Source organism: Salmo trutta, chromosome 24 (genome assembly GCF_901001165.1).
Source record: "Salmo trutta chromosome 24, fSalTru1.1, whole genome shotgun sequence".
Taxonomy (NCBI): Eukaryota; Metazoa; Chordata; class Actinopteri; order Salmoniformes; family Salmonidae; genus Salmo; species Salmo trutta.
In genome coordinates, this window is record NC_042980.1 from 43966280 (window position 1) to 44109684 (window position 143405).

Below are 143405 nucleotides of genomic sequence, written 5' to 3' on the forward strand. Positions count from 1 at the left end.
GGCTCAGCAATCCGAAGGTCAACCCTGTTACAACGGTACAGTGATCCTTTCACTTCGACCAAGTAGGAGCATGGTGCCACTTTCTGTACACAGGATCCGAGTCTTCAGAGGCCCGTCCAGTCCCCTGGTAGTGGCGTCATCCACACCGTTTCACCCATCCTGAGCTCAGGTAAGTCTTTTGCTGATTTGTCATAGATGAACTTGGAGACCTGTCTTCTGTGACGTAGCTTCACCAGCACGTCTTTCACCACACATGGCTCCAGGAGAGTGCTGGCTACTGGCAGAGCTGCTTTTAAACGCTGTGCCATGAGGCGCTGGGCCGGGCTGCTATCCATGCCTTCTGTCGGGGTATTGCGCCACTGCAGGATTGCTTTCCAGGCATCTTTGCTCTCTCTCTGAGCTTTTTTGCAGAGGTTCTTTGCGATTTTGACTGCGGACTCCGCCTTCCCATTAGCTTTTGGGTGTCGTGGTGATGAAGTGACGTGCTCAAATTCCCAATCTGCAGCAAATTTTCGGAACTCAACTCTGGAGAATTGGGGTCCATTGTCTGAAATTACCCTATCTGGCTGGCCATAGCGGGCAAACTGAGCCTTGCTGCGTTTGATCGTTGTCTCTGCTGAGAGGTCGGGGAGGAGGTCAATCTCCCAGAAGTCTGAGTAATGATCGACTACCAGCAGAAAGTCTTTGACACTATGCTGGAAGAGATCTAGACTTACTATCTGCCAGGGGCGCATCGGTAGCTCGTGGGACATCATCGTCTCTCTCTGTTGCTCAATGGCATATTCATTGTAGATTGTCTATTTACTGACATAGTCTTTGATTTCACTCTGCATTCCTGGCCAATACAGTGTGTCACGTGCTTGTCTGTAACAGGCCTCACCTCCTATGTGACTTGAGTGCACGCGCGCCAACATCTCAAGGCGCAGAGACCGGGGAATAACTACTCTCTGACCCTTGAATATTACTCAGTTTTGAACACTGAGCTCCTCTTTGACTGGCCAATAATCTCTGACAGCTAAAGCAGTTTCTTCCTTGCAGTCGGGCCAGCCCATCAGAATCACAGACCTCAATGCCTGGAGTTGCTCGTCCCTGTCTGTGTGCTGTCTGATTTGTATAAGGCGCTGGTCCGTGACATTGAGGTAGTCAGCCTGGTTGATGTGTTCAACATCCACTTGCTCTGTTTGCAAGCTGCACACTGCGTGTCGTTCATGCATGGCGCGTGTGTGAGTGCCTGATGCAGTAGCCCTGCTGAGCGTGTCACTCACATACATCTCTGGCTTATACACCACCTTGAGGTTGTAGTTTTGTAGGGCCAATAGCATGCTCTGCAGTCATTTCGGGGCATTCAGGAGAGGCTTGCTGAATATAGCAATAAGGGGCTTGTGATCTGTCTCTGCGGTAATATTGTCACACCCGTACAGGTAGTGATGGAAGCGTTGGCATGCAAACACAATGCTGAAGCACTCCTTCTCTATCTAGGCATAGTTCTGCTCTGTTGGGGTGAGTGCCCTAGAGGCGAATGCCACAGGCTGGCCCTCCTGCATGAGGCAACAGCCAAGTCCATACTGGCTTGAGTCACTCTGAATCATGACAGGTTTTGACACATCGTAGTTTCGCAGTACAGGTGTCTGGGTGACCAGTTGTTTTATTTCCCTCACCGCTGCGTCATGTTTTGGGAACCAATGCCAGATGGTGTCCTTGTCCATGAGCCTCCTTAGTGGCTCACACACTTCAGAGAGCCGCGGTAGGAACTTGGCCAGGAAGGTGACGAATCCGACGAAGCGCTGCACTCCCTTCACGTCAGATGGGTGGGGCATTTCCAAGACAGCCTTCACTTTTTCAGAATCCGCCTTCAATCCAGTGGAGGACAAGATGTGCCCATGAAAGCGGACCTCTGGCACTTTAAACTGAAGCTTTTTTTATGCTTAGCCTTAGCTTGACCTGTCTACATCTGACCATCAGGGACAGCAGCTTGGCATCATGGTCACATTCTGCCTCCTCATCACTGTCCCCACAGCCCACTACGAGGATGTCATCTGCTATGGGTTCCACGCCACTGAGTCCCATCAACAGCTCATGCTGTTTCCGCTGATACATCTCTGGAGCCACGGAGACACCAAACGGGAGCTTCAACCACCTCTTCCTGCCCCAGGGTGTCCAAAAGGTGGTCATGTAGCTGCTGGGCTCGTCGAGCTTGCACTGCAGGAAGGCATCTCTGGCGTCCACGAGCGTTAAGACTCTGGCCTTTGGGAGCTTGTAAAGAACATCCTCCAACGTGGGCATAATGTAATGTGAGCGTCTCAGAGCCCGGTTGAGGTGTTTAGGATCAATGCATATCCGTAGCTTGTCTGGTTTCTTGACGATGACCATATTACTTATCCAGTCTGTAGGCTCGGTGACGGATATCATGTGGCCATCGGCTTCGTATTTGTCAAGCTGAGCTTAGCCTAGTGACAAAGCTGTCAATGGACTCCCCGTCCTCCTGTTTGCAACAACCGAAAACATAACGCTCGTAGATAACTTTCTTTGCTGGCTTAAAGTAATGTTCAAGAGCATCAAGAATAGCTGTAGCGTTACCTTGCTGAGCTGCTGTTAGGTTCAGGTTGTGTTTGTATACGTGTCGGCATTCAGTTCTCATTATAGTCCTCAAAGTGGCAGCCACTACCTCATCGTCCTTTTCCCGAAGTCCCGACAGACTGTCAACGAATACAGCAAATACCTTCTGTTTTTATTAGCGAGTTCAAGTTTAAGTTCTTACTCAGCACTGTCAACACTTTTTAATTCAACACCAGAACTGCAGCTGTAATGAATGAGTAGGAAAGTGTATCGATAGGCTTTCGTTATTATTAGCTAGGCAATTTTTTGCTATATAGAAACCCAGCCTAAAACCCCAAACAGCAAACAGTCCAGATGTGGAAGCACAGTGGCTGGGAAAAACTCACTAGAAAGGCAGGAACCTAGAGAGGAAGCAGGCTCTGAGGGGTGGCCAGTCCTCTTCTGGCTGTGCTGGGTGGAGATTATAAGAGTACATGGCCATTAAGGCCAGATTGTTCTTCAAGATGTTCAAATGTTCATAGATGACCAGCACTGACCGGTGCCCCCGCACATCGACTCTGTACCGGTACCCCCTGTATATAGCCTCGCTATTGTTATTTTACTGCTGCTCTTTAATTATTTGTTACTTTTATTTCTTAATTTTTTTGGTGTTTTTCTTAACTGCATTGTTGGTTAAGGGCTTGTAAGTAAGCATTTCACTGTAATGTATTTGGCGCATTTGATTTGAGCAGGGGCAAATAATCACAGTGGTTGTAGAGTAGAGGATGCAACAGGTCAGTACCTTGGGGGTAAAGGTCAGTTGGCTTTTCATAGCCGAGCATTCAGAGGACGAGACAGCAAGTGCAATTTAAATGTATGCTTTCTCTGTTCATAGGAGAAACAACATGAATTTCTGCATGAGGCAGAAATAATGCAGTGTGACTTGAGTTTCTCGATCAGCTGGAAAGTTGAGAGGGCAGACCCAGTCTGACGCCCTCTCCCTCCGCTGAGACTGACCAACAGATGCAGGCCCAGTAAAATAAAAATAAAAAGCTAATTATTTAAATGTATGCTCACTTAGCTGTGCCTCTCAAGTAGTACAACAACTGATCTATTACTGGTGTGATCATATAGCTTACCTCAAATTATTAAATATAAAAAAAATGAAATGTTATTTAATGGCCCGAACAACAATTGAATTAAAGCCAATCTGAGGTGATAATGTATTGGGCCTCTAGCCTACTGCACAAAACTCATTGCTACAGAACTGTTTTTAATAGGTTAGTGTTGCGTAAACTTAATTTTTTTTTAAAAGTCATGTTAAAAAAAAACTGAGCGGTAGATCTCGGCTTGCATTTTGACTGAGAAAGTGATCTTGACCCAGAAAAGCTTGGTGACCACTGGTCTACAACATAGCTCCAGGTATAAGAGCAGGTATGTTAAGTAGACTTGGCCTACTTATTATAGCCAGGGTTGGATGAGGACCACTTAGTACCCACAAGACAGGTCAGAAGTTACCTTGGCTTTAAGGGGAGGGCAATATCTGCACTTGCAACGTCATCGTATGTGAAGACTGATTGCTCTGTGTGTGTTAGCATTAATAGCTATTAACACCTGAAATGTCTATTTGTAAATATGTTGTATGATGTATCTGATCAATTCCCGAATGTATCTAATAATAATATTAGCTCTAGTTCAGGAGAGAGGAGGGCCGTGGAGAGAAAGATCTACAGTATGTTAAAGGGAAGGTTAACCCATTTTGAATGTTATATTGTTTTTTGTGCATCTCTGAGTGATGTTCTATTGATTCTCTGTGTCATTTCATGTTTTCATGTGTACCTGAGTTATTGGCATTCAAGCAGGCAGATATGCGGCCGGTATGACGTAGCACTGTCTTAAAACCTCTTACATCTAGACGTTCCGCTAGCGGAACACCTGCTCCAATATCCAATGATAGGGCGTGGCGCGAAATTCAAACTCCTCGAAAATCCGAAAACTTCAATTTTTCAAACATATGACTATTTTACAGCATTTTAAAGACAAGACTCTCCTTTATCTAACCACACTGTCCGATTTCAAAAAGGCTTTACAACGAAAGCAAAACATTAGATTATGTCAGGAGAGTACCCAGCCAGACATAATCAGACACCCATTTTTCAAGCTAGCATATAATGTCACAAAAACCAAAACCACAGCTAAATGCAGCACTAACCTTTGATGATCTTCATCAGATGACACTCCTAGGACATTATGTTATACAATACATGCATGTTTTTCAATCAAGTCCATATTTATATCAAAAACCAGCTTTTTACATTAGCATGTGACCTTCAGAACTAGCATTCCCACCGAACACTTCCGGTAAATTTACTAAATTACTCACGATAAACGTTCACAAAAAACATAACAATTATTTAAAGAATTATAGATACAAAACTCCTTTATGCAATCGCGGTGTCCGATTTTAAAATAGCTTTTCGGTGAAAGCACATTTTGCAATATTCTGAGTAGATAGCCCGGCCATCACAGGCTAGCTATTTTGACACCCACCAAGTTTGGTACTCACCAAACTCAGATTTACTATAAGAAAAATTGGATTACCTTTGCTGTTCTTCGTCAGAATGCACTCCCAGGACTTCTACTTCAACAACAAATGTTGGTTTGGTTCCAAATAATCCATAGTTATATCCAAATAGCGGCGTTTTGTTTGTGCGTTCAAGACACTATCCGAAGGGTAACAAAGGGTGACGCGCCGGCGCGTTTCGTGACAAAAAAATTCAAAATATTCCATTACCGTACTTCGAAGCATGTCAAACGCTGTTTAAAATCAATTTTTATGCGATTTTTCACGTAAAATAGCGATAATATTCCGACCGGGAGTCGTTGTTTTCATTCAAAGACTCAAAATCTAAAATGGACACTTCACATGCAAGCGCGCACCCGTCTCATTGTTCTCAGATCGACCACTATCCAAATGCGCTACTGTTTTTCAGCCAGAGACTGCAGAGTCATCATTCAACTTCTGGCGCCTTCTGAGAGCCTATGGGAGCCTTAGAAAGTGTCATGTTACAGCAGAGATATTCTGTTTTGGATAGAGATGACAAAGAAGGCCGAGAAATGGTCAGACAGGGTACTTCCTGTACAGAATCTTCTCAGGTTTTGGCCTGCCATTTGAGTTCTGTTATACTCACAGACACCATTCAAACAGTTTTAGAAACTTTGGAGTGTTTTCTATCCAAAGCTACTAATTATATGCATATTCCAGTTTCTGGGCAGGAGTAATAACCAGATTAAATCGGGTACGTTTTTTATCCGGCCGTGAAAATACTGCCCCCTATCCATAACACGTTAAAGCCACTCTCATTACACTGGAAGTTAATAGGAATACGACTAGCATAGATGTCAAATTTTAATTCTGGCCGATATTATAACTCGGGAGGATGTCTTCTTTTGAATGAGCCAATGATCATATTTTTTGCAATATTTCTACCCAGAGAAAAGTGTAATTTTAACAGAAGTTCTAGCACATTTATCCTCTTTGTCTGCCTCTTCAGTCCAGGTTGCATTTCATGGTGCAGTTGCCAGAGATATTACAACACTGTATATAGCCATAAAATGACATTTTAAATGTCTCTATTCCATTGGAACTTTTGTGAGTTTAATGTTTACTGTTTATTTTTTGTTGTTTAATTTAATTTTGTTTTATCTATTTCACTTGCTTTGGAAATGTAAACATGTTTCCTATGCCAATAAAGCCCTTTGAATTGAATTGATATTAGAGAAAGGAGATAGCAATCCCATTGGACAAGGAATGGAGGAACGTACAGTATAACGGCCCACCCAGCAGACTGTCGACCAATCGCGTTCATGTTGTCATGCTGTGTCAAGCGGTTGCTAATGTCAACAGCGTAACGGTATATGAGTCGAGAAACGTGCCTATTTTCCTCAAAAGTACGTAATATCACGATCTCTAAAGCTATACAAATTTACAGATATCAAGTTAATTATCTCACATCTCGGAAAATATTTGTATTGTTGTTCTTTCTTGTTGACGAAATTCATGCTAATGTTGGGTTTTTGAGCTATAGCGCCCAATGGCCGTTAATCCAATATGAGTTTCCCATCTCATCAAAAGTATCTCTGCTGTTACTAATGTCAGACTCCACTCTGGGACGCACAGAGATCTGCAGGTTGAACATGGTGAGATTGTAGACTCCTAAATTGATAGTGCAGTTTGTTTTATGCGATTTTACAGCTAACTATCTACTTCACATGCTGATATTGTTTTTGGTATTATTGTTTGTACCTAGCCAGCCAGGCCATAGAGAGAGCATTGCATTGTGGATTTTGTAGTCGACCTGAGCTTTAACGGATTTCCACGTTGCTAGATTACCAACCTTTTTATAATGCCTAAATTAAACATTGGTTCACACATTTTTTTGTTCTTTAACACGGTAAATTATAGAAATGGGTGGTTTTGGATTTTTACTTTAAGGACAATTTCACCAATCTGAAACGGTGGCAGCATCTCACACTATGCAATTCGATGTCTGCTTGCAATTCAAAGCACACTGCACAGCATGGCCTGATGGATGCCTTCACACTGCGATTTCACAAGCTAATTCTTTACACTCGAGCCTCTTCCCCTTCTATCCTTCCTTCTGTGTGTACGATGGCTGTAAATACATTGAGAGAAGATAAAGGCCTTTTTCCTAACGTTGTTCACCCTGTTATGCTGTGAAGGCAAGGGAGCCTTGTCCACCACATACAGCGTGCGGATGACAAGCTTTTTGAGACCTCCTTTTTTGACAGGAGTTTTTTAAATGTATTAATGAAAGCCATATGGTGCCGACTAGTGGACATTTAGTGTACTCTTCCGGCATAAATATCACAGTCTTCCTAAGGTAGGCTGAAGTGGGTCTAGGGTTTCCTGGATGATGGTGTTGATTTAACCCATGGCCAGCCATTGAAAGCACTTCTTGGCTACCGATGTGAGTACTACGGGTCTGTAGCCATTTAGGCAGGTTACCTTCACTTTCTTGGGCACAGGGACTATGGTGGTCTGCTTGAAAGATGTAGGTATTAGTCAGGGAGAGGTTGAAAATGTCAGTGAAGACACTTGCCAGTTTGTCCGTGCATGCTTTGAGTTCACGTCCTGGTAATCCGTCTGGCCCCGCGGCTTTGTGAATGTTGACCTGTTTGAAGGTCTTGCTCACATCGGCTACAGAGAGCGTGATCACAGTCGTCCGGAACAGCTGGTGCTCTCATGCCTGCTTCAGTGTTGCTTGCCTTGAAGTGAGCATAAAAGGCATTTAGCTCATCTGGTAGGCTCGCGTCACTGGGTGGCTGGGTTTCCCTTTGTAGTCCGTAATGATTACATATCGTTTTTAAAGTATTCAGACAAATAGAATTATGTTTTTTACATCATGAAATTGTAAAGTAGATATTACCTCTGTCTAGTTCTCAAAAGGCCATGCTAAGTTGCTAACTTGAATGTGAGAGCCATTATCAAAAGTTACATTAGGTTTACAAGTACTTTGGGGTTATATTATCGATGTTCACAGACGGCATAAGTACTACTGGCTAATGCTAATGTGCAAACGTCAAGGGCATCATTGGTCAAGCTATACAATACAGTATTCTGTACTTATTCACAAGTTTAAGGTCAACATACTTTTTAGTGTTTATGCGATCATCGTAGTAGTACTTCATTACTTCCTTTTTGCTATACTGTAGGAAACATTTAATCTAACTGTTACATATTCAGGAAAAAGTAATCATTTTCAAGTGTGTATTATACATTTTTTTGTAATCCATGCAAAAAGAGATTCCTTTTATCTGTAAAATAAATGTAATATTTGTTAACGCCAAGGGTGCGATGAATAATACAAACATTTTGTAATGAATCTTAAAGACCATTTTTTTAATCCTTCATTTTTTTTTATGTAATAAAATATTTTTCAATACCATCTGAACATTTCTTTTATCGTTTGTTATACACACAGTTTAAGAAACTATTCAGTACAACATTAGAAGTTTCATGTTCCTGACAGATATGTACGCTGTATCCTTCAAACCAAAGAAACACAACTAATACAGCATACACTTCAAATATTCACAAATATTACAACAAAATGGACCGCAAATAAATACACTGAGTGTACAAAACATTAGGAACACCTCCCTAATATAGAGTTGCACCCCTCAGAACAGTCAAATCATCGGGGCATGGACTATACAAAGTGTAAAAAGCGTTCCACAGGGATGCTGGCCCATGTTGACTCCAATGCTTCCAAGAGTTGTGTCAAGTTGGCTGGATGTCCTTTGGGTGGTTGGTCATTCTTGATACACACTGGAAACTGTTGAGTGTGAAAAACCCAGCAGTGTTGCAGTTCTTGACACACTCAACCCGGTGCGCCTGGCACCTACTGTCATACCCCGTTCAAAGGCACTTAAATATTTTGTCTTGTCCATTCACCCTCTGAATGGCACACACACAATCCATGTCTCAATTGTCTCAAGGCTTAACCTTCATCTACACTGATTGAAGTGACATCAATAAGGGATCATAGCTTTAATCTGGATTCACTTGGTCAGTGTATGTCATGGAAAGAGCAGCTTCCGTTACCTACAGTATCTTATCTTCATTCTTTGTATTCTCTGAAACATAATTTTCTTTATGTCTATCATTTTATATTTTTTTGTCTCCCTCCCTCTCTCTCTATATGTCTACATGTTCCAGTGGTGTTTCTGCTCCCAGCCTTTAGCAACGTGTCCATTGTCTCCTTCAACCTTGAGCACACTCTGACCTGGCTGCCCGGTTCAGGGACTCCTGCCAACACCCACTTCACAGTTCAGAGCCTCAGGTACGCTCTTACTCTTCAGTCCCATGCTTTCATTTTATCCATCCTTCTAGTGTAGCTGCTGAGTAAGTGCTTTCATTTTATCCATCCTTCTAGTGTAGCTGCTGAGTAAGTGCTTTCATTTTATCCATCCTTCTAGTGTAGCTGCTGAGTAAGTGCTTTCATTTTATCCATCCTTCTAGTGTAGCTGCTGAGTAAGTGCTTTCATTTTATCCATCCTTCTAGTGTAGCTGCTGAGTAAGTGCTTTCCTTTTTCTATCCTTCTAGTGTAGCTGCTGAGTAAGTGCTTTCATTTTATCCATCCTTCTAGTGTAGCTGCTGAGTAAGTGCTTTCCTTTTTCTATCCTTCTAGTGTAGCTGCTGAGTAAGTGCTTTCCTTTTTCTATCCTTCTAGTGTAGCTGCTGAGTAAGTGCTTTCATTTTATCCATCCTTCTAGTGTAGCTGCTGAGTAAGTGCTTTCATTTTATCCATCCTTCTAGTGTAGCTGCTGAGTAAGTGCTTTCATTTTATCCATCCTTCTAGTGTAGCTGCTGAGTAAGTGCTTTCCTTTTATCCATCCTTCTAGTGTAGCTGCTGAGTAAGTGCTTTCATTTTATCCATCCTTCTAGTGTAGCTGCTGAGTAAGTGCTTTCCTTTTATCCATCCTTCTAGTGTAGCTGCTGAGTAAGTGCTTTCATTTTATCCATCCTTCTAGTGTAGCTGCTGAGTAAGTGCTTTCATTTTATCCATCCTTCCAGTGTAGCTGCTGAGTAAGTGCTTTCATTTTATCCATCCTTCTAGTGTAGCTGCTGAGTAAGTGCTTTCATTTTATCCATCCTTCTAGTGTAGCTGCTGACTAAGTGCTTTCCTTTTTCTATCCTTCTAGTGTAGCTGCTGAGTAAGTGCTTTCCTTTTTCTATCCTTCTAGTGTAGCTGCTGACTAAGTGCTTTCCTTTTTCTATCCTTCTAGTGTAGCTGCTGAGTAAGTGCTTTCCTTTTTCGATCCTTCTAGTGTAGCTGCTGAGTAAGTGCTTTCCTTTCAGCTGGTTATGTGGTAAAGGCAAAATACTGTATCACTGCAATTGTGCAATCTAGGACAGTTTAGATTTTATCATCATCAGTGTTGCCTTTGCTTTGTTTTCCCCTCTATATCTCACTCTCGGTTTCTCTATTTCTCTCTGTCTCTTGTTCCCTCCTCCAGGAAGAACTCGTGTGAAGGATTGTGCCAGGTTGAAGACCAACCAGCCATATGACCTCTTTTACAAGTTCAAGGATTCCTTCTGTTACTGTCAGGCCCGTGTTCAGGCCTTCACCCTTAGACAGAAGTCCAACTGAGTGAAACTTTAGTCTGCTCTTTTAATTTGGAAATTGAAAAATATTGTCCATTCTAGTGGTCCTCATTATATCAATTTGTTGATAGAATTTACTTGTATAGAATCATTGTCTTCACTTTAACCCCTGACCTCCTTATTGCAGCAGTGTTGGGCCCTCTAGTGGTGTCCATGTCAGGCTGTGGGAACTGCCTGCTCCTGCAGGTCACTCCCCCTACATCCAGGGACCTACAGCGCTCTCTGCCCCCCCCCCCCCCCCCCACACAGCTCCTCTTCAGGGAGGTCACCTGCCAGATGCGGCGGACCAGTGACGGGGCCCAGGTAGGGCTTGGTCGTTCAAAATTAGGTGACTTCTAATGAGGTGAGCCAGGGACAAAATACTCAGGTGAGATTGATGATAAAAACATTTTTTTTTAATCAATTTTAGAATAAGGCTGTAACGTAACAAAATGTGGAAAAAGTCAAGGGGTCTGAATACTTTCCGAATGGAATGTACCTAGAAAAGAAAGCAAGTTCTGAGAATATGGTCAAACCCACTCACATTCCCTTTGAATATAACCTGGGAATGTAATTTTTTACTTCAACTGGCAAGTCAGTTAAGAACAAATTCTTATTTACAATGACGGCCTACCCCCCAAGCCATAAGACTCCTGAACAGTTCATCAAATGGCTACCCATACTATTTGCATTGTCCCCCCCCCTTTTTTTTACACTGCTGCTACTCCCTGTTTATTATCTATGCATAGTCACTTTGACTCTATCTATTTGTACATATTACCTCAATTACCTCAACTAACCTGTGCCCCCGCACATTGACCCTGTACTGGTACCCTCTGTATATAGCCTTGCTACTGTTATTTTACTGCTGCTCTTTAATTATTTGTGCAGGCATGCATAATAACAAATCAACATGCTATATTAATATATGAACCTGGTGAAATTCACAAAGTATTTTAACAACTGTTACATTCACCCCTCCTGAATTTCACCAACCTTGTAAAACGAAACAAAATAATCTACCAAGCAAAAAAAAAAAAACTATTGTTGCAAGCTAAGTAGCTAGCTATATATCTAACTATCTATCTATGTATTTACCAATATCTGATTATCCATTGATCTCATCCATGTCTTGACGACTGTGTCTCAAGCTACGTGCAAAAAACGTAAACAAATCGTTAGGACCAATGAGAGTAAAGTTACTGAGTTCCGACGTCATTCATACATCTCCATATAAGGCATTGCGTTGGCATCCATGTTGGATTGTATATCCGGTGATGTCCCTGGAAACGGGACCAAGTCACCTGGCCACAGCAACTAAAGCTGGGAGTGGGAAGATGAACGATCTGTGAAGGTAGTTTGGGAAAAACGTACCGTTGGATTACTTGTTAAATAATCATTATTCATCATGAACGTGGGCTTTGCACTCGTTCTCCTTTGGTCTCTCCCAATAACCAGTGGTAAGTACAGTAACTAGCTAGCTTAGCTGTCGTTAGATCCTGTAATGGATAGCTAACGTTACATTCGGTCGAACGAGTTGGGTTGATATCGACTTGATTTGTAATATCTGAGAGAGATTAATACCATTCGATTGTAATGGTGGGTACGTCAGTGGTTGAAAGCCGTGTGTTAGTTACATGAATATAGATGTCGACCTGACGATATATGGATATACAATTGTTTATGTCTTCGTATTCACTGGGTGTGTTCGTAAATTCACGCTGGAGTGCCAGTGGGTGCTCCGGACGGTAGAAAATTCAGAGCCTTGTCAGATTGCCCGTTTTTTTTTTTAGTAAATTCGGAGTGTTTCAGAGCGCACACTGCTCTCTCTCTCTCTCTGGTCGAGGTGTAGGGTTGTCCAAGCATTCTGACTACACATGCTAGCTACTTTCAGACACCACCTTCTGACCATTTTTCTCGCCCTAGCAGAGCTGGTTAGTCTGTTAGCCACACGGCCATATTTTTCACGTTACAGCGCTTGTTAACGGAAAACAGACGGACGACAGTGGACTAACGTTACCGGTGCTAATTAGCTAGCTATCTGCTTCTCCGAACAATTGTGTGTAAACAAAGACAGACGCCGCAAATGTGGATTCACTGAAAAATACCGTCGGCTGCAACTGTGTTCACCTTTAAAACAGTGTACAGTAAGTATTTATTTTGATGTGATATGCAAGTAAATGGATTTGTTTATAGAACCATACCGCAATTGTGAAGCGATTCACGCTTACATTGAGTTTTATTTTACCTCACCTTTATTTAACCAGGTAGGCTAGTTGAGAACAAGTTCTCATTTACAACTGAGACCTGGCCAAGATAAAGCAAAGCAGTTCGACAACATACAACAACACAGAGTTACACATGGAGTAAACAAACTTACAGTCAATAACACAGTAGAGAAGTCTATATACAGTGTGTGCAAAGGAAGTAAGATTAGGGAGGTAAGGAAATAGGCCGTAGTGGTGTAATAAATTACAATTTGCAATTAAACACTGGTGTGTAGATGTGCAAGTAGAGATACTGGGGTGCAAAGGAGTAAAAAAATAACAATATGGGGATGAGGTAGTTGGATGGGCTATTTACAGATGGGCTATGTACAGGTGCAATGATCTATCTGTAAGCTGCTCTGACAGCTGATGTTTAAAGTTAGTGAGGGAGATATGAGTCTCGAGCTTCAGTGATTTTTTTTTTTTTATTATTATTTTATTTTTTATTTATTATTATTTTTTTGTTGATTTTTTTTTTGTAAATTTTTTTTTGCAATTCCTTCCAGTCATCGGCAGCAGAGAACTGGAAGGGAAGGTGGCCAAATGAGGAACTGGCTTTGGGCGTGACCAGTGAAATATACCTGCTGGAGCGCAAGCTACGAGTGGGTGCTGCTATGGTGACCAGTGAGCTGAGATAAGGCGGGGCTTTACCTAGCAAAGACTTATAGATGACCTGGAGCCAGTGGGTTTGGTGATGAATATGAAGTGAGGGCCAGCCAACGAGAGCGTACAGGTCGCAGTGGTGGGTAGTATATGGTGCTTTGGTGGCAAAACGGATGGCACTGTGATAGACTGCATCCAGTTTGTTGAGTAGAGTGTTGGAGGCTATTTTGTAAATGACATCGCAAAGTTTTATGAGGGTATGTTTGGCAGCATGAGTGAAGGATGCTTTGTTTTATGAAATAGGAAGCCATTTCTAGATTTACTTTTGTATCGGAGATGCTTAATGTGAGTCTGGAAGGAGAGTTTACAGTCTAACCAGACACCTAGGTAGTTGTCCACATATTCTAAGTCAGAGCCGTCCAGAGTCGTGATGTAGATGGGCGGGCAGGTGCGGGCAGCGGTCGGTTGAAGAGCATGCATTTACTTTTACTTGCATTTAAGAGCAGTTGGAGGCCACGGAAGGAGAGTTGTACGGCATTGAAGCTCGTCTGGAGGTTAGTTAACAGCGTCCAAAGAAGGGCCAGAGGTATACAGAATGGTGTCATCTGCGTAGAGGTGGATCAGAGAATCACCAGCAGCAAGAGCGACGTTTATGTATAAATACAGAGAAGAGTCTGCATGAGTATTGAACCCTGTGGCACCCTCAGAGACTGCCAGAGGTCTGGACAACAGGCCCTCCGATTTGACACACTGAACTCTATCTGAGAAGTAGTTGGTGACCCAGGCGAGGCAATCATTTGAGAAACCAAGGCTGTCGAGTCTGCCGATTTTAGAATGTTGTGATTGACAGAGTCAAGCCTTGGCCAGGTTGATGAATACAGCTGCACAGTAATGTCTTTTATCTTTGAGCGTGGCTGAGGTGCACCCATGGCCAGCTCTGAAATCAGATTGCATAGCGGAGAAGGTACGGTGGGATTCGAAATGGTCAGTGATCTGTTTGTTAACTTGGCTTTTGAAGACCTTAGAAAGGCAGGGTAGGATAGATATAGGTCTGTAACAGTTTGGGTCTAGGGTGTGTTCCCCTTTTGAAAGGGGTATGACCGCAGCTGCTTTCCAATCTTTGGGGATCTCAGATGATACGAGAGTTTGAACGGGCTAGTGATAGGAGTTGCAACAATTGTGGTGGATCATTTTGAGAGCGTCCAGATTGTCTAGCCCAGCTGATTTGTAGGTGTCCAGATTTTTCAGCTCTTTCAGAACATCAGCTATCTGGATTTGGGTGAAGGAGAAATGGGGGAGGCTTGGGCAAGTTGCTGTGGGGGGTGCAGAGCTGTTGACCGGGGAAGGGGTAGCCAGGTGGAAAGCATTGCCAGCCGTAGAAAATGCTTATTGAAATTTTCAATTATAGTGGATTTATCGGTGGTGACAGTGTTTCCTAGCCTCCGTGCAGTGGGTAGCAGGGAGGAGGTGCTCTTATTCTCCATTGACTTTACCGTTTCCCTGAACTTTTTGGAGTTTGTGCTACAGGATGCAAATTTTAGTTTGAAAAAGCTAGCCGTTGCTTTCCTAACTTCCATGAAAAGTTATGTATCGCGGGGGCTATTCGATGCTAATGCAGAACGCCACAGGATGCTTTTGTGCTGGTCAAGGGCAGTTAGGTCTGGAGTGAACCAAGGGCCATATCTGGTCCTGGTTCTACATTATTAAATTTTTTTAATGGGGCATGCGTACTTAAGATGGTGAGGAAAGCACTTTATAAAGAATAACCAGGCATCTTCTACTGATATATATATTTATTATTTGTTTGTGTGTATTTATTTATTATTTAACTGTCAGTTAAGAACAAATCTTATTTATAATGACAGCCAAACCCGGGCGCCGCCCTATGGGACTCCCGGTTGTGATACAGCCTGGAATTGAACCAGGGTCTGTAGTGACGCCTCTAGCACTGAGATGCAGTGCCTTAGATCGTTGCGCCACTCAGGAGACTGAGGTTCATGCAGAAATTGTTTGTTGATCGTGTGGAAGAACTTGACTGGCCTGCACAGAGCCCTGACCTCAACCCCATCGATCCCCTTTGGGATGAATTGGAATGCAAGCCAGGCCTGAACTCCCAACATCAGTGCTCTTGTGGCTGAATGAAAGCAAGTCCCCGCAGCAATGTTCCAACATCTAGTGGAAAGCTTTCCCAGAAGAGTGGAGACTGCTGCTATAACAAAGGGGGACCAACTCCATATTAATGCCCATGATTTTTGGAATGAGATGTTTGACGAACAGGTGTCCACATACCTTTGGCCATGTAGTGTATTTTAAAATGTATCTTTCATGAGGGATGATAATGAAAGTTCACAGAAGTAACAAGTAAAGTTAGAACTATCAATTAGTTTTACTGATATCAATTTTGTTTAGGAATTATTAAGTGACTAAAACAATTCCATTACCAAATTGTTAACGGAATTTATGAAGAAAATCGATAACAGAAATTCTGCAATTGAATTGGCTACATTTGGAATTTATAGTAGTTACACCATTGTTGGGTTCACAAGTTTGGACAGTAGAGTACAGTACACAGTAGATCACAGGAGTTGAGTACACTGTACTCTACTGAACTGTACTGTGGTGTACTTTTATGGCCGAACTTGTGAAACATAGATGTCTGTGCTTGGTTCAGATTTGGTCCAGACCAACATATACATTTTAGGATATTTGCGCATTGGTGCTCCGATGTTAAAAACAGTCCTAGTCACATAGCAAAATATTTATTCCCATATGCGTGTAAAATGGTCGCACTGTAGAGCCCTGCATAGGATACATCACCATGAAGAGAATAACATTCATATCCATAATTAATTATGCATTTCTGTGTAGTACAGACTAGAGACCTGTGATTTAAATTCCGTTACTGGGTGTAAATCCACTTTATTTACTGTAGTTCAATAACCAAAATATGTTTTCAGAGTCGATGTGTCATAGCTAACGCCCCTTTCTTTCTGCAGATATCATTGAATTTGAATTCAAAACAAATATTTGAAGACTTTTTGGGAAACGTCAATGTTTAATTAAGAGATTTTACTGAAATTATCTTGCCAAGCTTTGCATCTGTGCAGTTCTTCCAGGAAATGTATTTTCATAAAATGTTCAGTGTAAATTGTTAAAAGTTGTCCTTGTGCATAGAGTTGTATGGCTTGTTAAACTTTTGAAGTCGATTTGTTTTTGTTTGGTATACATTTTTAAGTGAAAAATCTTGAGTCACAGCTTAATGCTGTCACTGTGGAATAGCCCTGTAGCCTAATGCCTACTAGCAACATTTTAATAGACTTGGAAGAGGTTAGGCCAGGGAACAGGAACTAAAGTCAGCAGTCCCTAGCCTGAGTTCCCTGAATTCCATGGTTCCAAAGCAGTTTCAGTGCTTCACTGACAGTTTGGAAAGTTATGCTGTTCTCCACGCTGTAAAATTCCTTTATGGTTAAGTCACTTGCTGGATCTTGATGTCATACTTCATATTCAATGTACATTGTCATCAGCAGTTTAACTGGTTTCATTGTAGCCAGGCTATTTATAACCTGTGATTCACGAAACCATGGTTAGCTTTCTGTCACACCCTCATATATTTTTATAACTCCAACACCGTGGACTCTGTTTCGGAGTGCAAAGGCTGAGTTAGAGGAAAGGTCATAACCAGTCATAGTCACGCACAGAACAAGTTAGGCAACAGGGATCTCCATCCAGGAGGGGACTGAATGTCTCTACAGTGACCAATAAACTTAATCATAACATCTAGCCACTTAACTAGCAAGTTAGCAAACCAAATGCATAGCTGGAGCCCCTGAGCTGGATATAATTTGACACATGTTAGATTTGTTATAGTTGGTTTAGCAGGCATCCTGACTGAAGAGAAACAGATTTGTTATAGTTATACTTGGTTTAGCAGGCACCCTGACTGAAGAGAAACAGATTTGTTATAGTTATACTTGGTTTAGCAGGCATCCTGACTGAAGAGAAACAGATTTGTTATAGTTATACTTGGTTTAGCAGGCACCCTGACTGAAGAGAAACAGATTTGTTATAGTTATAGTTGGTTTAGCAGGCATCCTGACTGAAGAGAAACAGATTTGTTATAGTTATAGTTGGTTTAGCAGGCATCCTGACTGAAGAGAAACAGATTTGTTATAGTTATAGTTGGTTTAGCAGGCACCCTGACTGAAGAGAAACAGATTTGTTATAGTTATACTTGGTTTAGCAGGCACCCTGACTGAAGAGAAACAGATTTCTTATAGTTATACTTGGTTTAGCAGGCACCCTGACTGAAGAGAAACAGATTTGTTATAGTTATACTTGGTTTAGCAGGCACCCTGACTGAAGAGAAACAGATTTGAGTCAGAGTGTGTACTGAAGCTTAGCACACACAGATGTTAGGGGAACTGTTCCCTCCTCTAAATTAGATTTCCCCCCATCTGATACAACATCCTGTTGAGGTATTGGGTCTCAGTCAAGCAAGCTCTACAAGGTTTTTCCACACCAGCAGGAGTGGAAATTATTTTTTGATATCTCTGATTTTGTTCTGGCCATTCTCACATAGGAACTTCTTTGGGGGGGAAATACATTTTGAACTGCTTTTTAAATTTGTACACTTTTTTTTCCCTTTTTTTTGAGGGGGAAATTATGATGAAAGTGGCAATTTCAGGCTCTTTTTAGATATATACATGCGTCCTGTAAGACCTTATGATGACGGTGTCATTCTACTCCTTATAGTGTACTCTAACATATGGAGTAGCCTGTCTTGATTCCGAAGTAAAAATGTTAACATTCATTTGTTAATATAAAAAAATATCAATAGAAACGCCCCCTTTTTTTTGGAACAATATTATTGTCGTTCCTGTTGGCTCAACTGCATTGTTTTTGAAGTTCAATTGTTAAATTAAAATCTCTCTACCGTCATATCTAAGCCAATATGGCACCAATATCGATGAACATTTGCAAATCAACTTGACAACTCGACCAACTCAGTTGCTGTGCAACAGTAGCAGCTAGCATCTATCTAGGTAACACCAGTTGGATGAGAAGCAAAGGAAGATGGATTAAATTGTTTTAAAAAATGCATCAATCTACACAATACCCAATAATGACAAAGCAATTTTTTTACATTTTCGTAAATATCACATTTCCATAAGTATTCAGACCCTTTACTCAGTACTTTGTTGAAGCAGCTTTAGCAGTGATTACAGCCTCTAGTCTTCTTGGGAATGACGCTACAAGCTTGGCACACCTGTATTTGGGGAGTTTCTCCCATTCTTCTCTCCAGATCCTCTCAGGTTAGATGGGTAGTGTTGCTGCACAGCTATTTTCAAGCCTCTCCAGAGATGTTTGATCAGGTTCAAGTCTGGGCTCTGGCTGAGCCACTCAAGGACATTCAGAGACTTGTCTCAAAGCCACTACTGTGTTGTCTTGGCTGTGTGCTTATGGTCGTTGTCCTGTTGGAAGGTGAACCTTCGCCCCAGTCTGAGGTGCTGAGGGCTCTGGAGCAGGTTTTCATTAAGGATCTCTCTGTACTTTGCTCCGTTCATCTTTGCCTCTCCTGCCTAGACTCCCAGTCCCTGCCGCTGAAAAACATCCCCACAGCATGATGCTGCCACCACCATGCTTCACCGTGGGGATGGTGCTCGGTTTCCTCCAGACGTGATGCTTGGCATTCAGGCCAAAAAGCTCAATCTTGGTTTCATCTGATCAGAGAATCTTGTTTCTCATTGTCAGTCCTTTAGGTGCCTCTTGGCCAACTGCAAGCGGGCTGTCATGTGCCTTTTACTGAGGAGTGGCTTTCGTCTGGCCACTACTGTAAAGGCCTGATTGGTGGAGTGCTGTGGAGATGGGAGAACCTTCCAGAAGGACAACCATCTCCACAGAGGAACTCTGGACCACTGTCAGTGACCATCGGGTTCTCGGTCAGATCCCCGATTGCTCAGTTTGGCCGGGCGGCCACCTCTAGGAAGAGTCTTGGTAGTTCCAAACTCCTTCAATTTAAGTATGTTGGAGGCCACGGTGTTCTTGTGGACCAGAATTTTTTTGGTACCCTTCCCCAGATCTGTGGCTTGACACAGTCCTGTCTCTGAGCTCTATGGACAATTCCTTCTACCTCATGGCTTGGTTTTTGCTCTGACATGCTCTGTCAACTGTGGGACCTTTATCTAGACTGGTGTGTGCCTTTCCAAATCTTGTCCAGTCAATTGAATTTACCTCGTGGACTCCAAGTTGCAGAAACATCTCAAAGATGGTCAAACAACATCATAATAATCGCGTGTGTCACGTGTGCAGTCAAACTCCATACTTGCTAACTTTGTTAGCTATGTGATAAAATGATTGTCTTTGAACCCAACAACTGTTTTAAGACACATTTACCAAAGATGGCTAAACATTCAATCAGTACTGAATATCCAACTTTTTGGAACAAAACGTGCTGCCATCACCAGACTGACAATTTTTAAATCAAGTTGACGTATCTATTACAGGGTTTGTAGCGTAATGCTTAGCGTCACTGCCCTGGGATATGAAGGTCTTGGGTTTGCTGACCGGAGGGGATCTTTATACAGTTCTCTTTCGTGTGTAATAAGCCTATAGCCTGCTGTTTCTTAACGCAGTCATCTGGGTTTTCATTTGAAGCATATTGTTATACGTGGCTTGTTTGGATCATTTGCAAAGACATTGGAAACTTTTATTGTAGTCAAATTTTTGTTCTGAAGTTATCGCAGTCACAGAGCAACAGATAAACCATGTGATTTAATGTTTACTGGAGAGCGTAGGTGGAGTTCGCATTGTTGTCCTCAGGAATTTCTTTTTTCGGCTTCCGACCAATTTGAATACTCTACAAGTACATGAAATTTCCAGAGTGGGCTCTGCTAATTCTGTGTGAAACAGTTTCTGAGCACCACCAACACAGTGAATGGGGAAAATGGATTCAAAGGCAATCTGTCTGCTGGTGACTTGCTGAATGTGCAATCCTAAAGGAGGGCTGTGATTGGTTAATGACCTATAATGTCCATTTCTATGTAATGGATGGATCATATCATTAAAAGTACCAGAGCCTACTCAGGAAATGTTTATTTTGAAGAGTATATTGTTTACAAACGGTATTTCTAAAAATAAGCTAAATAGAAAAGTGTCGTTTTGAGATCAATATTTATAATGTTGAATAGATTAATGTGACTATTTTTAAAATAGTCTAGACATACTCCATATTTGAGAGAACACTACAAGGAGTTATAATGACACCAAGATGTCTATCGTATACGGTTTACAGATCATTAGGGTCTTATAAGAGGTCTTAAATGGCCATTTTTAATCGTGATTTTCAAAAAAAATATTGCTACAAAGGTAAAAAGCATGTTTAACATCCTTCCACCCAATGCTGTTCTTATGTGAGAATTACAAGAACATTCTGAGATACTGAAAATTATTTCTCGCTGGCGTGGAATCACCCAATAGAAGCGCTGGCTAGCTAGTGAGGTCAATGTCATTGGTGCCAGTCTATTGTTTCTTTCTCACCACAGGGGTGTGTTTGCCTCTTTGTTCTTCAGAGATTTTAAATATTGGATCGATTCCTCTTTTTGTTGAATATTTCATGTTGTCCACAGGACATGTGAATTGGTGGTTGGCTGTGAAGTAGTGATGAAATACACAGCCTAAAGTATGCAAATGTTTAGGCTATTTTAACTTATGTTGTTGCCAAATCAGTTGATTATATCCAACTCCCATCATATAACATGTAATCAACTCGGTACCAAACAGTGAAGAACTTCTCAATGACCCGGTCTGCCTGTCTTACTCTCTGTGTTCCAGTGCTTGCAGAGCTGCCTCAACCTCAGAACCTGACTCTGCTCACCCTGAACACACAGTACGTACTGACATGGGACTGGGACCAGACGACCACAGGCAACGCTGTTACCTTCACTGTAGAGTACATGGCGTAAGTCACCAGATGCACGCACACCACCCCTGCAGACCCCTCCTGCATGTCACATATGATACCGTATTTCACCTCCCCCTCCTACATGTCACACATGATACCGTATTTCACCTCCCCCTCCTACATGTCACATATGATACTGTATTTCACCTCCCCCTCCTACATGTCTCATATGATACTGTATTTCACCTCCCCCTCCTACATGTCACATACGATACCGTATTTCACCTCCCCCTCCTACATGTCACATACGATACCGTATTTCACCTCCCCCTCCTACATGTCACATACGATACCGTATTTCACCTCCCCCTCCTACATGTCACATACGATACCGTATTTCACCTCCCCCTCCTACATGTCACATATGATACCGTATTTCACCTCCCCCTCCTACATGTCACATATGATACTGTATTTCACATCCTACACCCAAACAGTGACTTGTCTGTTTTATTCTACCACTGACAGTCATGATCTGGTATTAGGCCAAGATTGCCTCTCATCACTGACCCTCTCGCTCGCTCCCCAACAGGAAGTACAAGATGAAGATGAAGAAGAAGAACTGGAGCCGTGTCTGTGAAAGGACCACACACACCCGCTGTGACCTCACAGATTCTGATCTGCACTACCTGGGAATGTACGTGCTCCGAGTCCGAGCCAGCGCAGACGGAGTCAACTCACACTGGGTCTGCATAGACTTCTGCCCTGATATGGATGGTGAGAGGAATGGGAGAAGGCACACAGACTTAGGCACAGATGAAAAATAAACTAAATGAGAGAAAATAAACACAGTTGCGAACATTCACATAGTTAACCTCTCTGCGGGACACACTATTCAACAGCCAGTGAAATAGCAGGGTGCCAAATTCAAAACAATCTCATAATTCAAATTTCTCAAACATACAACTATTATATCCCATTTTAAAGATACGCTTCTCATTAATCCAACCACATTGTCCGATTCAAAAAGGCTTTACGGCGACAGCATAACATTAGATTGTTAGGACAGCGCCTAGACAAGAAAAACCACACAGCTATTTTCCAAGCAAGGAGAGGTGTCACAAAAACCAGAAATACAGCTAAAATTAATCACTAACCTTTGATGATCTTCATCAGATGACACTCATAGGACTTCATGTTACACAATACATGTATGTTTTGCTCGATAAAGTTCATATTTATTTCCAAAAACCCCATTTTACATTGGCATGTAATGTTCAGAAATGTTTTGCCTCCCAAAACATCCGGTGAATGAGCACATCAATTTATAGAAATACTCATCATAAACGTTGATAAAATATTCCACTGTTATTCAAAGAATTATAGATACACTTCTCCTTAATGCAACCGCTGTGTCAGATTTCAAAAAAGCTTTACATCGAAAGCGCACTTTGCAATAATCTGAGTATGGCGCTCAGTCACAAAACCAAACCCGCCATTTTGTGGAGTCGGCAAAACTAAGAAATAGCATTATAAATATTCACTTACCCTTGATCTTCATCGGAATGCACTCCCAGGGGTCCCAGTTCCACAAATGTTCATTTGTTTTGATAAAGTCCATCCTTTATGTCCAAATACCTCCATTTTGTTCCCGTTCAGTTGAGTAATCCAAATTCACTGTGCTCGCGCAGTGAGTTCAGACAAAGTCAAAAAAGTTATATTACAGTTCGTAGAAACATGTGAAACGATGTATAGAATCAATCTTTAGGATGTTTTTATCATAAATCTTCCATAATATTCCAACTGGACGATTCCTTTGTCTTCAAAAAAAAAAAAGGAACACAGCTAACTCACGTGATGGCGCGCCACTGAGCTCATGTCATCTGATTCCAATGGCTCTTATTCTCTCCCCATTCACAGTAGAAGCATGAAACAATGTTTTAAAGACTTTTGACATCTAGTGGAAGCCTTAGGAAGTGCAAAATGACCCCACAGATGCTGTATATTGGATAGGGAATCACTTTAACTACAAACCTCAGATTTCCACACTTCCTGGTTGGATTTATTCTCAGGGTTTAGCCTGCCATATGAGTTCTGTTATACTCACAGACATCATTCAAACAGTTTTAGAAACTTCAGAGTGTTTTCTATACTAATAATATGCATATCTTAGCTTCTGGGACTGAGTAGCAGGCAGTTTACTCTGGGCACCTTCTTCATCCGGAAGTCAAAATACTGCCCCCTACCCAAGAGATGTTAAACACCCACCAACACACCAACAGCCACACGCGTGTGTTGATTGATTGAGCTTTCAGAAGTTGTAAAGGCACCCAAATCTATTGATATTAGAAAGCGGGTGGCCCGGATGAATTGAACCCTTATTTAAAATAAAAATGGGTGCAGAGATTATTGCTGCCCCTCTCACTCGTATATTAAATCTTTCATTGGCGAGTAATAACATTCCTAAAGTCTGGAAAGCAGCCTACGTCATGCCTTTACTTAAGGGTGGAGATCTGTTCCAGTTGAAGAATTATTATTTTATTTTTTTACCTTTTATTTAACCAGGTAGGCTAGTTGAGAACAAGTTCTCATTTGCAACTGCAACCTGGCCAAGATAAAGCATAGAAATTCGACACATACAACAGTCACTCAATACAGTCACTGCTGTCTTTGTCTGTTCCTAAGGCTAGAACTGAGATGGGGAAGGCAATATTTATCCCATACTGCCTTCATCCTGGAATATGCTTCGAAAGATATTAAAGTTATGGGAGTTAGTGTCTTTGCCTGTTTTAAGGCGCTGATCGATGACATTGTTTGTGATAGCTGCAGTTGTTTCTAATCTTCAAATGTATCTCTAACTTGTGACACTTAAGCTGTGTTCGAATACTCATACTAACTGCTCTAACTGTACTATTTGTGACTTACACACACACACACCGACACAGAGACAAACAACAGTTAATCTGTCATTCACCAATAATCATTCCCAGGACTTTGGAGTTGCCTGTATGGTAACTATTGATTATTAGTGAGTTTATTTTGGTCTGATCTGTTCTTCCCCCTGTCTAGCTTCGTTGGGCCCACCGTCCAGGGTGGAGCTGGCTCCTGTGGGGAACCTGCTGGATGTGACCATCTCTGATCCCCTGACCAGCACCCAGGGCTCCATGAAGGAACACGTCCTCTTCCTGTATTACCGCATCCTGTACTGGGGCCTCTCTGATGACCCTCAGGTACTGGCACAACCTTCTGCCTTTTTCTATGGCCTCTAAGGACTCCTGGGCCTCCCCTCAGTAACCCTGGGACTGCTGTAACCTGGGCCTCCCGTCAGTAACCCTGGGACTGCTGTAACCTGGGCTTCCCCTCAGTAACCCTGGGACTGCTGTAACCTGAGCTTCCCCTCAGTAACCCTTGGACTGCTGTAATCAAATCAAATCAAATTTATTTATATAGCGCTTCGTACATCAGCTGATATCTCAAAGTGCTGTACAGAAACCCAGCCTAAAACCCCAAACAGCAAGCAATGCATGTGAAAGAAGCACGGTGGCTAGGAAAAACTCCCTAGGAAAAACTCCCTAGAAAGGCCAAAAACCTAGGAAGAAACCTAGAGAGGAACCAGGCTATGAGGGGTGGCCAGTCCTCTTCTGGCTGTGCCGGGTGGATATTATAACAGAACATGGTTAAAATGTTCATAAATGACCAGCATGGTCTAATAATAATAATCATAGTAGTTGTCGAGGGTGCAACAAGCACGTCCGGTGAACAGGTCAGGGTTCCATAGCCGCAGGCAGAACAGTTGAAACTGGAGCAGCAGCATGGCCAGGTGGGCTGGGGACAGCAAGGAGTCATCATGCCAGATAGTCCTGAGGCATGGTCCTAGGGCTCAGGTCCTCCGAGAGAGAGAATTATAGAGAGCATATTTAAATTCACACAGGACACCGGATAAGACAAGAGAAATACTCCAGATGTAACAGACTGACCCTAGCCCCCCGACACATAAACTACTGCAGCATAAATACTGGAGGCTGAGACAGGAGGGATCAGAAGACACTGTGGCCCCATCCGATGATACCCCCGGACAGGGCCATACAGGCAGGATATAACCCCACCCACTTTGCCAAAGCACAGCCCCCACACCACTAGAGGGATTTCAACCACCAACTTACCATCCTAAGACAAGGCCGAGTATAGCCCACAAAGATCTCCGCCACGGAGAAATGTTATTTGTCACATACACATGGTTAGCAGGTGTTAATGCAAGTGTAGCGGAATGCTTGTGCTTCTAGTTCCGACCATGCAGTAATATCTAACAAGTAATCTACCAATTCCACAACAACTACCTTATACACACAAGTGTAAAGGAATGAATATGTACATAAAAATATATAAATGAGTGATGGCCAAACGGCATAGACAAGATGCAGTAGATGGTATAGAGTACAGTATGTACATATGAGATGAGTATTGTAGGGTATGAAAACAAATAAAGCAGCATTGTTTAAGGTGGCTAGTGATATATTACATCAGGATGGCAAGATGCAGTAGATGGTATAGAGTACAGTATATACATATGAGATGAGTAATGTAGGTTATGAAAACATTATATAAAGTGGCATTGTTTAAAGGGGCTAGTGATACATTACATCAAGATGTGATACAGCCTGACAGGATGCTCTCGATTGTGCATCTGTTAAAGTTTGTTTTTGGTGACAAGCCAAATTTCTTCAGCCTCCTGAGGTTGAAGAGGCGCTGCTGCGCCTTCTTCACCACTCTGTCTGTGTGGGTGGACCATTTCAGTTTGTCCGTGATGTGTACGCCGAGAAACTTAAAACTCTCCACCTTCTCCACTACTGTCCAGTCAATGTAGATGGGGGGGCTGCTCCCTCTGCTGTTTCCTGAAGTCCACGATCATCTCTTTTGTTTTGTTGACATTGAGTGCGAGGTTATTTTCCTGACACCACACTCCGAGGGCCCTCACCACCTCCCTGTAGGCCGTCTTGTCGTTGTTGGTAATGAAGCCTACCACTGTAGTGTCGTCTGCAAACTTGATGATTGAGTTGGAGGCGTGCATGGCCACGCAGTCATGGGTGAACAGGGAGTACAGTAGAGGGCTGAGAACGCACCCTTGTCGGGACCCAGTGTTGAGGATCAGCGGGGTGGAGATGTTGTTACCTACCCTCACCACCTGGAGGCGGCCCGTCAGGAAGTCCAGGACCCAGTTGCACAGGGTGGGGTTGAGACCCAGGTTGAATCATTCAAACTTCAGACGGGCATGTATATGTGCTTTCTTGAGCAGGGGGACCTTGCGTGCGCTGCAGGATTTCAGTCCTTCACGGCGTAGTGTGTTAGCAATTGCTCCTTGGTGACTGTGGTCCCAGCTGCCTTGAGATCATTGACAAGATCATCCCGTGTATTTCTGGGCTGATTCCTCACCGTTCTCATGATCATTGCAACTCCACGAGGTGAGATCTTGCATGGAGCCCCTGGCCGAGGGAGATTGACAGTTTTGTGTTTCTTCCATTTGCGAATAATCGCACCAAATGTTGTCACCTTCTCACCAAGCTGCTTGGCGATGGTCTTGTAGCCCATTCCAGCCTTGTGTAGGTCTACAATTTTGTCCCTGACATCCTTGGAGAGCTCTTTGGTCTTGGCCATGGTGGAGAGTTAGGAATCTGATTGCTTCTGTGGACAGGTGTCTTTTTTACAGGTAACAAGCTGCGGTTAGGAGCACTCCCTTTAAGAGTGTGCTTCTAATCTCAGCTCGTTACCTGTATAAAAGACACCTGGGAGCCAGAAATCTTTCTGAGAGGGGGTCAAATACTTATTTCCCTCATTAAAATGCAAATCAATTTATAACATTTTTGACATGTGTTTTTCTGGATATTTTTGTTATTCTGTCTCACTGTTTAAATAAACCTACCATTAAAATTATAGACTGATCATTTCTTTGTCAGTGGGCAAATGTACAAAATCAGCAGGGGATCAAATACTTTTTTCCCCTCACTGTACATGTGGCTGGCATTGATAAGGGGAGATCGGTGGAGATCTTAGAACCTAACAGTGTCACTGAGGGAGAGAGGGTAATGTATAACGTTTACATTATGTCAGGATATGTTATTGTTAGCCATCAGGGATCCTATGGGAGGGATCCTCTGGGAGGAGAAGAGACAGTCTGGTATCAATCACCATGACAGCCTTGAGTTGGGGAGGAGTGAGCACTTTGGGGTAGAGGTCAGGTTAGATGAAGTGAGGAAGAACAGATATCACTAAGGTTCTGTCATTCCAACAGGGATGCATTGGCTGTTCGGTTGTGGATGAGGAGGTTGTCCGAATTACAGCTGCAATGACCCTTTGGGAAGAATTAAACTTGGTTAAGCTTCTCTAGTGTCCGTGAGTTATTTACTCTGATAGATTGGAACCTAGCACTATGCAGGGAACTGGTTGGCGCTTTGTATTCTGGAAGGTTTTGAAGTATGTCAGTTGTTCTATGTTCTCTGGAACTCTTCCAGTTGAAACAACATCAATAACTCATCTGCTGTGTCCCTGTGTTACACCAGAGCAGATAGATATGATTTCTGTATCATCTCTATGTCCCAAACCTTTCCTGGAGTACCCCCAACCGTTCCACTCTTGTGACGCATTCAGGACGAGCACATCTGATTGAACTTGTAAAGGGCTTGATGATGAGTTCACCACTAGAATCCCATGTGCTGCTACTGGAATGGGTGAAGTAGGTGGAACGGCTGGGGTTAGTGCAAGACAGGGCAGCGTATCCCAACCCTGTCTGATTTATAACGTGTTCTTATTGGATGTTCAGGGTCTGAAGCCTAAAGTGGTGGACTCTAGCAACAACCTGGTGACGCTGCCTGAGCTGGAGGCCTGGACGTGGTACTGTGTCATGATCCAGTCTCGCTACGACTACTACAACAAGACTAGCGTCTACACAGAACCCCAGTGCATGCAGACAGAGGGTAGGAATGGACACTTCACACTAAAGACTTGGAGATTGGTTTCTGAATTGCTTGACAAATTACCTACCTGTATATTGTGTGTAGAGATGCCAGAGAGTGTTTTACAGGAGCATTTACATAATAAGGCCACTAAAGTGTGACTGTCCTTAGGTGACACCCCGTACGGGCAGATCTTCCTGTACTTCCTGGTCTCCATGATGGTGTGTTTCCTGCTCGTGTTGCTTCCCTCCTACGCCTTCTTCAGGTTCTACAGAGTCTTCAAAAACACCTTTTACCCCTCTATCCAGCTGCCTGCACACATCCAGGAGGTAGGCCTCACAAACGCTTACTCAACAGTAAACAGCATAACAGTAATATCCAGGTGTACCGTCCATCCTCTTGGTTGGTGGGTGTATCTATGTGTTTAAAGGTGGTTGGGATTAAGCAATGACAATTATCTTTCTCTCTTCCCCTCCCCCCCAGTACCTCTGTGACTCCTCCCCCGGCTCCGACATGCCCCGCCTCCTCACTGCTGATTCAGAGGCGGAGCTGTGCTGTGATAAGCTGACCATCTGTCCTGAGGTGGTGCTACTGGAGATACACCTCCCTCCTCCCCTCACAGCGCCCCCCTCAGAGCTGGAGCAGGACAGCGGCAGGCACATCCGCCAGGACAGCGGAGACTCCGGGATCTACTCCACAGAGGGAGGCTCCGCCCAGCAGGGTCGTAGTGGTGGGGAGCCAATCAGGAGAGACCAGGAAGTGGACTCCTGGCAGACACTGGAGCAGGTCAAGATGGAGGAGATGTGGAGAGAGTCGGCCGACAAAAGAGATCTGGACGAGGGGGTTGTGGATGTGTGTGTCTGAGGAAAAATGGAGAGAGGAGAGCTGGGTAGAAAGACCATCAATGATGGTTGGCGATTGGTAAGGAGGAAATGAGAATGGTCGCACAGAATGTTCTCAAGTCTCCGTCTTGCTGCCTCTCCTCAAAGGACACTGTGAAGATGATGACGTCTGAGCCAAAGACGCATTGTCACCTGTCCTGCGTTAAAGGAAACATCTACTCCAAAACTATCTAATGATATTGTTTCATTAGTCCACTGTTGATACAGTCTCAAAATGTTTTGCATGTCAACAGACAAGTTTTCAAGATATTGGACTTTCAAGAAGCAAAGTGTCACATTATGTAAAATGCATCATTGTGTGGCAAGTGACACTTTGATTCTTGAAAGTCCAATATCTTAAACTTGTCTGTTGACATGCAAAACATTTTGGGACTGTATCATCAGTGTACTAATGAATCCCATGTTGCTGTATGTTTAAGGGTGTAGAAACAAGCTTAAAAGTTTCAGATTTGGAATGGGGGCCCATTGACTTCAAGATGTCTAAAAGACCCCAGTCTGTCTTTTCTATGGCCAGGGTAATGACTGACATGTTTTAGTGTAGTTTGGAACACGTCTATCTCATCTCAGACTCGGCTGGTCACAGCCAAGGGCGTACTTTCTGTTTCCAGTGAATTCTGAGACAGTTGGTCCATTAGCATCCTGGGAAGTGTGTGAATCCAAGGTGAAACAGGGTAGCTAGTTGTTTAAACAACAGGGTGTCAGTTTTAACTATTTTAATCACACAAATCAACCTATTTTCCAGTCAAGACATCTTCTTTAAAAGGAATGGTTCTGGTTAATTTATCTTCAAAACGAATCCTGTCGGGTGTGTGTGTGTGTGTGTGTGTGTGCCTTGGATAGATAAGACAGTACATTGGCAGCAGAGCTTTTGGTGTGTGGGCGTGTGTTGTCAGTGAAGTACTGCATGTCTGAGAGTCCCGTGTGTGTGCGCGCTTAGGATAGATGATAGACAGTACATTGGCATTACCGTTTTTGGTGTGTGTGTGTTGTCAGTGTAAGTACTGTATGTCTGATAGTCCTGTGTGTGTACATAGTCAATACACGTAGTCCGGGTAGCCATTTGAAGAGCTATTTAGCGGTCTTGTTTAGCAGTCTTAAGGCTTGGTTATAGAAGCTGTTCAGGGTTATAGTGGTCCTGGATAGCAGGGAGCTCTGCCCAGGTGATGTACTGGGCTGTAATCCGTGGTGGTTTGCTAACCCTGCCACATCTGAGTGCCTGTTTTTTTAAAAATTATGTTACTTTTAGAGACATTTAATTAGTTTATCCTTTTTATGATTCTTATAGAATCTGACATCAGGAAGTGTCATGTTTTCTCTCTGATACCTTATTATTTGACTTCATCTTTGTTTTGAAAGGTGCTTTGGTCCGACTGTTACTGGTTGGATCGCTGAAGATCTATGTTTATGATGTCTCTTCCTCTTTCTGATGGTTTGTTCTCTGAGGTGGAACAACTTCCACCTAGAGCAGGGCTGCCCAACCCTCTTCCTGGAGATCTACTGTCCTGTAGGTTTTCAGTCCAACCCTAATTTAACATATCTCATTCTGCTAGTTAAGGTCTTGTTGAGCAGCGAATTAGCAGAATCAGGTGTGTTTAAATTAGCGTTGGACTGAAATTCCCACAGGATGGTAGATCTCCAGGAAGAGAGTTGGGCAGCCCTGGACTAGAGGTTTTTCACAACATTTTGTCAAAGTTAAACAAGGAAATAAGCAGCATAATTTGGATAAAAGTGACATGAAACAAAATGCATCAAACAAGAACCATACCTTGCATCTGTCAAAGCCTCATAACCACAGCCAATGCAAATGTTTATCGTCTATGCTTTATACCTAGCTGACGTCTGACGCAGCGTTATAATTACCTACTGTGAGTTAAGTAGTCCTGGTGAATAGTGTTCCCAAAAAATTGGCGCATTTATATCGTTGTGCATGCTGTACAATACTGAACATGCTGTAAACTATTGCTTCCAAATGGAGTTGAATTGATATTAAAGAAAGTATCTCATACCCCTTGCCCAGGTCTTTTATTGCATACTGACACTACCTTTTTCCCAGATCCATGATGTGAGCTTGACCTCTGTTACATTTGTGAAGGAAACGTTTTATTCAACCGTGAGTAACATCCGAGTGTGGCTGTGAGAGTACGCGCTGCTACATGTACTCAGTCACTAACTTTTGGCACTGATTTCCTGTGTAGTCTGTTTCTTTATTAATCACACTGGGGCGGGAAGTTGTGAACATGCTGCCGCACGTAGGTTATTGTTAGATTCTGGGTTAAACTTGGAACGTTGTTCAACTCAGAAGTATCTTATTTAAAGAGTGATAGCGACTGGTTTTTACATCAGAAGTTGATGGTTATCTGTAGGAGCCAGATGGCTTTGGAATGTGTTGGCTGGACGGGAGGAAGTCACAGGATTGCTATAGGTGATACGGGTGGTGATCTGAGGGTTAGGAAATTATGGGTTGACGTCAGATCAGATCCCCTTAAAGGGAGAAATTATGGTTTATTACCTTTCTGTCAAACCGTAATAGATGTAAGGATTGGCGAGAAGGAGTGCCTACATTTGGAGTGTGTGTATATATATATTACACACAGACTTGAAGTCGGAAGTTTACATGCACCTTAGCCAAATACATTTAAACTGTTTTTCACAATTCCTGATATTTAATCCTAGTAAAAATTCCATGTCTTAGGTCAGTTGGGATCACCACTTTTTATTTTAAGAATGTGAAATGTCAGAATAATAGTGGAGATGATGATTTATTTCAGCTTTTCTTTCATCACATTCCCAGTGGGTCAGAAGTTTACATACTGTACACTCAATTAGTATTTGGTAGCATTGCCTTTAAATTGTTTTACTTGTGTCAAACGGTTCAGGTAGCCTTCCACAAGCTTCCCACAATAAGTTAGATGAATTTTGGCCCATTCCTCCTGTCAGAGCTGGTGTGACGGAGTCAGGTTTGTAGGCCTCCTTCCTTTCACACGCTTTTTCAGTTCTGCCAACAAACTTTTGAAAGGACTGAGGACCAGGGCCTTGTGATGGCCACTCCAATACCTTGACTTTGTTCTCCGTAAGCCATTTTGCCACAGCTTTGGAAGTATGCTTGGGGTCATTGTCCATTTGGAAGACCCATTTGCGACCAAGCTTTAACTTCTTGACTGATGTCTTGATGTTGCTTCAATATAACCACATCATTTTCCTCGCTCATGATGCCATCTATTTTCTGAAGTGCACCAGTCCCTCCCCCAGCAAAGCACCCCCACAACATGATGCTGCCACCCCCGTGCTTCACGTCAGGAAGAACAGATATCACTAAGGTTCTGTCATTCCAACAGGGATGCATTGGCTGTTCGGTTGTGGATGAGGAGACTCAGCCTAGGAGAATGGGTTTATTTTCAGTGCTTGTGTGAAATAGTTTTTTTTGGTCCAAATTACAGCTGTAATGACCCTTTGGGAAGAATTAAACTTGGTTAAGCTTCTCTAGTGTCCGTGAGTTATTTACTCTGATATATTGGAACCTAGCACTATGCAGGGAACTGGTTGGCGCTTTGTATTCTGGAAGGTTTTGAAGTATGTCAGTTGTTCTATGTTCTCTGGAACTCTTCCAGTTGAAACATCAATAACTCATCTGCTGTGTCCCTGTGTTACACCAGAGCAGATAGATATGATTTCTATATCATCTCTATGTCCCAAACCTTTCCTGGAGTACCCCCAACCGTTCCACTCTTGTGACGCATTCAGGACGAGCACATCTGATTGAACTTGTAAAGGGCTTGATGATGAGTTCACCACTAGAATCCCATGTGCTGCTACTGGAATGGGTGAAGTAGGTGGAACGGCTGGGGTTAGTGCAAGACAGGGCAGCGTATCCCAACCCTGTCTGATTTATAACGTGTTCTTATTGGATGTTCAGGGTCTGAAGCCTAAAGTGGTGGACTCTAGCAACAACCTGGTGACGCTGCCTGATCTGGAGGCCTGGACGTGGTACTGTGTCATGATCCAGTCTCGCTACGACTACTACAACAAGACTAGCGTCTACACAGAACCCCAGTGCATGCAGACAGAGGGTAGGAATGGACACTTCACACTAAAGACTTGGAGATTGGTTTCTGAATTGCTTGACAAATTACCTACCTGTATATTGTGTGTAGAGATGCCAGAGAGTGTGTTTTACAGGAGCATTTACATAATAAGGCCACTAAAGTGTGACTGTCCTTAGGTGACACCCCGTACGGGCAGATCTTCCTGTACTTCCTGGTCTCCATGATGGTGTGTTTCCTGCTCGTGTTGCTTCCCTCCTACGCCTTCTTCAGGTTCTACAGAGTCCTCAAAAACACCTTTTACCCCTCTATCCAGCTGCCTGCACACATCCAGGAGGTAGGCCTCACAAACGCTTACTCAACAGTAAACAGCATAACAGTAATATCCAGGTGTACCGTCCATCCTCTTGGTTGGTGGGTGTATCTGTGTGTTTAAGGGTGGTTGGAATTAAGCAATGACAATTATCATCTTTCTCTGCTCCGCCCAGCAGGGTTGTAGTGGTGGGGAGCCAATCAGGAGAGACCAGGAAGTGGGGAGAGTCGGTGGGGAAAGAGTCGGTCGACAAAAGAGATCTGGACGAGGGGGTTGTGGATGTGTGCGTCTGAGGAGAAATGGAGAGAGGAGAGCTGGGTAGAAAGACCATCAATGATGGTTGGCGATTGGTAAGGAGGAAATGAGAATGGTCGCACAGAATGTTCTCAAGTCTCCGTCTTGCTGCCTCTCCTCAAAGGACACTGTGAAGATGATGACGTCTCTGAGCCAAAGACGCATTGTCACCTGTCCTGCCTGCATTAAAGGAAAAATCTACTCCAAAACTATCTTATGATATTGTTTCATTAGTCCACTGATGATACAGACCCAAAATGTTTTGCATGTCAACAGATAAGTTTTCAAGATATTGGACTTTCAAGAAGCAAAGTGTCACGTGATGTAAAATGCATCATTGTGTGGCAAGTGACACTTTGCTTCTTGAAAGTCCAATATCTTAAACTTGTCTGTTGACATGCAAAACATTTTGGGACTGTATCATCAGTGTACTAATGAATCCCATGTTGCTGTGTGTTTAAGGGTGTAGAAACAAGCTTAAAAGTGTCAGATTTGGTATGGGGGCCCATTGACTTCAAGATGTCTGAAAGACCCCAGTCTCTTTTCTATGGCCAGGGTAATGACTGACATGTTTTAGTGTAGTTTGGAACACGTCTATCTCATCTCAGACTCGGCTGGTCACAGCCAAGGGCGTACTTTCTGTTTCCAGTGAATTCTGAGACAGTTGGTCCATTAGCATCCTGTGAAGTGTGTGAATCCAAGGTGAAACAGGGTAGCTAGTTGTGTTTAAACAACAGGGTGTCAGTTTTAACAATTTCAATCACACAAATCAACCTATTTTCCAGTCAAGACATCTTCTTTAAATGGAATGGTTCTAGTTAATTTATCTTCAAAAAGAATCCTGTCGTGTGTGTGTGTGTGTGTGTGTGTGTGTGTGTGTGTGTGTGTGTGTGTATGCCTTGGATAGATAAGACAGTACATTGGCAGCAGAGCTTTTGGTGTGTGGGCGTGTGTTGTCAGTGAAGTACTGCATGTCTGAGAGTCCTGTGTGTGTGCGCTCTTAGGATAGATGATAGACAGTACATTGGCAGTAGTGTATTTGGTGTGTGTGTGTGTGTTGTCAGTGTAAGTACTGTATGTCTGATAGTCCTGTGTGTGTGTGTGTACATAGTCAATGCACGTAGTCCGGGTAGCCATTTGAAGAGCTATTTAGCGGTCTTGTTTAGCAGTCTTAAGGCTTGGTTATAGAAGCTGTTCAGGGTTGTGTTGGTTCCAGACGTGGTGCACTGTGGTTGCTGGAGTCTTTCACAATTTTTGGGGCCTTCCTCTTGACACCGCCTGGTATAGTGGTCCTGGATAGCAGGGAGCTCTGCCCAGGTGATGTACTGAGCTGTAATCCGTGGTGGTTTGCTAACCCTGCCACATCCGAGTGCCTGTTTTTAAAAAAATAAATTATGTTACTTTTAGAAACATTTAATTAGTTTGTCCTTTTATGATTCTTATAGAATCTGACATCAGGAAGTGTCATGTTTTCTCTCTGATACCTTATTATTTGACTTCATCTTTGTTTTGAAAGGTGCTTTGGTCCGACTGTTACTGGTTGGATCCCTGAAGGTCTATGTTTATGATGTCTCTTCCTCTTTCTGATGGTTTGTTCTCTGAGGTGGAACAACTTCCACCTAGAGCAGGGCTGCCCAACCCTCTTCCTGGAGATCTACTGTCCTGTAGGTTTTCAGTCCAACCCTAATTTAACATATTTGATTCAGCTAGTTAAGGAGGGGGGTGTCACGGCCCTTCTGCAGTGCAGGGGCGGTTCCTCCTGCAGGAAGAGGAGGGTCGTTAGTGATTGGAGCCACCTGGGCTCAGGGTATAAAACTGCTCCACTAACCTCTCTCTCTCCCTGCTCCTCCAGGTATGATCCTGTTTTGTTTGTTCCTTTGAAGTTTTACGTAGTTTCCACTTAGTCATGTTCACACACACTGATTCACGCATCCATGCAATTTACATACACCTTATATTATGACATTTCCACACCTCATTCCTTTTTCTTTGTTTAGAGTTAATAGTTTTGTTTACAATAAAGAACCTTTTGAATTGGCCTATACCTGTTGTTGATGTCCCCTCATTTTTGCCACAGGCTATGAGCCGGCCTGTGACAATGTCATTTTCACTTTTTTCCCCATCTCCTCCATTGCCACAACCCTACATCCTCTTGAGGTAACTCAGCACTGTATATGCTTTCACATCAATGCTTTCAACATGTTGTTTAGAGTACAACATCTATCCTCTTTCATATGATGCATTAACCAATAAAGCAGCTGACCCCAACCCAACTATGATGTTAAAGTAGCTCCTAGACTCAACACTAGACCTAGACCCTGAATCCAACACTAACAAACTAACGTTAGCCAAAACAAATTGCAATTCGTAACATATGAAATGGACATCTACATATGAATACATACCATACGAATCATAACATATGATACTCATTTGATTGTTACAGCTTTACGTTTACTATGTTCCGTCGACCCCTGAGTCCAGGTTGGAAGGACCTGTGGAAATAGAGGGGAGAGAGACTGTCAAGATCAGGGATAAAGAATTAATATCATATTTGCATGGCCAGCTTTCCTCTTTGCATACCTAGGTAAGTTACAAGTTACATACGTCCAACTGCTCTTAAATGAAAGCAAAACTAAATGCATGCTCTTCAACCGATCGCTGTCCACACCTACCCATCCATCAAGCATCACTACTCTGGACGGCTCTGACTTAGAATATGAGGACAACTACAAATACCTAGGTGTCTGGCTAGACTGTAAACTCTCCTTCCAGACTCACATTAAGCATCTCCAATCAAAATGAAATCTAGAATCGTCTTCCTATTTCACAACAAAGCATCCTTCACTCATGCTGCCAAACATACCCTCATAGAACTGACTATCCTACCGATCCTCGACTTCGGTGATGCCATCTATAAAATAGCCTGAAACACTCTACTCAGCAAATTGGATGCAGTCTATCACAGTGCCATCCGTTTTGTCACCAAAGCCCCATATACTACACACCACTGCGACCTGTATGCTCTCGTTGGCTGGCCCTCACTACATATTCGTCGCCAGACCCACAAGTCGTTGCTAGGTAAAGCCCCACCTTATCTCAGCTCACTGGTCACCATAGCAGCACCCACCCGTAGCACGCGCTCCAGCAGGTATATCTCTCTGGTCATCCCCAAAGCCAATTCCTCTTCGGCCGCCTCTCCTTCCAGTTCTCTGCTGCCAATGACTGGAACGAACTGCAAAAATCACTGAAGCTGGAGACTCATACAGTGAGGGAAAAAAGTATTTGATCCCCTGCTGATTTTGTACGTTTGCCCACTGACAGAGAAATGATCAGTCTATCATTTTAATGGTAGGTTTATTTGAACAGTGAGAGACAGAATAACAACAAAAAAATCCAGAAAAACGCATGTCAAAAATGTTATCAATTGATTTGCATTTTAATGAGGGAAATAAGTATTATTATCTGTGAATAGCCCATCCAACTACCTCATCCCCATATTGTTATTTATTTTATTTATCTTGCTCCTTTGCACCCCAGTACCGCTACTTGCACACTCATCTTCTGCACATCCATCACCCCAGTGTTTAATTTGCCATACTGTAATAATTTCGCCACTATGACCTATTTATTGCCTCACCCCCTTTATCCTACCTAATTTTCACACACTGTATATAGACTTTCTCTACTGTATTATTGACTGTATGTTTGTTTATTCCATGTGTAACTCTGTGTTGTTGTTTGTGTCACACTGCTTTGCTTTATCTTGGCCAGGTCGCAGTTGTAAATGAGAACTTGTTCGTAACTACCCTACCTGGTTAAATAAAGGTCAAATAAAAATAAATAAATAAGTTTAACTAAAAATTCCATTATAGCTTGTTCCACTTGTACTTTTGTGATACTTGAGCAGTGACTAGACATTTGATTAAAATAAATCCCAATTTAACAAGTGTTACAAGTGAATCTAAAAGCATGCAATATTGATCGTGCATGTAGTGCATTCATCAAGTATTCAGACCACTTAACATTTTCCACATTTTGTTACGTTAGTCTTATTCTAAAATGGATTAAAAAAATAATCCCTCAATCTACACATTACCCCATAATGACAAAGCAAAAACAGGTTTGTAGAATTTTTTACAAATTCATAAAGTAACTTTTTACATAAGTGTTCAGACCCTTTACTTAATACTTTGTTGAAGCACCTTTGGCAGCGATGACAGCCTCGAATCTTCTTGGGTATGACGCTACAAGCTTGGCACACCTGTTTTTGGGGAGTTTCTCCCATTTTTCTCTGCAGATCCTCTCAAGCTCTGTCAGGTTGGATGGGGAACGTTGCTGTACAGCTATTTTCAGGTCTCTCCAGAGATGTTTGATCGGGTTCAAGTCCGGGCTCTGGCTGGGCCAGTCAAAGACTAACAAAAATGTCTAAAACCCTGTTTTCGCTTTGTCATTATGGGGTATCCTAGGGGCATTGGCAGACACAATGTAAGTAACTTAATTTATGTCCCCCTAATTGCCCTGATCCTACAGGTATTGTATGCAGTAATCATGAGCCTATGAACCAGAGTTATACTGTTAACACTGAGGCGGTGTAACCTTGTAGGAAGATATAGAGTAGGCCAGAAGGCTAAACTGAAAAAAACCTAACCTCCATTAAATAAAATGATGGCGGAGCCACAAAACAACTTCTGTTCAAGGGTGTTTATTTGTTTATTTACATAGCGATTCTGGAAGAAAAACAGTACTGTCACCAAAAGTATACATCATGGGACAGCTTTATATATTAAAATATATATACAATACTGTCCCATCAACAGCTCAATCAAAATGGTGTGTGTGTGTACCAATCGCTTCTCCATCACAGAAGACCAATTTGTGCAGCTCACCCTGCAATATCAGCTCCAATATAAATAACATGAGAAAGTCTACTTCTGATAAGCTTCCCAGTAAAGCATTAAAAACAATCAAGCAACCAAGAAAAGTGCTAAAAATAGCCCTTATTAACATATGCAGCCTGAGAAACAAGGTCCATTTAGTCAATAACTTGCTTGTAACAGATGACATTCATATTCTGACTATCTCTTAAACTCACTTAGATAATATACATGGTTATAACATCTACTGAAAAGACAGAAATGCTAACAGGGGTGGTGTTGCGATCTATATTCAGAAACACTTTCCTGTAAAGCTTAGAGACAATCTAATGTTAAATACTGCTGAAGTAATATGGCTACAGGTTCATCTGTCTCACCTAAAGCCCATTCTGGTGGGAAGCTGCTATAGACTACCAGGTGCTAACAGTCAGTATCTGGATAATATGTGTGAAATGATTAATAATGTATGTGATATCAACAGAGAGGTATATTTTATGGGTGATTTAAATATTGACTGGCTCTCATCAAGCTGCCCACTCAAGAAAAAACTTCAAAATGTAACCAATGCCTGCAACCTGGTTCAGGTTGTCAGTCAATCAACCTACCAGGGTATTTACAAACAGCACAGGAATGAAATCATCTTTACTAATGCTGCAGATATTGTCTTTAAAGCAGTATCCAAATCCATAGGATGTAGTGATCACAATCTAATAGCCCATATCTAGGAAAACCAAGGATCCAAAGGCTGGGCCTAATATAGTGTATAAGAGGTCATACAATAAGTTTTGTAGTGATTCATATGTTGATGATGTAAAGAATATTTGCTGGTCTGTGGTGTGTACTGAGGAGCAACCAGACGCTGCACTTGACACATTTATGAAACTACTTATTCCAGCTACTAACACAGCCATGAAGAAAATGACTAAAAACTGTTAAATCTCCTTGGATTGATGAGGAATTGAAAGACATTATGGTTGTGAGGGATGAGGCAAAAGGTATGGCAATTAAGTCTGTCAGCCCAACTGATTGGCAAACATACTGAAAATTAAGAAATGTGACTAAACTAAATAAAAAAGAAAGTATACCATGAAACAAAGCTAATGATAGTAAAAAGTTTTGGAGCACCCTAAATTACCTTTTAGGGAAAAATGCCAACTTCATTGAATCAGATGGCTCATTCATCACAAAACCCACTAATATTGCCAAATGCTTTAATGACTTTTTCATTGGCAAGGTAAGCAAACTTAGGGATGACATGACAGCAACAAACGCTGACACTACACATCCAAGTATATCTGACCAAATTATGAAAGACAAGAATTGTACTTTTGAATTACGGTAAGTCAGTGTGAAAGAAATGTATTGTCTATCAACAATGACAAGCCACCAGGATCTGAAAATCTGGATGAAAAATTACTGAGGATAATAGCGAACGATATTGCCACATCTTCAATTTAAGCCTACTAGAAAGTGTGTGCCCTCAGGCCAGGAGGGAAGCTAGTCATTCCGCTACCCAAGAATAGTAAAGCCCCCTTTACTGGCTCAAATAGCCAACCAATCAGCCTGTTACCAATCCTTACTTCTGGAAGAAATTGTGTTTGACCAGATACAATGCTATTTCACAGTAAACAAATTGACAACTGACTTTCAACACGCTTATAGGGAAGGACACTCAACAAGCACGGCACGTAAACAAATGTCTGATGATTGGCTGAGAGAAATTGATGATAAAATGATTGTGGGGGCAGCCTTGTTAGACTTCAGTGCAGCTTTTGACATTATCGATCATAGTCTGCTGCTGGAAAAACTTGTGTTATGGCTTTACACCCCCTGCTATATTGTGGATACGGAGTTACTTGTCTAACAGAACACAGAGGTTGTTCTTTAACCTCTCTTGGGTAGGGGGCAGTATTTTCACATCCGGATGAAAAGCGTGCCCAAAGTAAACTGCCTGTTACTCAGGCCCAGAAGCTAGGATATGCATATAATTGGTAGATTTGGATAGAAAACACTCTAAAGTTTCTATAACTGTTAAAGCTATGTCTGTGAGTATAACAGAACTGATATGGCAGGCGAAACTCCGAGGACAAACCATCCCCCCCCAAAAAAAATCAGCCTACCACTGTTTTCAATGGCTGTCACTTTTACTATAAGGCGAAATCCTCCCAGATTGCAGTTCCTAGGGCTTCCAGTAGATGTCAACAGTCTTTAGAAAGAGTTTCATGCTGTTTTTTGGAAAAATGAGCCAGAAATTGTTGTTTTTCTAGGTGGCTCCCATTTTGGCTGTAGTGTTTCCAAGCGCGTGGATGAGAGCGCGTTCTTTGGTATTTGTCTCCGGTAAAGACAATACCGATTCTCCGTCTTAAATTGTATTGTTTATTTACGTATTAGGATACCTAAGGTTTGATTATAAACATTGTTTGACTTGTTTGGAAAAGTTTATTAGTAACGTTTGGGATTCATTTTGTATGCATTTTGATGGAGGGAAACTGGGTGGATTATTGACTGAAGCGCGCCAGCTAAACTGAGTTTTTATGGACATAAAGAAGGACATTATCGAACAAAAGGACCATTTGTGATGTATCTGGGACCTTTTGGAGTGCCAACAGAAGATCATCAAAGGTAAGGCATTTATTATATCGCTATTTCTGACTTTCGTGGCGCACCTGCCTGGTTGAAACATGTTTTTCATGCTTTTGTATGCGGGGCGATGTCCTCAGATAATCACATGGTGTGCTTTTGCCGTAAAGCCTTTTTGAAATCTGACACAGCGGCTGGATTAACAAGAAGTTAAGCTTTATTTTGATGTATTACACTTGTGATTTTATGAAAGCTAAATATTTATAATTCTGTAGTTTGAATTTCGCGCTCTGCAATTTCACCGGATGTTGGCCAGGAGGGACGCTACCATAGTTGAGGTGTTGAGGTGACTAAACTGCTTGGAGTAACCCTGGATTGTAAACTGTCATGGTCAAAACATATTGATACAACAGCAACTAAGATGGGGAGAAGTCTGTCTATAATAAAGTGATGCTCTGCCTTCTTAACAACACTATCAACACGGCAGGTCCTACAGGCCCTGGTTTTGTCGCACCTAGACTACTGTTCAGTAGTGTGGTCAGGTGCCAGAAAAACTTCGGAAAATTGCAATTGGCTCAGAACAGGGCAGCATGGCTGGCACTTAAATGTACACAGAGAGCTAATATTAATATTATGCATGTCAATCTCTCCTGGCTGAAAGTGGAAGACAGATGGACTTCATCATTACTTGTTTTTGTAAGAGGTGTTGATAAGCTGAATGTACCGAGCTGTCTAAAATACTAGCACACAGCTCAGACACCCATGCATACCACACAAGACATGCCACCAGAGGTCTCCCAGGAATAGTAGCTGCTGTCTTGGCAGCAGATAATGGGGATCCCTAGTAAATACAATTACAAAGTGTATAGATTGATGAGGATTTTTTTATATTTTTAATCAATTTTAGAATATGGCTGTAATGTAACAAAATGTGGAAAAAGTCAAGGGGTCTGAATACTTTCCCGAATCCACTGTAGACCCATCTCTGATGACCCATCTCTGATGATCCATGACGTCTTGACTGCTGCGTCACAAGCTAAATACAAAAACGCCATTTTCCATAAGCTATTTGGAGTGTCTCGTATCAGTCGGCTCATAATGAGAACTCTCTCTGATGACATAGTGTTTCCACCATTCCATTGCCCTATACTCATGATATCATAAAATGCCAGTGTACCAAGGCCAATAATGAATAAAAGGCATTATTGATCATTATCATACACATAAAGGTCACATAAATAAACACATTACACCAGGGTTCACCGACTGGCGGTGACTGTATTTGGCCCCCCAAGTTCTCAGTCAAATTGTTTATTTCATTTTGAACAGCAGGAAATCAGCTCGTAGTGATTTTAATTCAAAGAATCTGCTCCCAATTATTCCCAGGCATAATAAAGAGGAACATGTGATCGTATAGAAATGTATGCAAGGTTTCAATTTGCATACGATCACAAATGATTTGTAAATATGTTTTCCGGCCCCCAAGAGATAAAATTCGGCCTGCAGCTGAATCTAGTAGATGACCCCTGCATTACACTAAATAGCTCTTAGTTATTTATTCATCCCTGTGATGAAATGCTAAGTCCCTGATGTCAGTTAGACTATTATTTCTCACTAAGAGATACGTCCTCTTCTCTGCCATCCATTGTTGTCCTCTTTTCTTCCTCACATCAGTCTTTCACCCATATCTTCCCCATCCACTTCAAGAGCTTTGTGATTGGGTGCAGGCGACATTAAAGGCGAGTCGAGACTGACTGATCAACAAATCACCTTGCATCATAAACAACAACTTAATATTATTTATACGTCGGCCTGTCAGTCGCGGTGTTGATGCTCTCGAACACTGCCTTTCTTTGTATTGTCAGTCAGTCTGGTTTATGTGCATTATGTTGTTCCGTCCACCAGAGGGAGGTCTCTCTCCGTCTGTCCCCCCAGGCATGATGCTGACCTCATGGTACACCTCATCAGGCTGGGGGCTGCTCTGCAAGGCCAGGATGGAGGAGCACTGAGGATCCAACAGGTACTGCATGGGGTGGGGAGGGGAGAGGAGAGGTTGGTCACACTAAAGGCGTCAGCTTGCAAACCGAATTAGTGTGCTCGCATACTCCCTTAAAAGATCTTCACTTAAAAAATGAGAACAAAAACAGCGATAGTACTGTTTGTCTATCTAAATAGAATTCTAGAATTAATAGACAGAATGAATCTAATAATAACTCAAGAAATCTAACGTTCATTTTGATATTTTTTGCAAAAGAGATCAGAAGAGTCGCGCAATTTTAATTCTAAGATCTTTGGGGCAGAATTTCTCAAGTAACAAAATGTGCATGAAAAGGATTTGTCTCTTGTTGAAAGACAAACACTTAATTTAAGAATCCCTACTGTTGACCAATCCCAGACAAGGTGTGTAGACTTCGGCTACCAACTTCGGCTTGCCTCGAGAAAACATGTTCTGTGCACAAAGAGCCCCCCCCCCCAAAAAACTGTTGACGAAGACTAAACCGAACGAAAAAGTCACAAAATGTTGTCATAATATATGTTCTGAACTGTTTCAGATGGGAAGCACGAGGATGCCTTAAAGGCCTTTAATACTTTAATGGTCTTTCAGACTAATCTCTTTAAAGGCCTTTCAGACTCTCTCATTAAAAGGCCTTTAAAACTAATCTCAATTAACCCAAAACTAAAATCTTGCATAATTTGGTCATATTTTATTTATTTAACTAGGCAAGTCGGTTAAGAACAATTCTTATTTATAATGACGGCCTACCAAAAGGCAAAAGGCCTCCTGCGGGGACGGGGGCTGGGATTAAACATACAAATAAATTAAATATAAATATAGAACAAAACACACATCACGACAAAGGAGACACAACACTACATAAAGAGAGACCTAAGACAACAACATAGCATGGCAGCAACACAACATGACAACAACATGGTAGCAACAACACAAAGGGCAAGAAGGTAGAGACAACAATACATCACGCAAAGCAGCCACAACTGTCAGCAAGAGTGTCCATGATTGAGTCTTTGAATGAAGAGATTGAGATTAAACTGTCCAGTTTGAGTGTTTGTTGCAGCTCGTTCCAGTCGCTAGCTGCAGCGAACTGAAAAGACGAGCGACCCAGGGATGTGTGTGCTTTGGGGACCTTTAACAGAATGTGACTGGCAGAACAGATGCTCATTTATGTTTAAGCAGTCTGTCCACAAGAGATTAGACTAAAACCATTCATTATTACGTCAAGATAGAACAGGACACACTGATACATGGAACTCAGCCAAAGACACAGCTTCATTGATAACAGGACACACTGATACATAAAAAAAGAAAAAGAACAAATAATACAGTTACTACACACAAAGAAACAGTGTATTATTCATTAATACACACTGATCATGCGCCATACTGACCACTGTGAAATGTCCAGGCAGCTTGACCTTGGGTCTGAGGAAGCTGACCACCCTGTAGCAGTGCCAGAATGCTAGAACCACCAGCGGCACTGACACAGCCATCACCACAAACATCACCAGGGCCATCACCCAGGGCCTGTCCTTGCCTGCAGAGGGTTTGGGGTTGGAAAAGGGGACACCAGGGACGAAGAATTGAGTTGAGCAAGAGTAGACTTGTACTCGGAGAATCATTGAAGGCAGCAATCTAATACTCATAATTTGTGTTTTTAACAGATAAAAGGGAGGACAAGAAAGAGAGAGAGATGACGCTCACCCTTAGGAGTGCTCACACACGTAACGTTGCTGGGTTGGCTTTGTTTGAAGAACCTTTCGGTTACCACCCAGACCTGAAAACAGTACCTGGTCCATTGCTCCAGCTCCAAGACCACTTTATGCAGTTGGATGCCCGTCATCCGTTTGGCCTGCAGGGGGTGATAGAGGAGTAGTGAGGAAGCATTGAGCGCCTCACAATGAGTATGTTTTACATGCATATTAACATTATGCATTAGTCATGTAAACACCTTACTCTGATTATCTTAAAATCGGCGTACAGTCAAAATAAAAGTAAGCATACGCCGATTAAAACATCTGGTTTTCTGAGCCATCTTTTGAATTATTAGGACATGTAGACACCTTCAAATCGGCGTTCCAGCAGTGTAATTGATCTGCGCATGGGCGAGCACCAGCCGAGCCATCCTCCCTCTTTAGCGCGATGTAAGTGAGTTCAGGAACAACTGAATGTATGTGTCTCAGAAGTAGCTTTCACATACAGTACAAACCTTGGTAACACTTCATTTTAAAGGATCTTTACTACACTGCAATTACACATGAATTTACACTGTAATAACTATTGTAGTTAACAGTAACAACTCCTAGTAGTAATTGCAGTATGTAATTACAGAGGTGTAACAATGAATGCTTGTTACCATGCTTGTTACAAATGGGCAGGTTTCCCACTAAATTCACCAACTTAGTGTTTTTGCTTCTTATCAGCTGCATACAAGCCACAACTGTCATAAAGTTTGTGACCCATCGTCGGTGTGCTGGATGCCTGAGAGATTATAGCCTTTACCAAAAAAGATTGCAATAACAGTGCAATAACTGCATTTGACTGTGGTATTTTGGACACAGTAATTGCAGAATAACTGCAGTTACACTGCAAAAGTACTGCAGAAAAAGAAAAAAAAAGTATTATTTTGGATGCAGTATTTGTAGCGTACTGCACTATAACTGCATTTATACTGCAGTGTACTGCGGTTACACTGCACTGTGAGGGAGCCTATGCTCAATAGGCTCTAATTACTTACCCTTGAATGTGCACTGTTCATCCTATACTGTGTCTTCACTCAGTGTTGTTGCTAGCACTTGACCCCAAAATAAAGTTAACTTGGTTGAGCTGGCAAAAACAGATCAGTAGGTCAATCTCACTGACTGGGATCTAATATGGGTGGCATCCCAGATGTGAAAAAACACACTGTTTCAAAGCATAGTACATTTAATGTTTTGCCTAAGTACAATGTAATTACTAGGTTTTACACAGGCTGTAGCTAGTTAAAATGAAGTTTATCTTGAGTGGCCCTCATTTTAAAGCTTCCGGAAGTTTCACTTCACAACAAGGTACAGAAATTAAGTGAATTCTGGAATTAAACTTCCAGAAGCTTTAAAATGAGGGCCAGAATGTATCTTGTACTGTATGAGTACACATTAGTTACAAGTAAGTACACCTCAAGATACACTTCACTTCAACTAGCTACATCCTGTGTAACTCCTAGTAATTACATTGTACTTAGGCAAACATTTAAATGTATTATGCTTTGAAACAGGGTATTTATCCTCATCTGGAATGACCAAATTAACCCAGATTGGTACACTTTATTTTGGTGGCAAGCGCTAGCAATAACATTGAGTAGAGATATATTTCCAACAGTGCACTTTCATGGCTAAGTAATCAGAGCCTATTGAATAAAATCTATTGGACACCCAGCGCACCGACGAGGGGTCACAACCTTTGCGACAGTTGTAACTGTATGCAGCTGAGAAGAGATTAAACACTAAGTTGGTGAATGTATTGGGCAACCGGCCCATTTATAACAAGCATGGAAAACAAGCATTTATTCTTACACCTTTTTGTAATTACAGACCACAATTACTGCCATGTATGTCGTTACAGTTAACTACAATACTCGTTATAGTGTAATTACACACGCCGCTAATACACTTACAGTGTAATTACATAAGGGCCACTAATACACTTAGTGTAATTACATAAGGGCCACTAATACACTTATAGTGTAATTACATAAGGGCCACTAATACACTTACAGTGTAATTACATAAGGGCCACTAATACACTTAGTGTAATTACATAAGGGCCACTAATACACTTATAGTGTAATTACATAAGGGCCACTAATACACTTACAGTGTAATTACATAAGGGCCACTAATAAGGACCCCTTAAAATGAAGTGTTAGCCAAACTTTATACGTCCAAACTCAAATATACTTCCCAAAAAATAACATGATTGCTGTGGCATAATATTATTTTGATTTACGATTTTCTGCATTTATCAGAGTGCCATCCGGTAGTCTGATTTCAGATGTATCCATGTTAAGAGGATTATTAGGGAAATTGTTCTTCTTGCAAAGCATGTAAACGTTTTAATCAAACGATTATATGAATCTATCCACAATAATCCCATTATTGTGTGCATGTAACCGTACTCAATGTGTCACCAGATGATCCCCCCCACGGTTATAAAGTTTACCATTGGCAGATGGAAAGTAGTTTCTGTGCTCAGACCCTAAACCTGCATCTCGTACTCCTTATTGGCTACTGTCACTATGACATCAGATGTGAAAGATCAGGCAAACTGCTTTACTTTTGTCTTTCCATTCCTCAAATCCCCTGGCTGTAGGCAGTGGAAATGACACTCCAGACGTATAATCCCAGATGGAAAGTAAAATGGCCACCATACCCTCTTCTCCTGGCCCTCCTTCCAGTAGGTGATGTTAAAGGTTGCATGATTGTAGATCTCTTTAAACTCAGAGATCTTGAGCACTGGGTCTTCGATGCTCACTTCAATGTTTGCACCACTGGAGACTAGAGTCACACTGGGAGGGCCTAAAGTGGCTGTGGAGAGAAACAGAGAGACATGGGGGGAAAAAAGTGACCTAAAGGAAGTGGCAACCTCTCAGGGGTAAAGAAATGACATGGCGCCTGCTAGTGGATCACCATAGTCCATTAATGAGCAAAAGCTGTCACGCTCCAGTCTGCAATCATACTCTGCTTCGCCCTAACCTCTGGTTTAACAGTACCTGTTATTACACTTTCATACCCATCTCTAGTGCACTGCAAGAACTACTATGAAATGCTCATGTATCTCTCATGTGCTATGTATAGGTTATGAATGTGTTATGAAGTCCCTATGTAGATTGACGTTACAGATGGGTAACTAGGAACTCACTGTGTTCATCCATGATAAACTCCTTAGTCTCCACCCAGTGAGATGTCTCTCCCTCTCGTTCTGCCCTCACTTGGAAAGTGTACACTCCAAATTTGTTTAGATGACTGGTGAAGTCACAGTACAGGGCTGTTGTATTCCAACATACATACTGGTAGCTGCTCCTGATGCTGTTCCTGTGTTCAGAACAAGACATCACTCTATTGTTATTGCGGTAGACTAATGTTGCCAGTGTTTGTCCAGTGTTTGTACACTGTTTGTTTGTCCAGTGTTTGTTTCTCCAGTGTTTGTACACTGTTTGTTTGTCCAGTGTTTGTTTGTCCAGTGTTTGTACGCTGTTTGTTTGTCCAGTGTTTGTACGCTGTTTGTTTGTCCAGTGTTTGTACGCTGTTTGTTTGTTTCAGTGTTTGTAAGCTGTTTGTTTGTCCAGTGTTTGTACGCTGTTTGTTTGTCCAGTGTTTGTACGCTGTTTGTTTGTTTCAGTGTCTGTAAGCTATTTGTTTGTCCAGTGTCTGTAAGCTATTTGTTTGTCCAGTGCTTGTAAGGTGTTTGTCCAGTGTTTGTACGCTGTTTGTTTGTCTGAAACCCATTCTGACAAGTATTGTGTAAAAATAAAAAATAAATAAAAGTGAAATAGTTGCACCTATTCCTTATAAATATAGTAAGTGTATGTTGGTGTGTGTGTGTGTATGTGTGTGTGTATGTTGGTGTGTGTGTGTATGTTGGTGTGTGTGTGTGAGAGGGTGTGTGTGTGTGTGTGTGTGTGTGTGTGTGTGAGAGGGTGTGTGTGTGTGTGCGTGTGTGTGTGTGTGTGTGTGTGAGAGAGGGTGTGTGAGAGGGTGTATGACACAGATTCTTCTGGAGAAGACTACTTGTGGGTGTGTGTCATTTCTCCTCTTTCCCAGCACCCATAGCAGGAAGTGTGCCGTATTTAAATGTTCACCCTCACTTGGTTGTGTTGTTTGGCAGTGTTCATATTACCACTTGTATTCTGATCTGTAGGTGAGCTTTTCCGTGTGGTTCTGAGGGGGATCCCACTCCAACACTAGTCCCATGTTGACGGAGGTAATCCTGATGTTACTGGGACTTGGAAGTTCAGCTAACACTGCTGTAAAAGCGCAGTTATACACAGTTGAACATACTGACAAATACACATCATTCAGGGGGATTACAGGCTTTAGATAAACAAGGGTATTGAGTCAGATGGGGAAAATGGTATTGTATATGTCTTGGATGTTAAGTCCATTCCACTGTGCTTCCTCGAGATGAACACTCTTGACCACATATAGTATGTGGGTAAAACCTTAAGCCTATGAGTATGTATATATTTAGCGTACATCATCAGTATGTCAATGTAACAGAGTCCAAAATGTGAAGTGTTTCCATTGGTTCCCACTATTGACAGTAAAAGAGATTAAGAAATGTATAAGTGCTAAATAAATGTAACCTATAAAAGACTGAAATTATCACGAAATATCAACAACAACAAAAAACTTTCGTAAACCAGTCGTATTATTGAATGGCTTAAAAACATTCATCTACAATCAAAGCCAATCGATTTACAGCACGTTAGTAGACTATGCGATGGTAAGGTCGAAAGATAAATACTGACCTGTCATCCCATGTAAAGTTAAGCATAATAGTTTGACAAACAAGATAGTAAACACCGTAGATTGCATGTTGCCCAAGAGATGTTCTGTGAAAGGTTCCGTTGGCTAGATCTGCTTCTGGCCGCTCTTGAGAGTTTATTGTGTACTTTCTGAATGTACTTTCTGAATGGGCGGAGAACTGCGGGGAAGCGAAACCAAGCTGAGTGATATAAATACAGAAGAAGTCTAGGCAGGTTTCCAATGAAACAAGTTTACTCGATAATGTCGGAAAAAACCTTTAGGCTTGTTTAGATTAATGGAAACGGTAGATATATGATTCATTTTCAAAAATATCGACAAAAATGTGTATCCGTTCGACAGGGGTGGCTCTTTATTTTGTCTTACTTTATTGCAACAAATTATGATGGAATTAACAGTGTTTTTCGAATAAATGATTGCCTAATACCTTTGAAAGAAAGCAGGGCAAGTGATGTTTCGCCTTAACTATATAGTTTCACTCCACATTTAATTCGAAATGCCTACTGCTTGTCAAGTAATTTTTCAAATCTAAAAATGATATTTATTTGTCAAGTATTGTTCCGACTTGCAAGATTGCCTGAACTGCCGCTTCATCTTGCTTTTTGTAGCGTTACATTCGTTACTTTGATTTCCGAGTCAAAACGGAAAAAGGCTCATTTATTGTTCCCGAATATGAAAAACGGGAAATCGATTTGTTTCTCATTTATGGTGTCAAAATTAGACAGGGAATAATGGAAAACAAATAACAATATTTATTACATTTTTATTTTCGTTTTGTTCCTACCAAGAAGTAGGTAGGGCTAGCTAGCCAGCCTGCTAACTAGTCAGTAGCTAGCTAGCCAGCTAATGCAAGCCAACTTTGTTCACTTGTTGTTGACTTTATTACATTGACATGCTAACTTCATAATAAGTTCTACAACATAACTAACATGAGTATTTAGATTTATAATATTCATGGTGCTTTAGGAGTGTGTGTTTACAGCCTAGGTTGTCAGTACAAAGAAAGCATTCGACTGTGTGAGTGTGACAGGAAAATCTAAATACTCATGTTAGTTATGTTGTAGAACTTATTATGAAGTTAGCATGTCAATGTAATAAAGTTCACAACAAGTGAACAAAGTTGGCTTGCATTAGCTGGCTAGCTAGCTACTGACTAGTTAGCAGGCTGGCTAGCTAGCCCTACCTGGTTACTGGCTATAGCTAGAAGTATCTATGGAAGTAAATTAGTCCCTAAAACTGCTACAAGCTGAAGATGCCCAGCCAGAGCTACCTGCTTCAGAAACGTCAGTTTTCTCCATTACTTTATGTAGCTAACTACTGTCTGGCTAGACTGTAAACTCTCCTTCCAGACTCATATTAAACATCTCCAATCCAAAATTAAATCTAGAATCAGCTTCCTGTTTCGCAACAAAGCCTCCTTCACTCACTCTGCCAAACATGCCCTAGTATAACTGACTATCCTACCGATTCTCGACTTCGGCGATGTCATTTACAAAATAGCCTCCAACACTCTACTCAGCAAATTGGATGTAGTCTATCACAGTGCCATCCATTTTGTCACCAAAGCCCCATATACCACACACCACAGCGACCTGTATGCTCTCGTTGGCTGGCCCTCGCTACATATTCGTCGCCAAACCCACTGGCTCCAGGTCATCTATAAGTCTTTGCTAGATAAAGCCCTGCCTTATCTCAGCTCACTGGTCACCATAACAACACCCACCCGTAGCACGCGCTCCAGCAGGTATATCGCACTGGTCATCCCCAAAGCCAATTCTTACTTTGGCCGCCTTTCTTTCCAGTTTTCTGCTGCCAATGACTGGAACGAATTGCAAAAAAAAGTTGGAGATGTATATTACCCTCACTAACTTTAAGCATCAGCTATCTGAGCAGCTGACCGATCGCTGCAGCCCATCTGTAAATAGCCCATCTAATCTACCTACCTCATCCCCATATTGTTTTTATTTACTTTTCTGCTCTTTTGTACACCAGTATTTCTACTTGCACATCATCATCTGCTCATCTATCACTCCAGTGTTAATTTGCTAAATTGTAATTACTCCGCTACTATGGCCTATTAATTGCCTTACCTCCTCACACCATTTGCACACACTGTATATAGACTTTTTCTATTCTGTTATTGACTGTACACTTGTTTATTCCATGTGTAACTCTGTGTTGTTGTTTGTGTCGCACTGCTTTGCTTGGTTTTCATTATTGTGGATGGTTGGTTTTCATTATTGTGGGGACTGCGTTATATTGTGGATGGTTGGTTTTCATTATTGTGGGGACTGCGTTATATTGTGGATGGTTGGTTTTCATTATTGTGGGGACTGCGTTATATTGTGGATGGTTGGTTTTCATTATTGTGGGGACTGCTTTATATTGTGGATGGTTGGTTTTCATTATTGTGGGGACTGTGTTATATTGTGGATGGTTGGTTTTCATTATTGTGGGGACTGCGTTATATTGTGGATGGTTGGTTTTCATTATTGTGGGGACTGTGTTATATTGTGGATGGTTGGTTTTCATTATTGTGGGGACTGCGTTATATTGTGGATGGTTGGTTTTCATTATTGTGGGGACTGTGTTATATTGTGGATGGTTGGTTTTCATTATTGTGGGGACTGTGTTATATTGTGGATGGTTGGTTTTCATTATTGTGGGGACTGTGTTATATTGTGGATGGTTGGTTTTCATTCCATAGCCATAGTCCATAGCCTTCATCATCTTCCTCCACAGATCCTCCTCGTGTATGGTCTGGGACAGATCTTGTTCCCAGTGTATGGTCTGGGACAGATCTTGTTCCCAGTGTATGGTCTGGGACAGATCTTGTTCCCAGTGTATGGTCTGGGACAGATCTTGTTGCCAGTCTATGGTCTGGGACAGATCTTGTTCCCAGTGTATGGTCTGGGACAGATCTTGTTGCCAGTGTATGGTCGGGGACAGATCTTGTTCCCAGTGTATGGTCTGGGACAGATCTTGTCCCCAGTGTATGGTCTGGGACAGATCTTGTTCCCAGTGTATGGTCTGGGACAGATCTTGTCCCCAGTGTATGGTCTGGGACAGATCTTCTTTCCAGTGTATGGTCTGGGACATATCTTGTTCCCAGTGTATGGTCTGGGACAGATCTTCTTTCCAGTGTATGGTCTGGGACAGATCTTGTTGCCAGTGTATGGTCTGGGACAGATCTTGTTCCCAGTGTATGGTCTGGGACAGATCTTGTCCCCAGTGTATGGTCTGGGACAGATCTTGTTGCCAGTCTATGGTCTGGGACAGATCTTGTTTCCAGTGTATGGTCTGGGACAGATCTTGTTCCCAGTGTATGGTCTGGGACAGATCTTGTTCCCAGTGTATGGTCTGTGACAGATCTTGTTCCCAGTGTATGGTCTGGGACATATCTTGTTCCCATTGTATGGTCTGGGACAGATCTTCTTTCCAGTGTATGGTCTGGGACATATCTTGTTCCCAGTGTATGGTCTGGGACAGATCTTCTTTCCAGTGTATGGTCTGGGACAGATCTTGTTCCCAGTGTATGGTCTGGGACAGATCCTGTTCCCAGTGTATGGTCTGGGACAGATCTTGTTCCCAGTGTATGGTCTGGGACAGATCTTGTTCCCAGTGTATGGTCTGGGAGCGACAGACTGAATGAGATGGGGGTCCAACCCCAGTCTAGGGGGCCCCAGTGGCAGGACAGAGCAGGTTGAAGGGGTCAGTCTGGGGATCATCCGGAGGTGTCTAACCGTCACGATAGCGGGAAACAGAGGACTGCTAACAGAGATTAGAGACAGGAGGGGAATCATTATAATGATATTGATGGAATTTCCATCAATATACATACATCGGTATTGAATTGAACTCAAAGTTTCAGTATACCGGCTGACTTAAGTGACAACAGCCCCAGAGTTTTGGGGGAGACGTTTTTGCAAGTGACCAGTGTAGACCACCACTCCACAGAAGAGGACCACCAGGAGGCTGAATGTACCACAGACACTGAGACAGACACCAAGGACCCAACAACACATGTCCTGTGTGGTCGTATCTGTGCTGTCGTATCTGTGCTGTTAGGTCCTGGTGCATTAGATAATAAAGGAAAGCCGCACACGCTAAGAGCTCTACTTTATAGGTGTGCGTTTCTTTTTTCTAGAAGGTCCTGGTACATTACCTGTGCTGGTTGCAGTAGAACTAGTAAAAGCACAGTGGAGCTCAGAGGGGACAGACTGAGGGTCACGGTCACACAATACTCCGGCCCTGGTTACAGGTACCCAATCACAGTCTCCTCAGTAGAGGTGTCCCACAGGCTGAACTACAATGTTCATATAGCTAATGTTTATAGCCATGTTTTACAATGCTACACTGTAATGCTTTGGATAGGTAATCTACATTGATCATTATCATAGCCATGTGTAGCTATAATACCATTCCATGAGATACAGTATTTGTCCTATGACTAATGTTTTGTTCATTCACTATCTGTACCACATTTTTATTTTATTTAACCAGGCAAGTCAGTTAAGAACAAATTCTTATTTACAATGACGGCATACCGGGGAACAGTGGGTTAACTGCCTTGTTCGGGGGCAGAATTACAGATTTTTACCTTGTCAGCTCGGGGATTCGATCCAGCAACCTTTCAGTTACTGGCCCAACGCTCTAACCACCTGCCGCCCCTATTGACAAATAAACTGTGGGTTAGAGATGGGAGATAAGATGAGCCCCCCCCCCCATTGACAAATAAACTGTGGGTTAGAGATGGGAGATAAGATGAGCCCCACCCCCGCTGAACCTGTGTTGGTGTAATTCTTAGAACGAGAGGTGAGTTTCCTTGAACACAGAGGGTGTTCTGGTGAGAGGAAGTAGTGGGCAAAACCACACATATCTACATCTGCAGTGCGAGGTAAACAACCCCTCAGAGAGGAAAAATGTGCCGGATTCAATTATTATTTTAGACAAGGTACTGATCTGCTTTGTCATCCTCAGTCCTGGTGTTATTGTCAGGTTCTATTCAAAGACAAGATACTGATCTGCTTTGTCATCCTCAGTCCTGGTGTTATTGTCAGGTTCTATTCAAAGACAAGATACTGATCTGCTTTGTCATCCTCAGTCCTGGTGTTATTGTCAGGTTCTATTCAAAGACAAGATACTGATCTGCTTTGTCATCCTCAGTCCTGGTGTTATTGTCAGGTTCTATTCTCAGAACTTGCTTTCTTTTCTAGGTATATGTATCCTGACGTATCTCTACACTGTAAAACAACAACCTCCAAATGAAGTAGATACAGTGCATTCGGAAAGTATTCAGACCCCTTCCCCACGTTACAGCCCTAACACGGATTAAATCACTTTTTCCCCCCTCTCTCTATTTCTACCAATGGTGTGCCTGTCCTAGACTGCAGTGATTCAGTATTTTACCTTTACCACGTAACCAGCTGAAATGAAAGCACTTACTCAGCAGCTACACTAGAAGGATGGATAAAAATGAAAGCATGGGACTGAAGAGTAAGAGCGTACCTGAGGCTCTGAACTGTGAAGTGGGTGTTGGCAGGAGTCCCTGAACCGGGCAGCCAGGTCAGAGTGTGCTCAAGGTTGAAGGAGACAATGGACACGTTGCTAAAGGCTGGGAGCAGAAACACCACTGGAACATGTAGACATATAGACAGAGAGGGAGGGAGACAAAAAAATATTAAATGATAGACAGTCACACAGAACAGGACAGCCAGAGAGACAGGTATTAAACAGGACACCAGCCAGAGATACAGGTATTAAACAGGACAGCCAGAGAGACAGGTATTAAACAGGACAGCCAGAGATACAGGTATTAAACAGGACAGCCAGAGAGACAGGTATTAAACAGGACACCAGCCAGAGAGACAGGTATTAAACAGGACACCAGCCAGAGAGACGGGTATTAAACAGGACACCAGCCAGAGAGACAGGTATTAAACAGGACACCAGCCAGAGATACAGGTATTAAACTGGACACCAGCCAGAGAGACGGGTATTAAACAGGACAGCCAGAGAGACAGGTATTAAACAGGACACCAGCCAGAGAGACGGGTATTAAACAGGACACCAGCCAGAGAGACAGGTATTAAACAGGTAAGCCAGAGATACAGGTATTAAACAGGTAAGCCAGAGACAGGTATTAAACAGGACAGCCAGAGAGACAGGTATTAAACAGGACAGCCAGAGAGACAGGTATTAAACAGGACAGCCAGAGAGACAGGTATTAAACAGGACACCAGCCAGAGAGACGGTATTAAACAGGACAGCCAGAGAGAGTTATTATAGTAGAGCAAAATATTAGTACCAGAGATAATACACAAATCAAACATGTAAAGAAAATTATGTTTCAGTGAATACAAAGAATGAAGATAAGATACTGTAGATAAGGGAAGCTGCTCTTTCCATGACACACTGACCAGGTGAATACAGATTAAAGCTATGATCCCTTATTGATGTCACTTGTTAAATCCACTTCAATCAGTGTAGATGAAGGGGAGGAGGATTTTTAAGCCTTGAGACAAATTGTGTGTGTGCCATTGAGAGTGAATGTGCAAGACAAAATATTTAAGTGCCTTTGAATGTGGTATGGTAGTAGGTGCCAGGTACACTGGTTTGAGTGTGTCAAGAACTGCAACGCTGCTGGGTTTTTCACGCTAAACAGTTTCCTGTGTGTATCAAGAATGGCCGACCACCCAAAGGACATCCAGCCAACTTGACAACTGTGGGAAGCATTGGAGTCAACATGGGCCAACATCCCTGTGGAACGCTTTCGACACTTTGTGGAGTCAGTCCATGCCCCGACGATTTGACTGTTCTGAGGGGTGCAACTCAATATTAGCAAGGTGTTCCTAATGTTTTGTACACTCAGTGCATTTCTTTGCTGTCCATTTTGATATAATATTTTATGTGTATGCTGTATTAGTTGTGTTTCTGTGGTTTGAAGGATATGTCATGAACATAAAACTTCTGTTGTACTGAATAGTTTCTTAACTGTGTTTATAACAAACAATAAAAGAAATGTTAAGATGGTAGAAAAATATTTTATTACATACAAAATTAAGGATAAAAAAAGTAACATTTATAAAAGAAATTGGCGTTTACAAATAAAACGGTGATTGCAAAATTAGTATAATACACACTTCAAAATGATTACTTTTTCCTGAATATGTAACAGTTAGATTAAATGTTTCCTACAGTATAGCAAAAAGCAAGTAATGAAGTACTACTACGATGATCGCATAAACACTAAAAAGTATGTTGACCTTAAACTTGTGAATAAGTACAGAATACTGTATTGTATAGCTTGACCAATGATGCCCTTGACGTTTGCACATTAGCATTAGCCAGTAGTACTTATGCCGTCTGTGAACATCGATAATATAACCCCAAAGTACTTGTAAACCTAATGTAACTTTTGATAATGGCTCTCACATTCAAGTTAACAACTTCAGAACCTTGCTGAGGTAATATGTACTTTAACAATTTAATGCTGTAAAAAAACATAATTCTATGTCTAAATACTTTAAAAAACTGCAATAATTTAGTATAGTCCATATCAATACTATTGGTTGGCCGACGACTCAAACTAAATTCTTCCGCTGTTCTGTCGTTCGCTACATACTTCAGTCTGAAACTGACATCGAAGTAATTTGTGGTGACATCAAAAGGAGGGGTGTTGTACAAAACAAAGTCATCAGTGATTGGATCATTTCTAACCAATCAGAGTATCAAACCCAATGACACATTTTCTAAACGCAGCTTTATCCATGTGTGTTCTGGCTCTGGTCCAATCCATCAGTTTCTGGGACCAATCAGAATGGTTAGAATGCGTTTGCATTCTAGAAATCGTCGGGAGGTACTCAAATCCAGACTCATTGCGGAGAAAAAACGAACGTCCTTGGGCGTGGCGTAGCATATGGCCGGTGCAAGGAGTCTGGGTAGTCAGGCAAATATATTGGCTCTTCTCTTTTTAAATTTGAACTGGTCTGAAAATACAAGAAAAGTCAAAGCAATACGGTGGAGAGAAACAGTTATTTTCACCTAATGCAGATAAAAGGGCGGCAGGTAGCCTAGTGGTAAGAGCGTTGGACTAGTAACCAAAAGGTTGCTGGATCGAACCCCCCGAGCTGACAAGGTAAAAATCTGTCGTTCTGCCCCTGAACAAGGCAGTTAACCCACTGTTCCCTGATAGACTGTCATTGTAAATAAGAATTTGTTCTTAACTGACTTGGCTAGTTAAATAAAGGTTAATAACAAAAATAAAGGAAGGACAAGGAAGGACAAGCCACTTCAGGCTACCTTGGGAAGACTGATATTTATGCCAGAAGAGTACACAATGTCCACTAGTCGGCACCTTTCATTAACAAATAAAAAACCTCCTGGCAAAAAAAAATGGAATGGATAGTTGGTTAATTTTGCAACAAATTACTTCTCTCGTCGCCTCATGTAACCAGAATACTCCTCATCTTCCTCCTCCTCCTCTTCCTCAGAGGTAGCAGTGTGCGTCTGTGTTATGGCAGGCTCTGTGGCCCAAAACTTGGTGTCAGAGGGTAGGAGGGGAGTGGTGGGCTCAGGGGGCTCTCCCAGAGAGAGGTGTTCTGGTTCCATCATCTCTCTCTGCATCTTCATCTCCTCCTGTCTACCTAGGGTTACAGACAGCAGGTTGACATCCAGGCAGCTCTCCTCCTCCTCCGGATGTAATCCCTCTGCATTCCCTGTGTCCCTCTCTGAGGAGAGACTGAAGCTCAAGTCCTGTCCCCTTGAGGCACATTGAGCTGGCTCTGTAAGCTGACTGGTTTGTGAGAGTCTAGACAGTGGATGGTTGTTTGATAGGGACATTGAGAGGCCGTCAGGTCTGAGCAGAGATTCAGGCTGTTGGTCGCTGGTTATGAAAAGAGGAACGTGAGGGCGGTTGGACTGTGTCTCAGCGGTGGTCTGAGTGTCTGTGGCAGTGGGATATGCCGGAGAGCATGTGTTTAGACAGAGGTGTAGGAACACCTCTGTTCCAGAGGAAGAGGAGGAAGAGAGGGGGTTATGAGAGGTCAGACCAGCAGTGATCCCTCGTGTCTTGTATCCTTGTCCTCCCCCACTGCTTCCCTCTGTCTCTGCCTCACTTTCTTCCTCACTCTCTCTGTCCTTCCCAGTGCTTCCTGAAGGGGGCGATGGTGGCACTAGATGCACTGAAGAAAATGGTTCCTCGTCATAGGGTACTGGATGTAGGTTCTCCTCGTGGTGTTTTATTGAGCTCTGCAGAGAAGAGATAAGAGTTCATCTGTGAGGTTAGGAGGTGGGTAGTCAGACACGTATCACGAGAATAAGACCATGGCTACCAAAATGTTTTAAAAATGAAATACGTTGATAAAAAAAAAAAGCCTTAAAATCAATAGCGCTTTGCGCCTCTTTTGACACCATGTGTGAGCCTGTGAATAAGGTCACCTCATGAATACTAAAAGCACTGCTGTGGTCAACACTTCATGATAGAACCAATCAAATAGTGAGCAGATGGGGAAACAACCTAGTTTTCATTAGCACATTGTTAGCCTGGACTCCCCCCCTCCACCTTATATGTTAATTCAGCTGTGTTGTTTAAAATCAGAATTCCTTCAACCTCATTGGTTGTTTTTTGCTTTGTCATGCACCGTCTACTGTGGGACCTTATATAGACAGGTGTGCGCCTTTTCAAATGATGTCCAATCAATGGAATTTACCACAGGTGGACTCCAATCAAGTTGTAGAAACATCTCATGGATGATCAATAGAAGCAGGATGCACCTGAGCTAAACTGAGTCTCATAGCCAAGGGTCTGAATTCTTACGTAAATAACATGTCTTTTAAAAAAAAAAAAAAAAAGTAATACATTTGCAAAAATGTTTTAATAACTTGTTTTTGCTTTGTCATTATGCGGTATTGTGTGTAGATTGCTGAGGGAAATGTTTTATTTAATAAAACTTTAGAATACAGCTGTAACGTAACAAAATGTGGAAAAAGTCAAGGGGTCTGAATACTTTCCAAATGCACCGTATACAAAGAATCCGATAAAGAGCCTTTGAGAGAAAGAAGAGTTGCACTTCTCCAACCATTCCTGGACCTGCGACCAAAAACAATCTACATAATGGACAAAATAAAATGTATCAAATAGTGTATATTAATTTAAATAGAAAAATTAAGTTTTGAATCCACCGTTATATTGCTGCAATTAGTTTTGGGTAGAGCAGACATTTCCATGTATTTCTGTAAGCTGAAAGTGTGACATAACTCCACCAGTCATACTTATGATATAATTTATAAAGATTATACTTTTTTTGGTAATGTTTTTTTTATTTTATCTATTAGTATATTTCAGTTTAACCACAATATCGGTTTTATTATTTGTTCTGTCTTCTCTGGAGGAATAAACTGAAATTGAAACCAACTTTCTATGGCTTGTTTTAAAAATAGCTATATTTTGGAGATTATTTCATTTTAAAATATCTGAAAGTAATAGTTCGTAATCTGAATAAAGGGGAAAAGGCCATTCTTGAACATGGGGTGAGTCATTCTTACTAATTTGCTAGAAAAACAGTCCGGATTTAAATCAACGTTTGTATGACTGAAGCCTTTAGTAAGAGGTGTAATGCTTTAATATTTAATCATTTCTGCCCTCCGAATTCATCTTCATTATATAAATAATCCTGTTTTATTTTGTCTGGCTTGCCGTTCCAAATAAAATGGAATATTTTTTGATCATATAATTTACAAAAACAAGTCGCTAGGTGTAGGCAAGACCAGTAGCAAATACCGTAAATTCCGGACTATAAGCCGCAACTTTTTCCCCACGCTTTGAACCCCGCGGGTAAACAATGACGTGGCTAATTTATGGATTTTTCCCGCTTTCAATTCCCCCCCCCCCCCAAAAAACACATTCTGTGACGTGCTCAGTTTTTTGGCGGCATGAAGCTTTCTTTAGACCAATGAAATTGCCGAACGGGTTAAGGTCAAACAACTTTTTTGTTTACCGTTTAGATTAAATCGAGCGCAATAAAACTTCCCATCACTCTGATTACGGTAGTCATTTTGTCACCCTCATCATGGCAAAGACACAGAGAAATGCATATGATGCAGCTTTCAAGTTGAAGGCGATTGATCTGGCTGTTAGAAAAGGAAATATAGCTGCTGCACGGGAGCTTGGTCTTAATGAGTCGATAAGACGTTGGAAACAGCAGCGTGAGGAATTGACTCAGTGCAAAAAGACAACTAAAGCCTAATTTTTTATTTTTTGTTACAAGCCGTGTTTCGTTAAAGCCTATTTATTTTTGTTACAAGCCGTGTTTCGTTAAAGCCTGTGTATTTTTGTTACAAGCCGTGTTTCATTAAAGCCTGTGTAAAGTTCATTTGTTTCAATGTACCGGTAGGCACCTGCGGCTTATTTATGTTCAAAATAATATATATTTTTTTAAATTCAGTGGGTGCGGCTTATATTCAGGTGCGCTTAATAGTCCGGAAATTACGGTATATCAAAAGTTTGGTATACTTCCACTGGTATGCCATCCAACCCTTGAGTTTTCTCAGACATAAAGGCTTTAATTGCATCAAGAAATCCTCTGTAATTTGGCCTTCATCCTCTGTAATTTGGCCTTCACATGAGTCTTTCTGTACAGTTGTTAATTTTACATTATTAATAGAAAAAAAATCCATACAATTATCTTCGGCTAGTGGACTAAAACAAAAACATGTGCTTAAAGTACTTTGTTTGGATTTTTAGTTTAAATATAGTTTGGTGAATCAAGGGTTATTTTTAGTAGCATTTCTATGTTGAAGATGGAAAAAAAGAATTGTGCAGGGCTGTCAGTCTCCATTCTCTGAGCCTCCTGTTGACATTTTAGCATGAGCTAACGCTAAGATTTATGACGTGACTTTATGCTATGAGTTACCCAACACTCTTCAGTCAGTGCTACCTTGTCCCAGACCTTTTTATTTAATTTTTTACCTCTTTTTCTCCCCAATTTCATGGTATCCAATTGGTAGCTATAGTCTTGTCTCATCGCTGCAACTCCTGTACGGACTCAAGAGAGGCGAAGGTCGAGAGCCATGCGTCCTCCGAAACACGACCCAACCAAGCCGCACTGCTTCTTAACACACTGCTTGGTTAACCCGGAAGCTAGCTGTACCAGTGTGTCGGAGGAAACACCGTACAGCTGGCGACCAAAGTCAGCGTGCATGCGCCAGGCCCGCCGCAAGGAGTCACTAGAGCGCGATGGGACAAGGACACCCGGCCTGCCAAACCCTCCCCTAACCTGGACGACACTGAGCCAAACCCTCCCCTAACCTGGACGACGCTGAGCCAATTGTGCGCCGCCTCATGGGTCTTCCGGTCTCGGCCGGCTGCGTCACAGCCTGGGATCGAACCCGGGTCTGTAGTGATGCCTCTAGCACTGTGATGCAGTGCCTTAGACCGCTGCGCCACTCGGGAGGCCAGTCCCAGACCCCTTCTGATCGAGTATTCCAACCATGTCCTGCCTTCTAGGGTGTTTCTCTTAGTTTCTGTGCTTCTGCATTGCTTTCTCTCTGGGGTTTTAGGCTGGTATCTGTGAAGCACTTTGTGACAACTGCTGATGTTAAAAGCAATTTATAAAATAGATTTTATTGATTGAAACCAGGGCTAGAATAGATCTGTATCAGTCTATAGCTTACCAGTACTTCTGGAAGGTGTTGTCTCAGACAGATGAATCCAGTGCGAAACAGTAGGGTAGCACTACACAGCCCAAACAACACAAGCAAACACAAAACCACCGAGATCTCTGTGTCTGTGGAGAGAGATCAACAGTCAGAACACAAAGACCGCACACACACACGCGCACGCGCACACGCACACACACACAGTACCTGCGATGTACTTGGCAGCAGTGAAGGCACAGTGTGGTTGGCTGTAGGAAGAGTTCTTGTCGCTTCTCTCCTCGCTGTCCATTATTCTGACGGAGACACAGTACTCTCTGCCTGGAGCCAGGTTCTTTAGAATCTTTTTCAGAGACTTCATCTCCTCAGAGTACTGGACACACAACAGAAACCAATGCATTATGCTTGAATAGACTGAGTTATTCAGCACTGAAATGAGAACATGGCATGCAATAGTAAAGCATCTCTGATGATGCAGTGATGATGTTATACTGTGTGTGAATCTGTCACTCAATTTCAAATTGTCCCATATAGCTCCAACCCTCAGGCATGTTTTCAAAAGGTTTGGCTCCTCCTGTCCTCACCTTAGCTCCATGCCTGCTTCTGATGCTTAACCTGTAGCGGAACTTGTCGTACACATCCCGCAGGCCGTCCACAGGAGGCTTCAGGTCCACACACAGAGTGCTGCCACATGGCTTAACACTCACCACGGGCGGGTCCAGGAGGGCTACAGGACACACAGAGGGACAAACAGCACTTAGTGGCTGCTGTTCAACCAAGCAGTTTTATAAAGTGTCTCCGAAAGGGGAGAACATGTTTTTAAAATGAAGAACGTGTCAGCCTACTAGTGGTTCAATTTGACAAGCTCTGCTAGTGCTCCTGAACACAACTCCAAAGTATTTAAACATTAACCCTACAAACTCCATCCCCTCCTTCCCCCACAACCCTGATAAGCACTGGCCTGCTCTCCTTTGGCGTGACTGAGGAAACGCTGACACTCACTGCCATCGATGGGTTTAAAGCCGCTTTGGTTGGCCGGGGGTGAGACTTGGTTCCCAGACACAGCGAACACCTGGTTGTAGTAGGTGTGACTGTGGCTCGAGAATGCTTTAGTCAGGTTACACACCAGAGGGAACTCCACATGCTCACAACCAGCCACCACCTTCCAAGATTGGCCACCCCTAATTTAAATGAGGGGAAAAAAGAGAGAGAGGTAATGATAGAGAGAAGTTCAAGACAAACTTATTTTGTTTGCTAGTTGGCCTAACATTACACAGTAGTTAGTATGGTGTGTGTGTGTGTGTATCATTGAGCTAAAATACAAGAAGACACTCCCAAGTCATGTTTTTTTTTAAATTAATTTTTTATTTCACCTTTATTTAACCAGGTAGGCAAGTTGAGAACAAGTTCTCATTTACAATTGCGACCTGGCCAAGATAAAGCAAAGCAGTTCGACAACATACAAAAACACAGAGTTACACATGGAGTAAACAATATACAGTCAATAATACAGTAGAAAAATAAGTCTATGTACAATGTGAGCAAATGAGGTGAGATAAGGGAGTTAAAGGCAAAAAATGTCCATGGTGGCAAAGTAAATACAGTATAGCAAGTAAAACACTGGAATGGTAGATATGTAGTAGAAGAAAGTGCAAAGTAGAAATAGAAATAATGGGGTGCAGAACTAAATAAATAAATAAATACAGTTGGGGAAGAGGTAGTTGTTTGGGCTAAATTATAGATGGGCTATGTACAGGTGCAGTGATCTGTGAGCTGCTCTGACAGCTGGTGCTTAAAGCTAGTGAGGGAGATACGTGTTTCCAGTTTCAGTTTCAGAGATTTTTGTAGTTCGTTCCAGTCATTGGCAGCAGAGAACTGGAAAGAGAGACGGCCGAAGGAGGAATTGGCTTTGGGGGTGACCAGAGAGATATACCTGCTGGAGCGCGTGCTACAGGTGGGTGCTGCTATGGTGACCAGTGAGCGGAGATAAGGGGGGACTTTACCTAGCAGGGTCTTGTAGATGACCTGGAGCCAGTGGGTTTGGCTACGATTATGAAGCGAAGGCCAGCCAACGAGAGCGTACAGGTCGCAGTGGTGGGTAGTATATGGGTCTTTGGTGACAAAACGGATGGCACTGTGATAGACTGCATCCAGTTTGTTGAGTAGGGTATTGGAGGCTATTTTGTAAATGACATCGCCAAAGTCAAGGATCGGTAGGATGGTCAGTTTTACGAGGGTATGTTTGGCAGCATGAGTGAAGGATGCTTTGTTGCGAAATAGGAAGCCAATTCTTGATTTAACTTTGGATTGGAGATGTTTGATGTGAGTCTGGAAGGAGAGTTTACAGTCTAACCAGACACCTAGGTATTTGTAGTTGTCCACATATTCTAAGTCAGAACCGTCCAGAGTAGTGATGCAGGACAGGCGGGCAGGTGCAGGCAGCGATCGATTGAAGAGCATGCATTTAGTTTTACTTGTATTTAGGAGCAGTTGGAGGCCACGGAAGGAGAGTTGTATGGCATTGAAGCTCGTCTGGAGGGTTGTTAACACAGTGTCCAAAGAAGGGCCAGAAGTATACAGAATGGTGTCGTCTGCGTAGAGGTGGATCAGAGACTCACCAGCAGCAAGAGCGACATCATTGATGTATACAGAGAAAAGAGTTGGCCCAAGAATTGAACCCTGTGGCACCCCCATAGAGACTGCCAGAGGTCCGGACAACAGGCCCACCGATTTGACACACTGAACTCTATTGGAGAAGTAGTTGGTGAACCAGGCGATGCAATCATTAGAGAAACCAAGGCTATTGAGCCTGCCGATGAGGATGTGGTGATTGACAGAGTCGAAAGCTTTGGCCAGGTCAATGAAAACGGCAGCACAGTAGTGTTTCTTATCGATGGCGGTTACGATATCGTTTAGGACCTTGAGCGTGGCTGAGGTGCACCCATGACCAGCTCGGAAACCAGATTGCAAAGCGGAGAAGGTGCGGTGGGATTCGAAATGGTTGGTAATCTGTTTGTTGACTTGGCTTTCGAAGACCTTAGAAAGGCAGGGTAGGATGGATATAGGTCTATAGCAATTTGGGTCAAGAGTGTCCCCTCCTTTGAAGAGGGGGATGACAGCAGCTGCTTTCCAATCTATAGGAATCACAGACGACACGAAAGAGAGGTTGAACAAGCTAGTAATAGGGGTTGCAATAATTTCGGCAGATACTTTTAGAAAGAAAGGATCCAGATTGTCTAGCCCGGCAGGATCCGGCTGATTTGTAGGGGTCCAGATTTTGCAGCTCTTTCAGAACATCAGCTGAATGGATTTGGGAGAAGGAGAAATGGGGAAGGCTTGGGCGAGTAGCTGTGGGGGGTGCAGTGCTGTTGACTACAGTAGGGGTAGCCAGGTGGAAAGCATGGCCAGCCGTAGAAAAATGCTTATTGAAATTCTCAATTATAGTGGGCTTATCGGTGGTGACAGAGTTTCCTATCCTCAGTGCAGTGGGCAGTTGGGAGGAGGTTTTCTTATTCTCCATGGACTTTACAATGTCCCAGAACTTTTTTGAATTTGTGTTGCAGGAAGCAAATTTCTGCTTGAAAAAGCTAGCCTTAGCTTTTCTAACTGCCTGTGTATATTGGTTTCTAACTTCCCTGAAAAGTTGCATATCACGGGGGCTGTTTGATGCTAATGCAGAACACCATAGGATGTTTTTATGTTGGTTAAGGGCAGTCAGGTCTGGGGAGAACCAAGGGCTATATCTGTTCCTGGTTCTAAATTTCTTGAATGGGGCATGCTTATTTAAGATGGTGAGGAAGGCATTTAAAAAAAATAACCAGGCATCCTCTACTGACGGGATGAGGTCAATATCCTTCTAGGATACCAGGGCAAGGTCGATTAGAAAGGCTTGCTTGCTGAAATGTTTCAGGGAGCGTTTGACAGTGATAAGTGGAGGTCGTTTGACCGTAGACCCATTACGGATGCAGGCAATGAGGCAGTGATCGCTGAGATCTTGGTTGAAAACAGCAGAGGTGTATTTAGAGGGCAAATTGGTTAGGATGATATCTATGAGGGTGCCAGTGTTTACGGCTTTGGGGTGGTACCTGGTGGGTTCATTAATAATTTGTGTGAGATTGAGGGCGTCAAGCTTGGATTGTAGGATGGCTGGGGTGTTAAGCATGTCCCAGTTTAGGTCACCTAGCAGCACGAGCTCTGAAGATAGATGGGGGGCAATCAGTTCACATATGGTGTCCAGAGCACAGCTGGGGGCAGAGGGTGGTCTATAGCAGGCGGCAACGGTGAGAGACTTGTTTTTAGAGAGATGGATTTTTAAAAGTAGAAGTTCAAATTGTTTGGGTACAGACCTGGATAGTAGGACAGAACTCTGCAAGCTATCTCTGCAGTAGATTGCAACACCGCCCCCTTTGGACGTTCTATCTTGTCTGAAAACGTTGTAGTTAGGGATGAAGATTTCAGAGTTTTTGGTGGACTTCCTAAGCCAGGATTCAGACACGGCTAGGACATCCGGGTTGGCAGAGTGTGCTAAAGCAGTGAATAAAACAAACTTAGGGAGGAGGCTTCTAATGTTAACATGCATGAAACCAAGGCTATTACGGTTACAGAAGTCATCAAAAGAGAGCGCCTGGGGAGTAGGAATGGAGCTAGGCACTGCAGGGCCTGGATTCACCTCTACATCACCAGAGGAACAGAGAAGTATGAGGATAAGGGTACGGCTAAAAGCTATAAGAATTGGTCGTCTGTGACGTCCAGAATAGAGAGAAAAAGGAGCAGGTTTCTGGGGGGCGATAAAATAGCTTCATGGTATAATGTACAGACAAAGGTATGGTAGGATGTGAGTACAGTGGAGGTAAACCTAGGCATTTAGTGATGATGAGAGAGATATTATTGTCTCTAGAAACATTGAAACCAGAAGATGTCATAGCATGTGTGGGTGGAGGAACAGAGGTTGGATAAGGTCTAATGAGCAGGGCTAGAGGCTCTACAGTGAAATAATATTGACATTAAGGAGAGGCATGCTTAGCCGAGTGATCAAAGGGTCCAGTGAGAGTTAGATAGCTAGCCGAGCCATAGGTAGCAAGCTGGTAGAAGATGGAGGAGGTCTGTTTTTAGCCACCTCGTGCGATTCCGTCTGTAGATTAGTGGGGTTCCGTGTGGTAGGGGGGACCAGTCCAATTGGCAAAATAGTTATAGTGGCCCAATAAAATTGTCCGATAGGCCTATTCAGATAGCAGCCGATAAGACAGCTAACGATTAGCGGGCCGCAGATGGGCATTCAGGTTACGTCGCGACGGAGGGGCCAGTTGGATAACTCCCTCGGGCAGGCAACGCCGGTGGTCCAGGCGTGAAGGCCCAATGGGGCTCCGCATCGGCAGTAAAACGGGTCCGGATAGGTGATTGTAGCCCAGGAGAGGCTGATGGAACTCTTCAGCTGGCTAGCTCCGGAATAATTACGTTAACTCCGGGACCAACGTTGCCAATAGTCACTCAGGTAGCAGCTAGCTAGCTGCAAGATCCAGGTGTAAACGTCCAGAGCCTGCGGTAGAAATCCGGGGATATGGAGAGAGAATATGTCCGGTAAGCTCTGGTCTGAGTCGCGCTGTACAAAAATTGGCGATAGCTTTTCGAGCTAATGGATGGCTGAGGACCGCTAACCGTGGCTAGCTGAACTCCAACGTTAGCCAGGCTAACCTTTGGCTAGCTTCTGTTGTGGATTTCAGATTTGAGGTAAATAATACTTTTATTTTTTAAATTGGTGAGGCGGGTTGCAGGAGAGTGTTTTGAGGTTGAGTTTTTAGAGAAAAAATTTTTTTGTAAAAAGATATGCGAAGAAAATATGTAAATATATATATATATATACACACGGGACATGACAAGAGGAAGACAAAGGACGTCTGAACTGCTACGCCATCTTGGGACGAAAAAAGAAAGTTCTCACAAATCTATCTTCATCTAGGTCTATGATATAGTTCGGTTCTAATTCTCAAGACTAAAAAAACTCAACGGACATTATGAAAGCTTAACCAAGTTTACTCTTCCCAGAGGGTCAATACAGCTGCAGTAGACAAAACATGTTTCCACCACCACAAGTATATATACTCCCAATTTAGGCACTCCTCCTCTCTAATCCTTACATCTATTATGGTTTGACAGAAAGGTAATAACCATAATGTCTCCCTTTAAGGGGATCTGACGTCAACCCATAATTTCCTAACCCTCAGATCACCCGTATCCCCTATAGCAATCCTGTGACTACCTCCCATCCAGCCAACACATTCCAAAGCCATCTGGCTCCTACAGATAACCATCAACTTCTGATGTAAAAACCAGTCGCTATCACCCTTTAAATAAGATACTTCTGAGTTGAACAATGTTCCAAGTTTAACCCAGAATCTAACAATATGTTGTGATTACAGTACTGAATCATTCAAAAAGCAAACACATCCAAGGGAAGGCAGTTTTGGCCTATTCAACTGAGAGGATCAAAGAGCGAGAGAGATACTCATACAGAATGACACAACTACATCATACACACACATACCTGTCAGAGAGAACCTTCACGCGGTAGTACACACCCCTGGGGGACCCCGGGCCTGGATCCCACCTCAGCTGGTGGACAAAATGTTTGGAGGAGAGAGTCACATTGACTGGAGCAGGCAGATCACACATAACTGAGAAAGAAGAGGAAGATACATTTTATTTAGGGTGTCGTTTGGGTCCTGGATGCTGATTGGCTGAAAACCTGTGGTATATCAGACCGTATACCACGGCATACCATGACACAAAATCACTTGTTTACTGCTCTAATTACATTGGTAACCAGTTTTTAATAGCAGTAATGCATCTCGGGGGGGGGGGGGGGGGGGGTTGTGATATATGGCCAATATACCACGGCTAAGGGTAGTATCCAGGTACTCTACTTTGTGTCGTGTGTAAGAACAGTCCTTAGCCGTGGTATATTGGCCCTATACCGCACCCTTTTGGGCCATATTGCTTAAATATACCACACCCACTCAGGCCTTATTGATAAAAGTAACTTCAAGTATAGGCCTACACTAACACCATTTTGTTGTTGGGGTAAGGTAACTGTATTTATTTATTTTGCTCCTTTGCACCATATTATTTATATATTAACTTTGAACTTTCTTCAAATAACAAATCTACCATTCCAGTGTTTTACTTGCTATACTGTATTTACTCTGCCACCATGGCCTTTTTTTTGCCTTTACCTCCCTTACCTCACATAATTTGCTCACATTGTATATAGTCTTATTTTTATACTGTATCATTGATTGTATGTTGTTTTACTCCATGTGTAACTCTGTGTTGTTGTATGTTGTCGAACTGCTTTGCTTTATCTTGGCCAGGTCTCAGTTGTAAATGAGAACTTGTTCTCAACTTGCCTACCTGGTTAAATAAAGTTGAAATAAATAAATAAGGCCACACCATTCAAACACAGGAAAGCTTCTTTTTAACATATTTAATTAGTTTTCCATCTACAAAATGCTATTTCACTCATATTGTAATTAATTATAGGTCATTATTTCAAAGAAATCACACTGGACAGTTCATTTAAGTATTACCCCTCAGAAATACAGTAATGATGACTACAATTACGAAGCCGTAACGTTACCGAGGAAAATATATTTTATGTCTCACCTGAATGTGCCTGTAGTAACCAGGAAACCACCAATATCACTGGAGTCATGACACCATTGCCACAACACTCAGTGGTCATGTCAATGAAGCTGACTCTTACATCCTCCACCTTGACTCCAGTGTGCAGCAGCTCTCATGTCCATCCCCATCTAAGCTGAAAGGACAGATAGGCTACATTGTCTCTTTGGGTGTGGTGTTTGTTCACTTGGTTCAAAGGATCGGATGATTGAGTTGTGGATGTACTGTTAAACAGTGTTCATTCTTATGTGGTTGAGGGGTCTGGGGTCCATCATTTGAGGAGCACTTGCTTTCACACAACTCAAAATCAACATTGTGCTGGAATTTTGGAAAAATAAAAGGAAAAAAACGGACTCATTTGGTAAGCTACATTAGGCTATTGCAACCCGGGTGGTATCAGAATGCGTTTTTTTCCCTCCCTTTTTACAGAAATCTGCTGCTTTGTGATAATGGAAACTTTTGTAGCCATGTGGCATAACTAGTTGATATCACAAATTCTCAGTTCAGGTGGCCAACTAGCAGTGGTGGATACTTGAGTAAAAGTAAAGATACCTCAACAGAAAATGACTCAAGTAAAATACTACTTGAGTAAAAGTCTAAATGTATTTGACTTTAAAATATTCTTCAGTATCAGAAGTAGGAATCTTTTCAAATTACTTATATTAAGCAAACCAGACCGCACAAATGTATAGTTTTTATTTTATTTAAGGATAGTCAGGGGGACACACATAATTTACAAAGGAAGCATGTGTGTTTAGTGAGTCCGTCAGATCAGAGGCAGGCGGGAGGACCAGGGTTGTTCTCTTGATTAAGTGCGTGAATTGGACCATTTTCCTGTCCTGCTAAAGCATTCAAAATGTAACATGTACTTTTGGGTGTCAAGGTAAATGTATCGAGTAAAAAGTACATCATTTTCTTTAGGAATGTAGTGAAGTAAAAGTTGTCAAAAAAATCTAAAATAGTAAAACAGGTAAGTAGTTTTATGGGGTAACGTTGTGGTACTTGAAAGTATTTTTACACCCCTGCCAACTAGCTACATCAACATTACCAAAACAAAACGTGCAACAGAGATAGTAAGAACAAAACACGATAACCGCTAGCAAAACAACAGTTAGCTAACGTTCGCTGTCGGTTCCACTGATACAATGTTTCCGTTAGCAGCCGTTAGCTAGCTGTACCACTAATGCCGTGATTCCGTTAGCTACTCGCTAACAAACCCTAGGCCAAACAGTAGATATCATTTGATAACTCCAAGCATAATACAATAAAACATAGCTACCGATATGAGATGTTCACATTTCTGCCTGGTTGGCAACAGAAAGTCAAACAAGAGCCAGTCCTCTGCCACAATTTTGGGGTGCTTTCCGGAACTGCCGCCAGCTTGTAGAAATTCAAGGGTTTTTGCCGCGTTCAGAACAACTGGGAACTCGGAAATCTCCTACTTCCAGGCGCTAAGTTAAAAAACTAGTTACGACTGGGAAAAACATTTTGAACGGTCATCCAACTCGGAATTCCAAATCGGGAACTCGGGCCTCTTTCTAGAGATCAGACTTTCCCACCTGAAGATCACCAACGTCGTAATTTGACCTCGTATTTTGCCGAGTTCCCCGTTGTTTTGAACCCGGCAAAAAAAAACGCTGCTACTGGAAATGACGACAATGTTGAGCAACCAACCACAGATCTTTATACGAACGGATTGGCTTTACCTGGGGGACATTGTTTCACACTAAGCATTTCGTTTTTTTAGAGAGCAGTGTACTTTAACATGACATTCAGGGCTCGATGTATCAAGGAAGTTCCCACAGAATAACTTTTTAGAAACAACAGCATAAAAAAAACATTCTACACAAAAAACGGGTCACGATTTGATCATTGAGCTCTAATTCTACTTTCATGAAATTGCACGTACATTACAATGAATGAAACTGACACACATCAGTGGTATTCAAAGTCAGGGTGGGGGAACTGCATTAATGTCGCCAAATAATTTTTTTTTTAAAAAAGAGTAATTAATAGTACATGCATATAGTATGGGACAATATACAAAAGATCATTTCAAAAATCAAATGTATCTGAATGAACAGAATCCTGATAACACGTAGACACATTTTAAGGCTGTCATTAGTTTTTGGGGTGAGGATCGGGAAAGTTTGTTTTACATACACACATTCTCAACAGAAGACAATATTTGGGAAGGAATGCACGTGATAGAAGGCATATCCAACCAAGTGGAATATCTGTGCAATTATCAGCTGTTCAATTATACTGTAGGCCTACACGGCACGCACGCATCAATGTCCCATATAGCCTGAGAAGTCTTCCTCCTCCTCTGTCTCAATGTGAGACTGCACAGTGCCAGTGTGCGTTACCAGGCAGTCAGAGTATGTCTTTGTACAGCTGACAGCATGTCTATCTGAATATTCAGAGTATTTGTATGTGCAGTCTGTCTGTGGCGGTGTCAGTACTAGGCCTGTATCTTCCTGTATCTCACCCTGTGATCCCATGCTGTCTAGTCCTAATGTCCTCTGTAAGGAGTCTATGGGTAGTAGAGGCTTCTGCTCCTGTTTGGAACAGCCTAATAAAACATCTGTCTCATTCTCATCCTCCCTCTTTAAAGCCCCCAGAGTCAGAGAGAACAGATTGACATTAATAGAGGTCTCCTCCCTCTCTTTCTCCTCCTTCATCTCTTTCTCCTCCTCTCCACCCAATCCTACAAGTCCCAGATGAATGGGTTGATCTCTGTCTAGGCTGGAAATGACCTTCACTAGTTCACCTTTGACCTCGCTCTGACCCTGACCTCCAAGCACCACCACACCCACAGGAGCTTCCTCTTCTTCCTCAGCAGCTACCTCAAAACTCAACCCCCCTGATGCATTCTGGGACTGTGTGGTGCCAAAGCTGCTTTTAGAGGAGAGCTTGGGGGCGCAGTCCATGTAGCAATCATTTCCCCCCTCCTCCTCCTCCTCGTCGTCACCCTGTGATCCCATGCTGTCTAGTCCTAATGTCCTCTGTAAGGAGTCTATGGGAAGTAGAGGCTTCTGCTCCTGTTTGGAACAGCCTAATAAAACATCTGTCTCATTCTCATCCTCCTCCTCCTCCCTCTTTAAAGCCCCCAGAGTCACAGAGAACAGATTGACATTACCAGAGGTCTCCCCCCTCATCTCTTTCTCTTCCTCCCTCATCTCTTTCTCCTCCTCTCCACCCAACCCTACAAGTCCCAGAGGTCTGGGTTGGTCTCCGTCTAGACTGGAAATGACCGTCGCTAGTTCACCTTTGACTTCTCTCTGACCCTGACCTCCAAGCACCACCACACCCACAGGAGCATCCTCTTCCTCCTCAGCAGCTGCCTCAAAACTCAACCCCCCAGAATGCCCTGCTCCGTTAAGAAGGGCAACATTGGCCCCTGATGCTTCCTGGGACTGTGTGGTGCTGGAGCTGCTATCAAAGGAGAGCCCCGCATCGCGGTCCATGTAGACCGTGCCGTTTCCCCCCTCCTCCTCTTCATCCTCCTCCTCTTCCTCCCCTGCTCGGTTTGAGTTCTCTCTGTTGTGGTGTGCTTTTGGTGTGAGGGCCTTCCCTTGTTTCTCTGGCTCAGAGGATATAGAGACCAGGTCAGGAACTGTTCTCTCTGGGGTGACTAGGTAGCCCTCAACCAGGGCAGTCTGCATGGGGAGAGGGAGGAGAGAGAGGCTGTGTTAGACACAGAGAAAGGCACAGTGATGTCACTGCCTGAAGCTGATTTAACTTTATGTGGACTACAGGGCATGAAAGAGTTGAAGTTAATGTTATTTGCCTTTTGCAGGAATTTACTTTGGCTTTGCATTTCTTAAGCTCCACAAATTCACATCCAGGACCAACAGATCAACATTGAAACTATGGCAAAGCCAAACAAATAATATCACAGACAAACAGTGATAGAAATGTGAGAGAGATGGGTTTGACAATGTAAACATATACTGCTCAAAAAAATAAAGGGAACACTTAACCAGCACATCCTAGATCTGAATGAAATAAATAATCTTATTAAATAATTTTTTCTTTACATAGTTGAATGTGCTGACAACAAAATCACACAAAAATAATCAATGGAAATCCAATGTATCAACCCATGGAGGTCTGGATTTGGAGTCACACTCAAAATTAAAGTGGAAAACCACACTACAGGCTGATCCAACTTTGATGTAATGTCCTTAAAACAAGTCAAAATGAGGCTCAGTAGTGTGTGTGGCCTCCACGTGCCTGTATGACCTCCCTACAACGCCTGGGCATGCTCCTGATGAGGTGGCGGATGGTCTCCTGAGGGATCTCCTCCCAGACCTGGACTAAAGCATCCGCCAACTCCTGGACAGTCTGTGGTGCAACGTGGCGTTGGTGGATGGAGCGAGACATGATGTCCCAGATGTGCTCAATTGGATTCAGGTCTGGGGAACGGGCGGCCCAGTCTATAGCATCAATGCCTTCCTCTTGCAGGAACTGCTGACACACTCCAGCCACATGAGGTCTAGCATTGTCTTGCATTAGGAGGAACCCAGGGCCAACCGCACCAGCATATGGTCTCACAAGGGGTCTGAGGATCTCATCTCGGTACCTAATGGCAGTCAGGCTACCTCTGGCGAGCACATGGAGGGCTGTGCGGCCCCCCAAATAAATGCCACCCCACACCATGACTGACCCACCGCCAAACCAGTCATGCTGGAGGATGTTGCAGGCAGCAGAACGTTCTCCACGGCGTCTCCAGACTCTGTCACATCTGTCACGTGCTCAGTGTGAACCTGCTTTCATCTGTGAAGAGCACAGGGCGCCAGTGGCGAATTTGCCAATCTTGGTGTTCTCTGGCAAATGCCAAACGTCCTGCACGGTGTTGGGCTGTAAGCACAACCCCCACCTGTGGACGTCGGGCCCTCATACCACCCTCATGGAGTCTGTTTCTGACCGTTTGAGCAGACACATGCACATTTGTGGCCTGCTGGAGGTCATTTTGCAGGGCTCTGGCAGTGCTTCTCCTGCTCCTCCTTGCACAAAGGCGGAGGTAGCGGTCCTGCTGCTGGGTTGTTGCCCTCCTACGGCCTCCTCCACGTCTCCTGATGTACTGGCCTGTCTCCTGGTAGCGCCTCCATGCTCTGGACACTACGCTGACAGACACAGCAAACCTTCTTGCCACAGCTCGCATTGATGTGCCATCCTGGATGAGCTGCACTACCTGAGCCACTTGTGTGGGTTGTAGACTCTGTCTCATGCTACCACTAGAGTGAAAGCACCACCAGCATTCAAAAGTGACCAAAACATCAGCCAGGAAGCATAGGAACTGAGAAGTGGTCTGTGGTCCCCACCTGCAGAACCACTCCTTTATTGGGGGTGTCTTGCTAATTGCCTATAATTTCCACCTGTTGTCTATTCCATTTGCACAACAGCATGTGAAATGTATTGTTAATCAGTGTTGCTTCCTAAGTGGACAGTTTGATTTCACAGAAGTGTGATTGACTTGGAGTTACATTGTGTTGTTTAAGTGTTCCCTTTATTTTTTTTGAGCAGTGTATGTTTCCCATGCCACTAAAAATCCTTTAAATTGAATTTAAACAAATGAGTGAGAGTGTAGGATGTGATTAGCTACAAGATAGAGCCATTTCTCACCAGTGATCTAGGCAGGTGGGTCTTCAACTTGCACACGAACCCAGTGTAGAACAGGACAAACATGAGAAGCATCAGGCCTGCCCCACTCACAATGAGGAGAACCGACAGCCCAGCTACGACAGCAGGGACTGGGGGGAGGGACAAGTCATCGTTATACCCCAGTCCAAGGTGTACCGAATGAACAGAATAATCCTGATAACATAAGAGTTCCATGCAATATCTAAAATAGTAACACAGTGCCAACACATTACCTAATATCTGGCTTGGTAAAAGTGAGGATGAAGCATTGACTGACAGAACTATAAACAATATTCACCTCTGTTAGGCTCCACAATACTGGTGTGAGCACACTTCCACTCAGAAAGCTGTGTTTGTTTGTTGGTGGTGATCATCGTATGCACCCTCACACAGTACTCTGTGCCCACCTTCAAGTTCTCCAGCATATAACTTAAATTAGTTGTACGGGTCTCTTTGAACTGAAAATGAATATGATCGAAGAGTATTCATTTAGATTAAATGATCCTCATTCTCATTAAATGGACATCATTTGTAAAACATTTTTTTATAATAATAATAATTTGAATAGAATTTGACACTACAATGAAGACAGGGAAAGGATAGGCATTGTTGTTTTTACCTGAGTCTCTTCTGCTCTCTTCCAGTCAATCTGAAAGGATACGGTGGTCCCATAGATCTTTTGAATGGTTCCCATCTGAGGCAGTGTGATGTTGATTACCAGGCAATTGCCACATCCATCCAAAGACAATGTTGGAGGACCAATAACAGCTGTGGAAGATATAATGGTACTGTAGCATCATTTCACAATTAATATTTAACTTTTTTTTTTACAAGAACATATAATAACAGACACATTGACACACAAATACATGCCTAGATTGTGTTATATGATGTCAACTTGGCTAATGTAAATAATGGCCCTCACACAAACACCTGGTTAAAATCCCTAGCAGAAGTATAGTCATCCACCTATTAGCAAGACAGAATGACCAGCAGACGTACTCTGTGTGAAGGGGGTGAAGGTGATCCCGGCCAAGGGCGACTCGAAGAGGTTGTGGGAAGCCTGAACACACAATCTGTATTCTTCTTTGGGGTACTTCAGATCCAGCTTCTGATTTGTCATGTTGGTTTGATGTTGTATCTCTAGGGCCATGTTGTTTTCACTGTTAGGATAGAAATGAGGAGGTACATTCTTAATGTAGCGAATACATTTACAAAGTAAACTTAGTTAAATTACTTTATTGACAAAATACAGTGAGTTCATTTGGATTACAAATAATTATGATTTGGATTTCAAATAATTATAATTTTTAATCAATGTGGTCTTCAGACCTCAACAAGATATATTCTATCTCAGAGTGATGTGTCTAGCCACATTACTGGTTTACTAGTCTTTCCTGTTCCATAATGGCTTAAGAGTATTTATCTACGCATATATTATATTCCAAAAAGATTGGAAATGTATCTGATGATTTATACATATGTACATTGGATGATGCCCACATTGATCATGTCCAGGGTTATACATATCTGGGTATCTGGATTGACGAAAAGCTATCTTTCAAAAAGCATTGATGAGTTAGTTAAGAGGTTTTTAGGAATAGGGAATGTCTTTTGTTAAATAGCAGAAAACAAATCATTCAGTCTGCATTCATTCCAGCTTTAGACTACGGCGATATCTTCTATATCAGGTTTTCCCAAACTGGGGTACACGCAATGCCGTCGGGGGTACGCCAAATAAAAATGTGATTCACATTTCAAAAAAAGACCAAAAATATTATAATCACATTTTCAAACAGTACATTGTAAAATATAAATGGGGCTATACATTTAGGTGAGGTTTTTTTCTCACCTGAGTAGCCTCGTTTCACTGCCAAAAATAAAATTAAACCATCTGGCGAAATAACAACACAATGTCAAATACAGGTAGCCTAGTCAAATAATTAACATCCAATCACATTAACCGTTACTCTCTCAATCGAAACCTTCACTCTTGCGCAGACATTTAGAAATGAAACATGACAATTTGAAAAATAAGCCACGGGAGTTTGAGTGAGAATAAAGACGACTTTGAGTAGTAAGACCTGTATAAAACCAACAGATACCATTAATAAGAAGGGGCTAGAATCATCTTTTAAGGTGAGCTACCGAGTGGCTAGGACAGGCAAGCCCCATACTATTGTGGAGGACTTAATTCTTCCTGCTGCTGCAGATATGGGCTGGGAGAATGCTGGGGGAAAAGGCCCAAAAAGCTATACAGACAATGTCTTTATCAAACAACTGTTTCACGACGCATCAGTGACATGGCAGGAGCTGTTTTGAAACAATTACTGCTTCACATACAAGCCAGTGAATTCTATGCGTTACAGCTGGATGAGTCAACAGACGTAAAGGGCCTGGCACAGCTCCTGGTATATGTCCGTTACGTTTATGGGGGGTCAATTAAGGAAGACATCCTCTTCTGCAAACCAAGATAACATGAGATTATATTTTTAAAGTACTGGACAGATTTGTGACATCAAATGGACTTTGGTGGTCAAGATGTGTTGGTATCTGTACTGATGGAGCAAAAGCCATGACAGGGAGACAGTGGAGTGGTAATGCGCGTGCAAGCAGTTGCTCCCGACACCACTTGGGTACACTGCAGCATCCACCGAGAGGCTCTTGCTGCCAAGGGAATGCCTGACAGCTTGAAAGATGTTTTGGACACTACAGTGAAAATGATTAACTTTGTTAAAGCAAGGCCCCTGAACTCTAGTGTATTTTCTGCACTATGCAATGATATGGGCAGCGATCATGTAGCGCTTTTACAACATACAGAATTGCGCTGGTTATCAAGGGGCAAAGTATTGACACGTTTTAAAAAAATTGAGAGACGAGCTTAGTTTTCTTTACTGACCATCATTTTCACTTGTCTGACCGCTTGCATGACGAGTTTCTAACACGACTGGCCTATCTGGGTGATGTTTTTTCTCAACAAGGACAACACACAGGTCTTTCCATCATTTTATGATTTATTGTGTGCAAATGAACACAAGCTTACCAACAATGTCAAATGTGATATAGCGAAGCACCTGAGGTGAGCTGGGTGCGCAATTACGCAGATACTTTCCCGAAACGGACGACACAGACAACTGGATTCATTATCTCTTCCATGCCCTGCCTCCAGTCCACTTAACAATATCTGAACAAGAGAGCCTCATCAAAATTGCAACAAGCGGTTCTGTGAAAATTGAATTTAAATCAGAAGCCACTGCCAGATTTCTGGATAGAGCTGTGCTCTGAGTTTCTTGCCTTGGCAAATCGCGCTGTTAAGACACTGATGCCCTTTGCAACCACGTACCTATGCGAGAGTGGATTTTCAGCCCTCACTAGCATGAAAACTAAATACAGGCATAGACTGTGTGTGAAAAATTATTTAAGACTGAGACTCTCTCCAATACAACCCAACATTGCAGAGTTATGTGCATCCTTTTAAGCACACCCTTCTCATTAACTTGTGTAACAATTTTTGATGAACAAATAAGGTTTTATATGTAAGATGGCTAAATAAAGAGCAAAATTATTGATTATTATTATTTGTGCCCTGGTCCTATAAGAGCTCTTTGTCACTTCCCATGAGCCGGTTTGTGACAAAAACTCACACTCATTCTTATGTTTAATAAATGTATCATATAGTGTGTGTGTGTGGCAGGCTTACAATGACGGCAAAAAACAACATTTGAGAGTGCGCTGACCCCGGTGCTAGAGGGGGTACGCAGCTGGAGGTTGAATGTTTGAAGGGGTACGGGACTATAAAAAGTTTGTGAACCACTGTTCTAGATGAATGCACTTGACAGTGCCAATGTACCCTCTAAACTGCGCGCAGTAGCCTGAGACTGCCGCCCAGCTCCCCGGGACTGCATGCAGAAGAAATACTGTATCAGCCCACAGAGAGAAGTATGCGATTGAACTTCACTCAACTTTCTAGAGAGTTTTCCCTGTTAGTTAACACTATCAACGTTTCCCTTTACTGTGGCAATTGTGATTGAATCAACGCAACATTAACCACTTAAGGCAACATACCGAAACAAAACGAACTATGCAGGAGACTTTGTTGTAGACAGAACGCATCGGAATAGGATTCGATTGCATTGACAAGCAGAACTCAGCCTGTACTCTACACAGACCAGTGCGGCATAACCAATCAGAGCTGCAGTAGGCCTATATGCAAATCGACCATTGCTATATATGGATCTGTGCCATTGACTTTGAACTGGACTGTTTACAGCTGTGGTCGTGAGTAGATGTGCTTGTTTTGAGATCAAAGCGAGAGCTGCATGTATTCACCTGTCCACATTTTGTTCATATCCTTTTGCTAGTTAGTGAGTTATTAGCCCAGTTATAGATAATTTGTAGTCAGCAATTGGGGAGTGATTGCTTCCTACAAGAGCACAAAAACGTGTACATTTCTAGACCTCTTTGAAAAGCTAGTCAGGTAAAAGAGCTTTTTTTTGTCTTAAAGGGGCAGTGTTGTATTTTGAGACAGGCTTGAATAAGCTAAGTAGCCAATAGGCAGAGGGCTGCATAATTTGTCTGATTCTCTGTAATAATTGTATGGGAATAATAATGCATTTTATTTTGTAAAGTGGTTTCTTGCATCAAACAACATTTTCTTGCATCAAACAACGCAACATTTTCAGTCACCTCCTTGTCTGAAGGACAAGTGGACAAACAGGTTAGGTCAAGCCCTGCATGTTTTTACAAAAGTCTCATGAAATGTAGGCCTACATTGAACACCACACATTGGCTGCTACTGTAGGCTGAATGATAGAACAGCTATTTCCATGTTAAAATGTTATGGGATGCATCTTCTCCAATGTTTTTGATGGTAGGCCATTCTGGTAGGCCTACATTATGATCAAATAGCCACAGTAGGCTACTTGGCTACTGTTAAAACTGTAACTTAAAGCGGGTACAACCTCAGTGTTCACAGTAAACGCACGCTGGAAGTTGCACAACATTTTCACAATGTTCAAGTTTCGCACTCAGCGGACCTGAAATTCACTCAGTGCAGAGAAAAATTAGAGGGAACATTGCTTGGCACTGTATCCCAACCAAGGTACAGTAAATCAATAACTTGCTGCCAGTACCAGGTGTGTTAATTGTCTATAATGTCTACTTAAAATGTTAAAATGTTTGTAATGTCTAAATGTGAACTATAATTGTTTGTAATGTTTTGTTAGTTCTGTGTCGGATCCCAGGAAGATTAGCTGACATTTTGGCATCAGCTAATGTGGATCCTAATACAATGTAATTAAAAAAAGATTCATAGGCCCTTTTTCCAGTGGTAAGACCTGCAGAGCAGAGTACTGTCTCTAGAGTTGCGACACTATGAAGGTGCAAACTACAACCACAGAGCTGTAGCTATGGTCAAGTGAAAGCAATACTTGAGAAAACACGTCACACTGCAGTCAAATGTTCCATCCACAGCACACTTGGTAAGATAGGCAAATTGTTCTAAATAGACTAAATGTTGCAATACACACGCAAAGGTTAAAGTTCAAAGCTTATTTCTAAGAAAGTGAAAAAACATAATTCTCTGACAGAAGACATTGCTTTTCACTAAAAAACTGTAATTATAGCACCATCATTATTATTATTATTACTACTACTACACCTAACGTCTGATATACGTTACAACCCAGTCATATCAAGTGTCATGGGAATCAGATCACCATCATTTGTCTAAAGTCCATAAACCTTAACCACAATGCAGTAGTAGAATTATCCAATATGATAAACACAAACAAAATCATGATGATGGGTGATACTATAATCTATAATTTAATATGGGGAAAGGGTGGGGGGGTGAAGGTGACAACCTGTATAAGATATTGTACATGGTCCCGGGTGGTGTGCCTGGCCCAGGGATCCAGCGGAGAACATGGTGGAAGTTGAGAGAATCGATGGTAACATTGACTGGAGCAGGGAGGGTACACAGGGCTAGGATGGCAAAAGGGGATACAGAGAGGGACAGTATCATTAAACTCGTAAATGAAGATAACCTACAGTATGTCAGTACAAGCCAAGCCAAGGTACAGTAAATCAATAACTTGCTGCCTCGCTGCCAGAAACCCATTTTGATGACCCCCACCGTGTCATGTCATCAACAGCCAATGGTTACTTTCTTAATTTGACTATGACAGTTTATTACAAATCAGTCTGACAGTATTTCAATCTAAAAGACAGTATGGTTTTGAAGTGACTGAAATGCGTCAGAAAGGTATTGAGAAGTTCGGGAAGACCATCAGGTAATAATGTTGTACGATCGTCTGTGGCTCAGTTGGTAGAGAGTGGTGTTTGCAACGCCAGGGTTGTGGGTTCAATTCCCACGGGGGGCCAGTACAAACAAACAAAAAATGCATGAAATGTATGCATTCACCACTGTAAGTCACTCTGGATAAGAGTGTCTGCTAAATGACTAAAATGTAAAAAAAATAAAAATAAATTAAATGTAAAATAACACCATCATTGACAATGTTCTTTTCCCCCACAGTCTGATTTAGTGCCTGGTCTTGTCCACTCCATTCTAATGGCTTGTGGGCATAGTAGCTGGAAACAGTGTTCCTGAGTCGTATCTTTCAGCGAAGGCATCATCATAATATTGCTAAGCTTAAAACATTAAAAAGAGAGCCACATTTGTAGGAAGGAAACAGAAACCGGTCTGTTAAGTACAACCGCATCTAGAATCTACCCCAAATTTTCTCTTGCGACCGCATTTTCAAATGGACCCCTAGTTATGGAAACAAAGCAGTAAACACTGAAATGCTACGTTGAACCTGTTCTTAAACCCATAATAGTGGTGGACAACTTACCATAAAAACACTGCAACATCAAATAAATAGTTAGAAGGAAATGTTTCATATCTTTTTATTCCTAAAACTTTTACAAATAATATCTAGAGGACTGGTCCATTGTTGGTCAATGTTCTGAAAAACAAAAGATATTGAATACATTAGTGAAAATGAAGTTATCCCACTCACACAAAAGGAAAGGTACAGCCGTACTGTGAGGTTTGTGTGGAGTCTATTGATATAACGACCAGGTTGTATGATCTAATGTTGGGACAGGTAAAAAAAACACTTGACTCAATCTATGCTTACTTTAGGCTACTGTTATGTGTTTATATAAATATGTTGTCTACAACTCTTAAAATGATTAAACACAACAAACAATTTGAATGAAGAAAATAAAAGATAAAGCTTTGTGTAGTCTTCCACGTCTACAGTGTTTCTAATAATGACTTCGCTAGTAAAGAGCTAACGTAACGCTAGTCCTACACTGTTTCTTGCTCCGAACTAAATGCTGGCATTAATAAATAATTTTACCTGAAGATATACCTTCTTTGATGAATCCCTTTCAAAAGAACGTGATATTTCCCCTGTGCGTAAAAGTAGAAGACAAAATAGACATATAAACAGTCTGGCCGTGCTGTGAACATTAGCAATTTATTCGTTTCTTTCAGTCACTTGTGTTTTCCAAACGTCACTCGTTTCCTTGAAATGGCATGGTAACCAGGTCGAACGCTCCCAAAATGCAACGGGAACAAATGAGTCACATTGAGATGAGATCCTATTCGTCCGTTTCTATCAGATATTTGCATATTCACGTTAGGGAACGCCTACTCTGTGAAGTGCGCGTGTGCAATAACTAAATTCGCCTTTTCGTTCCTTCTAAACAATGCGATTTAAAAAAAATGTTTTTACAGCTTTGGCAAAGGTTAAAGTCTACAAACCGTAGTCCACTCTGTTTATAACAGATTCTAGTTTTTGGAACAGAAAACTGTATTGAGATAAAAATGTTTAATCGATGAGAAAATGTGCAGAATGTCGACCAAAATCCATCTCGTTGAGTCTTCTACCACTGCCGGCCACTGGGCTTCCTCTCACTACCATATTTGGTAGTGAGTTTAAACGCCAAGGGATGCTTTACATTTATACATCTGGTGAAATATCTGTCTCGTTGTTCTATCTTGTGGAATGGACTTCTTCTATGGTATATTGACGATCGCACAATTTAATGTGCATCCGGCAACCTGCTGTGCGGGATGGAAACAGGATTCCCCAAAATGGTACAAAATACCACAACAACAAAAAACTAACAAAAAATAAAACTAAATCAAACAAATGTTCTGTTAACTAAATAAAACATATGACCCCTACACAGGCTCACGGGGAACCTGGTAGGGCGGGTCTTCCGGCACCCCTTGCAAGTCTTCAGAAGTAAGTCCCAAGAACGTTTCTGCACTGGCTATCTTTTGGCTGGCAGCAAACATTTACTAGACTGTGCTGCGTCCACTACCACATCTTCACTAGCATCAATTGTTTTCTCATTCTGTTAATCGCCTCTGCATAAGAGATACGATTGACTGCTCTGACCTTTTGTCACCTCAATTTCCTTCACGTTTACAGGGCACTCCAGGAAGTCTGGATTAGTTTATTTTGTAAATATTTTCTTAACTATATTTTCTGAAAACTGCATTGTTCGTAAGTAAGCATTTGACGGTAAGGTCTACACTTCACCAGGGCGTAGCCTAACGTGATCAGAAATCTCAACTAGTAAGCAAATCGCAGCAATGAAGAATTGAGTGCGTTCACGCCAATGGGGGATTCTGGCAGGGGGGAGATTTTCGGTTATGCCTGTATAGGCGAGACCGAAAAATGTCGTCCCCGCACAAAACTAGAATAGTCCCAGTAAGCAAAATGACGTCTAAAATACGTATTTACCAGACGAAGTTAGGTTCAATTTAGGTTCTGAATGAAAGGTGAAAATGTATTTTCCATATGTTTTAAAAACATATTTTCCAGGATGTTGAAAAATACATATTTTCTGGAAGTTGAAATCAAGGCCTGTCTGGAACTGCACCAAAAAAAGACGTCCTCCTGTGCTAACTGAGGTGTAGCTTACAGTGTTGCCTAAAATTACATTTTTATGAATGCCCGTCTGTGGTAAACTTAGATGTCGGCTTGTACTTACTGGGGTGTGGCCTACAATGTAATCCCGCAATGGAATTTTATGAATGCCCACCATTTGTAAAACAGGAAGTTGCATTGGCTTTATTAGTTCTGATTCCTGTGACTAATTCATTTGGCTATTTAAGCTCTGAAATCAGCTACCCAACTTTATCAGGAGTTCTCGAGCCTATTTGCAATGTGTTTACACAGCGGGAAATGTAGAAGTATTTTTCATGTTTTGCTATGATCAGCTTGTCCAACATTGACCGATACAAACTTGAAACCACTGATCATGACAATGGAGTGAAACTCCTGGACAACAGTTGTGATTGTCCATTTTACTTTGACCTGTCCTGTTTTTAGGAAATGTCGTTTGTTAACATGATATCACATTTTTTTATTTGATTGAGCGTCATTTAGGTTCCGGTATTTGATCTAGAGAAACCTGCATGATGTAAAAAAGTGGCTGCCTCATTACATTTTTTTATTTCCAGTCTGTAGGCTATAGAAAAGGCCATACTCTTTTTTATCATATATCTGCTACGTGATTTATGTTAGATTAATGAAAAATATTGGTCGAGCGCTTAAGAGATGCGTCCCTTCACCCTGGAGAGGCGCACAGGGAATGGACAAGCAAAATATTTAGCAGTGGGTACTGCTTGTCAAATGAGGCATAAGCACTCACCTAAAAAGCCCATATGCCACTGGTTGAGAGAAATTGTAATTGTTTGTGGGCAGAATTATGTGAGGTTTTGTGTGTTGTTGTTGGAGGTCCATCTTGGTCAGTTTAGGTGGTTAGTCTGCTGCCATATTCGGCCGCCTAATGCCCCATGTACACTATGAGCGGGTCCGACAAGCTCTTTATCAAAAAACGACAGGTCTGACAGACTTTCTTTTTCTTCATTCACCCAGCGGCAGCGGATCAGACGCCGGGAACCAACCACAGCAGGAATTTTCTTCAGGTAATTGTATTCAAACTGAACATCCATCGTCACCCCTGAGATGACTCCTTTGACGGGTGCTCTACAGCGAAGTTCAAAACCCAACACTTCTGTTGTTTGGATTCTTTTCAGGCTCACTGCAATCTTCCTCTGTTCTTCTGAAAAACAATGAATCAATTTGTACTCCACTTTTCCCAGCTCATACCTCACCATTTGACACCTCAAACAGGTTTCCCACATATGCATCCCAACAAGAAGCGATTCATTATCATTCATACACATATCCTCCACTCCAATTTCAGCCAATTTCCTTTTTGTTCCAGTTTTCGCTACTACTGTTGTCCATTCAGAACATTCGTCTTCATCAACTAGGCTCGACGCACTGCTTGATTCGAACTCAGGACCCACTTCCGCCATCTTTTTCTTTAGCCGGAACCATAGTCCTCAACGAATGGACTTCTTCTTCTATGATATAATGGCGGTCTTCAAACCAACGTTAAAGGTGCATGCCGCCACCTACTGGGCTGGAGTGTGTGGTCAATCACGGTTTTTAACATTTCTAAATCCTACCTATCTCAGTACTTCAGAGAAAATAATAAAGAACTCTACTAACTTCTAATAGACCCTCCCCATCCCACAAATCCCTTCCAACCCCCCCCGACCTCAATCTTTCCCTCTCTTCAACATACTTACATTACACATTTACATTTTAGTCATTTAGCAGACGCTCTTATCCAGAGCGACTAACAGTAGTGAATGCATACATTTCTTCATACATTTTTTTTCCCCCTACTGGTCCCCCGTGGGAATCGAACCCACAACCCTGGCGTTGCAAACACCATGCTCTATCAACTGAGCCACACGGGACTTACAACAATATAAATTTGGTCTCACCTCTACCCAGTGGAAAATTTATATCAATTATCTTGTTTTAAAGCTCTTTTGGCTAACTGGTCTACAATTTCATTCCCTTCCACACCTGAATGGGCTGGCTGGGACCCAGCAGAATCTCACTACTACTCATTCTCTCAATTCTCCATAATAACATTAATACCTCCAATAGTAGGTCACTCCTATTAGATTTACCAGAAGATAAATTATTCAAATCAGACAGAGAATCTGAGCATACTATAATTCTAACAGGTTGTACGTCCTCCACCCACTGGAGGACAACTATTATCGCCAACAGTTCAACTGAGTATACTGACAGTTCATCTGTTAGTCTTCTACATATTTGCACATCACATTCAAGAACGTAAACGCCTGCTCTTGTGCACCCACTATCAGGGTCCTTGGATCCATCTGTGAAAAGCGTTAAAAAAAGCATAAAAACTTCTACCAATGTAAATGTCAACCAGTTTCCCTATATCACTGACTTCTGACCAATCCTTCCTTTTTCTCTACCAAGGTTAGCTCAACAACAGGATCTGTAAGTAACCATGGAGGAACATCCCCTATCACCACAGATGGGCCAACCTCCAACTCCCTTAAACCACTCGCATCAGCAAGCTTTCCAACTGTCCAACCAAAACCACTGCCTTGTCTACTAGTATATGCTCAACAGTCATCTAGAACAGTAACGGTGGGATGCTCAACCTGACAGCCTTTCAACCTAACCCTATAAGCTAATGACAATTGTTTTACGCCGTATATCCAAAGGCATCTCACCTGCCTCCACTAGTAAGGCACATACAGATGTAGATTTAAATGCACCAATACATATCATAGCTATATACCAGATTCTGTCCAGCTTCTGAATCCAAATCTTTGCTGCTGTTCCATAAACTATACACCTGAAAAAGGGAATGGACTTGAGTTGGTGCCCCTCAAAACATTGAACGTTTTTGTACTTTGCTGTTTGTATAGCTCCAAGGTGCCCTCTATGGGCCGTACACTGACACCTGTATATGTGTGCGCGCATCGACACAGAAATGATTGCATTTTAGACATCGTATCATTTTTATTGGTTGTAAAAACATAATATCATATACAACATTAATGGTGTGTAGACAGAGGCCATAACCCACACTCACCTATAAACAAATTATTTCTACCTTATAAAACAGTCAATAATCTTGCCTTGAACCAAATTATACACAAATCAAAGCCACCAAACTGTGATACATGATCTATTGATGACGTATTAAATATGTCATAGAAGGCAAGTACCCAGAACGATTTATACAGCAAGTCCCAACACCAGAGAGCCTGTACTTATCTATATGTGATTTATACCGGTTTCTGCAAAGCATACAGTTGAAGTCAAAAGTTTACATACACTTACGTTGGAGTCATTAAAACTCATTTTTCAACCACTCAACAAATTTCTTGTTAACAAATTATAGTTTTGGCAAGTCGGTTAATACATCTACTTTGTGCATGACACAAGTAATTCCAGTTGGTCAGAAGTTTACATACACTAAGTTGACTGTGCCTTTAAACAGCTTGGAAAATTCCAGAAAATGATGTCATGGCTTTAGAACCTTCTGATAGGCTAATTGACATTATTTGAATCAATTGGAGGTGTACCTGTGGATGTATTTCAAGGCCTACCTTCATACTCAGTGCCTCTTTGCTTGACATCATGGGAAAATCTAAAGAAATCAGCGAAGACCTCAGAAAAACAATTGTAGACCTCCACAAGTCTGGTTCATCCTTGCGAGCAATTTCCAAACACCTGAAGGTAACACGTTCATCTGTACAAACAATAGTACGCAAGTATAAACACCATGGGACCACGCAGCCGTCATACCGCTCAGGAAGGAGATGCCTTCTGTCCCCTAGAGATGAATGTACTTTGGTGCAAAAAGTGCAAATCAATCTCAGAATAACAGCAAAGGACCTTGTGAAGATGCTGGACGAAACAGGTACAAAAGTATCTATATCCACAGTAAAACGAGTCCTATATCGCCATAACCTGAAAGGCCACACAGCAAGGAAGAAGCCACTGCTCCAAAACCGCCATAAAAAAGCCAGACTACAGTCTGGTCTGATGAAACAAAAATAGAACTGTTTGGCCATAATGACCATCGTTATGTTTGGAGGAAAAAGGGGGAGGGTTGCAAGCCGAAGAACATCATCCCGACCATGAAGCACGGGGGTGGAAGCATCATGTTGTGGGGTTGCTTTGCTGCAGGAGGGACTGGTGCACTTCACAAAATAGATGGCATCATGAGGATGGAAAATTATTTGGATATATTGAAGCAAAATCTCAAGACATCAGTCAGGAAGTTAAAGCTTGGTCGCAAACGAGTCTTCCAAATGGACAATGATCCCAAGCATACTTCCAAAGTTGTGGCAAACTGGCTTAAGGACGACAAAGTCAAGGTATTGGAGTGGCCATCACAAAGGCCTGATCGCAACCCTATAGAAAATTTGTGGGCAGAACTGAAAAAGCGCATGCGAGCAAGGAGGCCTACAAACCTGACTCAGTTACACCAGCTCTGTTAGGGGGAATGGGACAAAATTCACCCAACTTATTGTGGGAAGCTTGTGGAAGGCTACCTGAAACGGTTGACCCAAGTTAAACAATTTAAAGGCAGTGCTACCAAATACTAATTGAGGGTATGTAAACTTCTGACCCACTGGGAATGTGATGAAAGAAATAAAAGCTGAAATAAATCATTCTCTCTACTATTATTTTGACATTTCACATTCTTAAAATAAAGTGGTGATCCTAACTGACCTAAAACAGGGAATTTTTACTAGGATTAAATGTCAGGAATTGTGATTAAACTGAGTTTAAATGTATTTGACTAAGGTGTATGTAAACTTCCAACTTCAACTGTATATACCTTCAAAAAATTTCCTGATATGATACAGTGAAGAAAAAAAGTGCTTGAATCAAAAGGTGCTTTAAAATCAAAGTAGCAACACTAGTTAATAAACATGACATGAAACACAAATACCCATCTCCTACTACGGAGGCTCATGGATCGTTCTGCCTAGATTGTGAGTGACTGAGATATACTTTATGGTGCAGACAGTGAGCGTGAGGAGCGACACATTTTGTGATGACCTAGCCTAAATGTTTAATCCACAGTAAATGGTTCCCCAGAGGTGTGACCTAAGTTCCCCAAATGGCAAGCACTAATGACAGATCTGTCTGTACAGAGTGAGTCTGTGCTTGAGAGCTTGTATCCGAGATGTGTTCGGTCCTCATTAACATGACATAGGGAATATTATTAAATATTCCACTGGAATATTTCACTAATGCTATGTAACCGAATGTGTAGAATTAGAAACCATATTCAACACTCCCAGCTCTCTTAAATACTTGGATCTGGTTGGGGTCTGATGCGTCTAAATGTTGTAGTGTCATGTCAATGCAGAATAATACAGAAACCTCAATGTCCTAACAGTCATTAGTGAGTGTGTTCTGGAGTGGAATAATACAGAAACCTTCATTTCCCAACAGTCATCAGTGAGTGTGTTCTGGAGTGACCTAATACAGAAAATACTCATCATTGCTCACCACAGGGCAGGCAGAGGAACTGAAACGTCATGTCACCCATCTTCATTAATTATTTACAAGACTTATATAAGAATATGCATGTACACTTGCACGCCTAGGCACACGCGCATTTACACGCACACACGCCCGCACCCACTCACGCAGAACAGAAGTGTTGGCTGCAGTCTGTTTGTGAGGGTGGTTTTAGATGAATTATATGACTATGTCTCTCTCCAGATGTCAGCTGAAAATAAAACACGTGCTATTTGTTTTTTGAGTGGAGATCAGAAAATATTTCCTAACACCTCTTGTCATGTTCCTTCATCACCCTCTTTTAAAAAAATTTTTTTTAACCAAGGGTAAGATTTACTAACCTGGTCTAATCCCTGGCCAGGGTACTACATAAAAACTACAAGGGTACAGACATGCTCATTCTAGAACATGAGCAGAATAACATATTGTGGACCATAGGGGTGAGACCAAGGCCGTTCCAGGACAACCCTGTATTCTAGAACACCAGAAACACAGTGATGTAATCAATCCAGCATGGGCCGGACGGACCCAGTCTCCAGAGCACACCAGTCCAGAAGGCTTCTACATCAGCTTCATCTTGAATTAAAAACCCAACCAAGTCCAGCTTAAGGTGGGTCCACAACCGTACAGTTCAACTAAGAACAGTCACATGACCTGACGATCCATTAGGGTTCCAACCAGGAATACCCATTTATAGGGGAGCCATGGTAACCTGCTTCACAACAACATGCCTTAATAGGCCATCTGCACCGATTAACTGAAGAAAAGAGCAGCTGGCAAAGCTAACTGTCAGATAGCTTGTAGGCCTACTGTTATGAATGCTAACTGACAGTTAGCTTGTAGGCCTGCTCTTATGAATGCTAACTGACAGATAGCTTGTGGGCCTACTGTTATGAATGCTATCTGTCAGATAGCTTGTAGGCCTGCTGTTATGAATGCTAACTGACAGATAGCTTGTAGACCTACTGTTATGAATGCTAACTGACAGTTAGCTTGTAGGCCTGCTGTTATGAATGCTAACTGACAGATAGCTTGTAGGCCTACTGTTATGAATGCTAACTGACAGTTAGCTTGTAGGCCTACTGTTATGAATGCTAACTGACAGTTAGATAGCTAGATAGCTTGTAGGCCTGCTGTTATGAATGCTAACCGACAGATAGCTTGTAGGCCTACTGTTATGAATGCTAACTGACAGTTAGCTTGTAGGCCTGCTGTTATGAATGCTAACTGATAGCTAGATAGCTTGTAGGCCTGCTGTTATGAATGCTATTTGACAGTTAGCTTGTAGTCCTGCTGTTATGAATGCTAACTGACAGTTAGCTTGTAGGCCTACTGTTATGAATGCTAACTGACAGTTAGCTTGTAGGCCTACTGTTATGAATGCTAACTGACAGTTATCTTGTAGGCCTACTGTTATGAATGCTATCTGACAGTTAGCATTCATAACAGTAGGCCTACAAGCTATCTGACAGTTAGCTTGTAGTCCTGCTGTTATGAATGCTATCTGACAGTTAGCTTGTAGGCCTACTGTTATGAATGCTATCTGACAGTTAGCTTGTAGACCTACTGTTATGAATGCTATCTGACAGTTAGCTTGTAGGCCTACTGTTATGAATGCTATCTGACAGTTAGCTTGTAGGCCTGCTGTTATGAATGCTATCTGACAGTTAGCATTCATAACAGCAGGCCTACAAGCTAACTGTCAGATAGCTTGTAGACCTACTGTTATGAATGCTATCTGACAGTTAGCTTGTAGGCCTACTGTTATGAATGCTCTGACAGTTAGCTTGTAGGCCTGCTGTTATGAATGCTATCTGACAGTTAGCATTCATAACAGCAGGCCTACAAGCTAACTGTCAGATAGCATTCATAACAGTAGGCCTACAAGCTATCTGATAGCTTGTAGGCCTGCTGTTATGAATGCTAACTGTCAGTTAGCATTCATAACAGTTAGCATTCATAACAGTTAGCATTCATAACAAGCTTTCTGTTAGTCTTTAGAGCAGCAGACGGATGCCGTCCTTGTCTCGTTCTCTGTCTCTTTCCATCTCTTCTTCTCTGCCTCGCTCTTGCATTGATACTGAAAGATGGTTGTCTTGTCTTGTCCAGAGTCTTCTTGTGGATATTGGAATAGAGTTTTTTGTAGCGTAGAATCGCACTATATAGAAACACATTGAAAAGCAGCATAGCTCTCTGCACATCAAGCCCATTCAGTAACATCAGGGTGAATGGAGCTCTTGCACTTACCACTTCAGTGTTATCCATCCAGTCTAGTTTCCATAGATCTATTTAGCTGAGGGACTGACCCAGCCCTGCTCTCTGCTCAGAGCCTACAGGTCTAGTAGATGAAGGTGAAGAGGCAGTCCTGTTGAGGGTCAGGAGGCTGGTCCAGAGGGGTTGAGGGGTACAGGGGCTGGTCCAAGGCAGTGGAGGGGTACAGGGGCAAGTGGGGGAAGTACTGGGAGAGGGTGGGCATGGGAGGGGCGCTCACACTGTAGGCCTTTAGGGACGACAAGCCATTAAGCAGCGCTACATCCAGGAAGGATACATGGAGGATAGAAGACGAAGGGTCAGTGGAGGCTAGGGACCCCATCCCCTCTATATCCTCAGTCCCAGAGGCGATTGTGAGGACCTGCTCCGGGTGTAGGGCACCCTGGGCAGCGATGTGGACCCTCAGTCTACGGAGACCGAACAGGGCCAGGTACTGGGTGGGGATGGCCAGGGACCCGGGTCCACAGTAGGACAGGCACAGGTCTGGCACCACGCTCCCATTCAGTAGCTCTGTGAGGACCCAGGGCTCTCTGAGCCACATGGTCAAGCTGCCCTGCTCCCTCAGGCCCCCAGGGGTCAGCTCTGAGTGCGACATGGTGCGGCAGCTGCACAGCAGGTTTGCCAACGCCTCGTCACAGTCCTGGATGTTGGTGGAGCAGCTGCATTTCCTCAGGCTGTTGCCGTGGGTGGCACTGTTGAAGAGCAGGGTGCTGTTGCCGGGGCCCGTGCTCGAGCCGACGGTCGTGGAGAGGAGTAGAACCCACAGTAACAGGGCAGGAGGGCGGCGACAAGAGGAGGCCCTGTTTAGAGACATCTCCACGGAAACCAAATGGACTACATCTTCACCGAGTGGATATCCTGAAGCCAGTAAGCAAATCTGTAGGATGGGAGGGAAAGTTATGCAGATTTTTAAAGAGCAAAGTGTACTTTGAGATAGATTTCAACCTAATATAGACACCAAGACAAATCAAAAACAAAGCAAAATTGAAATCAAGACAAATTCTACCAGTGGGAAAAATGTGTCAGATTGCCTTCTGCCTCTGTCACAGAAGAAAACAATCATACTCACTCGCTCAGAATAGCACATGATAAATAGCTGCTCTGTCCTACAGTAACCTAGCTGCTTCTTATTTAAAATTCCAGTTTATTGGTTGTAGGTCCGTGAGAGACAGCCATCTGAATTCAGCTCTTTATTTCCAGGCGCCCGTAATTGAGCAATTTTTTTGTTGCTCTCCAACTTTATTGGGGAGAGGTCCTTCAGGCCTTGGGCTACTGCGGATGGCATACGACTGTCTATAAAAATGCCTGCACCGTGCTGCGGTAAAGGCAGAGGCCAGCCACATTAAAACTGTCAGGAAAAATAAAACACTGCCTCTTTCTTTCCCCATCGAGGAGCAGAGGAAAAGAGGGATGAATAAGGACTTCCAGAATAACTTTTTCCCTCTTTTTGTTTTTAAAGGAGAGGACTTTCCAATGTTGTGATTGGCATCACAGTTGGACAAAATGTACTTAGTTGTCTGAAACATGTCTGGAAAAATAGAAAGATGGCTCTGGTCACAAAGAATCCTATTTATTTATGTCTTATATAACCAGCATATAGCGCTGAAGATGGCTTCAGTTGCCACTACAGTGCCAGGCTGGCAGACTATGTAAGAGGATATGTTTGGTTGAAAACCTAGACTAACAGAGGATTTGGCTATGTCGATCCCCACTCCTCAGCCTAGCATCAAACATCTCTTATCCATCACAGAATATCAAGACATTCTCAGTCTTTAAAAAGAATATACCATATTCCTTAAACCTAAACTAGAAGTTCAGCAGCCATGTCTCCATACAACACTGTGTCAACTTACTCCCACTCTGTGCTAAGGTGTCTGACTGCTCCATGTAGCCTCTGTATCCTTCAGTCACCCTGCTAAGTACACAGACCACAGCCCAGTCTGCATTACCGGAGCCCAAGCTCTATAGACTACTGTTCTGTTCCATTCCTATACAGACCACAGCCCAGTCTGCATTACCGGAGCCCAAGCTCTATAGACTACTGTTCTGTTCCATTCCTATACAGACCACAGCCCAGTCTGCATTACCGGAGCCCAAGCTCTATAGACTACAGTTCTGTTCCATTCCTATACAGACCACAGCCCAGTCTGCATTACCGGAGCCCAAGCTCTATAGACTACTGTTCTGTTCCATTCCTATACAGACCACAGCCATGACTTACAGGTCTGCAATACTATAGAGCTCAGTACAGCTCTATAGACTACTGTTCTGTTCCATTCCTTCCCACTCCTTTACTGTCCCAGTCCAACTCATCCCCCTCTCTTTATGTCACACCAAACTTTGCCTCTCCCTCTGTCTCTCTCCCTTTTGCTTCCCTTGCTCCCTTCTTTCCTTCCCCTCCCTTCATTTGCTGCAAACTCCAGCTGCTGGGCCGGATGCTGAAGGAAAGGGAGACGGGGAGGGAGTGAGAGAGGAAGGTGGCTGCTGTTCCAGTCAGCTATGAGGAGCAGCGCAGAGCATTCCTCTGACATCATGTTCCGTATGCGGCCGCAAGCACCCAACCGAATCCTCCCTCTCTTTCTCTGCCTCTCCAAATCATCCCTCTCTTTCTCTGCCTCTCCATATCATCCCTCTTTCTCTTTCTCTGCCTCTCCAAATCATCCCTCTTTCTCTTTCTCTGCCTCTCCAAATCATCCCTCTTTCTCTTTCTCTTTCTCTCCAAATCCTCCCTCTCCTTCTTCCTCAAAATCTCATTTTCTGTCTGAGACTGTCACGTACACACACACACACACACACACACACACACACACACACACACACACACACACACACACACACACACACACACACACACACACACACACACACACACAGACATTAGGCACTTTGACACATTCCCATAGGATAAATCAGACAAGATGTGGCTTGATTATTAAAAGTTTGGCTACTTACAGGGAAGAGCGCTGGCAGCAGTCAGGGAGGCATGTGCTTCTCAGTCGTTATGATTTAGCTCTGCTCCAGACGCAGCAATTTAGCCTTCCACATCTGTTGGCAGACCCAGTGGAACTCCTCACCCGTCTAGCAGACGCAAGGGGGAGAAACAGTCAGCCAAGAGAGAGGCACAGAGGGGGAGAGACAGAGAGAGCTGGGAAGAGTGAGAGAAGGAAAGGAGAAAGAAAGACAGACTTACTCTCTGAATATGGGATAGCACGGACAGTCTTCAGTGATGATGACACCGGACACAAATAATCTGCCCATTTTCTCCTCATGTCACTCGCTTTCATTCCCCCTCCCTCTTCCTACCCCCTCTCTTTTTTAACTCCCTCTCTTCTTTCCTCCCTCCCTCTCTTCTTTCCTCCCTCCCTCTGTTATTTCACTCCCTCCCTCTCTTCTTTCCTCCCTCCCTCTTGTCAGTGATTTTCCTCAAGCTGCCATCTGCTGGTAGAATACAGTAAGCCTACTACTAAACAAAACTTTTACCATTCAGACTAATACAGACTACTTACACTATTAAAATTGCAGTATTGAATATCATATCTATCAAATCATGTTATTTGAATACCATACAATTAATCTGAAATGTTTTTAACTAATGCCAAGCTACAAAATAAAGAGACAATATTGCCACTGTTCATTATGTTTCTGTCCTTTGAAAAACTATGAAGACTTGGATTTTAAAGAGGAGTATGTTGGCGTGGTGCGGGGTAATGGAGGTACACAGTGGTCTCTCCAGGATGGGTAATGGAGGTACACAGTGGTCTCTACAGGATGGGTAATGGAGGTACACAGTGGTCTCTCCAGGATGGGTAATGGAGGTACACAGTGGTCTCTACAGGATGGGTAATGGAGGTACACAGTGGTCTCTACAGGATGGGTAATGGAGGTACACAGTGGTCTCTACAGGATGGGTAATGGAGGTACACAGTGGTCTCTACAGGATGGGTAATGGAGGTACACAGTGGTCTCTCCAGGATGGGTAATGGAGGTACACAGTGGTCTCTACAGGATGGGTAATGGAGGTACACAGTGGTCTCTCCAGGATGGGTAATGGAGGTACACAGTGGTCTCTACAGGATGGGTAATGGAGGTAAACAGTGGTCTCTACAGGATGGGTAATGGAGGTAAACAGTGGTCTCTCCAGGATGGGTAATGGAGGTACACAGTGGTCTCTCCAGGATGGGTAATGGAGGTACACAGTGGTCTCTACAGGATGGGTAATGGAGGTACACAGTGGTCTCTACAGGATGGGTAATGGAGGTACACAGTGGTCTCTACAGGATGGGTAATGGAGGTACACAGTGGTCTCTCCAGGATGGGTAATGGAGGTACACAGTGGTCTCTCCAGGATGGGTAATGGAGGTAAACAGTGGTCTCTACAGGATGGGTAATGGACGTACACAGTGGTCTCTCCAGGATGGGTAATGGACGTACACAGTGGTCTCTCCAGGATGGGTAATGGAGGTAAACAGTGGTCTCTACAGGATGGGTAATGGAGGTACACAGTGGTCTCTACAGGATGGGTAATGGAGGTACACAGTGGTCTCTACAGGATGGGTAATGGAGGTACACAGTGGTCTCTCCAGGATGGGTAATGGAGGTAAACAGTGGTCTCTACAGGATGGGTAATGGAGGTACACAGTGGTCTCTCCAGGATGGGTAATGGAGGTACACAGTGGTCTCTCCAGGATGGGTAATGGAGGTAAACAGTGGTCTCTACAGGATGGGTAATGGAGGTACACAGTGGTCTCTCCAGGATGGGTAATGGAGGTAAACAGTGGTCTCTACAGGATGGGTAATGGAGGTACACAGTGGTCTCTCCAGGATGGGTAATGGAGGTACACAGTGGTCTCTACAGGATGGGTAATGGAGGTACACAGTGGTCTCTCCAGGATGGGTAATGGAGGTACACAGTGGTCTCTACAGGATGGGTAATGGAGGTACACAGTGGTCTCTCCAGGATGGGTAATGGAGGTAAACAGTGGTCTCTACAGGATGGGTAATGGAGGTACACAGTGGTCTCTCCAGGATGGGTAATGGAGGTACACAGTGGTCTCTCCAGGATGGGTAATGGAGGTACACAGTGGTCTCTCCAGGATGGGTAATGGAGGTACACAGTGGTCTCTCCAGGATGGGTAATGGAGGTACACAGTGGTCTCTCCAGGATGGGTAATGGAGGTACACAGTGGTCTCTACAGGATGGGTAATGGAGGTACACAGTGGTCTCTACAGGATGGGTAATGGAGGTACACAGTGGTCTCTACAGGATGGGTAATGGAGGTACACAGTGGTCTCTACAGGATGGGTAATGGAGGTACACAGTGGTCTCTACAGGATGGGTAATGGAGGTACACAGTGGTCTCTACAGGATGGGTAATGGAGGTACACAGTGGTCTCTCCAGGATGGGTAATGGAGGTACACAGTGGTCTCTACAGGATGGGTAATGGATGTACACAGTGGTCTCTACAGGATGGGTAATGGAGGTACACAGTGGTCTCTACAGGATGGGTAATGGAGGTACACAGTGGTCTCTACAGGATGAGTAATGGAGGTACACAGTGGTCTCTACAGGATGGGTAATGGAGGTACACAGTGGTCTCTACAGGATGGGTAATGGAGGTACACAGTGGTCTCTACAGGATGGGTAATGGAGTACACAGTGGTCTCTCCAGGATGGGTAATGGAGGTAAACAGTGGTCTCTACAGGAGTACACAGTGGTCTCTACAGGATGAGTAATGAAGTACACAGTGGTCTCTACAGGTCATAGAGGGAGAAGACATGGACTCGACCTGGCCTGATGGTACTCATTAACTTTACTGAGTGGGCGTGCTCTAACTAGTACACATAGCACATTCTCTCTCAAGTGCAAAAATACCCATGTGTAGCAAACAGGCACACAATACATAGAACTATATTCATATCAATACATAGAACTATACTCATATCTCTCTATGAATCAACAGCTAATAGATGAAAGCCAGACATTACTGACATTGGGAAACTGAGGTGTGAAAAGAATACAGACATAAAAATGCAAATAAACGTCAAAATGGCAAAGCTCAAACTGCAACATAACTACCCCCTCCCCCTGGTTTGTCTTCCATGGAACATTGTGACACAGGGGCTCATGGGTAAATCTCAGTGTCACAGGACAGACAGTGAACAGAATAGAACAAAAAAACTAAGAGATACCATGCATGATTTGTAGTATTTGTACTATTCAAACCCTCTCTGCCATGACTCACTCACCAAAGCACACAGTAGGTCGTTTGAGTATGCGGAAAAATGATTAACAGTATGCGACATTTTGAAAATCGAGTATACTTTAAATGTCCGGATGTCATACTCATTGACAACAGCAATTAGACATGGGGATGCACTACTGAAATCAACGAATACTGGGAAACAATGCAATCACGCATGACGCATTCTCAGTATGCGAAGATAGAATGTTTAATAGTATGCAACGTTTAGAAAAAGCAAGTATGGTTTAAATGCCAGGATGTTATAATAACTGTTTCTTCATCTAGTAGAATTCGATGCACACTTTCCCACAATGTATTGGAAGAGGTAGGCTGCGAGTGATAGACCCTAATTCTCAAGTAGCCAAACAAGAAAACCTGGCTAGTTAATTGGGAAGATTCCCAAAGCTTCTACAGTGGAGTTCAAATGTAGGCTAAGTTGTTTTTTTCCCCTCCTTAACGTGATCATGAGTAATGCATCGTAGGCTACATCTTATGTCTTTTTTTCCACCAAATACAGATATGCATCTGTTGGTCACAGATACATAAAAAAAAGGTAGGGGGATGGATCAGAAAATCAGTCAGTATCTGGTGTGACCACCATTTGCCTCATGCAGCGTCTCCTACGCATAGAGTTGATCAGGATGTTGATTGTGGCCTGTGGAATGTTGTCCCACTCCTCTTCAATGGCTGTGTGAAGTTACATTTACATTACATTTAAGTCATTTAGCAGACGCTCTTATCCAGAGTGACTTACAAATTGGTGCATTCACCTTATGATATCCAGTGGAACAACCACTTTACAATAGTGCATCTAAATCTTTTAAGGGGGGGGGTTAGAAGGATTACTTTATCCTATCCCAGGTATTCCTTAAAGAGGTGGAAGAAATTGTTATAATATTGTATAAAGAAGTTGTCTGGATATTGGCGGGAACTGGAACACCCGACAATGGGCCTCAGGATCTTGTCACGGTATCTCTGTGTATTCAAATTGCCATCAATAAAATGACATTCTGTTTGTTGTCCTTAGCTTATGCCTGCCCATACCATAACCCCACCGCCACCATGGGGCACTCTGTTCACAACGTTGACGTCATCAAAAAGCTCGCCCACGCGACGCCATACATATGGTCGGCGGTTGTGAGGCCGGTTGGACGTACTGCCAAATTCTCTAAAACGACGTTGGAGGCGTCAATTTTCTGGCAACAGCTCTGGTAGACATTCCTGCAGTCAGCATGGCAATTGCACGCTCCCTCAAAACTTGAGACAGCTGTGGCATTGTGTTGTGACAAAACGGCACATTTTTAGAGTGACCTTTTATTGTTCCCAGCACAAGGTGCACCTGTGTAATGATCATGCTGTTTAATCAGCTTCTTGATTTGCAACACCTGTCAGCTGGAAGGATTATCTTGGCAAGGAGAAATGCTCACTAATAGGGATGTAAAGAAACTTGTGCACAACATTTGAGAGACATAATGCTTTCTGTGCATATGAACATTAATGGGATCTTTTGTTTCAGCTCATTAAAAAGCGACACCGGGGCTTTGATGTCATGTTAATTAGGCCTTTTGATTTAAACAGATTGTTTTCGTTTTGTAGGCTAGGCTACCCATTTCATTATTTAATGAATCAAGCCTTAGCAGTCATTCTGATCTTGTTCCCAATGATCAGTGCTTTAGTTTATTATGTTGCTATCCAGCCGTTCCGAATTTGCATTTCACCCGACTGTTCACGTTTTTCTGTGCAATAGCCTTTTGATTCAAAACGTTTTGATGTGTGTACTAACCTATTTGATTTAATTGATATATGTTACAGTATTTTGGTTTCACTAATAAATATGTTGAAATGGAGCCACATTATCGGTTTCCCTTCAGTCCTTTTTAAATAGGATAGATATGTTCTTCTTCTGTATAGGTCGAATGTGATAAAGGCCTGTAACTCCATTAGGTTGAATTTGACAGTCTGTCTATAACCAGCCTGAGGAGGCCTATAACGCCATTAGGTTGAATGTGACAGTCTGTCTATAACCAGCCTGAGTAGGCCTATAACTCCTGCCATTATTGAAAGAGATCGTGATACCTCACATCTCAAAATAGGGCTACTTAATGTTAGATCCCTCACTTCAAAGGCAGTTATACTAATCACTGATCATAATCTTGATGTGATTGGCCTGACTGAAACATGGCTTAAGCCTGATGAATTTACTGTGTTAAATGAGGCCTCACCTCCTGGTTACACTAGTGACCATATCCCCCGTGCATCCCGCAAAGGCGGAGGTGTTGCTAACATTTACGATAGCAAATTTCAATTTACAAAAAAAAAACAATGACGTTTTCGTCTTTTGAGCTTCTAGTCATGAAATCTATACTCAATCACTTTTTATAGCTACTGTTTACAGGCCTCCTGGGCCATATACAGCGTTCCTCACTGAGTTCCCTGAATTCCTATCGGACATTGTAGTCATAGGAGATAATTTAAAACATTTTGGTGACTTTAATATTCACATGGAAAAGTCCACAGACCCACTCCAAAAGGCTTTCGGAGCCATCATCGACTCAGTGGGTTTTGTCCAACATGTCTCTGGACCTACTCACTGCCACAGTCATACTCTGGACCTAGTTTTGTCCCGTGGAATAAATGTTGTGGATCTTAATGTTTTTCCTCATAATCCTGGACTATCGGACCACCATTTTATTACGTTTGCAATCGCAACAAATAATCTGCTCAGACCCCAACCAAGGAGCATCAAAAGTTGTGCTATAGATTCTCAGACAACCCAAAGATTCCTTGATGCCCTTCCAGACTCCCTCTGCCTACCCAAGGACATCAGAGGATAAAAATCAGTTAACCACTGTCATGACGTTGCCCTCTTTGGACACTGCGAGCACCATCTATACTTCTGACACCAGGCTCTGTAAGAGCGGTCGTAAATTCCTACGAGGAGACCCTCTCCTCATGGCCACAGTATAGAGAGGACAAAGGAGTTCTTCCACCTCACAGAACTGGAGAACCGAACGACATCTATGTTCTGGAGAAGGTATAAAAGATCGGTGAAGAATCCAGCTACGAACTGGTCCGTTTGGTACAATTTTGTGAAACTCATGAGAGACAATACCGCCACATTACCATAATCATGTTTAAACAATAGCCTCAGCTATGAGACTTAACATCTAAATGGTTGTATAAAATGAATGAATAAGGATGGAACTGTTTGTGAAATTGTGTAATGTGATTTTGGACTGTTTAATGAAGGAAACTCAAATTCCCTTTGGAGTCCTAACTAAATCAGAGGACCGCCCATGAGCACAGTTATGGTCTGGCGTCATGGGACAGGCCCTTTTCTGCTCTTCCGAATAAAACCCCCCACCTAGGTTTTCTATCACCAGACCGAGCTTACCTCAATTACGAAATGGCTAAAGGTTGGAGACCAGCTTACCTCGATAACGAGAGGGCCAAGGTTTGACCATTCATTCCTCTTGCTGAACTTCTAACCATACCACGAGGTTAACCTGTTACATCTAGGGGGCAGTAATTTCACGGCTGGATAAAAAACGTACCCGATTTAATCTGATTATTAGTCCTGCCCAGAAACTGGAATATGCATATAATTATTAGCTTTGGAGAGAAAACACTCCAAAGTTTCTGAAACTGTTTGAATGGTGTCTGTGAGTATAACAGAACTCCTATGGCAGGCAAAAACCTGAGATGCTTCTGTTCAGGAAGTACCCTGTCTGAACATTTCTTGCCCTTCTTTATTATCTCTGTCGTTTACAAAGGATCTCTGCTCTTACGTGACAATTCTCACGTCAACAATGGAGTCTCACAGCCCGGGAAAAACAGGAATGATGTCATTCAAAGCCCTGGCTGAAGCACACGAGAGCAAATGCTGAGTGGTCAGTCAATGGACTAAGCCTTAGGCGCGTGACACGCCCCGCCCCCGGCTTTTGGTTTTTTCCTCAGTTTACAGACAGGCAGATTCCCGGTCGGAATATTATCGCTTCTCTACGAGATAAATTGCATAAATATTGGTTTTAAACAGCGGTTGACATGCTTCGAAGTACGGTAATGGAATATTTCGAAATTTTTTGTCATATTTTGCGTCATGCTCGTGGCCGAGATTTAGCGTTGGGATAGTGTCTAGAACGCACGAACAAAACGTCGCTGTTTGGATATAACGATGGATTATTTGGGACCAAACCTACATTTGTTATTGAAGTAGAAGTCCTGGCAGTGTATTCTGATGAAGAACAAGCAAGGTAAGAACATTTTTCTTATAGGAAATGTGATTTTGGTGAAGGCTACACTGGGTGGGTGTCTAAATAGCTAGCCCTGTAACGCCGGGCTATGTACTTACATTATTGCAAAATGTGCTTCATCCGAAAAGCTATTTTAAAATCGGACATATCGAGTGCATAGAGGAGTTCTGTATCTATAATTCTTAAAATAATTGTTATGCTTTTTGTGAACGTTTATCGTGAGTAATTTAGTAAAATCACCGGAAGTGTTCGGTGGGAATGCTAGTTCTGAACGTCACATGCTAATGTAAAAAGCTGGTTTTTGATATAAATATGAACTTGATTGAACAGACATGCATGTATTGTATAACACAATGTCCTAGGTGTGTCATCTGATGAAGATCATCAAAGGTTAGTGCTGCATTTAGATATGGTTTGGGTTTATGTGACATGATATGCTAGCTTGAAAAATGGCTGTGTGATTATTCCTGGCTGGGTACTCTGCTGACATAATCTAATGTTTTGCTTTCGCTGTAAAGCCTTTTTGAAATCGGACAGTTTGGTTAGATAAAGGAGAGTCTTGTCTTTAAATAGCTGTAACATAGTCATATGTTTGAAAAGTGTAAGTTTTCGGATTTAGAGGAGTTTGAATTTCGCGCCCCGCCCATCATTGGATATTGGAGCAGACGTTCCGCTAGCGGAACGTGTAGATGTAAGAAGTTAAACTCTTAGACTATCGATACCGACAGAATAAGGACAAGTCTTTGATATTAATTACTAGTCTGCAGCTAGGAATTCGGTATCATTGAACGCGAAGACCGACAACCGCCGAAATATCTGTCCTATAACGACATTAATGAATGTCACTCTGAACTACCCATTCTAACCACGACAGAGAGAGAACAGAAACAAACTTTTCAACAGAGATCCCAACGACACACTGAGCGTAAATATATATATTGATTGCAATTGATCCCGAATGAGTGAGCGTTCATGTGCAAAGGATTAGCATTTCAATTGTTATAATTATCAACTCTGTAGTGCCTTCTCAGTTGACCCCCCCACTCCCCTTTTGTCTAACAAGCCGCCATGCCGGTTCAGCCCACTAGGGCACATTCTCCTATGATTTCCTTGTAACCATATCTGCTGTTTGTTATGCATTTCTGTGAATTACTTAGTTAGTAAATAAATGATTTTAAAACAATTGATGTATGGATGACTCATAGTGAAGACTGTGTTCGTGCAGATAACCAACAATTTACAACGTTTGGAATGAGACTGGCGTGAGGTAAATAATAATTCATTAATTCGAAGACTAATTGATCAGATATTAAAATATCTGAAAGTTATATTAGGAAAATTATAACTTTGTAATCTGAATATTTTCCTTGGTGCCCCGACTTCCTAGTTAATTACAGTTACATGATTAATCAGGTTAATCGCGTAATAATAATTACAGAGAGTTATTTGATAAATATGTCTTCAGTTTTAATGATGCCAAAGACACGACACCACCTAACTGAGGAACTATATTTAACCTTGCGCAATACCCTAGATGCAATTGCACCCCTAAAAACTAAAAACATTTGTCATAAGAAACTAGCTCCCTGGTATACAGAATATACACGAGCTCTGAAGCAAGCTTCCAGAAAATTGGAACGGAAATGGCGCCACACCAAACTGGAAGTCTTCCGACGAGCTTGGAAAGACAGTACCGTGCAGTATCGAAGAGCCCTCACTGCTGCTCGATCATCCTATTTTTCCAACTTAATTGAGGAAAATAAGAACAATCCGAAATTTCTTTTTGATACTGTCGCAAAGCTAACTAAAAAGCAGCAATCCCCAAGAGAGGATGGCTTTCACTTCAGCAGTAATAAATTCATGATCTTCTTTGAGGAAAAGATCATGATCAATAGAAAGCAAATTACGGACTCCTCTTTAAATCTGCGTATTCCTCCAAAGCTCCATTGTCCTGAGTCTGCACAACTCTGCCAGGACCTAGGATCAAGGGAGACACTAAAGTGTTTTAGTACTATAATCTCTTGACATAATGATGAAAATAATCATGGCCTCTAAACCTTCAAGCTGCATACTGGACCCTGTTCCAACTAAACTACTGAAAGGGCTGCTTCCTGTGCTTGGCCCTCCTATGTTGAACATAATAAATGGCTCTCCATCCACCGGATGTGTACCAAACACACTAAAATTGGCAGTAATAAAGCCTCTCTTGAAAAAGCCAAATCTTGACCCAGAAAAAATAAAAAACTATCGGCCTATATCGAATCTTCCATTCCTCTCAAAAAAATTTGAAAAAGCTGTTGCGCAGCAACTCACTGCCTTCCTGAAGACAAACAATGTATACGAAACACTTCAGTCTGGTTTTAGACCCCATCATAGCACTGAGACTGCACTTGTGAAGGTGGTAAATGACCTTTTAATGGCGTCAGACCGAGGCTCTGCATCTGTTCTCGTGCTCCTAGATCTTAGTGCTGCTTTTGATACCATCGATCACCACATTCTTTTGGAGAGATTGGAAACCCAAATTGGTCTACACGGACAAGTTCTGGCCTGGTTTAGATCTTATCTGTCGGAAAGATATCAGTTTGTCTCTGTGAATGGTTTGTCCTCTGACAAATCAACTGTAAATTTCGGTGTTCCTCAAGGTTCCGTTTTAGGACCACTATTGTTTTCACTATATATTTTACCTCTTGGGGATGTCATTCGAAAACATAATGTTAAATTTCACTGCTATGCGGATGACACACAGCTGTACATTTCAATGAAACATGGTGAAGCCCCAAAATTGCCATCGCTAGAAGCCTATGTTTCAGACATAAGGAAGTGGATGGCTGCAAACTTTCTACTTTTAAACTTGGACAAAACAGAGATGCTTGTTCTAGGTCCCAAGAAACAAAGAGATCTTCTGTTGAATCTGACAATTAATCTTGATGGTTGTACAGTGGTCTCAAGTAGAACTGTGAAGTACCTTCACACAGGACACTAAATAAACTTCAGTTAGTGCTAAATACGGCTGCTAGAATCCTGACTAGAACCAAAAAATGTGATCATATTACTCCAGTGCTAGCCTCCCTACACGGGCTTCCTGTTAAGGCAAGGGCTGATTTTAAGGTTTTACTGCTATCCAACAAAGCATTACATGGGCTTGCTCCTACCTATCTTTCCGATTTGGTCCTGCCGTACATACCTACACGTACGCTACGGTCACAAGACGCAGGCCTCCTTATTGTCCCTAGAATTTCTAAGCAAACAGCTGGAGACAGGGCTTTCTCCTATAGAGCTACATTTTTATGGAATGGTCTGCCTACCCATGTGAGAGACGCAGACTCGGTCTCAACCTTTAAGTCTTTACTGAAGACTCATCTCTTCAGTAGGTCCTATGATTGAGTGTACTCTGGCCCAGGAATGTAAAGTGGAATGGAAAGGCTCTGGAGCAATGAACCGCCCTTGATGTCTCTGCCTGGCCGGTTCCCCTCACTCCACTGGGATTCTCTGCCTCTAACCTTATTACAGGGGCTGAGTCACTGGCTTATTGGTGTTCTTCCATGCCGTCCCTAGGAGGGGTGCGTCACTTGAGTGGGTTGAGTCACTGACATGGTCTTCCTGTCTGGGTTGGCGCCCCCCCTTGTGTTGTGCCGTGGCGGAGATCTTTGTGGGCTATACTCGGCCTTGTCTCAGGATGGTAAGTTGGTGGTTGAAGACATCCCTCTAGTGGTGTGGGGCTGTGCTTTGGCAAAGTGGGTGGGGTTATATCCTGCCTGTTTGGCCCTGTCCGGGGGTATCATCGGATGGGGCCACAGTGTCTCCTGACCCCTCCTGTCTCAGCCTACAGTATTTATGCTGCAGTAGTTTATGTGTCGGGGGGCTAGGGTCAGTCTGTTATATCTGGAGTATTTCTCCTGTCTTATCCGGTGTCCTGTGTGAATTTAAGTATGCTCTCTCTAATTCTCTCTTTCTCTCTTTCTCTCTTTCTTTCTTTCTCTCTCTCGGAGGACCTGAGCCCTAGGACCATGCCTCAGGACTACCTGGCATGATGACTCCTTGCTGTCCCCAGTCCACCTGGCCGTGCTGCTGTTCCAGTTTCAATTGTTCTGCCTGCGGCTATGGAACCCTGGCCTGTTCACCCGACGTGCTATCTGTCCCAGACCTGCTGTTTTCAACTCTCTAGAGACATCAGGAGCGGTAGAGATAATCTCAATGATCGGCTATGAAAAGCCAACTGACATTATCTCTTGAGGTGCTGACTTGTTGCATCCTCAACAACTACTGTGATTATTGTTATTTGACCATGCTGGTCATTTATGAACATTTGAACATCTTGGCCATGTTCTGTTATAATCTCCACCCGGCACAGCCAGAAGAGGACTGGCCACCCCTCAGAGCCTGGTTCCTCTCTAGGTTTCTTCCTAGGTTCTGGCCTTTCTAGGGAGTTTTTCCTAGCCACCGTGCTTCTACACCTGCATTGCTTGCTGTTTGGGGTTTTAAGCTGGGTTTCTGTACAGCACTTTGAGATATCAGCTGATGTAAGAAGGGCTATATAAATACATTTGATTTGATTTGATTTTGATTACGTTAAATGTGACAGTCAGTCTATAACCAGCCTGAGGAGGCCTATAACTCCATTAGGTTGAATGTGACAGTCAGTCTATAACCAGCCTGAGGAGGCCTATAACTCCATTAGGTTGAATGTGACAGTCTGTCTATAACCAGCCTGAGGAGGCCTATAACTCCATTAGGTTGAATGTGATAGTCTGTCTATAACCAGCCTGAGTAGGACTATAACTACATTCCGATTCTATTCAGAGTTTAAAGAAATTAGTCAAATTGGGAATGAGATCCTGTCCGGCCGGTTAATGCGATGCATTTCTGTTGAATTTGGAAAACTCCACCCACACTCGGCATGTCCCCACCTATTCAACCAATCAGGAGCCGCAACTGCATTGGGGATGCGACATACTGCATACTTTTTACTAAACAGTATGTGCTAAATAGTAAATAATATGCAATTTAAGTATGTAGTACGCTACTATGGGTATTTGGACACAGCCACTGTGTTTACTGACTAGTATATGAGCATGTCTGCCTCAGTAAGAGTGCGGGCATATGAATTCTTGTTTGTCTTTGTGTTTGTGTTGCAGTGGTGTTTCTAGTAAACTGTCCCCGCGCAGGAAAGACAACAGATGGAAATATTGGCTTTTCCTCCGAGGACAAGGGCTTAAGTTAGATGGCTTCCCGAAAGTGTCTGGGCGAGAGAGGAGACGAGATGCAAATGTGGTGTCAAATGTCAAATGTCAATGTCATGTCAAATACCAACAGTTCCCCTGTCTTCATATTCACATTACATCATCAGTACTGAGAGATCTTCTGAGTCACACATTTACAGAACTCTGAAGAGGGAGAGCCCCAATCACATTACATAACTCAGCCTTTGATCAACTGTAAGGGCACACCTGCACCGATGAATAGTCTGCTTCATAACAATTACATTAAAAACAATATCAACCGTTTTTTTAGAATACTTTCATTAAAAACAACAATAACAGTAGTTTACTTACCGGAAACCCTCGTCACTCACGTAAGGGAGACCGGAGATGGTTTCATCAGTTTCTCAGAGATCGTTTATGGTAGTGTGTTCAAAACTTGATACAAACAACCTACATCTGTCCTTTACATGTTGGTGTTGTTATTATATATGTAAATAAACTGTAAATGCATGGTGTTGTCTTAAAGGAGTGAAGTGTTATTTACCCCATGGTCTGGGTTAGTTGTAACAGTGCTTGGGGTGAATTGTAACAAATTATTTTTTAAAAAGAGTCCGTTTTTTGGGGGGACATTAGATAAAGGGAAATTCTGTAAAAAAACTACTTTTAAATATATATATATATATATTTTTTTACAGATTTATCCAAATATCAGCTATGTCTAGTAAGGGACGATCACTGTGTTTATACAGTATATTCCGTATTTTTTGGGGACGGAACTGTCTATAAAATAATGTTATTTTTTTGCCAGTAAATAGTTTTTATACAGAAATGTTAAAATGGTGTTTCCTCCATACATAGTTCCTTCTCCCCTCTAAATCTATGGGAAATGTATCAAATGTATGTACATTTGCAATTTAAAAGAAAACATTTTAAAGAAGTAATAATACAAACAATAAATTCAATATTATAAACAGTTCATGTACAATAGCAATGTGTAAACCTTAATAAATCCATGACAAAAAGTACATATTGATGTTGTCTTTATTGGCGGAAGAGAGAACAAGACGAAAGTCTTTACAAATTCATAACGCTGAGCAATTAGTGCTCTTTGTGGTCGGTTTCGGTTTGATTCTAAAAAATAATAATTAACATTTTCACATTAAATGCACTTTGCATTATGCGAGTTAAATACTGTAACACAGAGTAAAACAATAATTAAAGTCCCATGATGGTACTGTCCATTACTGCTTACCACTTATTAACTGTCATTTACGCACATTACTTTAATAAAATATTTTACTTGTGGATATTACATTTGATGACATTTCATGCCAAGTCTTCATCTCTATAGAGCTGTTGCATATGCTGTCCGACATATCATTATTTTAGTTGTTCCTCAAAGTAAATAAGGCAGATTTTTATGACTGCTGAATATCAACTATAAGTCACTTAGATCATGTATTTTCAGGTACAGATAACTTGCGATTCTACTTCTTTCCATCCCTCTCCATTACGCACTCTTCTGTCTCTTCTCATCGTGTCAGCCCCACACTAAGCTGACCTAGCAGGTGTAACAGATACACGGGCGCACAATGGATTATGGTCATTGTAGTTAAAATACCACGTTTTCTGCACCATCAGAATAGTTCTGATACAACAGGCCAGGCAGACAATAACTATGATATGTTCACACACACACAGCTGTGTTAGTGGGAAAGCCAGTCACCAAACCCCTCAGTGAGTGAGTCTGTCCTCCCATCTCTAACTGCCTTTTCCAGCCTGCTGTATGTGTCTGTGGAGTGAACCAACTCTACAAGAACATCACAGGCTGAGGTGACCCACCGACTACAGACACCAGACCTATGAACATTAAGTGTCTGTCTATACACAGAACATACGTTTCAGAGATTCATTTCAAAATGACAGACGGGAACAAAAGCACAACAGTTTAACAGGATGAGAGGTAATGCTCTTTACACCAAAACCACACCTGTCCACTGACAGCATAAAATATTACAAATTCAACACAAAACTGCTGTTAAGAGAACGAGGGGTTGTCTCAATGCGCAATTAAAACCCGAGTAGTCTCTGTAGCAGTGCTTTTTCTCACAACACACAAAACATATATAGATCAAAATAATCTAAATAATAACTACAGTTTAAGTAACAAGAAAATATTTCCCACAGAGCAAGATACGTGACATTTAACTCATGTTAAAATAGCTGTCTCTTTGCTCAATGTGAGGGCCTAGGCCAGGGGTAAGCAACCCTGTTCCTGGAGTGTCGAAGGTACTGCAGGATTTTGTTCGAACTAGGCACCACACCTGACCAACTGAGCTAATTGATCAGTTCAGAGATAAATTCAACACACCTGGTCTTCCAGGTTGGTTAAATGAAAAACAGGAAAAGCTTGAGGCAGTCTAGAGCTGTGTTTGAATACTGGTGTGACCAGTATTTGCCGCATGCAGCGTCACATCTCCTTTGCATAGAGTTGGTCCTCTATAAAAAACACACAATCCTGTGGCCCAGTGGGTGATGTAGCGGAATCTCAGGTGCTACAGTGCCCCAAAGGATTCTGGGATGATGGATTCACTGAGAGCCCCAAAGAGTTCCAGATTGACAATAACTTTGTACTGCATGTGTGTGAGTGAATGTGTGTGTGAATGTGTGTGTGAGTGAATGTGTGTGTGAGTGCACGTGCATATACATGTGTATACAAGGTTGCACATTAGAGAAAGGAAACCAGTAAATAATCCTTCTATGTTCCTGTACTTAAGAATCATGTCAAATACCAACAGTTCCCCTGACTTCATATTCACATTACATCATCAGTACTGAGAGATCTTCTGAGTCACACATTTACAGAACTCTGAAGAGGGAGAGCCCCAATCACATTACATACTACAAGCTTTTCAAAAACTGTACGGGCATACCTACGCTCACAGCTCTGCAACGATGAATAGCCTATGTCATCACAATTACATTTCTAAAAAAAATATCATTAATTTCCAGAATACTACAATAACCTACGCTAGTACCAGTGGACAACTTACATAATTTACTTACCGGTAACCCTCGTCAGCCAGTTACGCACACAGGGCACGGGCCAGATTGCATCGCACCCGCCCCCCTTCCAGGAGTAGTAACTGGGTTATATATATTTCTCATTGGTCATGGCACGGACCACGGACTGGGCTGTGCTGCCTCTTCACGGCCTACAACCCACAGCCGAACCGAACTCAGGAAAGACTTAACCCAGCCCCTCTACGCGCCACCACCTACGGTCACCGAGGCAGCCATAAGTTCCGTGGCACCATATAAAACCTCACATATTCTTACCTCAGCCGTCAGGCAACGCACCACACCCGGACAGCAGCGGAGAGCATCTCCATTACGGCCACAACAGTGCAAAGTCGAGTGCCTCTCCTCAGCGCACCTCCATCCCACTCACCCAAACACAACAGCGCACACCTGAAGCTCCATTAAACCAGGGCCCACCAGGCCTCAGAGGCTCCATTAAACCAAGGCCCACCAGGCCTCAGAGGCTCCATTAAACCAAGGCTCACCAGGCCCCCATACAAATACATATACTACTTGAAAACTTAAAATATTCCCATGCATGTAACGTAGTGGGAATAACAAACAACCTATTCCTGTAGCCGTACTATGCCAAACAAGAAGAAGAAAGGTACACAAGGTGAGGCTGGGACTAAGCTAAACAGAACAGTTTATTTGCATCAAGGAGTGGAGCATGAGTATCAGACTATCAGGATGCGACAACAATTTTCAGCGTCACAAAAAAAAAGGAACAATCTCCATAGACTACATAATTTCCATGACCTTCAGCTCCAGGAGCTCCGTACAACTGTCTTACAAGACAGATATCACATATTCAAACAGACAATAGACTAATAATGTTTTGCAACACAAGGAGGGCGTACCCAGGGAGGTGCGCTGGTCTCAGTGGAATAGGTGGAACAACTAAAAACACTACATTTACAATAATTCATATTACTAATACTTACTAAAAAAAAAAATACTAATATATATATATATATATATATATATATATATACAGTTGAAGTCGGAGGTTTACATACATTTAGGTTGGAGTCATTTCAACCACTCCACAAATTTCTTGTAATGTGCATGACACAAGTCATTTTTCCAACAATTTTTTACAGACAGAATATTTCACTTATAATTCACTGTATCACAATTCCAGTTGGTCAGAAGTTTACATACACTTAGTTGACTGTGCCTTTAAACAGCTTGGAAAATTCCAGAAAATGATGTCATGGCTTTAGAAGCTTCTGATAGGTCAAATGACATCATTTGAGTCAATTGGAGGTTTATCTGTGGATGTATTTCAAGGCCTACCTTCAAACTCAGTGCCTCTTTGCTTGACATCAAGGGAAAATCAAAATAAATCAGCCAAGACCACAGAAAAAAAATTGTAGACCTCCACAAGTCTGGTTCATCCTTGGGAGCAATTTTCCAAACACCTGAAGGTACCACGTTCATCTGTACTAACAATAGTACGCCAGTACTACCAAACACCATAGGACCAAGCAGCCGTCATACCGCTCAGAAAGGAGACGCGTTCTGTCTCCTGGAGATGAACGTACTTTGGTGTGAAAAGTTGAAATCAATCCCAGAACAACAGCAAAGGATCTTGTGAAGATGCTGGAGGACGCAGGTTCAAAAGTATCGATATCCACAGTAAAATGATTCCTATATCGACATAACCTGAAAGGCCGATCAGCATGGAAGAAGCCACTGCTCCAAAACTGCCATAAAAAAGACAGACTACGGTTTGCAACTGCACATGGGGACAAAGATTGTACTTTTTGGAGAAATGTCTTCTGGTCTGATGAAACAAAAATATAACTGTTTGGCCATAATGACCATCGTTATGTTTGGAGGAAAAAGGGGAAGGCTTGCAAGCCGAAGAAAGTCATCCCAACCGTGAAGCACGGGGGTAGCAGCATCATGTTGTGGGGGTGCTTTGCTGCAGGAGGGACTGGTGCACTTCACAAAATAGATGGCATCATGAGGTAGGAAAATTATGTAGATATATATTGAAGCAACATCTCAAGACATCAGTCAGGAAGTTAAAGCTTGGTCACAAATGGGTCTTCCAAGTGGACAATGAACCCAAGCATACTTCCAAAGTTGTGGCAAAATGGCTCAAGGACAACAAAGGCAAGGTATTGGAGTGGCCATCACAAACCCCTGACCTCAATCCTATAGAACATTTGTGGGCAGAACTGAAAAAGCATGTGCGAGCAAGGAGGCCTACAAACCTGACTCAGTTACACCAGCTCTGTCAGGAGGAATGGGCCAAAATTCATCCAACTTATTGTGGGAAGCTTGTGGAAGGCTACCTGAAACGTTTGACCCAAGTCAAACAACTTAAAGGAAATGCTACCAAATACTAATTGAGTGTATGTAAACTTCTGACCCACTGGGAATGTGATGAAAGAAATAAAAGCTGAAATAAATCATTCTCTGTACTATTATTCTGACATTTCACATTCTTAAAATAAAGTGGTGATCCTAACTGACCTAAGACAGGGAATTTTTACTAGGATTAAATGTCAGGAATTGTGAAAAACTGAGTTTAAATGTATTTGGCTAAGGTGTATGTAAACTTCTGACTTCAGCTGTATATACACTGCTCAAAAAAATAAAGGGAACACTTAAACAACACAATGTAACTCCAAGTCAATCACACTTCTGTGAAATCAAACTGTCCACTTAGGAAGCAACACTGATTGACAATACATTTCACATGCTGTTGTGCAAATGGAATAGACAACAGGTGGAAATGATAGGCAATTAGCAAGACACCCCCAATAAAGGAGTGGTTCTGCAAGTGGTGACCACAGACCACTTCTCAGTTCCTATGCTTCCTGGCTGATGTTTTGGTCACTTTTGAATGCTGGTGGTGCTTTCACTCTAGTGGTAGCATGAGACGGAGTCTACAACCCACACAAGTGGCTCAGGTAGTGCAGCTCATCCAGGATGGCACATCAATGCGAGCTGTGGCATGAAGGTTTGCTGTGTCTGTCAGCGTAGTGTCCAGAGCATGGAGGCGCTACCAGGAGACAGGCCAGTACATCAGGAGATGTGGAGGAGGTCGTAGGAGGGCAACAACCCAGCAGCAGGACCGCTACCTCCGCCTTTGTGCAAGGAGGAGCACTGCCAGAGCCCTGCAAAATGACCTCTAGCAGGCCACAAATGTGCATGTGTCTGCTCAAACAGTCAGAAACAGACTCCATGAGGGTGGTATGAGGGCCCGACGTCCACAGGTGGGGGTTGTGCTTACAGCCCAACACAGTGCAGGACATTTGGCATTTGCTAGAGAACACCAAGACTGGCAAATTCACCACTGGCGTCCTGTGCTCTTCACAGATGAAAGCAGGTTCACACTGAGCACATGTGACAGACGTGACAGATGTGACAGAGTCTGAAGACGCCGTGGAGAACGTTCTGCTGCCTGCAACATCCTCCAGCATGACCGGTTTGGCGGTGGGTCAGTCATGGTGTGGGGTGGCATTTCTTTGGGGGGCCGCACAGCCCTCTATGTGCTCGCCAGAGGTAGCCTGACTGCCATTAGGTACCGAGATGAGATCCTCAGACCCCTTGTGAGACCATATGCTGGTGCATTTGGCCCTGGGTTCCTCCTAATGCAAGACAATGCTAGACCTCATGTGGCTGGAGTGTGTCAGCAGTTCCTGCAAGAGGAAGGCATTGATGCTATGGACTGGCCCGCCTGTTCCCCAGACCTGAATCCAATTGAGCACATCTGGGACATCATGTCTCGCTCCATCCACCAACGCCACGTTGCACCACAGACTGTCCAGGAGTTGGCGGATGCTTTAGTCCAGGTCTGGGAGGAGATCCCTCAGGAGACCATCCGCCACCTCATCAGGAGCATGCCCAGGCATTGTAGGGAGGTCATACAGGCACGTGGAGGCCACACACACTACTGAGCCTCATTTTGACTTGTTTTAAGGACATTACATCAGAGTTGGATCAGCCTGTAGTGTGGTTTTCCACTTTAATTTTGAGTGTGACTCCAAATCCAGACCTCCATGGGTTGATAAATTGGATTTCCATTGATTCTTTTTGTGTGATTTTGTTGTCAGCACATTCAACTATGTAAAGAAAAAAGTATTTAATAAGATTATTTCATTCATTCAGATCTAGGATGTGTTATTTTAGTGTTCCCTTTATTTTTTTGAGCAGTATATAAAAATATATATATATAAACTCATTGCTGCCGCACAGTGACCAGACTGACACAAACTGGAAGGCTTTTATACAAAAGGCCAATCTCTTAATTAGCAATCACAAAACACCTGGCACAGGCAGACCAACTATGGTGGATTCAAAATATTTCAACTGTTCACACACATTCCTCACAACCTTGACATAGTACAAATGGTAAAGACATTGAAGACAGTTACATTTAAGTGATAATACCACCTAGTTATTCAACCCTGGACCTTAGAGGATGCTTTCCTGTAGAGATAGACATGGAAACGCTAGTCACTTTAATAGTGTTTACATACTGCTTTAATCATCTCATATGTATATACTGTATTCTATTTACTGTATTTTAATCAATGCCACTCCGACATTGCTCGTCCTAATATTTATATATTTCTTAATTCCATTTTTTTTTACTTTTAGATTTGTATGCATTGTTGTGAATTGTTACATAATACTGCACTGTTGGAGCTAGGAACACAAGCATTTGACTACACCCGCAGTAACATCTGCTAAATATGTGTATGTGACCAATAGAATGTGATTTGATTTGAGAAGCCGGTGTTTTGCAGGATATATTGGTAATGGTTTTGATGAAGTAGAGGGCCGGCAAGCCGTATCAATATATCCTCCAAACACAGGCTTCGAGGGCATTAGCACTTTTATACAAAGGGTTACCAACATATTTAAATAATGATTGACATACTTTCATAAAAAATGTTATTTTGATGAATTGATTCCTATTTCGTCCTTCCACAAGATATAGTCCCGACACAAATCTAGGGTTGCTACCTAACCCTGCTGGTTGTTCATTCTATCGCTTCGGTTGCCAGAGTCGTGCTCTGTCTCTCTCGTTTGTTCTAAATGTTCCATTGGCATACTGGCTGGCAACGTTCTTATCTCTTGCTTGCTAGCTAGTCAACTATGGCTAACTTACAGTCACATTAAACAGCGCAGACAGAATAACAACAGTAGCTGCATTTGCATTTGTTTAAGCTGTTTTCTAGTGACATTTATTTGGACACATCCATAACAATATGAGGCACGATATCGTCTGGCATAGAAAATGTACTCTCTCGTCAGGACACTGTTGTTCAGAGGAGCTAGCCAACAACGCAGCTAACACAATCACTTCAAACTGAAGCTGGAAAGACTGTAAACTAGCTGCACTTTATTTCCAATTGACATTTCTTTGTATATATCCATAAAAAGGATGCCAGCTGATTCATGCTTTTGACTGTCTGAGAAACGCTGCCTGTCTGTCCGTATCGTCCCGACTCCCAACATGTTCATCACTATGGGACAGCTGGAAATCAAATTTGACTATTGAAACAATGTTACAAATGTCGGAGAGACAGACAGCAAGATGTATACAAATCTCTGCTGTTGAAAACTAAATGTTAGACTAAAAGTAATGTGAGATAATATCTAGATGCTTTTTTATAGGGGAAATGAAGTTTATAAATTGCCTGGCTGGGCTGATGAGACAGTGGAATAGACACCAGCTATCTACCTCATTTAGTTCATGTGATGTCATGGAGGTTACAGTTTTAGCTGTAAAAGTCTGTAAAACTGTAAAGATCATATTCAAACTTGATGGTCAATTTCATCATGGGCACAACTCAAATATTTGTCCATGTAAGTTACTAATGGTAAACATATGGTGAAAGGGTCATTACATTTTTGTTGTTGGTGAAAGGCATGTGTGCAGTGAGCTGGATCTATGGTCTTGTTATGGGTAATCCACTTAGACGAATACTGCTGTGAGACACATGGTTAGTGTCTGTGTTGTCTATCATAATTTCTAGGAAACAAACATTTGTTATTTTTCAACTGTAGAACAGGTTTCCTAATTTTTTAGTTTCTATTTTCTAAGCAAATTCTGCATTTACAGTTACTTTCTAAATTCTTTAGTAAATTGTTTAAGGACCGCCTCCCTCCCTCCCTCCACTGTTACTGTGATCCACGGAGCATTACAGACCTACAGCTCTATTTAACACTCATCAACATACCTACAATGAGTAGCTGCTGATTCTACCTTTCTAAGACTTTAATAATTCTTTATCTGAAATGTTTGGTTGCATTCTAATGTGATTGTCTCTCTCTCCGTGTCTCTCCGTGTCTCTCTGTGTCTCTCTGTGTCTCTCTGTGTCTCTCTGTGTCTCTCTGTCTGTCTCTCTGTCTCTCTGTCTCTCTGTCTCTCTGTCTGTCTCTCTGTCTCTCTGTCTGTCTGTCTCTCTCTCGCTCTGCTTCTGTCTCTCTGTCTCTGTCTGTCTCTGTCTGTCTCTCTGTCTTTCTGTCTCTCTTTGTCTGTCTGTCTTTCTCTCTGTCTGTCTCTGTCTCTCTGTCTGTCTGTCTCTCTGTCTCTGTCTCTCTCTCGCTCTGCTTCTGTCTCTCTGTCTCTGTCTCTCTGTCTCTGTCTGTCTCTCTGCCTCTGTCTGTCTCTCTCTCTGTCTCATTCTCTGTCTCATTCTCATTCTCTCTGTCTCTCTGTCTCTGTCTCTCCGTCTCTGTCTCTCCATCTCTGTCTCTCCATCTCTGTCTGTCTGTCTCTCTGTCTGTCTGTCTCTCTCTCGCTCTGCTTCTGTCTCTCTGTCTCTGTCTCTCTGTCTCTGTCTGTCTCTCTGCCTCTGTCTGTCTCTCTCTCTGTCTCTGTCTCTGTCTCTCTGTCTCTCTCTCTGTCTGTCTCTCTGTGTCATTCTCTGTCTCTGTCTCATTCTCTCTGTCTCTGTCTCTCCGTCTCTGTCTCTCCGTCTCTGTCTCTCCGTCTCTGTCTCTCTGTCTCTGTCTCTCTGTCTCTGTCTCTCTGTCTCTGTCTCATTTTCTGTCTCATTCTCTCTCTCTCTGTCTCTGTCTCATTCTCTCCGTCTCTGTCTCTCCGTCTCTGTCTCTCCGTCTCTGTCTCTCCATCTCTGTCTCTCTGTCTCTGTCTCATTTTCTGTCTCATTCTCTCTGTCTCTGTCTCTGTCTCATTCTCTCTGTCTCTGTCTCTCCGTCTCTGTCTCTCCGTCTCTGTCTCTCCATCTCTGTCTCTCTGTCTCTGTCTCATTTTCTGTCTCATTCTCTCTGTCTCTGTCTCTGTCTCATTCTCTCCGTCTCTGTCTCTCCGTCTCTGTCTCTCCGTCTCTGTCTCTCTGTCTCTGTCTCATTTTCTGTCTCATTCTCTCTCTCTCTGTCTCTGTCTCATTCTCTCCGTCTCTGTCTCTCCGTCTCTGTCTCTCCGTCTCTGTCTCTCCATCTCTGTCTCTCTGTCTCTGTCTCATTTTCTGTCTCATTCTCTCTGTCTCTGTCTCTGTCTCATTCTCTCTGTCTCTGTCTCTCCGTCTCTGTCTCTCCGTCTCTGTCTCTCCATCTCTGTCTCTGTCTCATTTTCTGTCTCATTCTCTCTCTCTCTGTCTCTGTCTCATTCTCTCTGTCTCTGTCTCTCCGTCTCTGTCTCTCCGTCTCTGTCTCTCCATCTCTGTCTCTCTGTCTCTGTCTCATTTTCTGTCTCATTCTCTCTCTCTCTGTCTTTGTCTCATTCTCCCTGTCTCTGTCTCTCCGTCTCTGTCTCCATCTAAGGTAGGCGGTGAAGCCCATAAGTAGTAGGAAATGAAGAGTTAGGAACAAAATGTGTCTTCATATTCTAACACACACACACACACCCACACACCCACACCCACACACACACACACACACACACACACACACACACACACACACACACACACACACACACACACACACACAGAAATAGAGAAACCCACTGCTGCTAACGGTGGGGAGACAGTTACTGGAACTAAAGACACTAAAGATGGAGAGAAATACACGGTTACTGGAACTAAAGTAAAATAATCGTCACAGGACCAGTTCTAGAAATGATTCATCCCAGCTGACACGGGCACGCCCACACACACCCGTAGATGCAGACACACACACACACACACACACACACACACACACACACACACACACACACACACACACACACCCGCAGATGCACACACACACACACACACACACACACACACACACACACACACACACACACACACACACACCCGCAGATGCAGACACACACTTACACACACACACACACACACACACACACACACACACACACACACACACACACACACACACACACCCGCAGACAGACACACACACACACACACACACACACACACACACACACACACACACACACACACACACACGCACACACACACCCACAGATGCAGACACACACACACACACTCACACACACACACACACACTCGGATGCAGACACACACTTACACACACACACACACACACCTGCCGATGCAGACACACACACACACACACACACACACACACACACACGCAGATGAACAAATTAATACTCACATTCCCTATTGACATGAACTGTGCCCAATCAAACAACTCCAAAGGAAAACATGAAGGTATTAGAACTTAACTGACTGCCCCTGTAACTGGATCTGGACAAGAGAGTCTGTTAAATGTAATGTATTACGACATGTCACGTAGTGTAATACAGAATGTTTGTAGTTAATTCAAACGGTCTCTTCAGGTTTCACCTATTAGTAACGAGAAGTCTACCTTTCTCTTTCCCTGCTTCCTCTTGTCTTCCCCTTTCCTTTCTCTTCTTCTTCTTCTTCCCCTTTCCTTTGAAACATTATTTCTCCTTATTGTATGAGCCCCTCACTTCTTCTATCCTTTGTGAATTATGCTTCAAATCTGTGTGTGTGTTAAAAGCAGAAAAAGCACGAGACACACTGTCTCAGTGTATGTACAGTATTTGTGTGTGTGTGTGTGTGTGTGCTGTCTGGTGGGTTCCAAAGTAAACAGAGGCCCAGGTGGGTCCGGGTCAGCCTCTCACCCTCACAATCAGATTTTGTTACTGGGCCCGAGTGTAGCAGAGGAGATACACACAAAGACCTCCCTCTCTCTCTCTGTCTGTTTCTCTCTCATTCTCTCTTCCTCTCTCTCTCTCTATTTCTCTCTTTCTCTCTCTCTTCCCCTCTCTCTCTCTCAGTCTCTTTTCCCCTCTCTCTCTTTCTCTCTCTTTTCTCCTCTCTCTTTCTCTCTGTTTTCCCCTCTCTCTCTCTCTCTCTCTCTTTTCCCCTCTCTCTCTCTCTCTCTCTCTCTCTCTCTCTCTCTCTCTCTCTTTTCCCCTCTCTCTCTCTCTCTCTCTCTCTCTCTCTCTCTTTCTCTCTCTCTCTCTCTCTTTTCCTCACTTTCTCTCTTCCTCTCTCTCCTCTCTTCCTCTCTCTGCATGCAGGGTCTCAATTTGGTATTTGTCCCATTTTGTGAATTCTTGGTTGCTATTTTGGTCTTGGCAACTGGACCTTTTTTGGAACACCATTATTTTTGTCTTACTGAAATGTACTGTCAGGGCCCAGGTCTGATAGAATCTGTGCAGAAGATCTAGGTGCTGCTGTAGGCCTTCCTTGGTTGGGGACAGAAGCACCAGATCATCAGAAAAGAGTAGACCTTTGACTTCAGATTCTAGTAGGATGAGGCCGGGTGCTGCAGACTGTTCTAGTGCCCTCGCCAATTCGTTGATATATATGTTGAAGAGGGTGGGGCTCTCTCTCTCTCTCTGTCCCCTTCTCTCTCTCTCTTCCTCTCCTTCCCTTAGAATCTATGAGCTCTGGGTTTTTATGTTATCTGCATATTTAGGGACAAATAGATAACTCAAGATTTGTCATTAATTTTGACATTTTTGCAGAGGAGATTTTAGTCACACAATTGTATTTCTAACTATGATGTTTATTTCTCAAGTGAAAAAAGGTCCATGAAAACGATTAGTGTCTCGTTGAATGACAACAAACACTTCATTGAAGAATCCCTACTGTCGACCAATCATTGTCAAAGGGGTGTAGATTTCTGCTCCTGACTTCGGGATGCCTCTGAAAAATGTTTTTGTGCGCACGAACAGCCGAAAAAAAAACCTTGCCTAAGACCAAATAGGGCTGTCTTCTGTATACCACCCCTACCTTGTCACATCACAACTGATTGGCACAAACGCTTTAAGAAGGAAAGAAATTCCACATTCCAGGTGACTACCTCATGAAGCTGGTTGAGAGAATGCCTAGAATGAGTTCATTTTAATTTCACTGGCAGAATTGGGAAGTTTCAACTTCCTGTTTTATACTCAGTGGTGTAGTGCTGTTTGTGCACAGCGGAGCAATGCTGTGCCACTTCTCAGAATGGTGCTATGTCTCGCAAGTTCACCGGCAACACTACACCCCTGATTTATAATGGTTGGAGGACTTCCGGAGTTTGACGTAACCACAGCTTTATGAACTCAGCGGTACAGTCAGTTGACTACATTTTTTTTTTACACCTTTTCAGCAGAGCAAAAGATTTGAGGCTGATCCAAAATCCAAAAACCAGGTCTTGGTGACATCCCTGGAGGAGGCGTGTAGCTCATTCATAGCAAAGGTATATCATCACCAAAGATCATTCTCTGTCTGCCAGACTGATCAGTCAGGACACAGCAGGAATATAATCTGTAAAGGCTTCAATCTGCTGGTGAGTTCTTCCTCTTGGTAGTGTGTTACATGAGGATATGGGAATGCTTTTTAAAAAACTGTTGTATGATCTTATAAAGAAGTGTTTGCTTCTTCGATGAACTGAAAGCTGGCATCAAATCAACTTCCTTGTAACTTTTGTTTGTGTTTAAAGTTGAACGTTTCTCTGTGAAACTTCATATCAGCTTTTAAATCAAACTAGAAAAGGAATAACAAAGCTCAGCAGTAGCTCAACAACAATGTGTCAGTAATGTTAAGTTATATATTAACTTTTGTAGTCCGTCATTGTAAATAAGAATTTGTTGTTAACTGACTTGACTAGTTAAAAAAGGTTAGATTAAAAATACAAAGTTGTAGTGCCAATGTGCCAAAGTTCTTGCTACAGAGGGTGATAGCCGACAGGCTATTTGACATGGTATATACGACTATGCTTCAGGATGAAATGGTATCCACTTCTTTATGAAATCTCCTCCTTCCTTTCCTTTTGGACTTGCATAAATTTCCCATTTATAGACAATGTTGTTCATTTAACTATTTTGCTACTGATTTCTTCCCTTAGAATGGTCTGCATTCATCTCAAAATGGCTGTTGGGATTGCCTTAGTTGTTCTGCTGTCTGGTAAGTTTCCACAGCTAACTTCACTATTGTTTTCATTCATCAACATAGACAGCCACGAGGTTATAGGCCACCACCCGCTCTGGTTTCTATCTAGTGTACACTATGAGCAGAGCACCATGCGGCTACACATACTGACCCTGTAGATTACATCGTCCAAAACGGTTTTAGTAAGGACAACCTTGTTATCAGAAAGGGGAAAAAAGGAAGTCTCATTATAAAACTGGTCTTGGATTGTGAAAGCTCTTTGACGTCACTGAAGACGCAGACTTTTGAAGATGTTGACCTTTCAGTTTTTTTTAGCGGGTGGATTTCTGCAGAACTGTCCCCACACTATGATTTAAAAATAACTGTGTGACAAATGCACAAAAGCAAATATGGGTGCCTTTTCATCTCAATGGAGCATAATTTTTATTTATTTTTTTGTACATTTGTCAATGAGCTCTGTCAGGATGTGGTGTACACCTCTCACAGACACAGGGGTGTTACCTCTGAGACAGAGTTCTGGAGACAGCACGACTCACTAGGAGGGTGACAGAGTTCTGGAGACCGCACGACTCACTAGGAGGGTGACAGAGTTGTGGAGACAGCACGACTCACTAGGAGGGTGACAGAGTTCTGGAGACAGCACGACTTACTAGGAGGGTGACAGAGTTCTGGAGACAGCACAACTCACTAGGAGGGTGACAGAGTTCTGGAGACAGCACGACTCACTAGGAGGGTGACAGAGTTGTGGAGACAGCACGACTCACTAGGAGGGTGACAGAGTTGTGAACGTTAACAGCTAAGAGGATACAGCACCATGTCATCTATTACCGTATGATGATTGACTATTTATAATCATTTCAACTTGTTCTTATAAAATGTAACTATTAGCTGTGTGTGATTCTAAATCAGAGCTGGACGTTTACGGAGTCATGACCTCTCGCTCGCTGTTATCAACCACATCTACGGTGGAGCCGTAAGCAGAGGCAGGTCGTCTGCTGTAGCCAGGTTTACACTAGATTAGATAGCCCTACCAACACCTTGGTTACCTGGCTCTTGAATTGTGACAGAATAGTAGCCCTGTATCTTATCCAGACAAATGAAGACTATACATTTCTATTCAAGTCAAAATGAGTCCAATATTTGAACAGAAAGCATCCCTCAGCTGTAGCAGACATTGAAAGCATGTTTTTAAAACTAGGCAAGTCAGTTAAGAACAAATTCCTCTTTACAATGGCGGCCTACCCCAGCTAAACCTGGACGACGCTAGGCCAATTGTGTGCCGCCCTATGGGACTCCCAATCACGGCCGGATGTGATTCAGCCTGGATTCAAACCGACTGTAGTGTCGCATCTTGCACTGAGATGCAGTGCCTTAGACCGCTGTGCCTCTCGGGAACCCAAATGGTGTACCATATTCTACATTAACTTCTTTCTGTACAATCGCTAGCTACTCCTCTCTAACATAATAGTGCTTTCAGAGTGGAATCCAATGTTGAAAAATGGGTGAAAGGAACTTCCAGTAATAAGGCCTGAGAAGTTTCCCAACAGCAGGGTGAGCAGGGAACCACCAGCCTGACTCAACCAACTCTGAGTCACAACTCGGAATAGAGAGAGGCAGGAAAGTCCCAGGCTTGTAGTTGCAGTAATTAAATAATATGCCAGGTTCATTTTATTTTTTAATCTGCACCAAACATGTTATCTCTGAGGACTATTTCGATACATTACAGTGAAACTTCTCCAATGTCCAGAAAATGTCTTATTAGCATGGTAAATGTGGAGTTTGAACTAACTATTGCCTCTATGTTTGGAAAGTTATTTCAGTAGTTTCATCAACACGCCCGAAGGAGAAAACCGTCGTTGGAATCATCGGACAGCCCGTCCTTCTGCCCTGTGGTTGCTCCAAATTGGAAACTCCCAACTACCCAACAAAAACCAGAATATATTGGCAAGATTCAAACCTCAGAGTGCTGCATGTTTTCAAAGATGGACATGAGGAGTATGTCCACCAACAGACTTGGTACAAAAACAGAACAACAATTAACACAGATCAGTTGGCTTCTGGAAATCTGTCACTCCTGCTCAACCCAGTTAATTTCCGAGACAATCGCCTGACCTGCGATGTTATTCTAATAATCAATGGTTTAACATCAAAAGCGTGCCAAATCACTGTCAATGTAGCAGGTAGGCTATGGCTTAGAGAGACATTATTAAATCAGGCTCATGTTTTTGGGTGGGACTGGAACATAATGGTGCTTTAGCTCATAATATAAAAATGTTGTTTCCTGTTCTGGAAACATTTCCATTAACTATCAATGCATCTGTCTCATAATTACGCCCGTTTTGGCTTTGTCCCATTGTGCTCCCTGCAGCGAGTTACCAAAAGCCCAAGCTGACATTAAACTCCACAGACATGACGCTTGTGTGCAGCACCCACGGAGGCTTCCCTGAATACCAGGTGACATGGAGGACCCATAACCGTACTCTGGAGCCTCAGGAGGCTGTCAACAAGACTACCCAGGATCCTGGAACAGGAACCTACAACATCAGCAGCCGAGTGAATGTGACAGAGGGACAAAATATAACCTGCAGTATCTACAACACCCTCCTCAATGAGACCCAGAGTAACGCTATCATCATAGAAGCCTGTGAGTTCTACCATCCAGTGATTGTACAGAGACAGTGAGGCCTACTCACTTCAGTTACACTGCTGTAATTACAAAGATTTAAATCAGATTTAGACCAGTAAACGAGACCATTTCACCTCAACCTAGAGTAGCTGCATTGCAGGATGTCTTTCAAATATTTCAGGTCACATGACAAATGTAAAACATCACAGGTCAGACAGAGGTGAAAGCAAGTACAGCTCAAACCCAATGGAGTTCAGACACCGCCCCCTAGTGGATAGGCTCAGTAAACCAACATTATTTTGAAACATGTAGCAGCATGGCACATTAAGAATATCCAATATTTTGATCATTTTAAATGAGCTCCATAAATGTCTATGTTTATTCTTTGTCAACACTCGGATAAGGAAACGGTATACAACTAAGGGAACATGTTCAATTAGAAGTTTCCAGGAGAGAACTAAATCACAGCATTAATGTTTTCTTGTTCATGTACAACATGCTCTTCACATTGTGTCTTTACAGCCAAAGGGGAAAACCATTTACTGAAATTTAGCCTGGTGGCAATTTGTCCATTGGTCATATTGTTGATTGCGGTCATTCTCTGTTTAAAATGTGAGTCTCATTCTTTTCATAGTGAATTTAAATACAGTAGTAGGCTGGTGTTGTGTAACTCATTAAGTACTGTTCTGTTACTGCAGACCCCAACTTCAGGAAGCCATGGAGGAAGATGATCCATTGCTGTCCAAAACCTGAACCTGAAAACACTGCACAACAACCAGGTGAGTATCATACTGCACAGTACTATATTGTACCTGTATAACTTACTATAGTATATCTGTATAACTTACTATAGTATATCTGTATAACTTACTATAGTATATTTGTATACCTTACTATAGTATATCTGTATAACTTACTATATTGTACCTGTATAACTTACTGTAGTGTATCTGTTGATGGATTCTGGGTACTAAATCCTAAACTTGGGACAGGGTTAATTATCAGGTATACTATTGAAATATTGAGTGCCTACGGTTAGAGGGTCTACACCAGAAGTTAATGGTTTTCTATAGGAGGAAGGTATATAGTGGGTGCAATTATTAAGCTTGGAATGTGTTGAGTGCAAGGAAAGCGATCACGTGTGGCAGACATTGATAAGAAGAGTGAGCACTTTGGGGTAGAGGTCAAATGAAAAGAGGAAGAAGAGACATCACTAAGGTTCTGTCTAGCAACAGAGATGCATTGGCTGTTCAGCTGTGTGGGAGGAGACTCAGCCTAGGAGGAAGGGTTAAATATCAGTGCTTGTGTGAAATGGCGTTGCCTAATGCAGCTGTATTGATCCTCTGGGATGAATAAACGTAGTGTCCGTCAAGTTTTTACTCTGAAAATGTGAACCTAACATTGTATAACTACTATAGTGTATCTGTACAACTTACTATAGTATATCTGTATAACTACTATAGTGTATCTGTACAACTTACTATAGTATATCTGTATAACTTACTATAGTATATCTGTATAACTTATTATAGTATAACTTACTATAGTATATCTGTATAACTTACTATAGTATATCTGTATAACTTACTATAGTATATCTGTATAACTTACTATAGTGTACAGTGGCATGTGAAAGTATTCACCCTCTTGGCATTTTTCCTATTTTGTTGCCTTACAACCTGGAATTAAAATATATTTTTTGGGGGGGTTTTATCATTTGATTTACACAACATGCCTACCACTTTGAAGATACAAAATATTTTTTGGGGGTGAAACAAACAAAACTTGAGTGTGCATAACTATTCATAAGTATTCTTTAACAATGGATTTAATGGTGTTCTGTGGGATGTTCAAAGTTTCTAATATTTTTTTATAAACCAACCCTGATCTGTACTTCTCCATAACTTTGTCCCTGACCTGTTTGGAGATCTCCTTGGTCTTCATGGTGCTGCTTGCTTAGTGGTGTTGCAGACTCTGGGCCTTTCAGAACAGGTGTGTTCTAATGAGATCATGTGACAGATCATGTGACACTTAGATTGCACACAGGTGGACTTTATTTAACTAATTATGTAACTTCTGAAGGTAATTGGTTGCACCAGATCTTATTTAGGGGCTTCAGAGCAAAGGGGGTGAATACATATGCATGCACAACTTTTCCATTTTAAATGTTTTTGAAATAAGTTATTTTTTAAATTTCATTTTTTTCTTCATGTTTTGTGTTTGTCCATTACATGAAATCCAAATAAAAATCTATTGAAATTACAGGTTGTAATGCAACAAAATAGGAAAAATGCCAAGGGGTGTGAACACTTTTGCAAGGCACTGTATATGCTGTATAACTTACTATAGTCTATCTGTTTATCTTTCATATCTAGTCTCTGATTTGTCTTTTGCAGAAATTGCAGAATTGAATCCACAACAGTAGCAATCAACTCCCAAGCTTCTCCAGTGGTGAGGAAGACGACAAGTTACTGCGTTGCTGGTGCATACGGCTGGACAAAATGAGGATATTGGTACTGAGAACATATTGAGAGCCATACTGCTACCAGTAATCTTGCATTGAAGCTGATATGTGATGCTAGTGATCTATGTCCAATATCCAGCGTTTAGGTCCAGGTGTTTAAACAAAACATTTGACTTTCTGTAAGGAGAGATCAAAATGAAAAGCTAAGATATATATGACACACTTGAAGAAAAAAAACCCAGACACAGATAGTCAATATACAACTGTAGACACAAAAGGTGTACTTGAACAGTGAGCCTGTCACTGAACCTGAATGTGTTGCGGGATAAGAAAATGTTCTTGTCATAATGTATTTTAGTATTGTCTATATGTCCCAACATATCACAGACACATAGACAATGAAGAAAGAAACAATCAAACCTCATTCAAACTTAGGTATGGTTAGAGATCACAGGAGGTTGGTGGAATCTTAATTGGGGAGGACGGCCTCGTGGTAATGGCTGGAACGGAATCAGTGGAATGGTATCAAATACATCAAACACATGTTTTGATGCCATTCCATTTGCTCCATTCCAGCCAATATTATGAGCCCTCCTCCCCTCAACAGCCTCCACTGATAGAGATTCAGGTTTTTTCTGTTTCTAACTTGCAGGTCTGTCATTCATCGCGGTAGTGAATGTCATGTCTCACTGTTATTTATGGCTGAGTGAATGTCATGTCTCATTGATGGAAGCTGTTACAGTGCCTATAGAAAGTTGATACTCCCCTTGGATTTTTTTCACATTCTGTTGCTTTACAAAGCCTGCTCTCCTCTACAGGATTGGTGGGTCCCCCTCGGGACGGTTGAGCTAATGTAGGATAGTACGATTAGCATGAGGTTGTAAGTAACAAGAACATTTCCGAGGACATAGGCATATCTGATATGGGCAGAAAGCTTAAATTATTGTTAATCGAACTGCACTGTCGAATTACAAAGCCTGCTAGCTAAAAAAGTTGCCTCACAATGAAAGAAATGATTATAGAATATAATTATAGAATATAACTATGTGAACTACAGAGCGCGGGTCGCTTGGGGGTTACCCTATGGTAGCCCCAGTTAGATCAGGCTACTCAACGTGTTTTATAGTGTTTTTATTTGTTTTGTCTTTTTTTGGAGGGGTTTACAGGAACAATATATTTCAATGAATATATTCTGTGTATATAACATGTACCTGTGCGCTGCCACCCAAAAGAAAAACTAAAGTAAGAAATACATACAGAGAAATGATCATATTGATCAAGAAATATTTTGTAAAAGTATAATTGATATGTAAATAAACATAACCTGCAACCCTGCATACCTCTTTCTGCCTATCCCACCCACCACTTTTCTCCTATGCCCCTCCCCCCTTAACATCAAAGGTTGGGATGTTTTTACATCCCCCAGAGAACTCTTCCCCTACCACCCCTAGCATCATGCTGAATAGCCACCACTAGTCAGCCCCCCCAATTGCGACAGTTGACAACATGTATATGTTTTATGTAAATTATTATTTGTATTGTTTTGGTGGAAGAAGGTAGCCTAGTGATCAGAGCATTGGATCGAATCCCCGAGCTGACAAGGTAAAAATCTGTTGTTCTACCCCTGAACAAGGCAGTTACCACACTGTTCTTAGGCCTTCATTGAAAATAAGAATTTGTTCTTAACTGACTTGCCTAGTTAAATAAATTGTTGGAGGTCTGAGTTTAATATTTAAACTGTACCCTGTAATTACATCTGCACATCTGTACATCTGACTATTAAACTTAGATATTTTTATATTATTGTATTTTAATTTTGTTATATATTTTTACACTCCAGATACAAACTTATACAATGAACAACAACTTACAGACACACAAACAATGACTACATCTCATCTGCCCAGACATGCGTTCTCACACCCCCATTCCTAGTGCCTGCATGGTCACACCCCCATTCCTGCTGCCTGCATGGTCACACCCCCATTCCTAATGACTGCATGGTCACACCCCCATTCCTAATGCCTGCGTGGTCACACCCCCATTCCTGGTGCCTGCGTGGTCACACCCCCATTCCTAATGACTGCATGGTCACACCCCCATTCCTGGTGCCTGCATGGTCACACCCCCATTCCTAATGACTGCATGGTCACACCCCCATTCCTAATGCTTGCGTGGTCACAACCCCATTCCTAATGCCTGCATTATTGTTCGCCACTTGGCCTTAAATTTTCTATGTCGGCCATGCTATTTCAATATTGTAGTATACATTTTTTCAAGATGAGAAGAGAGTTGTCCAGACCATTGGGTATCTCAATACACCCCCATATGCCATGTCTTGAAATATGCAGTCAATGGATTAAAGATTAGTTTACATTGTAATCAATCTGACAGCCAACTTTCTAGCTCCGCCCACAATTTCTGGACTTTATAGTATTCCCAGAAATGATGAATTATTGAGTCATTATTTGTTTAACAGTTAAGACATAACTCTGCCGTTGTGCTGTAGAATTTGCTAACTTTGTCGTCTCTTGTAATAAATTCTATATATTAGTTTATACTGGATTAAGCGTAAAATGTTAGTTAATTGTAATTGCGTGAGTTATGCTCCAACTTTCCCTGGATCTTGTGCCAAAGTCAGTTATTTTTAAGTCTTGGTTCCAGTAGTTAATATGTTTTTCTAAGATATTGTCAGTTGGATATACTCTCTGCAAGGTTTTGTATATCTTACCTATCATATGAACATCATATTCTGTCTCAAATAAGATTCCCTCAAGGTTGCTCTGATGCCCAAAAGTTTTCAAATCTAAAAGTTGTGATACAGTATGTAACTTTTAATCTACATTGGTCAGCCCAAAAGTTGTTTTTAATTCTATCATGGAAATAAATGTATTTCCTGTTACCAAGTTATTAATGTTTTTTTGCCTTTAGTTTTCCATGTGTACCAATTTATCTGTGAATTCTGAAAAGCTATCCAAGGATTGTTCCATAAGGTTATGTTTATAGGGAGTGAATTCTTGTAGAATACATTTTATTATCTTCCATATTGGTATAGTGTTCTTGGGTAGCCTTTTTTATTTTTTTATTTCACCTTTATTTAACCTGGTAGGCTAATTGAGAACAAGTTTTCATTTGCAACTGCGACCTAGCCAAGATAAAGCAAAGCAGTTCGACACATACAACAAAAAGTTACACATGGAATAAACAAACATACAATCAATAATACAGTAGAAAAATCAATATACAGGCAATAAATATGCCATAATGACAAAGAAATTACAACATAGCAATTAAACACTGGAATGGTAGGATGTGCAGAAGTTGAATGTGCAAGTTGAGATACTGGGGTGCAAAAGAGCAAGATAAATAAATAAATAAATACAGTATGGGGATGAGGTAGATTGGATGGGCTATTTACAGATGAGCTATGTACAGGTGCAGTGATCTGTGAGCTGCTCTGACAGCTGGTGCTTAAAGCTAGTGAGTGAGGTAAGAGTCTCCATCTTCAGAGATTTTTGCAGTTCGTTCCAGTCATTGGCATCAGAGAACTGGAAGGAGAGGCGGCCAAAGGAAGAATTGGCTTTGGGGGTGACCAGTAAGATATACCTGCTGGAGCGTGTGCTACAGGTGGGTGCTGCTATGGTGACCAGTGAGCTGAGATAAGGCGAGGCTTTACCTAGCAGAGACTTGTAGATGACCTGGAGCCAGTGGGTTTGGCGATGAGTATGAAGCGAGGGCCAGCCAACGAGATCATACAGGTCGCAGTGGTGGGTAGTGTATGGGGCTTTGGTGATAAAACGGATGTCACTGTGATAGACTGCATCCAATTTGTTGAGTAGAGTGTTGGAGGCTATTTTGTAAATGACATCGCTGAAGTCGAGGATCGGTAGGATGGTCAGTTTTACGAGGGTAAGTTTGGCAGCATGAGTGAAGGATGCTTTGTTGTGAAATAGGAAGTCGATTCTAGATTTCATTTTGGATTGGAGATGTTTAATGTGAGTCTGGAAGGAGAGTTTACAGTCTAACCAGACACCTAGGTATTTGTAGTTGTCCACATATTCTAGGTCAGAACCGTCCAGAGTAGTGATGCTGGACGGGCGGGCAGGTGCGGGCAGCGATCGGTTGAAGGGCATGCATTTAGTTTTACTTGCATTTAAGAGCAGTTGGAGGCCACGGATGGAAAGTTGTATGGCATTGAAGCTCATCTGGAGGTTAGTTAACACAGTGTCCAACGAAATGCCAGAGGTATGCAGAATGGTGTCGTCTGCGTAGAGATGGATCAGAGAATCACAAGCAGCGAGAGCGACATCATTGATATATACAGAGAAGAGAGTCGGCCCAAGAATTGAACCCTGTGGCTCTCCCATAGAGACTGCCAGAGGTCCGGACAACAGGCTCTTCGATTTGACATACTGAACTCTATCAGAGAAGTAGTTGATGAACCAAGCGAGGCTATCATTTGAGAAACCAATGCTGTCGAGTCTGCCAATAAGAATGTTGTGATTGACAGAGTCGAAAGCCTTAGCCAGGTTGATGAATATGGCTGCACAGTAATGTCTCTTATCGATGGCGGTTATGATATCGTTTAGGACCTTGGGCGTGGCTGAGGTGCACCCATGACGAGCTCTGAAACCAGATTGCATAGCGGAGAAGCTAAGGTGAGATTCCAAATGGTCGGTAATCTGTTTGTTGACTTGGCTTTCAAAGACCTTAGAAAGGCAGGGTAGAATAGATATAGGTCTGTAGCAGTTTGGGTCTAGAGGGTCTCCCCCTTTGAAGAGGGGGATGACCGCCGCAGATTTCCAATCTATGGGAATCTCAGACAATACAAAAGAAAGGTTGAACAGGCTAGTAATAGGGGTTGCAAGAATTTCTGCAGATAATTTTAGAAAGAGAGTGTCCAGATTGTCTAGCCCGGCTGATTTGTAGGGGTCCAGATTTTGCAGCTCTTTCAGAACATCAGCTATCTGGATTTGGGTGAAGGAGAAATGAGGGAGGTTTGGGCAAGTTGCTGTGGGGAGTGCAGGGTTGTTGACCCAGAGTAGGGGTTTCCAGGTGGAAAGCATGACCAGCCGTAGAAAAATGCTTATTGAAATTCTCAATTATTGTGGATTTATCGGTAGTGCCAGTGTTTCCTAGCCTCAGTGCAGTGGGCAGCTGGGAGGAGGTGCTCTCATTCTCCATGTACTTTACAGTGTCCCTGAACTTTTTTGAGTTTGTACTACAGGATGCAAATTTCTGTTTGAAAAAGCTATCCTTAGCTTTCCTAACTGCTTGTGTATATTGATTCCTAACTTCCCTAAAAAGTTGCATATCACGGGGGCCATTCGATGATAATGCAGAACGTCCCAGGATGTTTTTGTGCTGGTCAAGGGCAGACAGGTCTGGAGTGAACCAAGGGCTATATCTATTCCTAGTTCTACATTTTTTGAATGGAGCATGCTTATTTAAGATGGTGAGGAAGGCACTTTTAAAGAATAACCAGGCATCCTCTACTGACGGAATGAGGTCATTGTCATTCCAGGATAATTAGAAAGGCCTGTTCACAGAAGTGTTTTAGGGAGCATTTGACAGTGATGAGGGGTGGTCGTTTGACCGCAGACCCATTATGGATGCAGGCAATGAGGCAGTGATCGCTGAGATCTTGGTTGAAAACAGCAGAGGTGTATTTGGAGGGTGAGTTAGGATTTGGGGTTGTACCTGGTAGGTTCATTGATAATTTGTGTGAGATCGAGGGCATCAAGCTTAGATTGTAGGATGGCCGGTGTGTTACGCATGTCCCAGTTTAGGTCACCTAGCAGCACGAGCTCAGAAGGTAGGTGGGGGCAATCAATTCACATATGGTGTCCATGGCACAGCTGGGGTCAGAGGGTGGTTTATAGCAAGCGGCAACGGTGAGAGACTTGTTTCTGGAAAGGTGAATTTTTAGAAGTAGAAGCTGGAATTGTTTTGGTACAGACCTGGATAGTAAGATAGAACTTTGCAGGCTATCTCTGCAGTAGATTGCAACACCGCCCCTTTTGGCAGTTCTATCTTGGCGGAAAATGTTATATACTGCTCAAAAAAATAAAGGGAACACTAAAATAACACATCCTAGATCTGAATGAATGAAAAAATCTTATTAAATTCTTTTTTCTTTACATAGTTGAATGTGCTGACAACAAAATCACACAAAAAGAATCAATGGAAATCCAATTTATCAACCCATGGAGGTCTGGATTTGGAGTCACACTCAAAATTAAAGTGGAAAACCACACTACAGGCTGATCCAACTTTGATATAATGTCCTTAAAACAAGTCAAAATGAGGCCCAGTAGTGTGTGTGGCCTCCACGTGCCTGTATGACCTCCCTACAACACCTGGGCATGCTCCTGATGAGGTGGCGGATGGTCTCCTGAGGGATCTCCTCCCAGACCTGGACTAAAGCATCCGCCAACTCCTGGACAGTCTGTGGTGCAACGTGGCGTTGGAGGATGGAGCGAGACATGATGTCCCAGATGTGCTCAATTGGATTCAGGTCTGGGGAACAGGTGGGCCAGTCCATAGCATCAATGCCTTCCTCTTGCAGGAACTGCTGACACACTCCAGCCACATGAGGTCTAGCATTGTCTTGCATTAGGAGGAACCCAGGGCCAACCGCACCAGCATATGGTCTCACAAGGGGCTCTGAGGATCTCATCTCGGTACCTAATGGCAGTCAGGCTACCTCTGGCGAGCACATGGAGGGCTGTGCGGCCCCCCAAAGAAATGCCACCCCACACCATGACTGACCCACCGCCAAACTGGTCATGCTGGAGGATGTTACAGGCAGCAGAACGTTCTCCACGGCGTCTCCAGACTCTGTCACGTCTGTCACATGCGCTCAGTGTGAACCTGCTTCATCTGTGAAGAGCACAGGGCGCCAGTGGCGAATTTGCCAATCTTGGTGTTCTCTGGCAAATGCCAAACGTCCTGCACAGTGTTGGGCTGTAAGCACAACCCCCACCTGTGGACGTCGGGCCCTCATACCACCCTCATGGAGTCTGTTTCTGACCGTTAGAGCAGACCCATGCACATTTGTGGCCTGCTGGAGGTCATTTTGCAGGGCTCTGGCAGTGCTCCTCCTGCTCCTCCTTGCACAAAGGCGGAGGTAGCGGTCCTGCTGCTGGGTTGTTGCCCTCCTACGGCCTCCTCCACGTCTCCTGATGTACTGGCCTGTCTCCTGGTAGCTCCTCCATGCTCTGGACACTACGCTGACAGACACAGCAAACCTTCTTGCCACAGCTCGCATTGATGTGCCATCCTGGATGAGCTGCACTACCTGAGCCAACTGTGTGGGTTGTAGACTCCGTCTCATGCTACCACTGGAGTGAAAGCACCGCCAGCATTCAAAAGTGACCAAAACATCAGCCAGGAATCATAAGAATTGAGAAGTGGTCTGTGGTCACCACTTGCCAAACCACTCCTTTATTGGGGGTGTCTTGCTAATTGCCTATAATTTCCACCTGTTGTCTATTCCATTTGCACAACAGCATGTGAAATTTATTGTCAATCAGTGTTGCTTCCTAAGTGGGCAGTTTGATTTCACAGAAGTGTGATTGACTTGGAGTTACATTGTATTGTTTAAGTGTTCCCTTTATTTTTTTTGAGCAGTGTAGTTAGGAATGGAAATTTCAGGGTTTTTGGTGGTTTTCCTAAGCCAAGGTTCAGACACGGCTAAGACATCCGGGTTGGCAGAATGTGCTAAAGCAGTGAATAAAGCAAACATAGGGAGTAGGCTTCTAATCTTAACATGCGTGAAACCAAGGCTTTTACGGTTACAAAAGTCAACAAATGAGAGTGCCTGGGGACACACATGACCTGGGTTAGCCTCCACATCACCCGAGGAACAGAGAAGGAGTAGGATGAGTGTACTGCTAAAGGCTAGCAAAACTGGTTGTGTAGTGCGTTGGGGACAGAGAGTAAAAGGAGCAGATTTCTGTCCGTGGTAGAATAGATTCAGGGCATAATGTGCAGACAGAGGCATGGTGGGGTGCGGGTACTGTGGAGGTAAGCCCAGGCACTGGGCACGTATTTCATCCAAAAGTGAAAATACTGCCCACTAACGGAATTGGTGTCGTAAGAGGTTAACCTCTCTAGTACATGTGGGACGAACTCGTCCCACCTACGTAACAGCCACTGAAATCCAGTGGCGCGATTTTTGAATCGTTAGAAATGCTATAACTTCAATTTCTCAAACATATGACTATTTCACAGCTATTTAAAGACAAGAATCTCGTTAATCTAACCCCACTGTCCGATTTCAAAAAGGCTTTACAACAAAAGCAAAACATTAGATTATGTCAGCAGAGTACCCAGCCAGAAATAATCACACAGCCATTTTTCAAGCTAGCATATCATGTCACATAAACCCAAACCACAGCTAAATGCAGCACTAACCTTTTATAATCTTCATCAGATGACACACCTAGGACATTGTGTTATACAATACATGCATGTCTGTTCAATCAAGTTCATATTTATATCAAAAACCAGCTTTTTACATTAGCATGTGACGTTCAGAAAAAGCATAACCACCGCAAACTTCCGGTGAATTTACTAACAGTTTGCTAAATTACTCACGATAAACGTTCACAAAAAGCATAACAATTATTTTAAGAATTATAGATACATTACCCCTCTATGCACTCGATATGTCCGATTTTAAAATAGCTTTTCGGATGAAGCACATTTTGCAATAATCTAAGTACATAGCCCGGCATTACAGGGCTAGCTATTTAGATACCCACCCAGGTCAGCATCCACCAAAATCACATTTCCTATAAGAAAGATGTTCTTACCTTGCTTGTTCTTCATCAGAATACACTGCCAGGACTTCTACTTCAATAACAAATGTTGGTTTGGTCCCAAATAATCCATCGTTATGTTCCAACAGCGACGTTTTGTTCGTGAGTTCTAGAATGCTTTTTCGCGGTGTCGCGCATGGCGCATTGGCGTGTCAAAAATGTCTAAATATTCCATTACCGTACTTCGAAGCATGTCAACCGCTGTTTAAAACCAATTTTTATGCCATTTATGTCATAGAGAAGTGTTAATATTCCGACCGGGAGTATGCATTGAGCCTAAACAGCCGAATAAAATTTCTCCTCAGAAGCGACTCATGCACGCGCATCATTGAAAGGTCCTCCGAGCATCCACTTACAAAAGGCGATAATATATTTCAACCTGAGGTTCCCTCGTAAACCTTCAGTTATTTCGCGGGCTCTGAGAGCCTATTGGAGCCCTGGGAATTGTCACGTTACAGCTAAGATCCTTACTTTTCAATAAAAAGAGGTAAGACGCACGACTCCTTGTCAGACAGGGTACTTCCTGCTTGAAGCCTTGTCAGGTTTTTGCCTGCCATAGGAGTTCTGTTATACTCACAGACACCATTCAAACAGTTTTAGAAAATTCAGAGTGTTTTCTATCCAAACCTGAACAATAATATGCATATTCTAGCTTCTGAGTTGGTGTAGGAGGCCGTTAAAAATGGGAACATATTTTTTCCAAAATTCTCAATACTGCCCCCTATACCAAACAGGTTAACGGGATTGATTTTGACAACAGCCAGTGGAAAATCAGAGCGCCAAATTCAAAACAGTTAAAATCTCATAATTCCATTTTCTCAAACAATCAACTATTTTACACCATTTTAAAGATAAGTCTCTCGTTAATCCAACCACATTGTCCGATTTCAAAAAGGCTTTACGGCGAAAGCATAAATTAGATTGTGTTAGGACATAAACTTCACAAGAAAAACCACACAGCCATTTTCCAAGCAACTAGATGCATCACAAAAAACAAAAGTACAGCGAAAATATTCACTAACTTTTGATGATCTTCATCAGATGGCACTCATAGGACTTCATGTTACACAATACATGTATGTTTTGCTCAATTTAAATTTAAGAAAATTTGTAGAACTGATAAATATGATTGAGTTTAAAGTTCTTAGACACATTGGTAATTTGAACCAATGAGAAGACAGAATGACGATAAGGGTACAATAATTTTAGCAGCACTAACATTTGATGATCTTCATCAGATGACACTCCTAGGACATTATGTTATACAATACATGCATGTTTTGTTCAATCAAGTTCATATTTATATCAAAAACCAGCTTTTTACATTAGCATGTGACGTTCAGAACTAGCATACCCACCGCAAACTTCCGGTGAATTTACTAAATTACTCACGATAAATGTTCACAAAAAAACATAACAATTATTTTAAGAATTATAGATACAGAACTCCTTTATGCAATCGCTGTGTCAGATTTTAAAATAGCTTTTCGGAGAAAGCACATTTTTCAATATTCTGAGTAAATAGCTCGCCATCACGCGTTCAGGTCACTATCCAAAGGGTAACGCGCAAGCGAAATTCGAGACACAAAAAGTCAAAATGTTCCATTACCGTACTTAGAAGCATGTCAAACGCTGTTTAAAATACATTTTTATGGTATTTTTAACGTAAAATTGCGATAATATTCCAACCGGACAATAGTGTATTCATTCAAGGAGGAAAAGAAAAAACAGCGTGCTCACGGGAACGTGCATATGCAATCTCTTTGTCCTCAGGCAGACCACTCAGTAACTGAGCTCCTATACTCTGCCCAGAGACAGGAGAAGGCTCAATCCACTTTCTGAAGGCTTTAGACAGCCATTTAAAACCATACAAAGCAGCACAGATAAATCTTAAAGAAGTTAAGACACTTGACAGAGAATTGTTACAGGATAGCCAAGAACGAATGCCCCAGGGAGATTTGGACATGTGGAAAATGAAAGGGGCAATCCTACAAGAGAAGGTCTGACATAAGGATAATTGACTAATCTTACCAAAGACACTGTTTAGATATGCGGCAATATTGACACATGGGCGGACCCAGGTGTCAACAGGGAGGAGGTATGGTAGAGCAGATAAGGAAACACTGCAGGTTAGGAAAGACTTAAGTTGCCTAGAGGATAATTACTTAAAAAAATATATTTTGTAGAATATCCATTCCAACATTTGGAAATGGACCTTATTGAACTATTCCGAAGTGATGGGAAGAAGGGGTGTTTAACAAGAATAGATAAGTATAGCAAATGGGAAGAAGTGGACATGATTATGGTAGCTAAAATAAGGAGGTCAAGATATTATCCCTAGAGTGATTTACTAGGATCTATCTCTTTAAATGATTCATTACATTCAGCTAATCAGGTAGAAGAAATTGAATGCCAGAAGTTAGTGAGACCAGAACAGGTAGACATAGAATTTGAAGATATACTAACAGACACATGAGAAGACTGTTTGTTAACCTGTTGGGGTGTAGGGGGCAGTATTTTCACGGTCGGATGAAAAACGTACCCAAGTTAGACAGGTTACTACTCTGGCCCAGAAACTAGAATATGCATATTATTAGTAGATTTGGATGGAAAACACTCTGACGTTTCTGAAACTGTTTGAATGGTGTCTGTGAGTATAACAGAACTCATATGGCAGGCCAAAACCTGAGGAAAAATACAAGCAGGAAATGAAAATCTTGTGGCTGTACTATTTTCAAGTCATTGCCAATGGAACACACAGTGACTAAGGATTCATTTTGCACTTCCTAAGGCTTCCACTAGATGTCAACAGTCTTTAGAAAGTTGTTTGAGGCGTCTACGATGAACAGAGACCAAAGGAGAAGGCTGGGAAATTGGTCACCCAGGGAAGGACATCACTTCATTGGTGCGCGTTCACGGGTGAGGATCCTCTGTTCCAAAACGTTTTTCAAGACACAGGAACCGTCCGGTTGAAATATTACAGAATCTTCACGTTATAAAGGCCCTAAAGATTGCTGCTATACAACGTTTGACATGTTTGAACGAACGTAAATAGATTTTTAAAAACTTTTCGTCATCACATTTTCCGCGCGCTTCCTACATTCGGAGTAGCTGAACTGAACACGCGAACAACAAGGAGTTATTTGGATGAATTATGAACTTTATTGAACAAAACAACATTTGTTGTGGACCTGGGATACCTGGAAGTGCCTTCTGATAAAGATGATTAATATACACAAACGTGTGCAACAGAGGGCTCTGGATGAGCTTGGTGCCGACTCACCTGGGGTGACACAAGAGTGCCCTGCCTGCTGCCTCGACTCCCAGAGGAACCTCTCCAGCACCGACCGGCAGTGTGCCCTGTGCGGCCACAGATGGTGCATGCACCGGCCCTTCCTCCGGTCGCCCTACGTGCAGCATCTCCCAGCTCCATGGGCGTAGGAGCAGTGGTGCTGGGGGATGGAATCGACAGACCCCGATCTGGACGTCCGCGGGTAGCCAGCAGGTTATCCAACCGGATGGACAGGTCCACCAGCTGGCCATGGTCAAAGGTGAGAGTGATGTCCCTGCAGGCCAGCTCCCGACGGACGTCCTTGCTCAAATTACAATGGTAGTGATCGATCAGGGCCCTGTCGTTCCATCCCGCACTGACGGGATGAGAACTCCTTTGCGCTCTTCGTCCCCTGCCTAAGTTGGACGAGAAGTTCACCCGAAATCCTTGAATTGGTCCAACACTGCTTCTCCTTCCTCCCATACGGCGTTGGCCCACTCCAGGGCTTTCCCTGAGAGACAGGAGACGAGGGCGGACACGCTTTCAGGCCCGAAGGAGCCGGGTGGACAGTTGCTAGGTAGAGCTCCAGCTGGAGTAGGAACCCCTGACATCCCGCAACCGTCCCATCATACTCCCTCGGAAGATCGAGCTGAATCCCACTGGGACCGGGTGAAGGAGGGGTGAGTAGTGGTGCCCTTGGAGGTGCTGGTGGAGGCACTGGAGGAACTCCTCTTCTCTTCCAACTATCCATATTCTGCAGGATGTGATCCATGGCGATGCCAAGATGTTGTATCATGGCCGCATGCTGCTGGACGCTCTCCTCAACCCCTAATCTGCTCCTGCTGACTCCATATGGTGGGGTGCGTGATTCTGTCAGAAGGTGAGTGTAGCTGGTGCAAGAAGTCAGGCGCAGGAGAGCAAAATCAGTGAGCAACGTACTTTACTCAAATATAAAGGCACAAGGTAACAAATACACTTGACCAAATACAAATGGTAAAATATTGCGCACAGGTGGAAACAGCACCCGCCGCAAACCAGCCATCATGTACCGAACTGAACATAGAAACAATCACACACAAAAACCATAGGGGAAACATAGGGTTAAATACATGAACATGTAATTGGGGAATGAAAACCAGGTATGTAGAAAACAAAGACAAAACCAATGGAAAATGAAAGGTGGATCAGCGATGGCTAGAAGACCGGTGACGTTGAACACCGAACGCCGCCCAAACAAGGAGACGGACCGACTTCGGCGGAAGTCGTGACAATATTAGAAACACATTTGGCAACGACGACTGCTAATCTTCTTGTGTAAGTCTCATAAGAGAATTACACATGTTTTGAGCAATATTTGTCCCTTATTCTTAGAAAAATTTAAGCGCTGTCAAGGTGTTGGGGATCATGGCTGGACATCAGTTTTTCAAGTCTTGCTATAGATTTTCAAGCAGATTTAATTAAAAACTGTGACTTGGCCACTCTGGAACATTAACTGGCTTCTTGGTAAGCAACTCCTGTGTAGATTTCACCTTGTGTTGTAGGTTATTGTAATGCTGAAAGGTGAATTCCTCTCCCAGTGTCTGGTGTAAAGCAGACTGAAGCAGGTTTTTCTCTTGCATGTTGCCTTTGCTTAGCTCCATCCCGTTTCTTTTAATCTTGAAGAACTCCCCAATCTTTGGCGATGTCAAGCACACCCATCTCTAAGCAGTTTCCTTCCTGTCCTGCTGCTCTGTTCAGAAGGACGATGGCATGTTTTACGTGTCTGGGAGGTTTACTACATAATCCACATCAGAATTATTTACTTGACCATGCTTAAATATATATTCATGTCTGATTTGTTATTTTTTACCCATCTACCAATCACTGCCCTTCTTTAGGAGGCTTTCGAAAAAGCTACTTGGTATTTGTAGGTGAATCTGTGCTTGAAATTCAAAACTTGACTGAGGGACCTTACAGATGTTGTATGTATGAGGAACAGAGGAATGTCATGTGATCCCCTATTATTTACAAAAGCTGAAAAACATACACACATCCAGGTACTTTCCTCAGATGCTGGAGTTGTAGGCTCATGGAAAGGAAAACGCCGCACACTACTGCTGATACGTGACCTCAGAAAGATTAAAAGAGAAGCATGCAACAGTATTTACAGTGAGAAATTGTCGGGGACATTGTGCCTGAACCTGACTTGCTATTCGGCTCCTATCACCTGACCCAGATGAGTCATGATGCGTATGGTGTGGTAGATTGACTAGAAATTAAATGTAGGATTATAATCCTCTTGTTGCACATGTTGTGTAATTATATATTGTTTTATATGTTTTCTACTAAAGTGTGTTTTCTCTTAATAAACTATTACATTTGTTAAGCTATTCAGATTTCATATACTATGTTAATGTATGGCATCTTCAAGTACTCCTCTATGATGGTACTGCAGTAACTAAACCGGTTCTACAACGTTAACGTACACAAACACAGGAAGTAAGTCATCTCAACCACATATCTGATTTAGGTTCAGGGTTGTTGCTACTTATCCTCACTGTTTCACTTGGGGAGGGGAGAGAAAGAGAGATCTTATTGTGTTTGTCATTAGTCAGTTGTCAATTGTTATTTGAGGGTATGAGGAGTTTCCATAAGGGGGGTTCCAGCATCAGGTGACCCAGAGAGAGGGAGCTGTTTGAGATGAGGAGGGAAGGAGGGGATGGAGCTGTTTGAGATGAGGAGGAAAGGAGAGGAGGGAGATGTTTGAGATGGGGAGGGAGGATCATGATTTGCTTGTGAGAAGCAAACAGAACAACAAGTTGCTGTGAATATCTCAGACATTACAGTGAAATATTATCACTAACGTCTTCTCATTATTATTGCAGAGCCTAGCTGTCTTCATTAGGTTATTCCTAGCCAGAAAAGCCTAACTGTCTTCATTAGGTTATTTCTAGCCAGAAAAGCCTAGCTGTCTTCATTAGGTTATTCCTAGCCAGAAAAGCCTAGCTGTCTTCATTAGGTTATTCCTAGCCAGAAAAGCCTAGCTGGCTTCATTAGTGTATACCTAGCCAGCAAAGCCTAGCTGTCTTTATTAGGCTATACCCAGTCTGAATAGCCTAGCTGTCTTTGTTACGGTATGCCACGCCAGAAGAGCCTAGCTGTCTTCGTCAGGGTATACCTAGCCAGCACAGCCAAGCTGTCTTCATTAAGGTATACCTAGCCAGCACGGCCAACCTGTCTTCATTAGGGTATACCTATTCAGCACAGCCTAGCTGTCTTCATTACGGTATACCTACTCAGCAGAGCCTAGCTGTCTTCATAAGGGCATACCTAGCCAGCAGATCCCAGCTGTCGTCAATAGGGTATACCTATTCAGCACAGCCTAGCTGTCTTCATTAGGGAATAACTAGCCAGCAGTCCCTAGCTGTCTTCATTAGAGTATACCTAGCCAGCAGAGCCTAGCTATCTTCATTATGATATACCTAGCCAGCACAGCCAAGCT

At 42.5% G+C, this 143405-nt stretch overlaps 8 protein-coding genes and 1 long non-coding RNA gene across 14 annotated transcripts; 4 read left to right on the forward strand and 5 right to left on the reverse strand.

Annotated features, from left to right (window-relative positions):
* The first annotated feature begins 11955 nt into the window (after positions 1-11955).
* On the forward strand, positions 11956-31330 carry LOC115161374 (interferon alpha/beta receptor 1a). 3 transcript variants are annotated; one of them, XM_029712320.1, is made up of 7 exons: positions 11956-12060; positions 21407-21533; positions 22069-22253; positions 24546-24706; positions 28291-28444; positions 28595-28752; positions 28907-31330. In XM_029712320.1, the coding sequence occupies exons 2-7, from the start codon at positions 21529-21531 to the stop codon at positions 29285-29287; spliced, it is 1044 nt and encodes a 347-aa protein (XP_029568180.1). In that variant the 5' UTR covers positions 11956-12060; positions 21407-21528; the 3' UTR covers positions 29288-31330. The 3 variants fall into 3 exon arrangements, with proteins under 3 accessions (XP_029568180.1, XP_029568178.1, XP_029568179.1); XM_029712318.1 differs by having other exon boundaries at positions 11966-12166; XM_029712319.1 differs by lacking the exon at positions 11956-12060 and adding an exon at positions 12436-12853 and having other exon boundaries at positions 28907-29287.
* A 1667-nt stretch (positions 31331-32997) lies between these two features.
* Positions 32998-33971, forward strand: LOC115160565 (interferon alpha/beta receptor 1a-like). The gene is made up of 4 exons (XM_029710725.1): positions 32998-33151; positions 33239-33392; positions 33545-33779; positions 33857-33971. Exons 1-4 carry the CDS (start codon positions 33143-33145, stop codon positions 33969-33971), a joined length of 513 nt encoding a protein of 170 aa, XP_029566585.1. The 5' UTR covers positions 32998-33142.
* An 8753-nt stretch (positions 33972-42724) lies between these two features.
* On the reverse strand, positions 42725-50738 carry LOC115161375 (interleukin-10 receptor subunit beta). Of its 2 annotated transcripts, none has more exons than XM_029712321.1 (7): positions 49952-50738; positions 49321-49447; positions 48343-48515; positions 47758-48008; positions 45151-45298; positions 44838-44983; positions 42725-43452 (listed from the first exon to the last, which is right to left on the reverse strand). In XM_029712321.1, exons 1-7 carry the CDS (start codon positions 50016-50018, stop codon positions 43291-43293), a joined length of 1074 nt encoding a protein of 357 aa, XP_029568181.1. In that variant the 5' UTR covers positions 50019-50738; the 3' UTR covers positions 42725-43290. The 2 variants fall into 2 exon arrangements, with proteins under 2 accessions (XP_029568181.1, XP_029568182.1); XM_029712322.1 differs by having other exon boundaries at positions 47854-48008; positions 49952-50732.
* A 1369-nt stretch (positions 50739-52107) lies between these two features.
* Positions 52108-54613, reverse strand: LOC115161379 (uncharacterized). The gene is made up of 2 exons (XM_029712326.1): positions 54568-54613; positions 52108-53738 (listed from the first exon to the last, which is right to left on the reverse strand). The coding sequence occupies exon 2, from the start codon at positions 53424-53426 to the stop codon at positions 52182-52184; it is 1245 nt and encodes a 414-aa protein (XP_029568186.1). The 5' UTR covers positions 53427-53738; positions 54568-54613; the 3' UTR covers positions 52108-52181.
* A 2377-nt stretch (positions 54614-56990) lies between these two features.
* On the reverse strand, positions 56991-72423 carry crfb2 (cytokine receptor family member b2). The gene is made up of 8 exons (XM_029712325.1): positions 71578-72423; positions 70281-70434; positions 69163-69292; positions 63624-63802; positions 63206-63348; positions 62832-62994; positions 62640-62752; positions 56991-59216 (listed from the first exon to the last, which is right to left on the reverse strand). The coding sequence occupies exons 2-8, from the start codon at positions 70357-70359 to the stop codon at positions 58395-58397; spliced, it is 1629 nt and encodes a 542-aa protein (XP_029568185.1). The 5' UTR covers positions 70360-70434; positions 71578-72423; the 3' UTR covers positions 56991-58394.
* On the reverse strand, positions 72157-83762 carry crfb1 (cytokine receptor family member b1). Of its 2 annotated transcripts, none has more exons than XM_029712324.1 (8): positions 83318-83762; positions 82805-82918; positions 81812-81932; positions 76950-77110; positions 76567-76715; positions 76246-76405; positions 75930-76057; positions 72157-73960 (listed from the first exon to the last, which is right to left on the reverse strand). In XM_029712324.1, exons 2-8 carry the CDS (start codon positions 82851-82853, stop codon positions 72590-72592), a joined length of 2139 nt encoding a protein of 712 aa, XP_029568184.1. In that variant the 5' UTR covers positions 82854-82918; positions 83318-83762; the 3' UTR covers positions 72157-72589. The 2 variants fall into 2 exon arrangements, with proteins under 2 accessions (XP_029568184.1, XP_029568183.1); XM_029712323.1 differs by having other exon boundaries at positions 72159-73960; positions 83330-83762.
* A 141-nt stretch (positions 83763-83903) lies between these two features.
* Positions 83904-88090, forward strand: LOC115161380 (uncharacterized). The gene is made up of 3 exons (XR_003869252.1): positions 83904-84211; positions 85856-85905; positions 87293-88090. It is a non-coding gene; the product is annotated as an uncharacterized LOC115161380 (long non-coding RNA).
* Positions 88091-92439: 4349 nt separating this feature from the next.
* On the reverse strand, positions 92440-95955 carry LOC115161381 (uncharacterized protein C21orf62-like). The gene is made up of 3 exons (XM_029712327.1): positions 95832-95955; positions 95594-95719; positions 92440-93518 (listed from the first exon to the last, which is right to left on the reverse strand). Exon 3 carries the CDS (start codon positions 93453-93455, stop codon positions 92709-92711), a length of 747 nt encoding a protein of 248 aa, XP_029568187.1. The 5' UTR covers positions 93456-93518; positions 95594-95719; positions 95832-95955; the 3' UTR covers positions 92440-92708.
* Positions 95956-121799: 25844 nt separating this feature from the next.
* Positions 121800-129163, forward strand: LOC115161382 (CD276 antigen). 2 transcript variants are annotated; one of them, XM_029712329.1, is made up of 7 exons: positions 121800-122136; positions 122695-122753; positions 124550-124918; positions 125107-125382; positions 125887-125976; positions 126063-126143; positions 127761-129163. In XM_029712329.1, exons 2-7 carry the CDS (start codon positions 122696-122698, stop codon positions 127787-127789), a joined length of 903 nt encoding a protein of 300 aa, XP_029568189.1. In that variant the 5' UTR covers positions 121800-122136; position 122695; the 3' UTR covers positions 127790-129163. The 2 variants fall into 2 exon arrangements, with proteins under 2 accessions (XP_029568189.1, XP_029568190.1); XM_029712330.1 differs by lacking the exons at positions 121800-122136; positions 122695-122753; positions 124550-124918 and having other exon boundaries at positions 124955-125382.
* The last annotated feature ends 14242 nt before the right edge of the window (positions 129164-143405 follow it).

Coding starts and splice junctions, on each gene's coding strand:
- LOC115161374 (XM_029712318.1), top strand. CDS start 12,115: ATGAACGTGGGCTTTGCACTCGTTCTCCTTTGGTCTCTCCCAATAACC. Junction 12,167..21,406: donor GTCTCTCCCAATAACCAGTG/GTAAGTACAGTA, acceptor TCTGTGTTCCAG/TGCTTGCAGAGCTGCCTCAA. Junction 28,445..28,594: donor CCAGTGCATGCAGACAGAGG/GTAGGAATGGAC, acceptor GACTGTCCTTAG/GTGACACCCCGTACGGGCAG.
- LOC115160565 (XM_029710725.1), top strand. Junction 33,393..33,544: donor CCAGTGCATGCAGACAGAGG/GTAGGAATGGAC, acceptor GACTGTCCTTAG/GTGACACCCCGTACGGGCAG. Junction 33,780..33,856: donor ACCGTCCATCCTCTTGGTTG/GTGGGTGTATCT, acceptor TCCGCCCAGCAG/GGTTGTAGTGGTGGGGAGCC.
- LOC115161375 (XM_029712321.1), bottom strand. CDS start 50,018: ATGCAATCTACGGTGTTTACTATCTTGTTTGTCAAACTATTATGCTTA. Junction 45,299..47,757: donor TGAGGAATGGAAAGACAAAA/GTAAAGCAGTTT, acceptor CACCCCCTGCAG/GCCAAACGGATGACGGGCAT. Junction 43,453..44,837: donor TGCCTGGACATTTCACAGTG/GTCAGTATGGCG, acceptor CACCCCATGCAG/TACCTGTTGGATCCTCAGTG.
- LOC115161379 (XM_029712326.1), bottom strand. CDS start 53,426: ATGTCCCAGACCATACACTGGAAAGAAGATCTGTCCCAGACCATACAA.
- crfb2 (XM_029712325.1), bottom strand. CDS start 70,359: ATGACCACTGAGTGTTGTGGCAATGGTGTCATGACTCCAGTGATATTG. Junction 69,293..70,280: donor GTTACTACAGGCACATTCAG/GTGAGACATAAA, acceptor CTTCTTTCTCAG/TTATGTGTGATCTGCCTGCT. Junction 63,349..63,623: donor CTTTAAACCCATCGATGGCA/GTGAGTGTCAGC, acceptor TGTGTCCTGTAG/CCCTCCTGGACCCGCCCGTG.
- crfb1 (XM_029712324.1), bottom strand. CDS start 82,853: ATGAAACATTTCCTTCTAACTATTTATTTGATGTTGCAGTGTTTTTAT. Junction 81,933..82,804: donor GATGTTGCAGTGTTTTTATG/GTAAGTTGTCCA, acceptor TTGCCATCCTAG/CCCTGTGTACCCTCCCTGCT. Junction 73,961..75,929: donor CCCACCTGCCTAGATCACTG/GTGAGAAATGGC, acceptor CTCCCCATGCAG/ACTGCCCTGGTTGAGGGCTA.
- LOC115161381 (XM_029712327.1), bottom strand. CDS start 93,455: ATGTCTCTAAACAGGGCCTCCTCTTGTCGCCGCCCTCCTGCCCTGTTA.
- LOC115161382 (XM_029712329.1), top strand. CDS start 122,696: ATGGTCTGCATTCATCTCAAAATGGCTGTTGGGATTGCCTTAGTTGTT. Junction 125,977..126,062: donor GGTCATTCTCTGTTTAAAAT/GTGAGTCTCATT, acceptor CTGTTACTGCAG/ACCCCAACTTCAGGAAGCCA. Junction 126,144..127,760: donor AAACACTGCACAACAACCAG/GTGAGTATCATA, acceptor TGTCTTTTGCAG/AAATTGCAGAATTGAATCCA.